At 33.5% G+C, this 142,124-nt stretch overlaps 11 protein-coding genes, 2 long non-coding RNA genes and 2 pseudogenes across 29 annotated transcripts; 5 read left to right on the top strand and 10 right to left on the bottom strand.

The window, feature by feature from the left end:
- Positions 1–9,228: 9,228 nt before the first annotated feature.
- LOC121217266 (uncharacterized) lies at positions 9,229–12,066 on the bottom strand. Its single transcript, XM_041092789.1, has one exon. The coding sequence runs from the start codon at positions 12,064–12,066 to the stop codon at positions 9,229–9,231; it is 2,838 nt and encodes a 945-aa protein (XP_040948723.1).
- A 3,005-nt stretch (positions 12,067–15,071) lies between these two features.
- Positions 15,072–17,906, bottom strand: LOC121217265 (uncharacterized). Its single transcript, XM_041092788.1, has one exon. The coding sequence runs from the start codon at positions 17,904–17,906 to the stop codon at positions 15,072–15,074; it is 2,835 nt and encodes a 944-aa protein (XP_040948722.1).
- A 3,778-nt stretch (positions 17,907–21,684) lies between these two features.
- Positions 21,685–24,057, top strand: LOC107903563 (uncharacterized). 3 transcript variants are annotated; one of them, XR_005913087.1, is made up of 4 exons: positions 21,685–21,981; positions 22,498–22,569; positions 23,666–23,704; positions 23,857–24,057. It is a non-coding gene; the product is annotated as an uncharacterized lncRNA (long non-coding RNA). The 3 variants fall into 3 exon arrangements; XR_005913088.1 differs by lacking the exon at positions 21,685–21,981 and adding an exon at positions 22,054–22,277; XR_005913086.1 differs by lacking the exon at positions 21,685–21,981 and adding an exon at positions 22,058–22,302.
- Positions 24,058–24,379: 322 nt separating this feature from the next.
- Positions 24,380–27,187, bottom strand: LOC107902220 (uncharacterized). Its single transcript, XM_016828437.2, has one exon. It carries the CDS (start codon positions 27,185–27,187, stop codon positions 24,380–24,382), a length of 2,808 nt encoding a protein of 935 aa, XP_016683926.2.
- A 20,030-nt stretch (positions 27,188–47,217) lies between these two features.
- LOC121217264 (uncharacterized) lies at positions 47,218–49,991 on the bottom strand. The gene is made up of 2 exons (XM_041092787.1): positions 49,985–49,991; positions 47,218–49,805 (listed from the first exon to the last, which is right to left on the bottom strand). The coding sequence occupies exons 1-2, from the start codon at positions 49,989–49,991 to the stop codon at positions 47,218–47,220; spliced, it is 2,595 nt and encodes an 864-aa protein (XP_040948721.1).
- Positions 49,992–55,918: 5,927 nt separating this feature from the next.
- LOC107948298 (putative receptor-like protein kinase At4g00960) lies at positions 55,919–64,171 on the bottom strand. Its single transcript, XM_041092357.1, has 7 exons — positions 63,222–64,171; positions 62,877–63,011; positions 62,616–62,746; positions 57,095–57,305; positions 56,703–56,940; positions 56,468–56,618; positions 55,919–56,371 (listed from the first exon to the last, which is right to left on the bottom strand). Exons 1-7 carry the CDS (start codon positions 64,024–64,026, stop codon positions 56,051–56,053), a joined length of 1,992 nt encoding a protein of 663 aa, XP_040948291.1. The 5' UTR covers positions 64,027–64,171; the 3' UTR covers positions 55,919–56,050.
- A 6,278-nt stretch (positions 64,172–70,449) lies between these two features.
- Positions 70,450–70,867, top strand: LOC107903564 (uncharacterized). Its single transcript, XR_001685850.1, has 2 exons — positions 70,450–70,500; positions 70,826–70,867. It is a non-coding gene; the product is annotated as an uncharacterized lncRNA (long non-coding RNA).
- Positions 70,868–72,847: 1,980 nt separating this feature from the next.
- Positions 72,848–74,215, bottom strand: LOC107903565 (cytochrome c oxidase copper chaperone 1). The gene is made up of 2 exons (XM_016829643.2): positions 74,211–74,215; positions 72,848–73,395 (listed from the first exon to the last, which is right to left on the bottom strand). The coding sequence occupies exon 2, from the start codon at positions 73,364–73,366 to the stop codon at positions 73,127–73,129; it is 240 nt and encodes a 79-aa protein (XP_016685132.1). The 5' UTR covers positions 73,367–73,395; positions 74,211–74,215; the 3' UTR covers positions 72,848–73,126.
- A 2,155-nt stretch (positions 74,216–76,370) lies between these two features.
- LOC107903566 (uncharacterized) lies at positions 76,371–77,272 on the bottom strand. Of its 2 annotated transcripts, none has more exons than XM_016829644.2 (2): positions 77,115–77,272; positions 76,371–77,040 (listed from the first exon to the last, which is right to left on the bottom strand). In XM_016829644.2, the coding sequence occupies exon 2, from the start codon at positions 76,992–76,994 to the stop codon at positions 76,560–76,562; it is 435 nt and encodes a 144-aa protein (XP_016685133.1). In that variant the 5' UTR covers positions 76,995–77,040; positions 77,115–77,272; the 3' UTR covers positions 76,371–76,559. The 2 variants fall into 2 exon arrangements, with proteins under 2 accessions (XP_016685133.1, XP_016685134.1); XM_016829645.2 differs by having other exon boundaries at positions 76,371–77,027; positions 77,115–77,256.
- Positions 77,273–81,214: 3,942 nt separating this feature from the next.
- On the bottom strand, positions 81,215–91,792 carry LOC107903567 (probable hexosyltransferase MUCI70). 14 transcript variants are annotated; one of them, XM_016829648.2, is made up of 10 exons: positions 91,632–91,792; positions 90,449–90,994; positions 89,997–90,281; positions 85,348–85,561; positions 85,065–85,174; positions 84,778–84,977; positions 83,789–83,892; positions 82,970–83,157; positions 82,655–82,854; positions 81,215–81,614 (listed from the first exon to the last, which is right to left on the bottom strand). In XM_016829648.2, the coding sequence occupies exons 2-10, from the start codon at positions 90,720–90,722 to the stop codon at positions 81,426–81,428; spliced, it is 1,764 nt and encodes a 587-aa protein (XP_016685137.1). In that variant the 5' UTR covers positions 90,723–90,994; positions 91,632–91,792; the 3' UTR covers positions 81,215–81,425. The 14 variants fall into 14 exon arrangements, with proteins under 14 accessions (XP_016685137.1, XP_016685138.1, XP_016685139.1 ...); XM_016829649.2 differs by having other exon boundaries at positions 82,655–82,842; XM_016829650.2 differs by having other exon boundaries at positions 90,929–90,994; positions 91,632–91,655.
- A 9,732-nt stretch (positions 91,793–101,524) lies between these two features.
- LOC107903569 (proton pump-interactor 1) lies at positions 101,525–105,266 on the top strand. Its single transcript, XM_041092348.1, has 8 exons — positions 101,525–101,747; positions 102,279–102,667; positions 102,996–103,184; positions 103,298–103,477; positions 103,595–103,789; positions 104,003–104,101; positions 104,191–104,697; positions 104,784–105,266. Exons 2-8 carry the CDS (start codon positions 102,299–102,301, stop codon positions 105,105–105,107), a joined length of 1,863 nt encoding a protein of 620 aa, XP_040948282.1. The 5' UTR covers positions 101,525–101,747; positions 102,279–102,298; the 3' UTR covers positions 105,108–105,266.
- A 1,516-nt stretch (positions 105,267–106,782) lies between these two features.
- On the bottom strand, positions 106,783–110,255 carry LOC121216877 (probable disease resistance protein At4g27220). Its single transcript, XM_041092347.1, has 2 exons — positions 107,078–110,255; positions 106,783–107,001 (listed from the first exon to the last, which is right to left on the bottom strand). The coding sequence occupies exons 1-2, from the start codon at positions 110,050–110,052 to the stop codon at positions 106,980–106,982; spliced, it is 2,997 nt and encodes a 998-aa protein (XP_040948281.1). The 5' UTR covers positions 110,053–110,255; the 3' UTR covers positions 106,783–106,979.
- Positions 110,256–111,084: 829 nt separating this feature from the next.
- LOC107943971 (proton pump-interactor 1-like) lies at positions 111,085–112,298 on the top strand (annotated as a pseudogene).
- Positions 112,299–113,197: 899 nt separating this feature from the next.
- LOC107943972 (probable disease resistance protein At4g27220) lies at positions 113,198–116,297 on the bottom strand. Its single transcript, XM_016877790.2, has 2 exons — positions 113,353–116,297; positions 113,198–113,270 (listed from the first exon to the last, which is right to left on the bottom strand). The coding sequence occupies exons 1-2, from the start codon at positions 116,295–116,297 to the stop codon at positions 113,198–113,200; spliced, it is 3,018 nt and encodes a 1,005-aa protein (XP_016733279.2).
- A 22,440-nt stretch (positions 116,298–138,737) lies between these two features.
- LOC121217262 (proton pump-interactor 1-like) overlaps positions 138,738–142,124 on the top strand; it is an 8,583-nt pseudogene continuing 5,196 nt past the window's right edge.

Raw genomic sequence — 142,124 nt, 5'->3', positions numbered from 1 at the left:
TGATTGTGGAGTTCTTTTTGGACTTCTAAAAAGTGTGGTTTTTTTCCTTCACCGGTTTCCACGAAATATCGGTGTTCTATTTATTTTTGTTGTGGTTGATTAGTGATTTGTGGTTGATTAAGGTTGCAGAAACTATTTGTGCATGTCTTGCATAATTTTTACAGGTTTAAGGAGAAAGGAAACGTTGGTTTCGTTTGTTTCGGTTGTTCGGTTTTTCAAAAATGGTATAGAGCTTGGTTATTGTGTCAGATAATTATGGGAATGTATACGAGCAAGATATTATGTGATGGCACAAATTATCAACTTTGGCGGAATAAATGAAGACTTGTTGTTTGTGAAGGTTTGCATCTTGGTCTTTATCTCAAAACCCGATTTAATGGAAGATGGAATTTGACCACAATGTGTGCTTTATTGGCAATTTTTGAAAAATGTTACATCAATTGACAGGGAAATGCGAACATTGGGAGACTTGAAGTGTATGCTTCGACGATATATTTTGCTGAGAAATGATGGCGTGAAATAAAAGAAGAATGTCATAGCTGACATGTTAGTGAATTTCAGAGTATGATGAATCAGTTGCTTGGTATGGGTGTCAAATTTGATGACGAGATTTTAGGACTTTTGGTTGCTTGCTACTCTACCAGACTCTTGGGAACCTTTCGAGTCTCACTCATTAATTCTGCCCCACAGGGTATTATTACTTTGGATTTGGCTAAGAGTGGTGTGTTGAATGAAGAGGTTAGAAGAAGATCTCAGGGTTCTACATCACAGTCCGAGGTGTTGGTTATCGAGAACAGGGGGAGAAACAGAGACAAAGATGGAAAGGTAGAGATAAAAGCCGAAGCAAGTCAGATCGAGATACAAGAATCTTGAGTGTCATCATTGTGGTAAGAAAGGTCATATCAAGAAATTGCTTCAAGTGGAAGAAGAGAACAAAGGTGGTGGTGATAACACGATCGGAATGACGATGAAAAATTCGAGCGTGTTGCTACTGTTACTCGTGAAGATCTGTTAGTTATTTGTGATGAGAATTTGGTCAACCTAGCATGCGACGAGACTAGTTGGGTGATTGATACTGGTGCATCACTTCATGTCACGTCGAGGAAGGAATTCTTCACATCTTATACTCCTGGTGATTTTGGGGTATTGAAGATGGGTAATGATGGTTTGGTTTCGGTTATTGGTATGGGAGATGTTAGCTTGGTAAGTAACAACGGAACAAAGTTAACTCTCAGGATGTTAGACATGCACCGGATGTCTGTTTGAATTTGATTTCTGCAGGAAAGCTTGATGATGAGGGATTCTGTAACACCTTCAGTGAAGGGCAGTGGAAGCTGACTAAAGGCTCCTTGGTTGTGGCTCGAGGAAAGAAGAGCTCAAATTTGTACTTGATGCAAGCTTTGACTTCTCGAGAGACGGTGAATGTGACACTGAATGACAACTCAACTGAGTTGTGGCATAAACGACTCAGTCACATGAGTGAGAAGGGGCTTAACTGTTTAGCGAAGAAGAATCAACTTTCAGGTTTAAAGAATGCTACACTGAAGAATTGTGCTCATTGTCTAGCAGGAAAGCAGAAAAGAGTTTCATTTAGAAGCCATCCTCCTCATAGGAAATCAGAGTTGCTAGAGTTGGTCCATTCAGATGTTTGTGGTCCGATAAAGTAAGATCACATGGTGGTGCACTTTACTTTGTGACTTTCATTGATGATTGTTCAAGAAAGCTATGGGTTTACACTTTGAAGTCTAAAAATCAAGTCTTTGAGGTGTTTAAACAGTTTCAAGCATCAGTTGAAAGGGAAACTGGGAAGAAGTTGAAGTGCATTCGTACTGATAATGGTGGCGAGTACACAGGGTCGTTTCATGAGTATTGTCTACGACAGGGAATCAGACATCAGAGAACACACCAAAGACTCCACAGTTAAATGGGTTAGCTGAAAGAATGAATCGAACATTGATTGAGAGAGTCAGATGTTTGTTGTCAGATGCAAAGTTACCAAGATCATTTTGGGCTGAGCTTTGAATACAGTGACACATGTGATAAATCTGTCTCCTAGTGTTCCTTTGAAAGGTGATGTGCCAGATAGAGTTTGGTTTGGTAAAGACGTGTCATATGATCACCTACGTGTGTTCGGTTGTAAAGCATTTGTTCATGTTCCAAAGGATGAAAGATCCAAGTTGGATGCCAAGGCTCGACAATGCATTTTTTATTGGTTATGGTCTAGATGGTGAGTTTGGTTATAGACTCTATGATCCAGTTCAGAAGAAACTCGTGAGAAGCAGAGATGTTGTCTTCATTGAGGATCAGACCATTGATGACATTGATAAGACGGAGAAGTGGTTCACAGGTAGTGGTGATGATCGATGTGAATCCGGTTCCCTTAAACTTTTCACAATCTATCAGGATGATGTGCATGGTGATGTTAGTGGTGACCATCAGACTATAGGTGACTTTAATACTCCCATGGATATGTTGTGAATGATCACAACAAGCACCTATAGCTCCACAGCAGTTCCACTTCGAAGGTCTTCCAGAGATCGACAATCTTTGTCAGGTATTCTCCTGATGAATATGTTCTTTTGATGAGGGGGAGAACCTGAATGTTATGAGAGGCTATGGAGAGTGAATGCAAGATCAGTGGGTTGAAGCATGAAGACGAACTTCATCTTGCATGAGAACATACTTTTGAATTGGTGAAACTGCCTAAGGGCAAAAGAGCTTTGAAGAATCGGTGGGTTTACAGGTTGAAGCAAGAAGAGAAGTCTTCATTTCCACGATACAAAGCTAGATTGGTCGTCAAGGGTTATACTCAGAAAAAGGGGGTTGATTTTGAAGAAATATTTCTCCGGTTGTGAAGATGTCCTCTATCAGAACTATACTGAGTTTGGCAGCTTGTTATGACCTAGAGGTTGAACAAATGGATGTGAAAACTGCTTTTCTTCATGGTGACTTGGAAGAAGAGCTTTACATGGAGCAGCCAGAGGGTTTTGTTGCACAAGGGAAAGAGGACTATGTGTGCAGATTGAAGAAGAGCTTGTATGGTTTGAAGCAAGCTCCAAGGCAATGGTACAAGAAGTTTGAGTCTGTTATGAGGGAGCAAGGCTACAAGAAGACTACTTCTGATCATTGTGTGTTTGTTAAAAGATTCTCTGGTGATGATTTTATTATTCTTTTGTTCTATGTTGATGATATGCTTATTGTTGGTCAGAATGCTTCTAGAATTGAGAAGTTGAAACAAGAGTTGAGTAAATCCTTTGCAGTGAAGGATTTGGGGCCAGCAAAGCAAATTCTTGGCATAAGACTGACACGTGATAGAAAGGCCAAGAAATTATGGTTATCACAAGAGAGGTACATTGGAAAGTACTTCAAAGGTTTAGTATGGACAAAGCTAAAGCGGTGAATACTCCCTTTGCTATGCACTTTAGATTGAGTGTTAAGCATAGTCCTTCCACAGAAAAGGAGAAGGAAGAGATGCAGAAAATTCCTTACTCTTCAGCCGTGGGTAGTTTGATGTACGCAATGGTTTGCACGAGACCAGACTTGGCTTATGCCGTTGGTACAGTTAGTCGGTTTCTTTCTAATCCAGGCAGAGAGCATTGGAATGCAGTGAAGTGGATTATGAGATATCTTCGTGCACTTCCAACATGAAACTTTGTTTCGGCAATGAGAAACCTGTTCTTGTTGGGTATACAGATTCAGACATGGCCGGAGACATTGACTCGAGGAGATCTACTTCAGGTTACTTAATCACTTATGCAGGGGGAGCTGTGGCATGGCAATCGAGACTGCAAAAGTGTGTTGCATTGTCCACACCGAATCAGAGTTCATTGCAGCAACCGAAGCGTGTAAGGAGATGCTTTGGATGAAGAAGTTTGTGCATGAGCTTGGTTTTACTCAGGAGAAGTATGTCCTGTACTGTGATAGCCAGAGTGCTATTCATCTTGGTAAGAACTCAACTTTTCATGCTAGATCTAAGCATATTGATGTGAGGTACCATTGGATACGAGATGTTCTTGAAGCTAAGCTGTTAGAGCTTGAGAAGATACACACTAATGATAATGGTGCTGATATGTTGACGAAGGCCTTACCAAGAGGAAAGTTTGAAGCATGTTGTTTGACCTCCGGCATGGAGGCATTCCCCACATAGTTGGAGGGGGAGATTTGTTGGGTATGGGTCCCACTATGTGGGAAACCCATATTTTCTGGCACAAATGTTTTGCCTTCCTTTTTCTTTTGGTTTTTGTCAAAAGCCAATTTTTTTTGGCTTATTAACGGGAGTGGGCAGAAATTTTTCTGCAGAGAGCTAAAGAAAAAATAGAGAGAAAGAGAATAGAAAAAAATCAGATTTTCAAGCTTGGTGCAGCAGTGATCAACTCTTCGATCGAAGGTCCATCCGTGGTTCGATTGAGCTGATTTTTGGACAGCAGCTAGGTGATAAGGTGTTCTTGACTTTGTACGGTCGGATTTTTCATCCGAGTCTTGTAGCGTCGGAAATACCCATTTTTCAGCAGCTACGTTTTTTGGTGATGTTCTCTCATTTTCTCTCTTTTGCTAAGATTACATGTTGTTAGCCTTGTCGGAGTTGAATGCTTGTTGTAGGCTTGATATTGTGATCTTGTAGTTGAACATTTGATGATAGTGGAGCTCTTTATCGGACTCTAAAGTCCCGTGGTTTTTACCCTTAATTTAGAGGGGTTTTCCACGTAAAAATATCGGTGTCTCTATTTATTTTTGTTGTGGTTGCATTAGTTGATTTGTGGTTGATTAAGGTTGCTAGAGAACATATCTTGTGCTATTGTGCTTGCCATAATTTTTACAGGAGTTATAAGGAGAGAAAGAACACCGGTTGTGCTTTCGCTTTGTTTCGGTTGTTCGGTTTCTTCCCAACACGCCATAATCAAATTCACTTGCTGTGCCGAAGACTACATGAAGACATGTGAAAGAGGAGATGATAAACAAGAAGAAGAAAGCATTAAAACAAAGTTTCGTCCTACAGAATATGGAACAGTCCATATCTATAGACATGAATTTCTTCGGACAGCAAGATTGTGATAAAGAACTTATTGCAAAAGCTTTGAAAATGATCGTAAATATATAGATATCACTCTACATCTCTCACTGGACATGGGAAATTTCCAAGAACAAGACCTCGCAAGACTTTGAAAAGTAAGAGAGGATTATGACAATATTTTATATTTAATCCGAAGGAAGTTTTTGATCAAATCACATTATAAAATGAACACAGCAAAAGACAACCTTATATTTAACAACTAAATAATTTTTGAAAACTGATGTATTTTTTTGTAGACTGACCCTCAAACGTATAAACAATACCAGAAATATGGGTGAAATCATGCCATTTGGTGTGAATGTCTTATATGAATATTTATATAATCAACACCAAAATGTTTAATTTTTTTGATTAATATTTACATATATATATGATAAAATTAAGGGTTAATATATCATTTGGTACTTACATTTGGCTTGAATTTTCAATTTTGTACCTAATCTTTTTTTGTTTCAATTTGAAACCTAAGTTTGGCTTCAATGTTCAATTCGATACCCAAACTAAACGACATCGTGTGGTTCAATAAATATTTGACATGTCCGCCTAGTAAAAAAACATAGATACTTAATTGGGACAAAAAAAATTCAGGTGTTAAATTAAACATTAAAGTCAAACCTGAGTACTGGTATGGGAAAAAGAAAACTCGAGTATCAATACCCAAAAAATCAGGTACCAATTTGGGAAAAAAATTTAAGTATCGAATTGAATATTAAAATTAAAAATAGGATTTTAATATAGGTACTAAATAATATATTAACTTTAAAATTAAAGGAAGTTTAGAGTCATGCCTCGTCTTCTACCTCAATCAATAACGAGTGGTTATTATTATTATAGGCAGGTCCTACAACAGCTGACTTGACTTAAAAACTAGAGCACATGGATGCAATTTCCTGCTATTTGCTAAAAGTGGTCTAATCGTTGATTTTTCAAAGGGTTAAAATATGTTGTAGATCCTGTACGATTCATAAATTTAAAATTTAGTCCCTATATTTTTATTTTCAGGAACTTACTCTTTCTACTTTTTAAATTTTGGAATTTAGGTCTAATTGTTAACACTGTTAATTTTCTTTTTGTTAAATTTAGGTCCCTATATGATAAAGTTAAGGGTTAATATACCATTTAGTGCTTATATTTGGTTTCAATATTTAATTTGGCACCCAAACTAAACATCGTGTACTTCAAAAAATATTTTACATGTGTGCCTTAGTAAAAGAATCATAGGTACTTAATTGGGACAAAAGAAAAAACTCAAGTGCCAAATTAAACATTGAAGTAAAATTTAGGTACTTATATGTGACAAAGAAAAACTCAAGCATTAATATGAAAAAACTCAAGTATCAAACTAAGCATTGAAGTCAAACTCAGATACCAAATCAAACATTGAAATCAAATATGGGTACCAAATAATATATTAACAAGCCGAGAGTCAAGCCTCATGTTCTACCTCAATCCAATAATGAATTATTATTATTTTAGGCCCGTTTGCTATGTTTGGGCTCGATTTGACCCGAAAAATGGGCCTAAATTTTTTTCAAGCCCAACTTGGATAAAAATGCTAAAACTCGAGTCTAGTTCGATCCGCCCAAATTAATTTCTTTATATTATTTTTTATATATAAAAATTAAAAATATAATACATCTAAAATATAAAAAACATTAAAATAAATGATTCTCAAAAAATTGAAAATAAATTTAAAAATAAATTTATACTTAAATAATACTAAGATAGGTGTAACTTAACAAACAAATGTCTCTAAAATAGTAACAAAATTAATAATAAAATAAGAGTTATACAATATCCGAATAATAACAACAAAATAGTAGTAACATAAGAGTGAAATGATAGTAAAAAAGTAAGAAAATAATAAGAAAATAGTATCAAAACAACAAGAAATAGTAGTTTTTTTTTGTCTTTTTGCTAATTAGGGCCGAGATTGGGCCAAAAAGCCTTACCCAAGGTCTGACCCGTTTTTTAAACGAGTTTTTTTTTGTCCAAGTCTATTTTTTGAGCCTATATTTTTATCCAAACCCTTTTTAATTTTCGGATAGGACTTAGAATCAGATCCAATGACCCGTCGAAGACAAAACTACCATTGAGTTATTATTATTTTTAGGTTAATGAATTATTGTTATTACTATTATTATTATGAAAAATAGCAAAGTCAATGTGACTCAGTTTAGTCATTTTTTTGTAGGTTTTGGGTCGAAACAAAAGGATTTTATTGGCAGGTCCTACAACAGTTGACTTGACTTAAAAGCTAGACCAAAGAGATGGATGAAAATTCGTGCTGTTTGCTAAAAAGGTCCAATCATAGAAGGGTTAAGTTATGTCATCGGTCCCTGAACTATTGAAAAATTTTAAATTTAATTTTTATACTTTTATTTCTAATAATTTAACCTTTACCTTTTAGATTTTAAAATTTTGAAATAGAAAATATTTTCAAACCCTATAATTTTCATCAAGCAAATTATTCCTCCACCATTACCAAATTAATCTTCAAGCAAAGGAATTCAAAAAGTTTTAAAAATCATCCCTCTCCTCCGAACTAGATCGTCAATCTCTTCATCCAATTAAGGTTTTTATATCTTCGAGTCAAGTGTGGGATCTAAACTTAAATCTTTTTGTATAATTGAAAGTAGTAGAAAGTAATGGTTAAAATCATACCTTTAATGTTTAGAATAATGTGTTGTGAAAAGTAATGGTTAAAATCATAATCATTATAATAAATTATGTTATGAAAATAATTTATATTTATTTTATAAAATTATAATAAAAATTTATATTATTTAAACTTATTTTTTTAAGTTATGATAAAAAATTATCATAAAAATAATTTGTATATTATAAAAGTGATGATTCATATTTCATTGGATTGTACAAACATGTTGAATAATTCGTAGCTTCATTCATAGATGAATTTGGAATGATTCATACTTTGAAAAGTACACCAAAAAAAAAATCTCGATGATCTTAATGATACAGATTCGGATGATAATCATAATTAACACTGATGTAAACTTCATACGAAATATATTATAACAATAGTAACAAATATCACAATTGTCAACAACCAAACACTTTGATATCGTAATATCTATCTTTCATTGCCTTTTTGAAATTTGAGTGTTATTTACAAGGTCGAAGCTAAAATTGTTGATAAGGGGGCGAGATATTTATATATAATATACATGATCAAAGTGGAAAAGACCTACTTTCAACAACGGATTTTTACATTCGGGATAATCTTAGTCACCAAAATTTAGAAGAAAAAAAAGAGCTAAATGCTCAATTTTTATTAAATATTATAATTATTTAAGTTTATTTTTCATCTAATTAATTTTAGATAATATTTATACTTAGATGTTGCAATTATTACTTTATTACCAAATTAATATTTATATATTACTTTGTATTAATTTATTAAATTTATAATTAAAAAATTATAAATTCTATAAAAGAAATCAAATAAAAAATTGAAAAAATTTTAAGAAGTCAAACACAAATTTGTCCTTTTTTTAGACACTACATTATAATATCAAATTAAAAAAATTGAAAATTCAAAGGACCTTAAAACAAATTTTATAAAATTTAGGGGCAGCTAACCCCCAAAGTTCATATCTAATATTTAACATAACAGTCCTCGTTTATATTAAACATATCAAACAAGTCCATCATATAAATATTTAAATTATCGATTGAAATTAATTTATTACTAATTCATATTCATACCAAACATATCATTAATACATTGGATATTTAAATATGGTTATGAATTATAGGTTTTCATAGCTTTTATCAAACAATAGAGGGGTAAACTAAGTCAAAAGTTGGTAAATGGAAAGCTGAAAACACCAAAATTACAAGGAAATGTTATGCTACATGCCAATAAATTTACTTTTAATTTTTGTAAGAATTTATGTTGGATTTATTTTAATATAAAAAAAAGTATAATTTTTAAATTTATTCGTTTTGGGTACATATTCACATTTAAGGCTAACCCAAACTTTAATCTAAAATAAAATATTTTTTAAAACAATTTTATTTATAACTTTATATTACATTAGGCTTATTAAGCTATAAAAGAAAAAGGATCAATTTACAGAATTATTTGGAAACAGTAAAAGTTGTGAACACTTAGAAGTAACACAAGGCATGGACTAGGTGCTATATTTCAATGGCAATTGTTCTTCTGAATCCACTGGAGGTTCCTCATCTATCACAGATTCTAGGAATCTCTTCGAAAGGAAATATCGACCGCCGAGGCGCTGTTGGTAGTGTATGATCACAGCAAAGAATATACCCAACACAATAATAATGAAGTCCCAAGCAGTTGAGTAGTAATCTGCACCATGATCTGCATAAATGTATGTGTCATCTATATCAACATAGCTGTTTGCCCTGTACAGATCATATCCATGGGGTACGAGGCGAACAAGGGTGATTCCGATGTAAAAGAGTCGAGAAAGAGCCAGTTCTCTCGAGTTGTGGAACATGTTGAAGATGATTTGAGGGAAAAGAAAGGCATCCAGTATCAAACCAGCATAAGCTCTTGAATTCCCCAAAATGATTTCATCTATGTAGTACCAAGAATGCGTTGCCCTTACTGTTCTGTGTACATTCTGCCTTGACTTAACCGAAAAGGCGATAATAGCTCCGATTACGTACACTGGAACACACACATACAGCCCCCTTTTCTCTGCAATCCACAAGGTCTTTTTCTTTTCAGTGGAGCATCTAGCAGTCCATGAGAGCATCAGAAGACGGACTTGCAGCAGAAAAGCCACCATTGTGACGACTCTAATGATCACCTCGTTCATTTCGAGCCACGTTCCACCTCTAATCAAGATCGATCTCTCGCTATCCTGAATGAACGTTGCTTCGAGGTTTAGAACCAAAGGGATGAAGTGTCCCAGGGCTAGAATAACAAGCATGAGAAGTGAAACCATAGGACCAATGCCACGGTGCTTCCTCACATGAAAGATTTGAAATGCAACAAAGATAATTGCAAGAGTGTTGGATACGACCGACACGATCATCTCGAAATCCATTCTCCAAATCGATTCCGCTCCCCAACTGCGAGAATTAGTTGTTCCCAAAATCTGCAGAGGCTTGAAGTACAGACTATCGGTATTTTCACGCGTGCTCTCGATGCTTCCCTTGATGTTATTTATCTTGCGCGAGTTCAATGGAAGAAAGTTGACTTGCACAAGGATATCGCAATCTATCGAATGGCTTGAAAATGATTTGCCGTCTAACCTTGAACGCCTGCAGCCAACCATGCATAGGCTACCTGTTGTTGTATCATAAACCCCTTCAGCAGAAATTTGGATTTTGGTTTGCAGATATTCATATGAAGATTGGTTAACCGGTTTGAGGCCACCATCCAATTCCAAACTAAGTGGCGGGATGCTAATTTTATAGCTGACATTAAGCAAGCCACTGCTGGAATCGGATTCAACGCCAGAACTTTTAGGCTTTGAGCTTGAGGATGGTAATAGAGATGGAAATCTCTGATACTGCTGATCATCTACCGCAAGAATATCCGAAGAACCCCATCCGATGCTTCCTTTGGAACCGTTGATGATGGACATACTAAAACTCATGTCTCCAGAATAGCCATCTGGATAGTGTTCCATACTGCTATTAGTCCTAGAATTCTTCTTTGGACATGATTTCTTCACTTCGTCCATTTCCGTGTACACATACTTCAAACCTTGAAGTTGAATTCCTCCTCCATAACGTCCAGTATTTCGGAACTCGACCCTGTCAAAGAAACCACCTTCATTCCTAGGCTTCTCACTCCAAATTTCTCCTACAATGGTGCTTGGGTTTCTGATAGACAAGATTGCAGGGAATCTTAAGCTCAACCGTGTCGTGCAGTCTCCGACATGAGACTTCTCCAAGGAGCTCGATGCATCATAGATTCGGCAAGCAATGATACAAAGCCGATTACTCTTTGCATCCCAAGATCCTTCTCCAATTAATGAAGTGTTGAGATTGGGAGAGCTATAGTATCCCTGATAGCTGTCGTTCCGGAATTCTATCAGAAACCTCAAGCTTTGCCTATCGTTTGAGCACTGAATCATACTCAACGATATTACTGAAGGTAAATATCCAATACCATCACCAAATGGATTGCAACTCTTTGAAGAATTACAACTGCCAGTATACTCCAATTCGAAAGCATTGCTTCCACCTAACATATCACAAATAGTTCGAGTTTGCGATAAGCGGAGGGACGACATCGGTTGGACATCGGTTCCCCGAGGACACCCTTCACTAAATTGTTTTGAAACCATGGTGTAAGCGTAATTTAGTTGGGGAAACATCAGCAGTGAAATTTGCTCAAAGTGATTTGGATCACCAATTGAATTCAAGCTATCCAGGGTACCAGTCACTAAAGTTCTGATAGTACTTGACTTCCTAAGATTATTAATCTTAAGAACAGCAGCAAGATGAAGCAGTTTACCTTCTTTGGAGTAAGCATAACTCGATCCCACCATGCAAAGCTTCCCGGTTGTTCGAGACCAGAAGCCTCGAAAATCGAAGTCCAGTGTCCCACGGTCGCTTGAATCGCTTGACCTTATAATAAAGTGTGAGCTTCCAGAGGAGATACTCCGTTCATAGTAAAACGAGGTTTGAAAAATCAGGTTTCCTTCCACCATAAAGACATCATCAGCATCGGTTGTAAATACGTGGTGAGTCTCGAAAAGGAGAGTTTTCGATTTGGGTGCATAGTAGGAACGTGAAGGAGGATTGTTTAGGACTTTATCACCACCACTGAAGTAACCATATTGACGTCCAGGGAAAGGCATGATATTGAACTCCTCATCAACTGGTTTGGATTCATGAACAACTGAGTTACAGTGAACGCCATAATCAAATTCACTTGCTGTGCCGAAGACTACATGAAGACATGTGAAAGAGGAGATGATAAACAAGAAGAAGAAAGCATTAAAACAAAGTTTCGTCCTACAGAATATGGAACAGTCCATATCTATAGACATGAATTTCTTCGGACAGCAAGATTGTGATAAAGAACTTATTGCAAAAGCTTTGAAAATGATCGTAAATATATAGATATCACTCTACATCTCTCACTGGACATGGGAAATTTCCAAGAACAAGACCTCGCAAGACTTTGAAAAGTAAGAGAGGATTATGACAATATTTTATATTTAATCCGAAGGAAGTTTTTGATCAAATCACATTATAAAATGAACACAGCAAAAGACAACCTTATATTTAACAACTAAATAATTTTTGAAAACTGATGTATTTTTTTGTAGACTGACCCTCAAACGTATAAACAATACCAGAAATATGGGTGAAATCATGCCATTTGGTGTGAATGTCTTATATGAATATTTATATAATCAACACCAAAATGTTTAATTTTTTTGATTAATATTTACATATATATATATATATATATATGATAAAATTAAGGGTTAATATATCATTTGGTACTTACATTTGGCTTGAATTTTCAATTTTGTACCTAATCTTTTTTTGTTTCAATTTGAAACCTAAGTTTGGCTTCAATGTTCAATTCGATACTCAAACTAAACGACATCGTGTGGTTCAATAAATATTTGACATGTCCGCCTAGTAAAAAAACATAGATACTTAATTGGGACAAAAAAAACTCAGGTGTTAAATTAAACATTAAAGTCAAACCTGAGTACTGGTATGGGAAAAAGAAAACTCAAGTATCAATACCCAAAAAATCAGGTACCAATTTGGGAAAAAAATTTAGGTATCGAATTGAACATTAAAATTAAATATAGGTACTAAATAATATATTAACTTTAAAATTAAAGGAAGTTTAGAGTCATGCCTCGTCTTCTACCTCAATCAATAACGAGTGGTTATTATTATTATTATCGGCAGGTCCTACAACAGCTGACTTGACTTAAAAACTAGAGCACATGGATGCAATTTCCTGCTATTTGCTAAAAGTGGTCTAATCGTTGATTTTTCAAAGGGTTAAAATATGTTGTAGATCCTGTACGATTCATAAATTTAAAATTTAGTCCCTATATTTTTATTTTCAGGACCTTACTCTTTCTACTTTTTAAATTTTGGAATTTAGGTCTAATTGTTAACACTGTTAATTTTCTTTTTGTTAAATTTAGGTCCCTATATGATAAAGTTAAGGGTTAATATACCATTTAGTGCTTATATTTGGTTTCAATATTTAATTTGGTACCCAAACTAAACATCGTGTACTTCAAAAAATATTTTACAGGTGTGCCTTAGTAAAATAATCATAGGTACTTAATTGGGACAAAAGAAAAAACTCAAGTGCCAAATTAAACATTGAAGTAAAATTTAGGTACTTATATGTGACAAAGAAAAACTCAAGCATTAATATGAAAAAACTCAAGTATCAAACTAAGCATTGAAGTCAAACTCAGATACCAAATCAAACATTGAAATCAAATATGGGTACCAAATAATATATTTTAACAAGCCGAGAGTCAAGCCTCATGTTCTACCTCAATCCAATAATGAATTATTATTATTTTAGGCCCGTTTGCTATGTTTGGGCTCGATTTGACCCGAAAAATGGGCCTAAATTTTTTTCAAGCTCAACTTGGATAAAAATACTAAAACTCGAGTCTAGTTCGATCCGCCCAAATTAATTTCTTTATATTATTTTTTATATATAAAAAATTAAAAATATAATACATCTAAAATAAAAAAAACATTAAAATAAATGATTCTTAAAAAATTGAAAATAAATTTAAAAAATAAATTTATACTTAAATAATACTAAGATAAGTGTAACTTAACAAACAAATGTCTCTAAAATAGTAACAAAATTAATATTAAAATAAGAGTTATACAATATCTAAATAATAACAACAAAATAGTAGTAACATAATAATGAAATGATAGTAAAAAAGTAAGAAAATAATAAAAAAATAGTATCAAAACAGTAAGAAAATAGTAGGCTTTTTTTTTTTTTGTCTTTTTGCTAATTAGGGCCGAGATTGGGCCAAAAAGGCTTACCCAAGGTCTGATCCGTTTTTTAAACGAGTCTTTTTATTTTGTCCAAGTCTATTTTTTGAGCCTATATTTTCATTCAAACCCTTTCAATTTTCGGATAAGACTTCGAATTAGATCCAATGACCCGTCCAGGACAGAACTAGGCTGTTTTACCCAAATAACCTAAAAAATATTATATTTACAAAAATAACCCAAGTTTAAAAACAATCACAAAAATAACCTAAAATGAACAGTACCCACTCTTTTTTTGCACCAATGATTGGCTAATCATTATGTTAGACTTAAAAAAATTATTTTTTTGGGTTCTGGCCTGTCAATGGCCGGCACCCAGTACACAGTACAAAAAATTTTTTTATTTTTTTTCGTGTCAGAATAAGATAAAAAATACGAAAAAATTAAAAAAAAATTTTTGGGTGCTGGCCTGTCAATAGCCGGCACCCAGTACACAGTACAAAGAAAAAAAAATTTATTTTTTTGTGTCAGAATCAGATAAAAAATACGAAAAAAAATAAAAAAATTTTGGGTGCTGGCCTGTCAATGGCCGGCACCCAGTACACAGTAGAAAGAAAAAAAATTATTTTTTTTTCGTGTCAGAATCAGATAAAAAAATACGAAAAAATAAAAATAAATAATTTTTTTTCTTTGTACTGCGTACTGGGTGCCGGCCATTGACAGGCCAACACCCAATTTTTTTTTTCTTTTTTTCGGATTTTTTTATTTGATTCTGACACAAAAAAAATAATTTTTTTTTCTTTGTACTGTGTACTTTTTAAATTTATTCATTTTGGGTACATATTCACATTTAAGGCTCACCCAAACTTTAATCTAAAATAAAAATTTAAAATAAAATATTTTTTAAAACAATTTTATTTATAACTTTATATTACATTAGGCTTATTAAGCTATAAAAGAAAAAGGATGAATTTACATAATTATTTGGAAACAGTAAAAGTTGTGAACACTTAAAAGTAACACAAGGCATGGACTAGGTGCTATATTTCAATGGCAATTGTTCTTCTGAATCCACTGGAGGTTCCTTATCTGTCCCAGATTCTAGGAATCTCTTCGAAAGGAAATATCGACCGCCGAGGCGCTGTTGGTAGTGTATGATCACAGCAAAGAATATACCCAACACAATAATAATGAAGTCCCAAGCAGTTGAGTAGTAATCTGCACCATGATCTGCGTAAATGTATGTGTCATCTATATCAACATAGTTGTTTGCCCTGTACAGATCATATCCATGGGGTACGAGGCGAACAAGGGTGATTCCGATGTAAAAGAGTCGAGAAAGAGCCAGTTCTCTCGAGTTGTGGAACACGTTGAAGATAATTTGAGGGAAAAGAAAGGCATCCAGTATCAAACCAGCATAAGCTCTTGAATTCCCCAAAATGATTTCATCTATGTAGTACCAAGAATGCCTGGCCCTTACTGTTCGGTGTACATTCTGCCTTGACTTAACCGAAAAGGCAATAATAGCTCCGATTCCGTACACCGGAACACACACATACAGCCCCCTTTTCTCTGCAATCCACAAGGTCTTTTTCTTTTCAGTGGAGCATCTAGCAGTCCACGAGAGCATCAGAAGACGGACTTGCAGCAGAAAAGCCACCATTGTGACGACTCTAACGATCACCTCGTTCATTTCGAGCCACGTTCCACCTCTAATCAAGACCGATCTCTCGCTATTTTGAATGAACATTGCTTCGAGGTTTAGAACCAAAGGGATGAAGTGTCCCAGGGCTAGAATAACTAGCATGAGAAGTGAAACCATAGGACCAATGCCACGGTGCTTCCTCACATGAAAGATTTGAAATGCAACAAAGATAATTGTAAGAGTGTTGGATATGACCGACACGATCATCTCGAAATCCATTCTCCAAATTGATTCCGTAACCCAACTGCGATAATAAGCTCTTCCCGAAAACTGCAGGGGCTTGAAGGACAGAGGATCGATTTCTTCACGTGTGCTTTCGATGCTTCCTCTGATCTTACTTCTCCTGTCCGAGTTCAATGGAGGAAAATTGATTTTCACCAGGATCTCGCAATCCATCGAATGGCTTGAAAATGTTTTGTCACCTGACCTTAAATGTCTGCAGCCAACCATGCATAGGCTACCTGTTGCTGTATCATAAACCCCTTCAGCAGAAATTTGGATTTCGGTTTTCAAATATTCATTTGAAGATTCGTTAACCGGATTAAGGCCACCATCCAATTCCGAACTACGCAGCATGATACTCATTTTATAGCTGACATTAAGCAAGCCACTGCTGGAATCGGATTCAACACCAGGAATTTTAGGCTTTGAGCTGGAGGATGGTAATAGAGATGGAAATCTCTGATACTGCTGATCATCTACCGCAAGAATATTCGAAGAACCCCATCCGATGCTTCCTTTGGAACCGTTGATGATCGACATACTAAAACTCATGTCTCCAGAATAGCCATCTGGATAGTGTTCCCTACTGCTTTTAGTCCTAGAATTCTTCTTTGGACATGATTTCTTCACTTCGTCCATTTCCGTGTACACATACTTCAAACCTTGAAGTTGAATTCCTCCATAAGGTGCAGTATTTCGGAACTCGATCCTATCAAAGAAACCACCTTCATTCCTAAGCTTCACACTCCAAATTTCTCCTACGATGGTGCTTGTGTTTCTGATAGACAAGATTGCAGGGAATCTTAAGCTCAACCGTGTCGTGCAGTCTCCGACATGAGACTTCTCCAAGGAGCTCGATGCATCATAGATTCGGCAAGCTATGATACAAAGCCGATTACTCTTTGCATCCCAAGATCCTTCTCCAATTAATGAAGTGTTGAGATTGGGAGAGCTATAGTATCCCTGATAGCTATCGTTCCGAAATTCTATCAGAAGCCTCAAGCTTAGCCCATCGTTTGAGCACTGAATCATACGCAATGATACTACTGAAGGGAAATATCTAATACCATCACCAAATGGATTGCAACTCTTTGAAAAATTACAACTGCCAGAATACTCCAATTCGAAAGCATTGCTTCCACCTAACATATCACAAATAGTTCGAGTGCGCGATAAGCGGAGGGACAACATCGGTTGGACATCGGTTCCCCGAGGACACCCTTCACTGAACTGATTTGAAATCATGGTGTAAGCGTAATTTACTTGAGGAAACATCAGCAGTGATATTTGCTCAAAGTGATTTGGATCATTAGCAGAACTCAAGCTATCCATGGTACCAGTGACTAAAGTCCTAATATTACTTGAACTCTGAAGATTATTAATCTCAAGAACAGCAGCAAGATGAAGCAGTTTACCTTCTTTCGAGTAAGCATAACTCGATCCCACCATGCAAAGCTTCCCGGTTGTTCGAGACCAGAAGCCTTGAAAATCGAAGTCCAGTGTCCCACGGTCGCTTGAGTCGCTTGACCTTATAACGTATGAGCTTCCATAGGAGATACTTTGTTCATAGTAAAACGAGGTTTGAAAAATCAGGTTTCCTTCCACCATAAAGACATCATCGGCATCGGTTGTATATACGTGGTGAGTCTCGAAAAGGAAAGTTTTCGATTCCGGTGGAGAGTAGGAACGTGAAGGAGGATTGTTTAGGACTTTATCACCACCACTGAAGTAACCATTTTGACGTCCAGGGAAAGGCATGATATTGAACTCCTCATCAACTGGTTTGGATTCATGAACAACTGAGTTACAGTGAACACCATAATCAAATTCACTTGCTGTGCCGAAGACTACATGAGGACATGTGAAAGAGGAGATGATAAACAAGAAGAAGAAAGCATTAATAAAACAAAGTTTCGTCCTACAGAATATGGAACAGTCCATATCTATAGACATGATTTTCTTCAGACAGCAAGATTGCGGTAAAGAACTTATTGCAAAAGCTTTGAAAATGATCATAAATATATAGATATTACTCTACATCTCTCACTGGACATGGGAAATTTCCAAGAACAAGAGCTTGCAGAAAAATTCGTATGAATAATACTTATTTATATTTTATCACATTAAATAAAGTTTTAGAGTCAAGACTCGTGCTCATCCTCAATCCAACAACGAGTGGTCATGATTATTATTATAGCCAAGTCAATCTCATTGGAGATACACATATTTTTCCTGTTTTTGGGTCCAAACCAAAGACTTTTCCTGGCAGGTACACATATTTTTCCAGATTTTGGGTCCAAACAAAAGACTTTTCCTGGCAGGTCCAGCAGCTGACTTGATTTAAGCAACTAGAGCATAGAGATGAATGAAAATTCCTGCTATTTGTCAATCATTTATTTTTAGAGACTTGAAATTAACTATGTATTTAATTAAATATTGACGTGTCATGCACGTGACTGCTTATGTGTGTCACGTTAGTAAATTATGATGAGATATGAACTCTTAACATAAAAAATTTTAAAATTTTTATGATTTCAATTAAATACTCATTATATAAAATTTTAATTAATATATTAATTATAAAATTTCTTTTCATTCATATTTTGATTGTATGATAGTTTAGAATTGAATTGTAAATGATCGTCTAATTAAGATAATTGAATTAGATGATGAGACCTTGACTCTCTTTACACGGTTGAAAGAGTTAGATTTTGATTTGGACCAATCAAATGCCTACAATGATAAGTCACATTATTTAAATTTTTGAGACAATATTGTTGAGAGAGAAAATCATAAACCTTAAATATGTACATAAAAAATGATAAAAATACCAAAAAAATATAAAAATATCTCATAATTCGTAATCATAATTTTTTTTAGATTTATTATATCGATTTTGATTATACGAATGATTATAATTTAATATCCGATTATGAACTTTAAACATCAACTTCAAGCATGTAATATCTACTGGTACTTGTAGACATCACTCTACATCTCTCACTGGAAATGACATTATGGAAAATGAAGAGAAAATGGCATTATGGAAAATACTAATTATGGAAGGTTTAGGGGTCAAAATGCAAAAAAAAAAATTAAAAATTAAAAAAAAATCCTTCTTCTTTTAACACGAAATTAATTTAGAGAAAATTCAGTGATTACAAATGTAGTAACTTTTAGGTTGGGAGTTGGGACCTTACATTAGCGGTCTCTAATAAGATTATTAATTGTTTAATCTATTTAGACTTACCAATGAAAGCATAGAAACATGGTTATGTAGCTAAACTATAGAAAACTGGCTAATATATATAGAGGTATTTCAACATAGTAATTTATATTTATTGAGTATTTAAATTTAAAAATCACAAGTTATTTTAGGTTTTGATTTTTTTTTAAATATAATGCCTAGAATTATTTATAATACCTTCTCACCTCATAAATAGGAGTATAATGTATTTCAGCATAGTCGAACCCATGGCCTTCTATATTGAATATAGTATTTATGTCAATCGAGTTAAAACTCAATCGACTAAAAATTATAAGGCAAATTGGTATTTTTTGCTCATACTTAACTAACATTATTAATTTTTGGTCTGATGGTATAGAATGTTGAGACGTATCCCAAAAATAATTTTTATAAAAAATTAAAAATATTAAAAATTAGGATTTTTATTTTTTATTTTGCATGCATAATGAATCTGAACAATTAAATTTTTGGACAACCATATAACTAGATTCGCTCGTAATGTCTTTTTTTGTGTTTTTATTTTTTTATAATTTCAAAAAATAGAAATAGAATTTTTTAATATATACTCTTGTATTTACTAAAATTTTACGTTTTTTTTTATAAATTTTGTAGATTTTTTCTTGAATTTTAGGATTTTTTATTTTAAGTGCACAATAAATCTGGACAAATAGTTATTTAGATACAAGTGAATCTGAACAATTATATCTTCAAGTTCATTCCGGACATATATTTATCTAATAATTCTATATATTTTTTTATAATTTAAAAACAAATAATAATATAAAAAATTTAAATGAATTACAAATTAAAATTAATTTTTATCACTTAAGCAAGTCAACAAAGCAAGGGGTTTCGCACTAGTATGAATAGTACTTGTGCCCTACTTCAATCCATGTATTATTATAATTTTGGCATATAGCTAAGTCAATGTCAATCAGCATGCACCTTTCTTCTTCTTTTTGCCAATTTTTTGGGTCCAGACAAAAGGCTTTTATTGGCAGGTCCTACAACAGCTGACATGACTTAAAATCAGAAACTACAACAGAAATCAGAAACTTGAAACCTTCCACCAGCTTTCGCTGTCTTTTTTTTCTGGCCTGAAACGTGCTTTCGGTGTCTACAAACTACAATTTACTATTAAATTTATTCAGGGAAATAAATCTAAACAAAAGTTCACCACAATTGATTGGAGCAATGAAATTGTTATTAATAGATTTCATATATTATGTATCTCTTTAACAGATATCGTATATTATATTTTGTTGATATTGGGTATTAGTAATTGATGAGATGAGGAGAGGTGGTGGTATAAGGAAGATCAATTCACTTAAATAAGTGAAGAGTCGGAAAAAAGAGGAAGGCAGCGAGGGAGGTAAGGTAGCAAAGGAGACAGGGTTCTAAAGAGTGCTTAGGGCTGTTGAAGGCAGAAAGATCCTTCCTTCAGCATTATGGAAGGTATTTATAGGAGGTCTCGTGGTTGTTGGTGCCATGTCACCGATAGTACGAGCGGTGGTTTGATTATATGGTTGGCCAGGTGGTAGGTTAGTTTTGATGATGCTCTAACATTTCTTGGAATGAGGTTGTTACACCTTAGCGGCATGGTTTCCCCTTGTGAGTTAGTGTGTTCCCACTAAAAGGAAGTGGCCAAGAGGATGAAGTGTCCAGATAAATGGTCATTTGAGTGACCTTCAAGTAGAGAATAAGACAAGTGTTGCAAAGAGAAGGATCATTCGTGAGCGTCTCTTAGGTTTCCTCTCGTGGTACCACGTGTCCGTAGCAGGTAAACAACAAGAGCACCAGAGCAAATTTCAATACCCAGCAACAACAAAAATGCTTCAAGGTTGAAGGAAACAAGAATATGTAGAATTGTTTCAAAATGGTGTGTTCCATCATTCGTATGCCTCAACACTTCATAGCCAGTGACACTCGAACACGTGTTTGCTAAAAATTGTTGCTCATCATTGCTCTGACTCTTAATGTGTGGTTGTTTCAACCTCACATTTAGTATGTGCTTGGTGTTGAAAAAAATTTAGTTTCAAAATGGTTTTTTTGCATAACGAAAAATTAATATTTTAAAAATAATCTGGTTTATGATATTTATAGTAATAAATTTTAGACCAAAATCGTATATATGTTTTTGGATATGCGGATCTTTAATATTTTCTGGATTCAACCAAACAATCTTTTCTACTATTCTTAAACCATGAAATGTTTCGAGTGTGAGCACAAACTAATTGAATCAAAACACAAAACTAGAAAATTTTTCTTTAATTATGGGGTGAAAACAAAAATTCTCTCTTCTCAAAAAGAAACTAGTAAAATTATTATTCCGGAAAAATATATTTAATAGTTTCCAATAAAACTCTCTATTTTTCGGTAGCGTAATAATCTTTCAAAGTTCGTTATTTATGCCCTATCGGTGCCATTTATTTATAATAAGATAAGGTAAAATTATTAAGTTGTAGAAGTTTTTTTTATTAGAAAAGTGAAATCCTAGTTCAATCAAGATGTAGAATGGGGCAACCCTAGTTATAACACCCCAAACCTTAGAATCCGTATTTTGGCCGGCTAACACGATGGATGTGATCTTGCAATTTAGTCCTTCTAATCAGCAAGATTAGCCAAATTTTTGGGCAGACTCGCCTAGCGGATTATTTCGTTGTGTTCCGCAGTCTGATGGATTTTCACTTTCTTGCGTTTGGCGAACTCCTTTGCTTGGCAAGTTCTTCCATGTGTGGACACACTAGTGGCAAGTTCTTTTATAGCAAGGTAAGTCATTCGATATTTCTGTTGATAGCCTGGGTAGGTGGGACATGCATCAATTATGTGTCAAAATTTTAAGTTAGGAACTGTCATTTTTGCAAGACATCTGTAGAACCTCGTTTGATTAGTGGAATAGTGTGTGTATGTAAAATGATTAGGTAACTTGTTATAGTGGAATTACGGGCTAATTCCTATATAAATAAGATAAGAGCTTAACAGAGGATGACTTTATTCACCATTTTTCACTGTTCATTCCTGTTCCCCCAGAAGAAACTTAGTGTGTTCTTCGCTGCGTGAAGAAGGTACCAGTTTTTGAGCTAACAACTGGTAAATTCTTAGGTCCTTTAGTTTTATATGAAGAATGATAGGGTAGTAGGAACCATTACTATAGGTTTCTACTAGAGGTAGATAGGAAAGAAACTTCCTTCTGATTAATGTTTGCATGTTTTCGATTCTTGTTTTTACCTTTAAGTTTAGATTGATTTTGTACTTAATAAAATGTTTAATCTTATTTAACTAAAGAAATGGGAGAAGGCCCTAGTGCAAAAGGGAAAGAACCCATAGAATAAGCAAAGCTTTTCCTGGTAATATCTGGTGAGTTCCTTTCACTTGTGCTCCAGTTAAATTCCATCTAATTTCATGATAATATTCTTCTCCAAGTAAGCAAGTTTATTTAAAATCAATTGTGCATGTCAGTGATAACAAACTAAAATGATAATAACGATATGCGTAAGAAAGATTGTGAATGGATACTTATCCTTGGTGCACAAGCTCCGTATCTTGGATGGTGGAAGGGGGAAAGGGTGGAAACTGTTGAGATATGATGGCAAAATGTATGGAGATTATGATTTGAAATGAGATTTACCTCCAATAGAACATGTAAATGCAAACCACAATTGGTGAACGCCTCGACCTTATGGGGGAATATGTAAGTGTTAGAATTAACAAAGAGGATCTATGAAAGTTCGGTTGGATATATAAATATCAACTTAAAAGGCAGCACCAATTCAAAGTTGAATTTGATTTTTCATTTTGGGTAGAGTCCATATTGCATAGATTTTGGGATTACATTCTAAAAGACAACCTAAAAGAAAATTCCAAATGATATAGACATGAGAGGAGGACCGTAAGCCAACCATTTCTTTGCCTCCATTATCAAGATTCGTTTCCTTTGTAGCAGAGGCGTGTGCTTCTCTCATGCCTGCTTGGGCCCCTACAGATGCCTTCCCTTTGCACCATTTCAATGTACTTCCTCTTCTATAAATACATCAAGTGCATAGCTTTGGATATACATAGCAAGCTAGCTTAACTACTTTAGAAACTCAAACAAACCTTTTACTTCTCAACTTTTTCAAATTCACCATGTCTGACAAGTGCGGCAACTGCGACTGCTCTGACAAGAGTCAGTGCGTGTAAGAAATCATCCTTTCATCATCAGCTTTCGACCAGTTTCTACTGTTGTGTGTGGTTCTTTGATTTTGTTATTGTTCCTAAGTTAGTTCTGCATGTTTTTTAGCTGTAGTATGCACTACTAGGGGCAAATTCAAAAAAAATATTTATTAGCTGCCGGAATTTAATTATAATTTTTTTCATAGATAAAATATAAATTTACTAAGGTTGCTGTGACTAAATGCATGAGTTTGCAATCAATTATCATTGAAACTGAAGGCTTTTTTTGTTATGCTTGCAGGAAGAAAGGAAATAGCTTGGTCATTGAGACTGAAAAGAGGTATATTAGGACCAATATTGAATAATTTAACCAAAATTGAACCCATTTGGATAAGTAATCATATTATTACCTAGAGAAGCAAAAAAAAAGCTATGTCTTGCACAGTGGAACACATATGCTTAAATATAATCTGTTGTGATATTTCTTTGCAGCTACATCAGCACTGTAGTGGTCGAGGCTGTGGCAGAGAACGATGGCAAGTGCAAGTGTGGAGATAGCTGCAGCTGCACAAACTACACATGTGGCACTCATTAAGCAGACATAGAACCATGATGTTTTAGTCCATAGCAATATTAGGACCTAAAAATAATAAATTTGAGTTGAATAAATTGGTGTTTTGTTGTTGAGTTTGAGACATTGAGTGCGTTTTCATGCCTGTTTGTCTTATGTCTGAATCTCATTGTACACTATGATGGAATGGTCATATCTATGGACTTCGTATGATTAATGAATTATTATCAGTTTAAATCTTCTCTTTGTATCCATGTTGGATACATATTTAAACATGGATAAGGAGATGTACTCTTCAAACTTATTCATATTGGAGGTATATTCTTACCCAACACTTACCCAAGCTACAATAAAACATTTTTTAGAACAGTTCTATTTATTATTTCGAATCAGTACTAAAAACAAGTCCACGGTAACAAAAGTAGTTAACACTTAAAGCATGCACTAGGTGTTATATCTCAATGGCAATTGTTCTTCCGAATCTACCGGAAATTCCTCATCTATCACAGATTCTTGGAATCTCTTCGGAAGGAAATATCGACCACCGAGGCGCTGTTGGTAGTGTATGATCACAGCAAAGAATATACCCAACACAATAATAATGAAGTCCCAAGCCGTTGAGTAGTAATCTGCACCATGATCTCCGTAGATGTATGAGTCATCTATATCAGCATAGTTGTTTGCTCTGTACAGATCATATCCATGGGGTACGAGGCGAACAAGGGTGATTCCGATGTAAAAGAAATGAGAAAGTGCTGGTTCTCTCAAGTTCTGGAACATATTGAAGATTATTTGAGGAAAAAGAAAGGCATCCAGTACCAAACCAGCATAAGCTCTTGAACTCCCCAAAATGATTTCATCTATGTAGTACCAAGTTAGATGTACATTCTGCCTTGACTTAACTGAAAAAGCGATAATAGCTCCGATTACATACACCGGAACACACACATACAGCCCCCTTTTCTCTGCAATCCACAAGGTCTTTTTCTTTTCAGTGGAGCATCTAGCAGTCCATGAGAGCATCAGAAGACGGACTTGCAGCAGAAAAGCCACCATTGTGACGACTCTAATGATAACCTTGTTCATTTCGAGCCGCCTTCCACCTCTAATCAAGACCGATCTCTTGCTATCTTGAATGAACATTGCTTCGAGGTTTAGAACCAAAGGGATCAAGTGTCCCAGGGCTAGAATAACAAGCATTAGAAGTGAAACGAAAGGACCAATGCCACGGTGCTTCCTGACATGAAGGATTTGAAATGCTACAAAGATAATTGCAAGAGAATTGGATATTACCAACATGTCCATCTCGAAATCCATTCTCCAAATTGATTCCGTAACCCAACTGCGATAATAAGCTCTTCCCGAAAACGGCAGGGGCTTGAAGGACAGAGGATCGATTTCTTCACGTGTGCTTTCGATGCTTCCTTTGATCGTACTTCTCCTGTCCGAGTTCAATGGAGGAAAATTGATTTTCACCAGGATCTTGCAATCCATCGAATGGCTTGAAAATGTTTTGTCACCTGACCTTAAATGTCTGCAGCCAACCATGCATAGGCTACCTGTTGCTATATCATAAACCCCTTCAGCAGAAATTCGGATTTCGGTTTTCAAATATTCATTTGAAGATTCGTTAACCGTATTAAGGCCACCATCCAATTCCGAACTACGCAGCATGATACTCATTTTATAGCTGATATTAAGCAAGCCACTGCTGGAATTGGATTCAACGCCAGAACTTTTAGGCTTTGAGCTTGAGGATGGTATTAGAGACGGAAATCTCTGATCTTGCTGATCACCTACCGCAAGAGGATCCGAAGAACCCCATCCGATTCTTCCTTTGGAACCTTTGATGATCGACATTCTAAAACCCAGATTACCAGAATAGCCATCTGGATAGTGTTCCCTACTGCTTTTAGTCTTAGGATTCTTCTTTGGACATGATTTCTTCACTTCGGCCATTTCCGTGTATACATACTTCAAACCTTGAAGTTGAATTCGTCCTCCATAACGTCCAGTATTTCGGAACTCGACCCTATCAAAGAAACCACCTTCATTCCTAGGCTTCTCACTCCAAATTTCTCCTACAATGGTGCTTGTGTTTCTGATAGACAAGATTGCAGGGAATCTTAAGCTCAACCGTGTCGTGCAGTCTCCAACATGAGACTTCTCCAAGGAGCTCCATGCATCATAAATTCGGCAAGCAATGATACAAAGCCGATTACTCTTTGCATCCCAAGATCCTTCTCCAATTAATGAAGTGTTGAGATTGGGAGAGCTATAGTATCCCTGATAGCTATCGTTCCGAAATTCTATCAGAAGCCTCAAGCTTTGCCTATCGTTTGAGCACTGAATCATACGCAATGATACTACGGATCCAATACCATCACCAAATGGATTGCAACTCTTTGAAAAATTACAACTGCCAGTATACTCCAATTTGAAAGCATTGCTTCCACCTAACATATCACAAATAGTTCGAGTTTGCGATAAGCGGAGGGACGACATCGGTTGGACATCGATTCCCCCAGGACACCCTTCACTGAACTGATTTGAAATCATGGTGTAAGCGTAATTTACTCGAGGAAACATCAGCAGTGATATTTCCTCAAAGTGATTTGGATCATTAGCAGAACTCAAGCTATCCATGGTACCGGTGACTAAAGTACTAATATTACTTGAAGTCTGAAGATTATTAATCTTAAGAACAGCAGCAAGGTGAAGCAGTTTACCTTCTTTGGAGTAAGCATGACTCGATCCCACCATGCAAAGCTTCCCAGTTGTTCGAGACCAGAAGCCTCGAAAATCGAAGTCCAGTGTCCCACGGTCGCTTGAACTTATAACGTATGAGCTTCCAGAGGAGATACTCCGTTCATAGTAAAACGAGGTTTGAAAAATCAGGTTTCCTTCCACCATAAAGACATCATCAGCTTCGGCTGTAAATACGTGGTGAGTCTCAAAAAGGAGCCTTTTAGATTTGGGTGCAGAGTACGAACGTGAAGGAGGATTGTTTGGGTCTTTATCACCACCACTGAAGTAACCATATTGACGTCGAGAGAAAGGCATGATATTGAACTCCTCATCAGCTGGTTTGGATTCATGAACAATTGAGTTACAGTGAAGGCCATAATCAAATTCATTTGCAGTGCCGAAGACTACATGAAGACATGTGAAAGAGGAGATGATAAACAGGAAGAAGAAAGCATTAATAAAACAAAGTTTCGTCCTACAGAATATGGAACAGTCCACAGCCATAGACATGAATTTCTTCAGACAGAAAGACTGTGATTAAGAACTTATTGCAAAAACTTCGAAATTGATCATAAATATATAGTTATTACTGTACATCTCTCACTGGACATAGGAAATTTCCAAGAACAAGAGCTTGCGGAAAAATTCGTATGAATAATACTTATTTATATTTTATCACATTAAATAAAGTTTTAGAGTCAAGACTTGTGTTCAACCTCAATCCAATAACGAGTGGTTATGATTATTATTATAGCTAAGTCAATCCGTAAATACTCATTATATAATTTTTTAATTAATATATTAATTATATAATTTCTTTTCATTCATATTTTGATTGTATGATAATCTAGTATTGAATTTTAAATGATCATCTAATTAAGATAATTGAATTAGGTGATGAGACCTTGACTCGTTCACACAGTTGAAAGAGTTATATTTTGATTTGGACCAATTAAATGCCTACAGTGATAAGTCACATCATTTAAATTTTTGAGACAATATTGTTGAGAGAGAAAATTATAAACCTCAAATATGTACAATAAAATAAAGATAAAAAATACTAAAAAAATATAAAATATTTTATAGTATTTAATAGTTTAAAATATTTTAGTTATTCAAAATTGTAAAGTGTTAATTTGAACTTTAGATTTATGACTTTTTCTTGCTTGTTATCAATGTCGTCATCAAAGACTTCTTCCGTATTTGTTAAACATTTCTCAACTCTTATCTCTTTTGTGATTTGGTGTTGATTAAGTGTTAATTTGATTGATATAGATATTGTTGTCAACATAGGAGAACGTAGATTCGAGTGCGCTGAAACGCATTATCCTCCTATTTATGGGTTGGGATGGGTTATAGGTAGTTCTAAGTATTGTGTCAAAATAAATAAATATAATCAGAACCTATATTGAGATATTTCAAAAAAAATTTAAGTTTGGTAAAAAAAAGTAATTATTCTATACATCGTTAGAATAAGTGTTATTAAAATCAAATAATAGTAAAACTTTCGAATATCAAATAATAACAACTAATCTTATAAAACAATAATAATCATACATTTTTTGTGATGCAAATAAAATTCTAAAATATGATTTTTCGAGTAATTCTTTAGATGTTATTTGAATGAAAATATTTTACTAATGCAGATATTTATAGTTAAGATCCTTTTTAATTCCGAATGGTTCAACGGACAATAATAAATTAAGATCGAGTGAAAAATCAAGCTAGAAATGCTCAGATACGTACTCATACTAATTAGTTATATAAAAAGAAATAAGGTAAGTTGAATGTTGAATTGATAGTATAATGTTATATTTTAATGTGAATTTTGTGATAATATATGTTAGGCCTAATGATGTAAATGTAAATGTATTATAAAAAGTAATGGTTAAGTGTACTAATATTTGAATGGGTATTCGGTCAAAGGAGAATTTTATGCAAAACTTATATGTTTTGACTTATGAAATTATAAGTTGGAAAGGTATATGAGTTACTAATGGTTTATTTCGGTTTGTCTAGATTAATTTTGTATATGATTAAATGTTTCCATTGCTTATGACTTATTAAGCTGTGAAAGCTTACTATGTGTATGTTTGCTGTTTTTTTTTAGATTTTGAAAGTTGGTTACGAGCTCGGGGATCGTCAAAAAATTCTATCACACTATCGACCATCTTTGGTATTTTATAAATTTAAATTTGAACCTATGGCATGTATAGTCTAGTTAATATGTTTGATATTAGGATATGTAAATATAAGCCATGCGAAAAATGGCTTATTCATTTTGGTTAAGCTTAGTTTTATATGTTCTTGGTTAAATACTTGATGGGTTTGATTTTGGGATATATATAAGGCATGAAAATAATGGGTTATGTTTTATGATATTCATGCTTGTGATGTTTGGCTTGTGACTGGGTAATATGGCAAGTAAGTATGTCAGTAGAGTTAGATTATTTCATATGTTAGTTGAGTGGTATATGAATGTGATATATGTGATAAATAACTATGTTTTGTAGTAATGACAATCGGTCAAATGATGATATAGGTATGGACTATGATATTTGAGCTATTCATGATTCAGCACTTATACTTATATTCGTGATGAATTTGTTTGAGATGATGCTTAAATGGTACATAGTAAAAGAAACTTATATGATTAAAATGATGATAATGAAATAGGTGTTCCAGAAGTTTAATATTTGTAGGGTTATATAACTAAATTAGATGTGAATTAATGGATAGTTAGATATCATTTTTGGTATTTAGATAAATGTTTATTTTAGATGTGTGTGCTAAGTTGAAGTTGTTCGACGAGTGGGTATATTAGTTTTAGGATTTGGGTAATTTTACTAAGGAAAAATATGTTTTGTTAAAATTTGGACATTAAATATATATATATATCGCGTTTTTGTTAGAAATAGTATGAAATATGGGAGTATTAAGTTGATGTTTCATATGTAGATCTTATTCAATTATTTATATGCAGATGAAAGTGAAATATGATTGATGTTTATTATAGGAGTACAAAGACTAAAATATTTAGTCAATAGGTTCGGATAATGGATGTTCGGAAATGGCTCAGTTGGTGTATGCATATGCGTATAATCTTGTAATAAGAAGATAAGCATGTTTTGGTCTTATAGATTGATGTATAGTTGAATTGAAAATAAGTTTAAAATTAGTATTTATGCACATGCAGATTCGGCTAATGTTAGTTAAATGAGTATTGCATGATTTGAGTTCAACTTTTATAGGTTAACTGGCTAGCCGAATTGGGGATTGTATGATTGACATCGTGTGCATATAATTGATTACTCAATGAAGTATATTAAATCAATTGGTACATTTGTTAATGCCGGGCATAAGCTTTGTGATATGATTTGTTTGGTCTATTAAGTGCATGGTTATTATTAAGAAATAAAATGTTTAAAATTTATTATTTATTTAAATACCATTTTAATGATAAGCACACGATTCGTGCATTTATTTTGAAGTACATGATTATTAAGTTGTAAATATGATTATATGCATAAGATATTATATTTGTTTTGCGATTAATAATGTATATTTAATATGTAATCAGTCATTTGTTTTATTAATTTGAATATAACAGGTGTGCATATATAATTGTTTGAAAGTTATGTCTTGATCGGTAATACCTTGTAACCCTAATCCAGCGACGAATACGGGTTAGGCGTGTTACATTTGGGAGAGGGTAGAAGAAAAATGCTTTTACATTTTGTTATTTCCTACATTTTAAAAATTTTCTCTTCTTTTTAAATTTTTATAATTTTAAACTAAAAATTTTGTGTCATCAATGATGTCATCAACTAAGGTGTTGCCACGTTGGACAAAAATATTTGTTGATATTTCTTGACGATTTTCATTAAGTTTGGCCTTACTTGAAATTGTTTGCAACACTATGGGTGGGAAAGTGAAGAAAAAAAAAAGTTAAGAGCCAAAGTGAAAAACTCACGAACATTAGAGGTGAATTTTGTAATTCTACCTTTTTGAGATAATTGATTAAATAAGTGGAATTCCACACAAAAAGGGAAATAGATAGAGCACAAGTTGTACCTTCCAAGCCATTTTTTTCAAACTTTGATTTTATTTCCATTTGCTTTATTTTGTAACTCTTTCCAAACCCACTCCTTTTGTTTAGGTGATACGAAATTTTAAATTAATAATAAATTAAAAAATTAAAATTTGGTGTCGATTGAGTGTTAATTTGATTAATATGGGTATTGTTGTCAATATAGGAGAACGTGGATTCGAGTGCGCTGAAACGCATTATCCTCCTATTCATGGGTTGGGGATGGGTTGTAAGTAGTTCTAAGTATTGTGTCAAGATGAACAAATATAATTAGAACATATATTGAGATATTTCAAAAAAAAAATTAAGTTTCGTAAGAAAAAAAGTAATTATTCTATACATCGTTAGCATAAGTGTTATTAAAATCAAATAACAGTAAAACTTTCGAATATCAAATAATAACAACTAATCTTATAAAATAATAATAATCATACATTTTTTTGTGATGCAAATAAAATCCTAAAATATGGTTTTTCGAGTAATTCTTTAGATGTTATTTGAATGAAAATATTTTACTAATGCATATATTTATAGTGTTAAATATTAATTTTAATTGGCATATAATTGTAACACTAGTAAAGTGATAATCTAAAATAATAAGCGTAATTTAATATGGATTCAAAGTATAATTAAGTGATAATCACTATTACACTAATAATGAAAGCATTATTAGTAAAATAATTATTACCATATTGAAAATAAAATCATATTTATAGATTTATTTTTTATTAATTATAAAAAAATTAATTTTAACATGATTAATTATTTTCATATTTAAAATAAAATCATAATTATATATAAAAATTATATCTATTTAATTAAAAACTTTTGTTTATTTTTTTAATTTATCTAATTACATTCATTTATTTTATAAATTTTAAAATTTTAATTATTAATAATATATTTTTTTTATGAACTTTTAAAAGATATACTGAAATTATTTAATTTCACATTAATATACTCTTCTATTAATTAATATTACTTTCATTATTATCACATTAATATTCATTATTATCTACCAGAAAAAGATACTAATAAATTATTTTTAATGTCAATTTAGTAGTATAATTAATAATAAAAAGTATCATCGTCTGTTCAAAAGTTTCTTCACATTAGGAGTGAGCATTTGATGGAAACGAGTGAAAAAATTTCGAGTTAATCGAACTGACAAGTCTTATTTTATCATCCTAACTTGATTTGAAAATTTTTTTGAATCAAGTTGAGTGAAATGAAATTCGAGTCAAGTCGAATCAAGTCGAGTGAAATTGTTCAAGTTAAATTAAAAAAATTAAACATGTCAAATTAAAATATTGTTTCAATATAACTAATTTCATGTTAGAGCACATAAATTTGAAACAATATATATATGAAAACTTTTTCAAAGCAAAGAAAAAAAAAGGTATTTTAATATGATAAACTCAACCTATTAATTAACTTATTTAGATCTCAAATTTATTATTTTAGAAAATTTAAAATTTTAACTTTCTTTATATATTCTTTAGAATTTTTTTAAAATTTATAATTTTTTAAAAAATATAAATTTTTGAATTTTTGAAAATTATTTTAATTTTTTTGTAAGTTTTGTTGAGAGGGACCAATTTACTCATTTTCAAAATTGATAAGGACCAAAAGGGTATTTATACAAATCTGTTATTCAAATTGTAAAATTTAATTTGACTCAAACTCGAAATTTGAATAACTTGATCGATTAATTCAAAATTTAAATTTTTTTAATTTTTTCGAATCGAATCGAGTTTTATTCACCCCTCCTTCAAATTCATGTTTTTATATATATCATAAATAAATATTAGTTACGGTTTTTAAATATCACATGGAAATTTAAATTTCACTTTCAATATACCAAATAATTATATTTAATTGTTAAGAGTGGTTGGGAAAATTTGATGCTACTAGCTATATACATACATATATATATATATTCAACTTTTTACAATGACCTTTCTATAGGATAGCAATCTTAAAAGAATATAGTTTTTTTTTATTTTTCTTAATTTGTTCTCTTCACTTTTTTTGAATTCATGACTTGCATGAAGAGAAGGAATTTATACTTTTTAAATGAGGCAAAGGTGAAATTCTCCATCAATCTTCCCAACCTAGATGCTACCATTTTGGTTGTCAAATGGAACATTTCTTGAGAAAGTGAAATTTGAGAAAACAAAATCAGGGGTATAGTTGGGGCAGGCAAAAGAAGCCTTAGCACCCCCAGTAAGTGGTGTCAACATATGTGATATATGTAACATCCCAAAAATCGGGTTAGAAGAAATTGAGTTTTGAAACCAAGAGTGGTCATCCCTCGGTTTGAGTTTAGACTTTGGAAATTTTTGGTAAGTAAATTGGTTTGGTTTAGTGGTTAAGTGTTCTAGTTATGTATGTGAGGTTCTAGGTTCGAATCTTATCTCTTGAAATTTTGCTACTTTGATTAAACCACTGTCTTTGGACATGTGGGTTAAAAGTTAAATTTAGTCAATTGATGACAAGAATGAGCTTGCTGGTTTAATGACCTATGTTTAGTTTTTCTTTTTACTTTTCGTTTCTATTGTTACCATTCCTCTGTTCTTTCTTTATTTTTTTCATTTTGATTATTCTCTTCAAACTACCTTTCTTTTTTGTTATGTTACGCCAAATTGATCACGTACGAGATTAGACTTCTACTTTCTGGTTCAATTCGTTACCTATAAGTTTGATTTAAAGTTTGTGTCAGGGCGTGTGTCCAGACCATGTGTGTTTATGTGTTGAGTAGGATTCACATAGGCCAATGACACTAGCATGTGTCTAGGCCGTGTAACCCACTATTTGCAAATTAGGACCACACGGGCAAGCACACGGGCGTGTGCCAAACCATATGGAGGCACGCGAGCCAGCTTTCCAAGCCATGTGAAACCACACAAACGTGTGGACCAATATTTGAAATTTTTTCCTCAGGCCACAAGCATCATTCGAAACGAACACAGGCCTACTGTAGGGTCCGTACGATCATAATTAAGCTATATAATTTGATATCTGATAATCTAATGATGAATAACTTGTGATCTATACATATGTCTGCTATGTTGAACCTAAGTAAGTAGGGTCTGTCAGAACATAATGTGCCCTTGCTTAATGCATGGGAATTATCTAGGTACAATTTGTATTCAGTTAAGTTTGTTGGTGTTCCTTTACGTTACTTTGTTGCTTAAGAACATGTGATATACGAATATGTTGAATTGATTGGTATTGACTCTAACTTATAACCGTGCATGTGACTTCATGAAAAATCTGATATTATTTGTTAAGTTTTGATAAATCTGTTTTATAACGCATGGACTCCTATGTCAACTGACTCTGTTACAGTACGATAGTGTGATAGTGTGGAGACATAATTAGAACGTTTTAAAATTTTTAGTGCAATTAATTCTTATTGGTAATACTCTGGAATGACATATTTTTATGTATTAATTACATATTTATTTTGAGTATGATCCTACTATTTTGAGCTATTTATGGTGTTTTATTTTGTAGGGACTAAATTGAAGGAAAAAGAAAATTTAGGGGCCAAAAGCATGAATTTGAAGATAAAATGGGCCAACATGCGAACTAGGAAAGAAATGGTGCTGAAAATGCAAAGTGTGGAAGACTTGGGGGGCAACAGTTTAAAGAAGAGATTTTATAAACACACTACTCTATTTAAATTTTAATTATATTAGGATTATTGTTAAGATTTAATTTTAGATTTTATCTTTATTTATCTTTTAAAATTTAGATAGGAATAAACTATGTCTTCTGAGTACTATAAATAGGGGATGGATTGACACCAATTTCACTATCTTTTCTGTAAAAGCTCCCTCTCCCAAAAAGCTCTAGCTTTGTTCCTTTCGTTTATTCAATAAAATTTCATTTTTATTAATTTTATTTCTTTTTTCCCAAAAAGCATGAGCCACTAAATTAATCTAGCCAAAGGTTTTTGAGATTCCCCAAAAGGATTCATGAGGCTTAGAATCTGAACTTAGTCTTTTCAACGAGTATTCATCGTTTCTCCGTACTACAGGACTGACACTTCGTCCATGTCCCTTCAAAAGTTATTTTTTAATCTTGTGCAAAGGCGGCCGCTTTGTATGTGTTGATAAGGTTGCATAGTCAGTTCGTTAGCCTACTGTGTCAGTGGTTGTCGAGCCCAAGAGACAAGATTGTGTGGCATTCGCCATTGAGAAGTGATGATCTAGTGTAAGACGGTCCACAGAAGCAATGGTTGGCTAGGGTCAAGTTCCTCTAAATCGTAAGTCTAAAACTTAAGTGGAGCTAGTGGTCGTGGGCATCCTCTTCCATTATAACTGGCTTATTCTGTTCAAGAAGGATCACCTAAAAGCCTAGGATTGAACCGAAAGAGGATCGAGATAATCGAAGGTTGAAATCTCTCCATCAAAAACTCTCTTTTCTCAACTCTATTTACTTTTACAATTTTAATTTCAATTTACGTAATGTCAATTCAACCAAACTTTTAATTCTATTTTTTTTCAGGTATGTCGTTTTTCTTGGGCACGACACTACTTAGTTTCTCGAGAAAAAGGAACTTGTACAAGTCCAGTCCCGAAGGATTTGACCCTACTTACCTTATATTATTCTTTTTGTTATTTTATAGGAATAGGATATTTTTGGTGCTCTCAAATACACATCACTTATTTATTTGTAAGATTTTTATTTAGATCAAAATCCTAATGTCTTTGAAAACTATGATCCTGATAAGGCAGCACCAATTCAAAGTTGAATTTGATTTTTCTTTTTGGGTAGAGTCCGTATTGCATAGATTTTGGGATTACATTCTAAAAGACAACCTAAAAGAAAATTCCAAATGATATAGACATAAAAGGAGGACAGTAAGCCAACCATTCCTTTGCCTCCATTATCAAGATTGTTGAAAGCTGGACTGCATTGCAACATGAAACCAGTAGCATGGTTGGCCATCGAGCTCAGCAGCATTGCTTGGTGCGCAAGGATGAAATTGGACCAAATAAAGTAATCTGATTGGGCCATTTTGTTGTTATGTAATTTTACTTAGTTCAGTTTTAACTAGCTTCTAAAGTTAGTAGGATTAAGTTTGTGATTGGATTTTTTATGTAAAAGCTAGTATGTCAGCTTATCTTTGTATTTGACTTTAGCTTGTATTAGTTTAGTTTAAGTGGGAGCAGTTATATCATTAGGTAACTGTCAACTATGTCAAATTGTAACTCCAGTATATGTTTTTCAAATTTGAATGAAAAAGTTAAGTTGTTCAGTTACATTTTGCTGAATATGCAAGTCTTGTTTATTACTTTTGCTTTGTTTTCTTTTCTGCTTCGATCTCATTTGGTTTTGCTTGCTAATTGGGTTGATACATGCTGCCATTGTTCCAACAAATAGTATCATGAGCCCGAGTCTTTGAGGGGCCTTTGCATTTTGTTGTGTTCAAACCAAAACCAAAAGCAAAGCTTAAAATTAGAGAAGATTAAAGCAGTTAAACTCAAACAAGAAGAATGAGTTTCACTCCACCACCTCCACCAGCGTTCACTGGAGAAAACTATCACATCTGGATAGTTAAAATAAAAACATACCTCCAGGCACACGATCTTTGGAGTGGAATCGAGAATGAAGCTGAACCACCTCCATTGAGAGCCAATCCCACTATTGCTCAAATGAGGCAGCATGCTGAGGAGCGATCCAAGAAGCACAAGGTTATGGCCTGTCTGTAAAATGGAGTGTCTAATGTGATATTCACTCGCATCATGGCCCGTGACTCACCAAAGCAGGCATGGAAGAAGCTAAAGGAGGAGTTCATGGGGACTGACAAGATAAAGCAGCAACAGGTGATCAATCTCAAGAGAGACTTTGAGAATTTGAGGATGAAGGAGTCTGAGACCATTAAGCAGTACTCAGACAGAATAATGGCCATTGACAACAGCATAAGGCTCCTTGGAGTGGACTTCATAGAGAGCAGAGTTGTTGAAAAGGTCATCACAACTCTCCCTGAGAAATTTGAGTCAAAGATCTCTTCAATTGAGGACTCGAGGGACTTATTAGCCATTTCATTTTCTGAGCTGATAAACTCCCTGTATGCACTTGAGTAAAGGAGGGCAAATAGACAGGAGGAAAATCCTAAAGCTACTTTCCAGGCAAAAGCCAGTGAAGGCTCGAGTTCAAGTGCAAAAGGCAAAAAGCCTTGGCACAATAGGAGGGTCAAACCAAGAAGAGATGAAGCAAAAAGGGTGTTTCCACCATGTGTTCACTGCAAAAAGACAACTCATTCAGAAAAATACTGTTGGTTTAGGCCAGACATCCAATGCAAGAAGTGCAAGCAGTTTGGTCATGTGGAAAAGGTGTGCAAGGGCAGGCCAAAGGAGGTCACTCAGCAACAGGCTCGACCTGCTGAGGATTTGCAAACTCAAGAGGAGCATGTGTTTACAGTAACTTGTTTTGTTGGTACAATAAAGGCCAGCAATGATTGGCTACTAGACAGTGGCTGCTCACACCATATGGCAGCTAATGAGAAGCTGTTTAAAGGGCTAGACAGAAGCTTCTACTCGAAGATCAGAATTGGATATGGGAAGCTAATTGTGGTTAAAGGCAAATGCAATGTGTTGGTCAACACTGGCTCAGGTAACAAGCTAATCACTGATGTGCTCTTTGTACCTAACTTAGACCAGAACTTGCTTAGTGTAGGCCAATTAGTTGAAAAGGGCTATACATTGGTCTTTAAGGATGGCTATTGTATTGTTCAAGACATGCATGGTCAGGAGCTAGTTACAGTCTCTATGGCTGATAAATGCTTCATGCTGGATGTTAGCCAAGTGGAAAGAAAGGCATACACCAGCCTTGCTGATAGCACTGACTTGTGGCATAAGAGATTAGGCCAAGCTAATTTCAGATCCATTGATATGTTGCATAGACTAAATTTGGTTGAAGACATGTCTAAAATTGAAGCTAGTGGGACTGTTTGTGAGGTTTGTCAGCTTGGTAAGCAGGCTAGACTGCATATTCCTATTAACAGTGCTTGGAGAGCTCAAGATAAGCTCGAATTAGTGCATTCTGATGTTTGTGGTCCTATGAGAACACCTTCAATCAGTGACAACGGGTATTTTACCTGTTTATAGATGATCTAACAAGGTTGTGTTGGGTCTACTTCTTGAAGCAAAAGTCAGAGGTATTTGAGGCCTTCTGCAAATTTAAGGCATATGCTGAAAATCAGTCAAGTTGTAAAATTAGAGCCTTGAGGACTGATAATGGCTCTGAATATGTGTCTGATAGATTTCAGAAGCTTTGTGAAAATGCTGGGATTCACCATCAGCTTACAACAGTCTATACTCCTTAACAGAATGGAGTTTGTGAAAGGAAAAATAGAACAGTGCTAAACATGACCAGATGCTTGTTGTTTCAAAGCAAGCTTCCAAGTCAGTTTTGGGCTGAGGCAGTCAACACCTCAGTATACCTGCTCAATAGGCTGCCAACTCGAGCAGTCAAGGGTAAATCACCTTTTGAGGCTTGGCATGGAGTCAAACCAGTGGTAACTCATCTGAAAGTTTTTGGCTATGTGTGCTATACACATGTTCTAGTGGAAAAGAGAACCAAGCTCGAGAGCAGAGCTATTTCATGAGTCTTTGTTGGCTGCAGCAGTAACAAGAAGGGTTATAGAGTGTATGATCCTTCAACAAAGAAGGTCTTAGTCAGCAGAGATGTGAAATTTGATGAAGAAAAGGTGTGGAACTGGAATGGTACTGAGGCAGTCATGTTTGAAATGGATCAGATGGACTTGGTTATTGAGCATACAGAAAAGGGACCAATTGATGATACTATTGATGATACACCAGTGAGGGGCACCAGAACCTTGACTGATGTTTATTAGAGGTGTAGTATTGCTGTGATCGAGCCTACAGATTTTGAAGAGGCTGCCAAAGATAGGAACTGGATGAAAGCTATGGAAACTAAGTTGGAGATGATAAACAAGAATCAAACATGGGAATTAGTGACAGATAAGACCACAAGAAGGTCATAGGTGTTAAGTGGGTGTACAGAGCCAAATATAATGGTGATGGCTCATTGAACAAGCACAATTAATAGCAATATGGTGTTAAGACTAGGCGTAACACCATAAGAAGGTCATAGGTGTTAAGGCTAGGCTTGTGGTGAAGGGCTACAATCAGCAATATAGTGTTAAATTCTTGGAGACATTTGCACCAGTAGCAAGACTGGACACAATCAAGCTCCTATTTGCTTTAGCAGCTCAGAAACATTGGAGGGTTCACCAATTGGATGTGAAATCAGCATTTCTGAATGGTTTTCCCAAGGAGGAGATCTTCATTGAGCAACCAGATGGATTTAAGATTGCTGGACATGAAGACAAGGTGTGCAGGCTGAGAAAGGCTCTTTATGGCCTGAAGCAGGCCAAGAGCCTGGTATGACAGAGTTGACACCTATCTGTCCAAACTTGGATTTGTGAAAAGTCCTAATGAACCTACCCTTTATGTTAAGAAGTTAGAACAGGAGACCTTGTTGATTGTTTCCTTGTATGTGGATGATTTATTAGTGACAGGGAGCAAAACTAAGCTCATTGATGAGTTCAAGGTTCAAATGCAGCAAGTGTTTGAGATGACTGACTTAGGGATCATGACATACTTCCTTGGAATAGAAGTGCACCAGTCTGATCGAGGCATCTTCATCAGCCAACACACATTTGCTTTGAAGATCCTTGTTAAATTTTGTATGCAGAACTGTAAAACAGTAAGCACACCTGTGGCTCAAAGAGAAAAACTGACTAGTAGTGGCGATCAAGAAAGGGTTGATGAAAGGCAGTATCGAAGCCTAGTAGGTTGCCTGTTGTATTTAACAGCAACTAGGCCAAACATTGTATTTGGTGTCAGTTTGCTATCAAGGTTCATGCACTGCTGTAATGAGGCTCATTTGAAGGCTGCAAAGAGGCTCCTTAGATACATCAAAGGGACAGCAAACTTTGGTGTAAAGTTTAAAAGTGGAAAGGAGTTGAAACTTGAAGGTTATTCAGACAGTGACTGGGCAGAATCCCTTTATGACATGAAGAGTACCTCTGGATACTTCTTCATACTTGGATCGAGTGTGTTTTGCTGGAGTTCAAAGAAGCAATAGACTGTTGCTCAATCTACAGCTGAAGCAGAGTACATTGTAGCTGCAACAGCTGCTAATCAGGCCATTTGGCTTAGGAAACTGCTTCAAGACCTTAATGAAACTCAAGCTGAAGCAACTGAGATTTGGGTGGACAATTAATCAGCAGTTGCCATAGCTAAGAACCCTGTGTTCCATGGTAAAACTAAGCACTTTAAGATTAAGTTGCATTTTGTTCGAGAGGCTGAGCAAACAAGGGAAGTCAGCCTTGTTCATTGTAGCTCAGGGGCACAATTGGCTAATATGCTAACTAAGCCCTTAGGAGTTGCTTGCTTTGAGGCATTGAGAAGTGCAATTGGTATGTGTTACATACAGTCCAAGGAGGAGTGTTAAAAGCTGGACTGTATTACAGCATGAAACCAGCAGCATGGTTGGCCATCGAGCTCAGCAGCATTGCTTGGTGCGCAAGGATGAAACTGGACCGAATGAAGTAATCTAATTTGGTCATTTTGTTGCTATGTAATTTTACTTAGTTCAGTTTTAACTAGCTTCCAAAGTTAGTAGGATTAAGTTTGTGATTGGATTTTTTATGTAAAAGCTGGTATGTCAGCTTATCTTTGTATTTGACTTAAGCTTGTATTAGTTTAGTTTAAGTGGGAGCAGTTATATCATTAGGTAACTATCAACTAAGTCAAATTGTAACTCCAGTATATGTTTTTCAAATTTGAATGAAAAAGTTAAGTTGTTCAGTTACATTTTGCTGAATATTCAAGTTTTGTTTATTGTTTTTGCTTTGTTTTCTTTTCTGCTTCGATCTCATTTGGTTCTGCTTGCTAATTGGGTTGATACATGCTGCCATTGTTCCAACAAAGATTCCTATCCTTTGAACTCTTGTAACAGAGGCGTGTGCTTCTCTTATGCCTGCTTGGGCCCCTACAGATGCCTTCCCTTTGCACCATTTCAATGTACTTCCTCTTCTATAAATACAACAAGTGCATAGCTTTAGATATACATCGCAAGTTAGCTTAACTACTTTAGAAACTCAAACAAACTTTTTACCTCTCAACTCTTTCAAATTCACCATGTCTGGAAAGTGCGGCAACTGCGACTACTCTGACAAGAGCCAGTGCGTGCAAGAAATCATCCTTCCATCATCAGCTTTCGACCAGTTTCTACTGTTGTGTGTGGTTCTTTGATTTTGTTATTGTTCCTAAATTAGTTCTGCATGTTTTTTAGCTGCATACTACTAGGGAAAATTCAAAAAAAATATTTAATAACGGTCGAAATTTAATTATAAATTTTTTCATAGATAAGATATAAATTTATTAAGGTTGATGTGACTAAATGCATGAGTTTGCAATCAATTATCATTAAAACTGAAGGCTTTTTTTGTTATGCTTACAGGAAGAAAGGAAATAGCTTGGTCATTGAGACTGAAAAGAGGTATATTAGGACCAATATTGAATAATTTAACCAAAATTGAACCCATTTGGATAAGTAATCATATTCTTGCCTAGAGAAGCAAAAAAAGGAGCTATGTCTTGCACAGTCGAACACATTGTTGGAACATTGGAAGCATTTACAGCAAACAATGTAACAAGACAGAAGCAAAGGTGATTGAGCAAAAGGAAAACAAGCAGAACAGCAAGAAACTTGAATCCACAGACAAATTTTTTTTTGCAACTGAACATTTCCGTTTTTTCATTCAAATTTGAAATAAAAGGGAGTTACAATTTTGGCTCAAATGACAGTTACCTAATAATCTAACTGCCTCCACTAATGCTTAACTAATACAAACTTAAACAACTAAAAAGATAAGCTGACATATCAGCTTTTACATCAAAAATCAAATCATAAACTTAATCCTACTAACTTTAAGAGTTGGTTACAATTGAACTAAGCTAAATATCATTACAACAAAATGATTAAAATCGGTTACTTCATTCGGTCGAGTTTCATTCTTGCGCACCAAGCAAAATGAGCTGAGCTTGATAGCCGCTGGCTTCATGTTGCATTGCAGTCCAGCTCTCAACACTCTTCCTTGGACTGTATGCAACACATTCCAATTGCACTTCTCAATAATTCAAATCGAGCAGCCCCTAAGGGTTTGGTCAGTATATCAGCCAATTGTGCCCCTGAGCTGCAATGCACAAGGTTGACTTCCTTTGCTTGTCCAGCTTCTCGAACAAAATGCAGTTTAATTTTAAAATATTTAGTTTTACCATGGAACACAGGATTCTTGGCTATGGCAACTGCTGTCTGGTTGTCCACCCAAATTTCAGTTGCATCAGCTTGTGTTTCATTAAGATCCTGAAGCAACTTCCTAAGCCAAATGGCCTGATTGACTACTGCTGCTACAGCAATGTACTCTGCTTCAGCTGTGGACTGAGCAACAGTTTGTTGCTTCTTTGAACTCCAGCAAAACATGCCCGATCTAAGTGTGAAGAAGTATCCAGAGGTACTCTTCATGTCATCGAGGGATCCTGCCCAGTCACTGTCACAGTAGCCTTCCAATTTTAATTCCTTCCCACTTTCAAACATCACCCCAAGGTTAGCTGAGCCTTTGATGTATCTAAGAACCCTTTTTGCAGCCTTCAAATGTGTCTCATTACAGCAGTGCATGAACCTCGATAGCAAACTAACACCAAACATGATGTCTGGCCTGGTTGCTATTAGATACAACAAGCAGCCTACTAGGCTTCGATAATGCCTCTCATCCACCCTTTGCTGATCACCACTGCTAGTCAAGTTTTCTCCATGAGCCATAGGTGTACTTGCTGCTTTACAGTTTTGCGTGCAAAATTTGCCAAGAATCTTCAAAGCAAATGTGTGTTGGCTGATGAAGATGCCTCGATCAGATTGGTGAACTTCCATACCAAGGAAGTATGTCATGACCCCCAAATCAGTCATCTCAAACACTTGCTGCATTTGAACCTTGAACTCATCAATGAGCTCAACTTTGCTCCCTGTCACTAACAAATCATCCACATACAAGGAGACAATCAGCAAGGTTTCAAATTCTGACCTTTTAACATACAGAGTAGGCTCACTAAGACTCTTCATAAATCCAAGCTTGGTCAGGTAAGCATCAACTCTGTCATACCAGGCCCTTGGTGCCTATTTCAGGCCACAAAGGGCCTTTCTCAGCTTGTATACTTTGTCTTCATGTCCAGCAACTTCAAAACCTTCTGGTTGCTCGATGAAGGTCTCCTCCTTGAGAAAACCATTCAGGAATGCCGACTTTACATCAAATTGATGAACCCTCCACTTCTTCTGAACTGCTAAAGCAAATAGCAGCTTGATTGTATCCAGTCTTGCTACTGGTGCAAATGTCTCCAAAAAATCCACTCCATATTGCTGACTGTAGCCCTTCACTACAAGCCTGGCCTTGTACTTGCTCAGTGAGCCATCAGCATTGTACTTGGCCCTGTACACCCATTTGACTCCTATGACCTTCTTGTGTTCTAGTCTGCTCACCAATTCCTATGTCTGATTTTTATTGATCATTTCCAACTCAGCTTCCATAGCCTTCATCCAGCTTTTGTCCTTAACAGCCTCTTCAAAGTCTGAGGGCTCAATCACAGCAAAATTGTACCTCTAATAAACATCAGCCAAAGTTCTGGTGCCCCTTACTGGTGTATCATCAACAGCATCATCACTTGGTCCTTCTTCTGCAGGTTCAACAACCAAGTCTAACTGGTCCATTTCAGACATATCAGCTTCAACACCATTCCAATTCCACACCTTATCCTTACCAAATTTCACATCCCTGCTAACTAAGACCTTCTTTGCTGTAGGATCATACACTTTATAACCCTTCTTGTTGCTGCTATAGCCAACAAAGATTCCTGGCGCAGCCCTACTCTCGAGCTTAGTCCTCTTCTCTACTAGAATAAGAGTATAACACACACAGCCAAACACTTTTCGGTGTGTTACAACTGGTTTGACTCTATGCCAGGCCTCAAAAGGAGTCTTATCCTTGACTGCTCGAGTTGGCAGCCTGTTGAGCAAGTACACTGAGGTGTTAACTGCCTCAGCCCAAAACTGGCTTGGAAGCTTGCCTTTAAACAAGTGACACCTGGCCATGTTCAGCACAGTCCTATTCTTCCTCTCACAGACTCCATTCTGTTGAGGAGTATAGACTGTTGTAAGTTGATGATGAATCCCAGCATTGTCACAAAGCTTCTGAAATCTCTCAGACACATATTCAGAGCCATTATCAGTCCTTAAGGCTCTAATTTTGCAGCCTGACTGATTTTTAGCATATGCCTTAAATTTGCAGAAGGCTTCAAACACTTCTGACTTTTGCTTCAAGAAGTAGACCCAGCACAACCTTGTTAAATCATCTATAAACAGGACAAAGTACCTGTTCTCATTGATTGAAGGTATTCTTATGGGACCACAAACATCAGAGTGCACCAATTCGAGCTTATTCTGAGCTCTCCAAGCACTGTCAGCAGGAAAAGGCAGTATAGCCTGCTTACCAAGCTGACAAACCTCACAAACATTCCCACTAACCTCAATCTTTGAAATGTCATCAACCAAATTTAGCCTATGTAGCAGATAAATAGATCTGAAGTTGGTATGGCCAAGTCTCCTATGCCATAAGTCAGTGTTGTCAGCAAGGCTGGTGTATGCCTTCCTTTTTACTTGGCTAACATCCAGCATGAAGCACCTATCAGTCATAGAGACTGTGACTAACTCCAGACCATTCATGTGTTGAACAATGCAGCAACCATTTTTAAAGACCAAGGTATACCCTTTTTCAACCAATTGGCCTACACTAAGCAGATTCTGGTCTAAGTCAGGTACAAAAAGTACATATGATATTAGCTTCTTACCTGAACCAGTGCTAACCAACACATTGCCCTTGCCCTTAGCTTCAATCAGCTTGCCATCTCCAATTCTGATCCTCGAGTGAAAGCTTCTGTCTAGGCCCTTAAACAGCTTCTCATCTACTGCCATATGATGTGAGCAGCCACTGTCTAGTAGCCAATCATTGCTGGCCCTAGTTGTGCCAACAAAACAGGTTGCTGTGAATACATGCTCCTCCTGAGCTTGCATGTCCTCAGCAGGTCTAGCTTGTTGCAGAGCAGCCTCCCTTGGTTTGCCCTTGCACACCTTCTCAACATGGCCAAACTGCTTGCACTTTCTGCACTGGATATCTGGCCTAAACCAACAATACTTTTCTGAATGTGTTGTCTTCTTGCAGTGAACACATGGTGGGAACACTCTTTTTGCTTCATCTCTTCCTGACTTGACCCTTCTATTGTGCCAAGGCTTCTTGCCTTTTGCACTCACACTCGAGCTTTCACTGGCTTTAGCCTGGAAAGTAGCCTCAGGATTCTCCTCCTGCCTATTTGCCCTCCTTTGCTCAAATGCATACAAGAAGTTTATCAGCTCAGACAATGAAATGGCTGATAAGTCCCTTGAGTCCTCAAGTGAAGAGATTTTTTACTCGAATTTCTCAGGGAGAGTTGTGATAACTTTTTCAACAATTCTGCTCTCTGTGAAGTCCACTCCCAGGAGCCTAATGCTGTTGACAATGGTCATTATCCTGTCTGAGTACTACTTGATGGTCTCAGATTCCTTCATTCTCAAATTCTCAAAGTCTCTCCTGAGATTAATCACTTGTTGTTGCCTTGTCTTGTCAGTCCCCATGAACTCCCATGAACTCCTCCTTCAACTTCTCTCAGGCCTGCTTAGGTGAGTCACAGGCCATGATGCGAGTGAATATCACATCAGAGACTCCATTTTGCAAACAAGCCATAGCCTTGTGCTTCTTGGCTCTCTCCTCTGCATGCTGTCTCATTTGTGCTATAGTGGGATTAGCTCTCAATGGAGGTGGTTCAGCATCATTCTCGATCACACTCCAAAGATCGTATGCCTGAAGGTAAGTCTTCATTTTGACTATCCAAATGTGATAGTTTTCTCCAGTGAACACTGGTGGAGGTGGTGGAGTAAAATTCATCCTGCTAAACTGAGTTTAAAAAGCTTCGATCTTTTTAAATCTTGAACTTTGCTGTTGGTTTTAATTTGAACACAACAGATTGCATACAAAGGCCCCTCAAAGATTCAGGCTCATGATACCATTTGTTGGAACATTGGCAGCATTTACAGCAAACAAAGTAACAAGACAGAAGCAAAGGTGATCGAGCAAAAGGAAAACAAGCAGAACAGCAAGAAACTTGAATGCACAGACAAATTTTTTTTTGTAACTGAACATTGCCATTTTTTCATTCAAATTTGAAATAAAAAGGAGTTACAATTTTGGCTCAAATGACAGTTACCTAATAATCTAACTGCCTCCACTAATGCTTAACTAATACAAACTTAAACAACTAAAAAGATAAGCTGACATATCAGCTTTTACATCAAAAATCAAATCATAAACTTAATCCTACTAACTTTAAGAGTTGGTTACAATTGAACTAAGCTAAATATCATTACAACAAAATGATTAAAATCGGTTGCTTCATTCGGTTGAGTTTCATTCTTGCGCACCAAGCAAAATGAGCTGAGCTCGATAGCTGCTGGCTTCATGTTGCATTGCAGTCCAGCTCTCAACACACATATGCTTAAATATAATCTGTTGTGATATTTCTTTGCAGCTACATCAGCACTGTAGTGGTCAAGGCTGTGGCAGGGAACGATGGCAAGTGCAAGTGTGGAGATAGCTGCAGCTGCACAAACTGCACATGTGGCACTCATTAAGTAGACATAGAACCATGATGTTTTAGTCCATAGCAATATTAGGACCTAAAAATAATGAAATTGAGTTGAATAAATTGGTGTTTTGTTGTTGTAGTTTGAGACATTGAGTGCGTTTTCATGCCTGTTTGTCTTATGTCTGAGTCTCATTGTACACTATGATGGAATGGTCATATCTATGGACTTCGTATGATTAATGAATTATTATCAGTTTAAATATTCTCTTTGTATCCATGTTGGATACATATTTAAACATGGATAAGGAGATGTACTCTTCAAATTTATTCATATTTAAACATGTTGGATATATATTTAAACATGGATAAGGAGATGTACTCTTCAAATTTATTCATATTGGACATATATTCTTACCTAACCCTCACCCAAGCAACAATAGAACATTTTGTAGAACATTTCTATTTATTATTTCGAATCAGTACTAAAAACAAGTCCATGGTAACAAAAGTATTTAGTACTTAAAGCATGCACTAGGTGTTATATCACAATGGCAATTGTTCTTCCGAATCTACCGGAAATTCCTCATCTATCTGAAATTCCTCATCTATCACAGATTCTTGGAATCTCTTCGGAAGGAAATATTGACCACCGAGGCGCTGTTGGTAGTGTATGATCACAGCAAAGAATGTACCCAACACAATATAATAATGAAGTCCCAAGCAGTTGAGTAGTAATCTGCACCATGAACTCCGTACATGTACGAGTCATCTATATCAGCATATTTGTTTGCTCTGTACAGATCATATCCATGGGGTATGAGGCGAACAAGGGTGATTCCGATGTAAAAGAGTCGAGAAAGAGCCAGTTCTCTCGAGTTGTGGAACATGTTGAAGATGATTTGAGGGAAAAGAAAGGCATCCAGTATCAAACCAGCATAAGCTCTTGAATTCCCCAAAATGATTTTATTTATGTAGTACCAAGAATGCCTTGCCCTTACTGTTCGGTGTCCATTCTGCCTTGACTTAACCGAAAAGGCGATAATAGCTCCAATTACGTACACCGGAACACACACATACAGCCCCCTTTTCTCTGCAATCCACAAGGTCTTTTTCTTTTCAGTGGAGCATCTAGCAGTCCATGAGAGCATCAGAAGACGGACTTGCAGCAGAAAAGCCACCATGGTAACGACTCTAATGATAATCTCGTTCATTTCGAGCCACCTTCCACCTCTAATCAAGACCGATCTCTTGCTATCTTGAATGAACATTGCTTCGAGGTTTAGAACCAAAGGGATCAAGTGCCCCAGGGCTAGAATAACAAGCATTAGAAGTGAAACCAAAGGACCAATGCCACGGTGCTTCCTGACATGAAGGATTTGAAATGCTACAAAGATAATTGCAAGAGAATTGGATATTACCAACATGTCCATCTCCAAATCCATTCTCGAAATTGATTCCGTAACCCAACTGCGATAATAAGCTCTTCCCGAAAACTGCAGGGGCTTGAAGGATAGAGGATCGATTTCTTCACGTGTGCTTTCGATGCTTCCTTTGATCTTACTTCTCCTGTCCGAGTTCAATGGAGGAAAATTGATTTTCACCAGGATCTTGCAATCCATCGAATGGCTTGAAAATGTTTTGTCACCTGACCTTAAATGTCTGCAGCCAACCATGCATAGGCTACCTGTTGCTGTATCATAAACCCCTTCAGCAGAAATTCGGATTTCGGTTTTCAAATATTCATTTGAAGATTCGTTAACCGTATTAAGGCCACCATCCAATTCCGAACTACGCAGCATGATACTCATTTTATAGCTGATATTAAGCAAGCCACTGCTGGAATCGGATTCAACGCGAGAACTTTTAGGCTTTGAGCTTGAGGATGGTATTAGAGATGGAAATCTCTGATCTTGCTGATCACCTACCGCAAGAGGAACCGAAGAACCCCATCCGATTCTTCCTTTGGAACCTTTGATGATCGACATTCTAAAACCCAGATTACCAGAATAGCCATCTGGGTAGTGTTCCCTACTGCTTTTAGTCTTAGGATTCTTCTTTGGACATGATTTCTTCACTTCGGCCATTTCCGTGTATACATATTTCAAACCTTGAAGTTGAATTCGTCCTCCATAACGTCCAGTATTTCGGAACTCGACCCTATCAAAGAAACCACCTTCATTCCTAGGCTTCTCACTCCAAATTTCTCCTACAATGGTGCTTGTGTTTCTGATAGACAAGATTGCCGGGAATCTTAAGCTCATCCGTGTCGTGCAGTCTCCAACATGAGACTTCTCCAAGGAGCTCCATGCATCATAGATTCGGCAAGCAATGATACAAAGCCGATTACTCTTTGCATCCCAAGATCCTTCTCCAATTAATGAAGTGTTGAGATTGGGAGAGCTATAGTATCCCTGATAGCTATCGTTCCGAAATTCTATCAGAAGCCTCAAGCTTTGCCTATCGTTTGAGCACTGAATCATACGCAATGATACTACTGATCCAATACCATCACCAAATGGATTGCAACTCTTTGAAAAATTACAACTGCCAGTATACTCCAATTTGAAAGCATTGCTTCCACCTAACATATCACAAATAGTTCGAGTTTGCAATAAGCGGAGGGACGACATCGGTTGGACATCGGTTCCCCGAGGACACCCTTCACTGAACTGATTTGAAATCATGGTGTAAGCATAATTAACTTGAGGAAACATCAGCAGTGATATTTGCTCAAAGTGAGTTGGATCATTAGCAGAACTCAAGCTATCCATGGTACCGGTGACTAAAGTACTAATATTACTTGAAGTCTGAAGATTATTAATCTTAAGAACAGCAGCAAGATGAAGCAGTTTACCTTCTTTGGAGTAAGCATGACTCGATCCCACCATGCAAAGCTTCCCGGTTGTTCGAGACCAGAAGCCTCGAAAATCGAAGTCCAGTGTCCCACGAACGTATGAGCTTCCAGAGGAGATACTCCGTTCATAGTAAGACGAGGTTCGAAAAATCAGGTTTCCTTCCACCATAAAGACATCATCAGCTTCGGTTGTAAATACGTGGTGAGTCTTGAAACGGAGCCTTTTCGATTTGGGTGCAGAGTAGGAACGTGAAGGAGGATTATTTGGGACTTTATCACCACCACTGAAGTAACCATATTGACGTCCAGAGAAAGGCATGATATTGAACTCCTCGTCAGCTGGTTTGGATTCATGAACAATTGAGTTACAGTGAAGGCCATAATCAAATTCATTTGCAGTGCCGAAGACTACATGAAGACATGTGAAAGAGGAGATGATAAACAGAAAGCATTAATAAAACAAAGTTTCGTCCTACAGAATATGGAACAGTCCACAGCCATAGACATGAATTTCTTCAGACAGAAAGACTGTGATTAAGAACTTATTGCAAAAACTTCGAAATTGATCATAAATATATAGTTATTACTGTACATCTCTCACTGGACATAGGAAATTTCCAAGAACAAGAGCTTGCGGAAAAATTCGTATGAATAATACTTATTTATATTTTATCACATTAAATAAAGTTTTAGAGTCAAGACTTGTGTTCAACCTCAATCCAATAACGAGTGGTTATGATTATTATTATAGCTAAGTCAATCCGTAAATACTCATTATATAATTTTTTTAATTAATATATTAATTATATAATTTATTTTCATTCATATTTTGATTTTGATTGTATAATAATCTAGTATTGAATTTTAAATGATCATCTAATTAAGATAATTGAATTAGATGATGAGACCTTGACTCGTTCACACAGTCGAAAGAGTTAGATTTAGATTTGGACCACTCAAATGCCTACAATGATAAGTCACATCATTTAAATTTTTGAGACAATATTGTTGAGAGGGAAAATCATAAACATCAAATATGTAGGATAAAATAAAGATAAAAAATACTAAAAAATATAAAAATATCTCATAATTCGCAATCATAACTTTTTTAGGTTTATTATATCGATTTTGATTATACGAATGATTATAATTTAATACCCGATTATGAACTTTAAACATCAACTTCAAGTATGTAATATCTACTAATTATGCATTAGTACATGAGCAGTGATATCGATACTTGTAGACGTCACTCTACATCTCTCACTGGACAGGAATTTCCAAGGACAAGAGGCTGCAGAGAATGGCTATGAAAAGCAATGGAAGGTTTGGAGAGGTTGAGCAAATGACATTATAAAATGAAGAGAAATTGATATAGTGAAAAAGCAAGACACCTTAACTTTTATGTTGGGAGTTGGGACCTTACATTAGTGGTCTCTAATAAGATTATTAAATGTTTAATCTATTTAGACTTGTTGCAACCGATGAAACCATAGAAACATGGTTATGTAACTAAATATAGAAAACGGGCTAATGTATATAGAGGTATTTGAACATAGTAATTTATATTTATTAAGTATTTAAATTAAAAATAAAATTAATTTTTATCACTTAAGTCAAGTCAACAAAGCAAGGGGTTACTTGTACCCAGCTTCAATCCATGTATTATTATAATTTTGGCATATAGCTAAGTCAATGTCAATCAGCATGCACCTTTCTTCTTCTTCTTTTTGCCAATTTTTTGGTTCAAACAAAATGAGTTTTAATTAGAAAAAAATTTCAATTAATTAATTTAAAGTTATTACTTTTACTCTCGAAAGAGATATTAGCATAATTTAGGAATTTTTACAAATCACGAAACTAAGTAAATAAATTGTGTGATTTAGATTGATAGTGACAAATAAAGTATAGGTAGATTCTTTTCTGAGAATTGTTACGCTTCTTGGTTGTTAATCTTTTTCTTTCATGAGCTATTCTTTGTCGTGTTCGTAGTTAATTAATTTAGTTAATTTTAGTTTTCCATCAATCACTCAAATTTATCTGTTAAATAATAGAAATACGATAATTACTAGTACTTTTAATTTTCGTGAGAACTATATCTTTATTCATCATAACTATACCATTAATTGATAGGTGCACTTGTGTTAGTCAATTTTTTAGTTGGTTTACGATTTCATCAATTGCCATCACCAACTCAAACATATTCATAATCCCAACTGAAAACTAAGCATTCAAGAGAATAACATGAATTAACCAAAGCATATACTAAGTTATAAGGCATGCTTAACATTCACCTTACCATTCCCAAAACATTAATCGCCTAGTTGATAGCTTTAAGTGTGCCAAACCAATCAAAAGAAAAATCAGCACTCATATAGCATCAAACTTAACTAAAATATGCATCATTAAGTTTCATGCCAAAGTTACATTCAAAATCAATCATTACTACCATTAACACAAAACTATCGATTCTCAAAATAGTCATTTACAAACTAGAAACCCTTAAACACATGTCACACGGTCTAAAATCAAAATGAACATATAACTATTATCTTAAGATTGTGTTTGATCCTTCGCTGATTCAATTCAAGAGTTCTGCAAGGTAAAAAGATACAAGTAAGGAAAAACAACCAGCGTAAGACTCCTTTGAGCTAATTGTCATGGGGGTTGCAACACCAAAGCTTGAATGTCATAGGGGTCGTGGCAACAAAGTCTGGATGTCACGACATTGAAGCCTAATAATAAATGGAAATATATAGAGCCAATTTTGTATCCAAACAAGCTCCAATCATCCACATTTTGGAAGGAATTTTTATCAATATTAGAGTTGTAGTGTCAAGCTATTTAATGTCTCTTTATGAAACAAAAAACTAGACATCCAATATTCTTATAATCATCTTTTTATTCCCTTGATCATTTTACATTCTTATGTTTTTTTTTTCTAGGTTAGACTTTATTTTGCCTTTTTTTTTTTCACTTTTCTTCTATAACTAAAAGAGGTACAAGGGCCTCTTGCGTTATTTGGGGGTTTTCTTCATAGTATTTAATAGTTTAAAATATTTTAGTTATTCAAAATTGTAAAGTGTTAATTTGGACTTTAGATTTATGACTTTTTCTTGCTTGTTATCAATGTCGTCATCAAAGACTTCTTCAGTATTTGTTAATCATTTCTCAACTCTTATCTCTTTTGTGATTTGGTGTTGATTAAGTGTTAATTTGATTGATATAGATATTGTTGTTAATATAGGAGAACGTGGATTCGAGTGCGCTGAAACGTATTATCCTCCTATTCATGGGTTGGGGATGGGTTATAGGTAGTTCTAAGTATTGTGTCAAAATGAACAAATATAATCAGAACCTATATTGAGATATTTCAAAAAAAAAATTAACTTTGGTAAAAAAAAAAGTAATTATTCTATACATGGTTAGCATAAGTGTTATTAAAATCAAATAACAGTAAAACTTTCGAATATCAAATAATAACAACTAATCTTATAAAACAATAATAATCATACATTTTTTGTGATGCAAATAAAATTCTAAAATATGATTTTTCGAGTAATTCTTTAGATGTTATTTGAATGAAAATATTTTACTAAGGCAGATATTTATAGTTAAGATCATTTTTAATTCCGAATGGTTCAACGGGCAATAATAAATTAAGATCAAGTGAAAAATCAAGCTAGAAATACTCAAATACGTACTCATACTAATTAGTTATATAAAAAGAAATAAGGTAAGTTGAATGTTGAATTGATAGTATAATGTTATATTTTAATGTGAATTTTGTGATAATATATGTTAGGCCTAATGATGTAAATGTAAATGTATTATAAAAAGTAATATTGGTTAAGCATACTAATATTTGAATGGGTATTCGGTCAAAGGAGAATTTTATGCAAAACTTTTATGGTTTGACTTATGAAATTATAAGTTGGAAAGGCATATGAGTTGCTAATGGTTTGTTTCGGTTTGACTAGATTAATTTTGTATATGATTAAATGTTTCCATTGCTTATGATTTACTAAGCTGTGAAAGCTTACTGTGTGTATGTTTGCTCTTTATTTTTTTTTTTTAGATTTTGGAAGTTGGTTACGAGCTCGGGGGTCATCAAAGAAGTCTATCACACTATCGACCGTCTTTGGTATTTTATAAATTTGAATTTGAACTTGAGCCTATGACATGTATAGTCTAGTTAATATGTTTGATATTAGGATATGTAAATATGAGCCATGCGAAAAATGGCTTATTCATTTTGGTTAAGCTTAGTTTTATATATTCTTGGTTAAATACTTGATGGGTTTGATTTTGGGATATATATATATATATATAAAAGCCATGAAAATAATGGGTTATGTTTTATGATATTCATGCTTGTGATGTTTGGCTTGTGATTCGGTAATAAGGCAAGTAAGTATATTAATACTAAACGCCCAAACTCGACTTGGACAAAATTTTTGTTGATATTTCGGGTTAAGCTGAGCTAAGAACCTTGGACAAACATAAAGTATATTAATACTAAACGCCCAAACTCGACCTGACTAGCCCATAAACACATTTATAACTTAAATATCTTAACCCACTACCATTCATCCAAAGTGTATAATTAGTACAACTTTTTTTAATCTTTATTGTTTTCAATGAAAGAAAATTATTGATATTGTTTTCAGGGAGTAGTGTTTGGAAAGACTAGTAATTGAATTTGAATATATTTGGTTGTAATTACTAATGAGTGACATGTTTGGATAATGTTTGTGTAATAATTCATTTTTGTCCGGGCCCAAAACTAAAACCCAAAATAAAAAAATTACAGTCCATCAAAGCGCAATTCAAATTAAATTAACTTATTACATATCAAGCACAAACCCTAAACCCAAACTAAACTCTAGCCCACAAAACTTAAAAAATTTTCAGCCAAAAGAAACCCTAGGTGCGCTGCACCTAGGTCTGCCCTTAGGCTTGCTCCTAGCCGCCGCACGCCAGCAGGACCTCCTCGCACGCCACCACCCCAGCACGCGTCTGACACTTGCAAAATGAAGAACTACACGCAATAGCAGAAAAGACAATAGCAAGACAACAAAAAAAATAGAAATTAGGAGTTTTGTTATCAAGCTATAAAAGCCCGAATTTCATCTTTGTATTTTTTTTACGCGGACACTGATCCTAAATAAAAAAATCCATCAAAAAACTGAGGAAGGTTTTAAAGGTGATTAATTTTTATTTTGATTTAGGGTTTCTCTATTTTTTATTTTTATTTTATTATTATTTTTAAATACAAAAATAAAAAGAAAAGGAAATAGAAGCTTTCCTGATAGATAGGAACTTATCTCTTGTATATGTCAAATTCATGGATGATTTTTAATGAAAAAGTTTGACACCTAACTTTAAGCACACTTTGCTTCTATAAAATAAAAGATAAAAAAAATTATTCAAAATTCAACTCTCTCAAAATTTTTTTCATTCGATCTTCTTGAAAACATTCCATTACATTGACAGTAATTTATGAGGGTTAGATTGAGTTAAACGGTTAAAATTTTATTTTAACTTAAATTTGATATTCGCGGGTGCCGAGCTCCATAAAAATGTATTTATTAAAGTTAAATTTACGGAAAATAGTAAAAACTTAAATATATAGAAATTTGACATATGTGGATGTATACATTTATTAGGTTTAAGTTTATGGTAAGTGATGAAAACTTAAACATAATTAAACTCAACACTTATGGGTATCGAATTCTATATAATTTATTGATTAGGGTTAAGTTTATAATAAATATAAACTTGATATTTGCAAATGTCAAGCTAAAGACTATAAATTTATTAGGTTTAACTCCCAACAAAAAAAAAATTCATATCTCTTATATATTATATGAAACTTGACAGTGATAGCTTCATCATTACAGGATTATTACTTGGGACATGAAAAATTTGCAAGCATAGGTTTCACATAAAAATTTGACATAAGATTGTTGTAAAAAAAGCGGATTCTAAACGTAACTTTTACATAAACTTTTTTTAATAAATAATATATTATTTGACTATATCAATATAAAAATAAAACCTAAAAATATGATTATTGTCAATTTATATTATTTGTTAATAAGTTTTAAATAATTTCTTGCTTGTCAAAAAATAAAAATAAAAATTGATTACTTGAGTTAATCTCTAGTCTCTAGTTAACTTTTAAGTTAGATAATTTTTAAATATGATATATTAAATGTTGATAATTTAAAAAATTATATAAAAGAAATGGTTTTTTCTTTAAAGAATAGTTTTTAAATAATTCTTTTTAAAAAGTATTTAACTTTTTTTATAAAAATATATTATGTGGGATTAAAAAACATAAACACCTTTATTATGTTTATCAATAATTTATATATAAAAAATTAATTATATTTTAATCAAATTGTCACCGTGACTTTGAATGAGCTTAAATGTATATTTTGTTTCGAGATTTAAGAGTTTGAGAAAATTATAATAGAATTAGAATTTTTTTTTTTAAATTATTAAATAAAATTGGTTTTTACTTCATTCTTAACTTAGTTTTTGACTCTAATAATTGAGTAGGGTGTCATCACTCAACTAATTCAGGCTACAATCTTTTATACAAAAAATAAAATGAGAATAAACTTAAAATAAACCATTTGCAAACACTACCTAGGAGATAGCTCACTAATTGAGACCTCGTTGCGGGACAATGGTGGCAACTCTGTGTTGGATTGGTTTGAAGCTGATGCCGATGAAGTTGACATATTGCTCTGCATGACAAATGCTGGTTGTGCCGGCACGGCGAGGGTGGTCGAGAAGCTATTCAGCATCAGAACAACCGAAGCCATGGTTGGTCTGGCTGCTACTTTTTCCTGAACACATAGCAATGCAATGTGAATGCATCTCATTATCTCATTCCTTGAACCACCACCCAATGTGGGATCAACGAGATTCAATACCGTCCCTTCTCTCCAGCTTCTCCATGCCTACCAAGGAATCAGCCAATGTCCAATTTCAACAATGTAAACATATAACTCTTTTAACATTGGCTTTCAGTCACTAGAAATCATATGTATACTTACAAAACCTAGTATGTATTCGAACTGCTCATCATAACGGAAGCTATTGTTTCTCTGGCCACTTATAATTTCTAAAAGTAATACACCGAAGCTGAACACATCTGATTTTACTGAGAATTGTCCATGGAAAACATATTCGGGAGCCATATATCCACTGCAATTAAGGGAAGCTTCATTAGTACAGTTCATATACATATGTTTAATATCTAAAAGGCTCCTAGGATGTCTTGATACTTACTGAGTTCCCACAATTCTGCTAGTGCTGCCTTGTGTTTCATCCTGTCCAAACAATCTTGCCATCCCGAAATCTGCAATTTTAGGAACCATCTCTGCATCTAATAAGATATTACTTGCTTTGAGATCACGGTGAATAATTCGAAGCCTAGAGTCTTCGTGAAGGTAAAGGAGTCCACGAACAATGCCATGTATGATTTTGAACCGTATTTCCCAATCTAGTTCTGCACGCCTGATCCGATCTACGTCATCACAAAACTTTCAGATTAGTGGAACAAATTCAAGGATTAAATTTGGTGCATGTCCTTGCTGATGGCTATACACAGTTAAAAGGAAAAATATACAAAGTTGTAATAGAAATGCAATCTGAAAATGAAATTTAAACTGAAACATTACCAAAAATGAAATGATCAAGGCTTGCATTTGGCACAAACTCATAGATGAGAAGCCTTTCCTGTTCTTGCAAGCAAAAACCAAGGAGCCTAACTAAATTGCGGTGTTGAAGCTTGGCAACTAATTGCACCTCGGTCTTAAATTCTAAGTCTCCTTGACCTGATCCTTTAGACAGTCTTTTCACAGCAATCTCTTCTCCATTTGGAAGCTGACCCTGAAAACATAACAATATACATATGAACCATAAGTGGCTTTTGATAGATTTAGAAATACAGTTCATGTATATTCATTGACATAGCAGTACTATTCTTTGCCTTTATTGGAACCCACCCATTGTTTGAAAAGTCAAAAAGGGTGGGCACCAAAAGTAGAAAGTAAAATTGGTTGGCAAGTTGGGTTAAAAGTTGGCATGGGATAATTGCAATTTTGGTCCCTAATTGTATAGGGACATTGCAAGTTGATCCTTGAACCTCAACTATAAATAGGCCTAACCATTTCTTACTTTCTTCATCCCACACTTGCCATTCTCTACTTAAGGCAATTGTTCTCTCTCCCTATTTGTAAACTTTCACTTGTATTTTTGGAGTGAAATATATTTGGTAGTGCCTGAGGACGTAGGCAAAATTTGCTGAACCTCGTTAAAATTCTAGTGTTCTTTATTTTTGTTCTGCATATTTTGCAAGTGTCATTGTAGTGATTTATTGTGCTATTAAATTACGATAGAGGGATATTCTGGCTAGGAAAGATCTGGTATGTAAGCGATCCTCGTGATCCACCTCTCTTTCCTGGGAATTGAACTTAGTGTGATTTTTCAGTACAATAATTTTACTCTTTCACACGCTTCCGCGCAACAATTGGTACCAGAGCCAGGTTCGTACTTGGGGAATACGACCGTTTACGGTACTATTCACGTATACGGCACTATTCACGTATACGGTACTGTTCACGTATACAGTAGTTGGGATTGAGGAGAAAAATGGCAGCAGCATCGTCATCAGCAAGGACTACTGTGACAAATGCAAAATTTGAAGTAGAAAAATTTGACGGTACCAATAATTTTGGTATGTGGCAGTGTGAGATCCTGGATGTCTTATGTCAGCAAGAGCTGGATATAGCCCTTGAAGAAAAACCTGACAAGATGGATGACAAGGAGTGGGCCAAGATTAATAGACAGGCGTGTGGTACAATCCGCCTATGTTTGGCCAAAGAGCAGAAGTACTCCGTCATGAGGGAGACATCAGCGAAGAAGCTGTGGGATACATTGGAAGAAAAGTTTCTAACGAAAAGTCTTGAAAATAGGCTTTATATGAAAAAGAAACTTTTTCGGTTCACTTATGCACCCGGTATGTCGATGAATGACCATGTGAACTCATTCAATAAAATTTTAGCAGACTTGCTAAATTTGGATGAGAAATTTGAAGATGAAGACAAGGCATTATTGTTGTTGAATTCCCTTCCTGATGAATATGATCATCTTACCACCACATTGCTTCATGGGAAAGATTCAATCACATTTGATGCAGTCTGTAGTGCGTTGTATAGATCTGAGACTCGAAAGAAAGATAAAAGAGATCACAGAGATACAACTGCAGAAGTCTTAACAGTAAGAGGTCGTTCATACAGCAGCAAACCTGGTAGAAGGGGTAAGTCCAAAGGGAGACCCGCCAAAGATGAATGTGCCTTTTGTCGTGAGAAAGGGCATTGGAAAAAGAATTGTCCTAAGTTACAAAAGGGCAAGTCTATTTCTAATGCATGTGTAGCGGAGCATGATGAGGAGTCAGACTTTAGCTTGGTTGGCATGGCAATGGCATGTCAAACGGATGAGTGGATATTGGATTCGGGATGTACTTACCATATGTGTCCTAATAAGGACTGGTTTTCTAGTCTTGAAGAACTAGAAGGTGGAGTTGTTTTTATGGGCAATGATAGTGCCTGTAAGACAATGGGTGTAGGTACAATCAAATTGAAGAACCATGACGGCTCAATCCAAGTTCTGACAGATGTTCGCTATGTACCCAGCTTGAAGAAAAATCTCATCTCATTAGGGGCCCTAGAATCTAAAGGGCTCACAATCACTTTGAGAGATGGATTACTAAAGGTAGTAGCTGGGGTATTGACGGTGATGAAAGGCACTAGAAGAAATAACTTGTACTATTTAAATGGAAGTACAGTTATTGGATCAACATCAACAGCTTCTGCGAAAGATGCAGATTCAGAGGCTACCAGGTTATGGCATAGGCGATTGGGACATGCTGGTGAAAAAGCTTTGCAGACTTTGGCGAAGCAAGGCTTGTTGAAAGGTGCAAATTCTTGCAAATTGGAATTCTGTGAACATTGTGTTCTGGGCAAGCAGACGAGGGTAAAATTTGGTTCAGCAATTCACAATACGAAAGGAATTCTGGACTATGTTCACAGTGATGTGTGGGGACCTACCAAAGTGGCTTCTTTGGGAGGTATGCACTATTTTGTCACTTTTCTTGATGATTATTCAAGAAAAGTATGGGTGTATCTAATGAAAAGAAAAAATGAAGTTTTGGATGCATTTCTGAAGTGGAAGAAGATGGTGGAGACTCAGACAGGTCGAAAGGTCAAACGACTTCGATCAGATAATGGTACTGAGTACAAAAATGATCCATTTCTACAAGTATGTCAAGATGAGGGCATTGTGCGACACTTCACTGTTCGAGATACACCACAGCAGAATGGGGTGGCAGAACGCATGAATCGGACTATACTGGAGAAAGTTCGATGTATATTGTCCAATGCTGGATTGGGCAAGGAATTTTGGGCTGAGGCAGTTACATATGCGTGCCATCTAATTAACCGATTGCCATCAGCTGCAATAAATGGAAAAACTCCTATGGAGATGTGGACTGGTAAACCTGCTACTGATTATGATTCTTTACATGTTTTTGGTTCCACTGCATATTATCATGTAAAAGAATCTAAGTTAGACCCAAGAGCAAAGAAAGCATTATTCATGGGTATAACTGGTGGTGTAAAAGGATACCGTCTCTGGTGTCCTGATACAATGAAGATTGTTTTCAGTAGAGATGTAACTTTTGATGAATCAACCATGATGAAGAACGAGGATTCACAAAAGGATGACAAAACCAGTAGTACTTTGCAGCAGGTGGAGTTTGAAAAGGTTAATGATGATCCAGCTAATATTGAAAGAACAAATGATGAAGAAGTTTCGACCCAAGAACTTCTACAGCAACAAGATTCAATTGCATATAGGAGGCCAAGAAGAGAGATTCGTAAGCCTGCTCGCTTTGACGATATGGTGGCCTATGCACTTCCAATTGCAGATGATGATGTTCCTTCCACTTACACAGAAGCAATAAGTAACTCTGATGGTGTAAAGTGGAAGCAAGCTATGAATGAAGAAATGCAGTCTCTTCATAAAAATAGGACTTGGGAGTTGGTGAGACTGCCCAAGGGAAAGAAGGCAATTGGATGCAAATGGGTATATGCAAAGAAGGAAGGATTTCCTGGTAAAAATGAAATTCGATACAAGGCTAGATTGGTAGCAAAGGGTTACGCTCAGAAAGAAGGAATAGACTACAATGAAGTGTTTTCTCCAGTTGTGAAGCATTCGTCTATTCGAATTTTGCTAGCCTTGGTTGCGCAATACGATCTTGAACTAGTTCAGCTTGATGTGAAGACAGCATTTTTACACGGTGATTTGGAAGAGGAAATCTATATGACTCAGCCTGATGGATTCAATGTTGCTGATAAAGAAAATTGGGTTTGCAAACTGACAAAGTCGCTTTATGGATTGAAACAATCTTCGAGGCAGTGGTACAAGCGATTTGATCAGTTCATGAAAGGGCAAAGGTACACAAGAAGTAAATTTGATCATTGCGTATATTTTCAGAAGCTACAAGAAGGAACTTTCATATACTTGCTCTTATATGTTGATGATATGCTAATAGCATCTAAGAGCAAAGTTGAGATTGAGAGATTGAAGACTCAACTCAATCTCGAGTTTGAGATGAAAGATCTAGGTGAAGCTAAGAAGATTCTTGGCATGGAAATATGTAGAGATAGAGCTCATGGCAGAGTTAGCTTGTCTCAGAAGCAGTATTTGAAGAAAGTACTACAGCAGTTTGGCATGAACGAGCAGACCAAACCTGTAAGTACCCCGTTGGCTTCTCATTTCAAGCTTTCTGCACAACTATCTCCTTCGACGAATACAGAACGAGAATACATGTTGCAAGTTCCGTATTCTAATGCAGTGGGTAGCTTGATGTATGCAATGGTGTGTACAAGACCCGACATTTCACAGGCAGTTAGTATAGTGAGCAGGTATATGCATAATCCTGGAAAAGGACATTGGCAAGCTGTGAAATGGATTCTACGGTATATTCAGAAGACCGTGGATGTTGGATTACTGTTCAAGCAGGATAATACACTTGGTAAAGGTGTTATTGGGTACGTTGATTCTGACTATGCCGGTGATTTGGACAAGCGAAGATCAACCACCGGTTATGTGTTTACACTTGCTGGAGGACCAATAAGTTGGAAGTCTACACTACAGTCTACAGTTGCATTGTCAACCACAGAAGCCGAGTACATGGCTGTAACAGAGGCTGTAAAGGAGGCTATTTGGTTACAAGGTATGGCTAAAACCTTGGGGTTGGTTCAGGAGCATATTAACGTGTATTGTGATAGTCAAAGTGCTATTCATTTAGCAAAGAATCAAGTCTATCATGCACGTACAAAACATATCGACGTACGATTCCATTTTGTGCGGGAAATTATTGAAGAGGGGAAAATTTGTCTTCAGAAGATCAAGACTGCAAATAATCCCGCAGATATGATGACCAAGGTGGTAACAGCAACCAAGTTCGAACATTGTTTGAACTTGATTAATATCCTGCAAGTTTAACAGTTGAAGAAGGCACTATAAGTATTGTTGTCAAAGGCAGAAAGAATTGTGTGAAGATAAGATTATCCTAATCAAATCTTCAAGGTGGAGATTATTGGAACCCACCCATTGTTTGAAAAGTCAAAAAGGGTGGGCACCAAAAGTAGAAAGTAAAATTGGTTGGCAAGTTGGGTTAAAAGTTGGCATGGGATAATTGCAATTTTGGTCCCTAATTGTATAGGGACATTGCAAGTTGATCCTTGAACCTCAACTATAAATAGGCCTAACCATTTCTTACTTTCTTCATCCCACACTTGCCATTCTCTACTTAAGGCAATTGTTCTCTCTCCCTATTTGTAAACTTTCACTTGTATTTTTGGAGTGAAATATATTTGGTAGTGCCTGAGGACGTAGGCAAAATTTGCTGAACCTCGTTAAAATTCTAGTGTTCTTTATTTTTGTTCTGCATATTTTGCAAGTGTCATTGTAGTGATTTATTGTGCTATTAAATTACGATAGAGGGATATTCTGGCTAGGAAAGATCTGGTATGTAAGCGATCCTCGTGATCCACCTCTCTTTCCTGGGAATTGAACTTAGTGTGATTTTTCAGTACAATAATTTTACTCTTTCACACGCTTCCGCGCAACAGCCTTGTAAACAGCTCCAAATCCTCCTTGACCAAGCTTATTTGCATCAGAGAAGTTATCGGTTGCAACCAAAACAGAATCGAAGCCGAATTGCAAGGAATCGGCCCCGGACATCTCATTATCCGCATCCTTAGCTGCAAAAAGGCAATATAATTATTGTACAATTTCTTCGGCAGATGATCTACACTTACTAGTTGTTTGTTTGGTCTTTGTTTCATTATATTTTAGAGAATCCATGTCATGGTTGTGAGTGAATTTACTTACTTTCAACTTTTATAGGTATGTCTTTGTTTCTTTTGGGCCTCTTAAAAATGCAGATGGAGATGGTAATTAGTATTAGAAGGCCAACAACAGAAGCAATAACAATGATTACAGTTCGAGTTGTGTTATTCCCATTTCCTGCAAAACACAAATTTAGAATGTTATCATTCTTACGAACATACATATAATATATATGCAGATAAACCTAACAGGCAACCTCCAAACAGAAATAAGTAAGCACATATTAAACCACTGCTCATTTTGTTGGTATTTTATTTATTTTTTATTTTATTTTATTGTTAATTGCTTTGCTCAGGAAAAAGAAAAGAGTACAAATCGATTCTTTACCTGGAGATGGCGTCGGAGAAGAAGTTGTTGGAGGTGACGGTAAAGGAACTGCGGTCTCATTATAAAAAGGGTTAGACTCAAACCTCAAGACACAGGTTGGTCTAAGAACCCTGCATCCCATCCTTCCAAGGCAACAGAGTCGAAGCTCCCTCCTGCCGTAATTTAGACAAGCAGTGCAATTTTCCTGGGTCATATCTGGAGTACACTGTACCGTGGCATATACCGTTTGCAAGATACCAGTCGGTGCATTGCCAGCTGCGTACTTGCGGAGTGGGCCACTGGCTGCAGCTTCGCTGCTTAGATTATTCAATAGTTCACTTAATGCTCGATTGAACTGAGTAGGGTTCGATGCATTCATCGGGTTGAATGCACAAGTATGAGGGTCGTTCTCCAGCAGCCCGTACAGGTCTCGGTTGGCGTACCGCACCAAACAGAGCTCGGACCAAGCGATGGCGATCTTGTTCCGGGGACAAAACTGCTTGAGTTCGGTTGCGGTAGAGTTGAGGCAAGTGTTGCAATCGGCTTGGTTCATGTCACCCCTGCAAAGTGCGATTGAGTAAACCTTGTTGGGGCTTTCTCCAGCAGATAGATTGAAAAAGCCGTAATTGAAATAACTAAGGGTGGGGAATCGGGAGATGATGCTATTGAGGTTGGCCTCGTAAGTGCTGTTTGGGGTGTAATTGCCGCTGCCTTGATTACAATCGTGCTCAAAGTAAACAGGATTAAGCTGTGCAACGATAAGAGTAGGGAGGAAGGAAAGAACAAGTGAATAAGAAAACAGTGGAACTGTTGTTAAAGATCCCATTGCCAGTGGAACAATCAATTACGAAAACATGACTCACCCTTCTTACTTGTAAGTTTGGCGCAGCCGCCTACGCCGGTCACTAACCAACAATCAGTAAGTCAATATTACAGGGCCCTACAGAAGACCTTGAACATACAAAGTTGAAGCTCAATCATACCCCTTTTTTTAATTTTATAATATATTAAATTATGTTATTTTTATGTATTATATAATTTATAACATAAAAAATTTATATTTATGTATTAATATATTTATGTATTAATCGGTCAAATGATGATATAGATATGGACTATGATGTTTGAGCTATTCATGATTCAGCACTTATACTTATATTCGTGATGAATTTGTTTGAGATGATGCTTAAATGGTACATAGTAAAAGAAACTTATATGATTAAAATGATGATAATGAAATAGGTGTTCCAGAAGTTTAATATTTGTAGGGTTATATAACTAAATTAGATGTGAATTAATGGATAGTTAGATATCATTTTTGGTATTTAGATAAATGTTTATTTTAGATGTGTGTGCTAAGTTGAAGTTGTTCGACGAGTGGGTATATTAGTTTTAGGATTTGGGTAATTTTACTAAGGAAAAATATGTTTTGTTAAATTTTGGACATTAAATATATATATATATATCGCGTTTTTGTTAGAAATAGTATGAAATATGGGAGTATTAAGTTGATGTTTCATATGTAGATCTTATTCAATTATTTATATGCATATGAAAGTGAAATATGATTGATGTTTATTATAGGAGTACAAAGACTAAAATATTTAGTCAATAGGTTCGGATAATAGATTTATAAAGTAATTGAAAAGTGATATGTTTAGTATGGATGTTCGGAAATGGCTCAGTTGGTGTATGCATATGCGTATAATCTTGTAATAAGAAGATAAGCATGTTTTGGTCTTATAGATTGATGTATAGTTGAATTGAAAATAAGTTTAAAATTAGTATTTATGCACATGCAGATTCGGCTAATGTTAGTTAAATGAGTATTGCATGAGTTCAACTTTTATAGGTTAACTGGCTAGCCGAATTGGGGATTGTATGATTGACATCGTGTGCATATAATTGATTACTCAATGAAGTATATTAAATCAATTGGTACATTTGTTAATGCCGGGCATAAGCTTTGTGATATGATTTGTTTGGTCTATTAAGTGCATGGTTATTATTAAGAAATAAAATGTTTAAAATTTATTATGTATTTAAATACCATTTTAATGATAAGCACACGATTCATGCATTTATTTTGAAGTATAATTTGTATGGCTTGAGGCATGATTATTAAGGTGTAAATATGATTATATGCATGAGATATTATATTTGTTTTGCGATTAATAATGTATATTTAATATGTAATCAGTCATTTGTTTTATTAATTTGAATATAACATGTGTGCATATGTACTTGTTTGAAAGTTGTTTCTTGATCGGTAATACCTCGTAACCCTAATCTGGCGACGGATACGGGTTAGGGGTGTTACATTTTGGAAGAAATTTTATTATTTCCTACATTTTAGAAATTTTCTCTTCTTTTTTATAATTTTAAACTAAAAATTTTGTGTCATCAATGATGTCATCAACTAAGGTGTTGCCACGTTGGACAAAAATATTTGTTGATATAGCTTGACGATTTTCATTAAGTTTGGTCTTACTTGAAATTGTTTGCAACATTATGGGTGGGAAAGTGAAAGAAAAAAAAAGTTAAGAGCCAAAATGAAAAACTCACAAACATTAGAGGTGAATTTTGTAATTCTACCTTTTTGAGATAATTGATTACATAAGTGGAAGTTTTTTAGAATTAAGAAATGTAGAGTGTATATATTGTGTTTATAACTTCTTTAATATCAAATGGAATATGAAAATTAGTAAGAGAAAAATGATTGAATTCCACACAAAAAGGGAAATAGATAGAGCACAAGTTGTACCTTCCAAGCCATTTTTTTTCAAACTTTGATTTTATTTCCATTTGCTTTATTTCATAACTCTTTCCAAATTTTGAAGGACCACTCCTTTTATTTAGGTGATACGAAACTTTAAATTAATAATAAATTGAAAAATTAAAATTTGGTGTGGATTGAGTGTTAATTTTATTGATATGGGTATTGTTGTCAATGTAAGAGAACGTGGATTCGAGTGCGCTGAAACGCATTATCCTCCTATTCATGGGTTGGGAATGGGTTATAGGTAGTTCTAAGTATTGTGTCAAAATAAACAAATATAATCAAAATCTATTTTGAGATATTTCAAAAAAAATTAAGTTTGGTAAGAAAAAAAGTAATTATTCTATACATCGTTAGCATAAGTGTTATTAAAATCAAATAACAGTAAAACTTTCGAATATCAAATAATAACAACTAATCTTATAAAATAATAATAATCATACATTTTTTTGTGATGCAAATAAAATCCTAAAATATGATTTTTCGAGTACTTCTTTAGATGTTATTTGAATGAAAATATTTTACTAATGAATATATTTATAGTGCTAAATATTAATTTTAATTGGCATATAATTTGTAACACAAGTAAAATCATAATCTAAAATAATAAATGTAATTTAATATGGATTCAAAGTATAATTAAGTGATAATAACTATTACACTAATAATGAAAGCATTATTAATAAAATAATTATTACCATATTGAAAATAAAATCATATTTATAGATTTAATTTTTGTTAATCATAAAAAATTGATTTTAACATGATTAATTATTTTCATATTTAAAATAAAATTATATTTATATATAAAAATTATATCTATTTAATTAAAAACTTTTGTTTATTTTTTTAATTTATCTAATTACATTCATTTATTTTATAAATTTAAAATTTTATTAATTAATAATATATATAATTTTTTTATGAACTTTTAAAAGATATACTCAAATTATTTAATTTCACATTAATATACTCTTCTATTAATTAATATTACTTTCATTATTATCACATTAATATTCATTATTATTTACCAGAAAAAGATACTAATAAATTATTTTTAATGTCAATTTAGTAGTATAATTAATAATAAAAAAATATCTTTGTCAGTTCAAAAGTTTCTTCACATTAGGAGTGAGCATTTGATGGAATCGAGTGAAAAAATTTCGAGTTAATCGAATTGACGAGTCTTATTTTATCATCCTAACTTGATTTGAAATTTTTTTTTGAATCAAGTTGAGTGAAATGAAATTCGAGTTGAGTTGAATCAAATCGAGTGAAATTGTTCGAGTTAAATTAAAAAAATTAAACATGCCAAATTAAAATATTGTTACAATATAATTAATTCCATGTTAGAGGACATAAATTTGAAACCATATATATATGAAAACTTTTTCAAAGCAAAGAAAAAGAAAAGATACTTTAACATGATAAACTCGACCTATTAATTAACTTATTTAGATCTCAAATTTATTATTTTAGAAAAAATTTAAAATTTGAACTTTCTTTATATATTCTTTATAATTTTTTTAAAATTTATAATGTTTTAAAAAATATATAAAATTTTGAATTTTTAAAATTTATTTTAATTTTTTTGTAAGTTTTGTTGAGAGGGACCAATTTACTCATTTTCAAAATTGATAAGGACCAAAAGGGTATTTACACCAATTTGTTATTCAAATTGTAAAATTTAACTTGACTCAAACTCAAAATTTGAATAATTTGATCAATTAATTCAAAATTTAATTTTTTTTTTAATTTTTTCGAATCGAATCGAGTTTTATTCACCCATCCTTCAAACTCATGTTTTTATATATGTCATAAATAAATATTAATTAAGAACATGTTACGGTTTTTAAATATCACATGGAAATTTAAATTCACTTTGAATGTACCAAATTATTATTTAATTATATACATACATATATATTCAACTTTTTACAATGACCTTTCTATAGGATAGCAATCTTAAAAGAATATAGTTTTTGTTATTTTTCTCAATTTGTTCTCTTCACTTTTTTTGGGTTGATGACTTGCATGAAGATAAGGAATTTATACTTTTTAAAAGAGGCAAAGGTGAAATTCTCCATCAATCTCCCCAACCTAGATGCTACCATTTTGGTTGTCAAATGGAACATTTCTTGAGAAAACAAAATATAGGGTAAATTTTCATCAAAATTTGCTATAAAAACTACTTAAATCTCATATTTATTAGAAATAAAATAATGATATAATATGAAGAAAGAATATATGATGTGATGTCAAACCCATTTATATAACCATCAAATAAGTTTTAATTTAATTAGTATAATTATTTATGATAAGATTTTAAATACAATTAAAAATATATATTTTTTCGATTTAAGAATAAAAATGAAAACATTATATCAAAAAAGAAATATATATAGTCATATGAGTTTGATGTAATTGACTGCCACTCAAAATGTATTTGAAAATCAGGGGTATAGTTGGGGCAGGCAAAAGAAGCCTTAGCACCCCTAGTAAGTGGTATAATACCTTGGCCTATTAAATTAAGTTTTTTTAAAAATAAGTTTTTTATCTTTGGCTCCTTCAAAATTTTTAAATTTTATCTTTGCTTTTCTAACATTATATTTTTAATTGGGTAAACTACACAAGTCACTCTAAAATAGATTCGTTTCTATTTTAGTCTTAAAATTTATTTATCAATTTACTCACTCTAATTAGTAATATTGCTCGAATTGGTCACTGCCATTAAAATATTCATTAATTCACTAACAAATTACTAGTGAGCCATTTTTTTTACTTTTGACTAAAGTTTGGGACCTCTTTATAATTAGTCCAAAACACTTTCTTTTGGTTTATTTGCAACATGAATATTTCAATGGTAGCATCAACATTTGAATCCACTTTAAGAAGAGAAACTCCAACAATGGTGACAATGGACCATGACCCCCACCTTTTTCGATGAGCATGCCCACTGTGTAACAGCCTATTTTCAATGGTGTCTGAAACAATGATTTTAGGACCACAATTTCAATGAGTGAGTTAGTAATTTAATGTTTATTTAATGTTTATAAGGTTATATTAGGGTTGAATTAAATTTTCATTAAGAAATTTTAAAGTTTAAATGGTTAATTAGGTAAAAAGGACTAAATTAAAAAAGGTGCAAAAGTTAAATTCTACTAATTAAATGGATTGAATGGCCTTGAAAATGTAAGTTGGTCGATCTATAAGGTAATTATGTCATTTATATTGGTGGTGGACAATGATGGACATGGGTTGGTTATCTTTTAAGTGTTAATTAAAAGGTAAAATAGTAAAATAATAAATAAAAGCATGTACAAGTAAAATAATGCTATCATCTTCTTCCATTTTCTGCTCTGTTATGTTCTGCTCTATCCTATTATGGTTGGGTTGTATTGTTCAATTATATTACACTTGCTATTAAGTTCAATGTGTTTACTCCGACTTATATACAATGTTTTGTTAACTATAATTAATGTTGGTTATTCATTAGGCTTTATAGCTCACCTTTTGGTTTTATCTTTGTGTGTTCAGTTAAATCTCTGATTGAGGAACGGACAACATGTGGAGCTCAAATTGTTTTGCAATAATGTATAAATGTTTGATCTTGTGAGTTGCAATCTGTTTCTGAGCTCATTTTGATTTTTGCTAAATTCGTCAGTAATTGATAATTTTTAATGTGAAACTATAAAATCACTCAAGTCGGCAAAATAAATTTTGATTTTCAAAATAAAACTCTGAAAAGATCCGTTAATAGTCGAGTAATCTTTGAACGTTTCTGTATACTTATTGAAATCAAATTTTGAAGTTGATGTAACTCTTCCGGATTTGATCTTACCTTTTAGGCTGGGTTTAGGGTGTTACAGTATATAGTTTTAAATAAAATTATTAAAAATTTGTTGAAATTTAACCCATTACCATCCTTTTCCTAGTGTGTCAAAGCATAAAATACCTACCAAATAATCTGGATAAAAAAATTCACTTATATATTCGAAAATAAACTTTGAACGTTAGCATTTGAATTTCACATACCATATAAATGAAATGCATACATGATATATAAATTAGTAGATTCAATATAATAATATATAAAAACATGTAATAAAAAGCTTGGTTCTGTACCAAATATATGTATGTAACAAATTCACAACTTTGAAAATTTTTATCACAATTTATACTACTTTTGAAATCCAAATTCTCTAACACAACCCTGAAAAGAAAAAAATTCCAAATGATATGGACATGAGAGGAGGATAGCAAGCCTAGCATTCTCCCACCTCCTTTATCAAGATTCCCTTCCTTTGAACTCCACCAGAGGCCCCCACAGATGCCTTCCCTTTGCACCATTTCAATGTACTTCCTCATCTATAAATACATCAAGTGCAAAGCTCTGGATATACATTGCAAGTTAGCTAACTACTTTAGAAACTAAACAAACTTATTAGTTCTCAACTCTCTCAAATTCACCATGGCTGACAAGTGCGGCAACTGCGATTGCTCTGACAAAAGCCAGTGCGTGTAAGTAATCCATAATCATCCATCCAAGATGGAACTTTCCGGCAGTTTCTTGTGTTGTGTGTGATTTGAGATTATGTTGTTTTTTTAGTTCTGCATGATTTATAGCCGCACATTACTACATGTATGTCACCATTATGCTGGACAAAAGCTTTTCAAAAGTATTTATGATCCCATGTTTCCTGAAGGAGATCCTATGTTACCCGGTATATCCGATAAGGATAAACATAGCTAACTGCTTTGTTTAATAAGCTTGTTGTATCTAAGAGCAAGAATTTGCAATCAATATTCATTGAAACTAAAGGCTTTTTTTTTCCTATGCTTACAGGAAGAAAGGAAACAGCTTGGTCATTGAGACTGAGGAGAGGTATATTTTCTGATCTTCAAAGACTGATATCTGCAAAGAAACAAACCAACATACACAACTTCTCGCATGCAGCTATCAAATAACATCTGAACCATCCCTGAGAATTTTTCAAACAAGCAAAAAAAAACTTGTCTGATGCCTGATCTGCTACATGCATGCATCAGTACTTTCGTCTCTTATTTATCATTTACTTACCTAGAGAAGCACAAAAAGGAATTGCTTGCACGGTTGAAAATTGAGAATTAAGTTTAAAGTTGCAGTCACATATGCTAAATATAACCTGTCATTTCATTTCTGTGCAGCTACATCAGCACTGTAGTGGCCAAGCCTCTGGCAGAGAACGATGGCAAGTGCAAGTGCGGAACTAGCTGCAGCTGCACAAACTGCACATGTGGCAGTCACTAAGCAGACATATAGAATGGTGAAGTTTGGGACCTAAAAAGAATAAAAGTTGGGTTGAATAATTTGTGTCTTTTGTTGTAGTTTGAGTGTGTTTTCTTGTCTATCTGTCCGATGTTTGTCTATGTCTCTCATTTTATACAATGATGGAATGGCCATGTCAATGGCCTTTGTCTGATTAATGAATTATTATTAGTATAAATCTTCAGTCTCGACTCTAAACTGCATTTGGATATCAACAACAAAGAAGCCTTTCAAGTTTCAAATGGTAGCTCCATATATCAAACTGATCAAGTCATTACCGGACTTATAATCACTGCAGTTGCGGAGTGCAACGCAGGAAAATGCTACACCCTGAATATTAATAAGCTAAAGCTGTTCATTGTTCCAGGCGACTAGCAATATGCAGAGATTTATCTTACAGAGAACAAAAAGGAACTAGAACACCAGGTAGTTTGACAAAGAGAATAGCTCAATCCTAACAATTATGTTCATTACTTTTTTTATGCTTTTCTACAAAGGAAAACAATTCAAACATAAAGATATAAAGGAAAACGAAAACCACAAGAATTTATTCCCCATGTTGGCCTTCATTATCAATTAAGCTGTCACCAGGATGCCATTCTTGCACTAAGGCCATTCTAGCATTAAGGGTGCTTGATTGAATGAACAAGCGGGAGGAAGAGTGGAAGAAGACAATGGAAAAGAGGAAAGAAAATAATCTTTTAAGTGTGCTTGGTAGGAAAGAAAAGTGAGAACAAAGAATATAGGAAAGATGATCATTTTTCATTTTAATGTATGAAAACAAATCATTCCAAATTGGAATAATAAGAGGAGAAAACGAGAGAGAAGTAAGTTAAGTGTTCAAAATTATACATTTCTTATAATTTTCATTTTCTTTCCTCTCATTTTTTTAACTCTACCAAGCAATGAATGGAAAGAAAATTACTTTTTCTTTCAATTTTTCATATTTTCTACCCAGCACACCAATGGAAAGAATATACATATTTGCTATCTTTCCACTTTTGCACTTCAATTTTTCATCTTTCCAACTTTCTTTTCATCTTAGAAAGCAAAGCTTAAGGATGTGCTTGATTGAGTGGAAAAGTGGGAGGAAGGAAAGAGGAATTGAAAGTGGAAAGAAAATAAATATCAAGTGTACTTAGTATAAATAACAAGTGGAAGGAAAATAAGAAAGATGATCATTTTCGTTCTTAATGCATACAAATGAATCACTCCAAATTGAAATGATAAGCAAAGAGAAAATGAGAAAGGTTGAAATCAAAGGTGAACTTTACAAAATTATGTTACTTTTAAAATTTTTTTCCACTCAATTTTCAACTCTACTAAGTAGTGAATGGAAAGATTTTTTTTCATCCTTTCCTACCAAGCATAACAATGGAAACTTATATATATATATAATATATATGTTTTCTCCTCCAATTTTTCATCTTGTTGATTTTCTTTCTACCCTACAAAGCAAATCTTAAGTTTGAGCAATCTTCTTTGGTCAAAATTTTTACCAACATAGGTTACACAATAACACAAGTAGTAATAGAAATTGAATACGAGAGTCGGCTAATATAGAAGTACAGAAGGGGAAATGTTTACTCAAGGAACCAAGGCATACAGAGTTTCGCTCTATCCTATCATGATTCATAGAAGTATTCCAGATGTTTCAATTCATTTATTAGAGGTAAATAACCTCATAAAAAAGAAAAATACAAAAACAAAAATGAACAATTTAGGATAAAGCTTTCTTTTTATTTCTGGATTCTTTTTTGTCAAATCATATCTGTTTAATCCTCTAATAATAGTTTGTACCTCAAATTATTTTCATTCTATGAACTTCGAATACCAATTTCAAACATTGAAGCCCTCTGCACGAAGGCATATACGATGAGCCTCTATCCATTTTGCACAAGCTTCTTCACCATGCTCCACAATGCATTCATCTCTCAGCTTCTTTGTCTCGGGGCAAGCACAGCAAATTTTCTTCTTTGGCTTTGATTCTGGACCAGATGTTGCCGTTGTTGATCCCCGGTTTAGCTGTAAGCGAGGTGAGGCCAAGGCAGATGTGCTTTGTGTTGGCAACTCATCCATTGTCTTGGACAGTAAGCAAACGTAAGATACTGTTACGGAAATCAAGAAAGAGAAAAACATATCACAAGAAAGCAGAAGAACAAGGAAGTGTCACTAAGCATAATGAAGTGCCACTAAGCACAATGAAGTAATTTCATCAAAAAAGACAACGAAGAACAGCTTAGGCCATGATAACATGAATCTTATCACAACCAAAAAACTGCAGATAATGTCTATTACTTTTTTGTTTTTGATCATTCAACTACCAATATCAGCATTTATACATTTTATACCATCCTTAATTGATACTGAAAGAAGCGCATAACAATCACAAATCCAATTTATCTAGTATGATTTGAACTGAATTCGATAAGAACATCACAAATTTATGTGAACAGCTAAAAACAGGCCATCACTCAAGAAAACAAGAAAAGGTTCTTGAAAAGTTTAAAGTGCCAATTTAGGTGTTCATATGTATAATTCGGATAAAACAGTAAACGAATAGGCATTAACTGAATTATTTCATCTACCCTTAACCAAACCATTTTTCGAATTAACCCAATTTTCGGGCAACTTAACAGTAAATCAAGATCAAGCCCACTAAAGTTCAGTAAAAAAAACATAGCCAATTTTCATCAAAAAAAAAAAAGGGAAAAGCAGCCATAATTCATCAGAAAAACAAAAACCCAGACAGAAAATGACATGAATCAAACAAATCAACACTTTCCAATGATAAAAATTTAATCTTTTATCTCTACAAGTTTTTATCTTTTTCCTTTTGTTTCCTGTAGTTTAATCATTTGCCTCTAGTGAATCAAGAAATAGATAGAAAAACAAATGATAATTAATAAAAAGAAGAGCTTACCCTTGAATTTTTAGTAAACGAAGCCGGCAACCAGGTGAGGGGTTTTCCAGAGGTTTTGAGGGAGGCAACAAAGGAAGAAAAGTGATTCGGTTTTACGGTTTTAAAGCAGGCCACGTTGATGTCGGGTCGGGTCAGACCTTTTTATTGGTTGAAAATATTATTCCCAAGAAAAGTAAAATTGGAAATGCTCATCCCACATTGTTTCCAATGATATTTAGGCAAGAAAAATTTTGAACAATGCAATTTTTATTTGGAAATAAATAATAATTTAACAATATTAACATAATAAGTATTCAATTTAATATAATTGAAAATGCAAATATCCATTGATTTGTTGTTTGCTTACTGGCTTCATATAATTCGAAAAATACTAATTTTCTCGAAATCTCTTATTTATATTTCTCATAACATAATGTTATTCGATAATGTCTATATAGTAGACTCCCTACTAACCCAAGCGAGCATTCAAATAGCTATCCTACATTTATTCGAGAAGGTACTCCTAATGGCTTGAAGTCCATATCAACAAATATTTCGTCTTATAAATAAGGCATATCTCGCTTAGGTAAAATTTTTGAAATAATCCATTTATTTTCATGTCTTCCGGCTACTTTGATTTCATGTTTTTATGAAATATATACACGAATAGTTTTCGGATTATTACACTTTAGAGTGTGATCGATAAATCAATGAAACTTCCCATTTTATTGAAATTAAAAAAAAATTCAACATTGAATTTCTTAATTAGGTTTGATAAATATATTAAATTTTTACTTAATAAAAAAATTTCAACAAAAAGTGTTGAATATGATAAATAAATAGTTACATAACATTTTATGTAAAAATATTAAGTTGACGTCGCTATTTTATTAAAAATTAAAATATTCAAAATTTAACTTTTATATAAAACTATTCAAAATAAAATTATTAAGATTACAATTGCGAAGGAAAAAAAAATTTAATCAAGATTTACTAAATTCAAATAAAATAATTATATTCGGAGTTTAATCTTTACTAATATATTAAACAATTTTATAATGTAAAATCAATATTTTAAATCTTAAACTTTATTTCTTTTTTAATTCAATGTTATCCCTATGTTATTATCCCAAATATCTTTTCTATAAATGTTGGATTTTTTTTTGTACGGAATCATCTAAAATAAAGGTAAGCAAAACTCGATTCGATTTAAAAAATAAAAAAATTTTAAATTTTGAGTTATTCGAGTCAACTCGAATAAGTAATTCGAGTTTTGAGTTTCAAGTTTGAATCAAGTTGAATTTTACAATTTGAATAATTTGAATAATAGATTGGTGTAAATATCCTTTGGACCTTGTCAATTTTGAAAACGAACAAATTGGTCTCTATCAACAAAAATTATAAAAAAAAATCAAAATAATTTTTTAAAATTCAAAATATTTATAAAAATTTCAAATTTTATATTTTAAAAAAACTATAATAATTTTTTTTTAAAAATCTAAAGAATATATAAAGAAAGTTAAAATTTTAAAAATTTTTTAAAATAATAATTTTAGGAACTAAATAAATTAATTAATTGTTCAAATTTATCATACTAAAATATCTTTTATTTATTTATTTTGCGAAAAAATTTTTCTAACAATCATAAAATTACATGGAAATTATTGCTTTACATTAAAATACATTGAGCCATGAAAAGCATTTTCTCACCATTGCAATAAAAGCAAACATGGCAACCTCATATCACATTCCTTTGCATTTTTCTTTCAACTCAAGCATTTTCCTTACCTTATGCAAGAATCAAGTAAGACAATCTAAGATCCCCTTTTTAACTCATTTAAATAATCATCACAATATGATACTATAATCTATTTTTGGTATATAGATTAATCATTTCTGATCCGAATTGAAATCTTTTATTTAATTAAGTTAAATAAAAATTTGACCCGACTTTATTTGATTGTAAAAAAGTAACAACTTAAACCCATACAATCATTTAAATCTAAATTGATTCAGACAGACACGAAATAACTTTAAATTTAGATAAGCCCAAATAAATAACCAAAATTATTCAAACCCAAGATGATCAAATTTGTAATAATTCAACCCCTTTCCTAAAGAAACTTGAACCAAAATAAAGAACTCAAAATATTATGGGCATGAAATTGACACAAATCCAAATAAAAAAAAGTTGGTTTAAATTAACCTTGCCCAAAATCAATTTCACCCACTAAAGAAGTCTAGCTATACATGAAATCTAACCAGAAACACATGCTATTGCAATTTAGATTCAGATTTTATCAGTTTGGATTGAAATTCCAGAAATCCCCACCACTATGAACATACAATTTATTCTGTTTTTCAATCAAACTAATCATATTTTTCCCTCCATGAACACACCAGAAGGAAAACCCAAGAAAGTGCCAAAGCAATATCCCCAAGAGCTTGTCTAAGCCATTCATGACCAAAACCCAGAAGTTTTCCTTCAAAACAAACTCTCCAAATAGCCATAGAAACATGAACCAACACACACCCTTTAGCAAAGAAGCTTTGGAACTCTCCATCTTTAACGAATGCCACCATGAACAACACAAAACCAATAGTGAACAAAAGCAACCCAGAAAAGGATTCTGAGGTTTGGATCAAGAGTTGATCATGAGGCGTTGAACCTTGCAGTTTGCTTGCTATTTCATGACCGTGACCCAAAACTGTGACTTCCTTAGTGTAAAACATCATTAAAGCTCCACAAGTAATAGCGACTATGGATTGGAGCATACAGATACTGAAGAACCCTGGTAAGCTCATTGATCAAAGAAACTAAAGGAAACCTTTCCTTTTCTTTAACCAAGAACTGATTCAATGATTAGAAAACTTTGTAAGACATGATCTATATGTAAAAAAGAAAAAGAAAAAAAAAGAACTTACTGGTATTCGAGTATTTGATTCAATGATTGGTGCATGATCTCGATTCTCGAGCCATTTTTTTTGTAAATAAGATGGAAGTTTGGATCCAAAACACTGACCCCAGAGCTGAGATTTTGGAATTAAAAGGGACTGGATGGAATGGAAGAAGCAAAAAGGTGCTTATTACAAATTTTACCCTTAATGTTTATATTTTTATTAATTTGATCCTTATTTTTTTAAAATTAAATTTAACTATTAACCTTCTAAAAATAGTGAAATAGTTTTTTTAATGAACAGTGACGAAAATATTAATCTTTTAATTATTATTTTTGGTGTAAAAAATACCTAATTAAACTAATTCCCTAGAATTATCATTCATTACTCCTATCGTTCGTATAATTTCCTAAAATACCTTCATCATCTAAGTTATTCTCGCTACTTCGACCCCAACTTTGTGCTAAGTTATATTGTATTGCCCAGCATAATGAAATCTTAATAGTTTCTAAAAAATTCCAAGAAATACCCTGAAAGACAAAAAGATTTATATTCTATATACGCCATGCTAACAACCTGAAGAGGGTTGGCCATAGAACCCCATTCCTCAACCTCCAACCTGAGTTATCCAAATTAGCCTTGGTCCATTCCGATAGATTTCCTGCGAAGAACTTGTTCAGTGCACGTGTAAATTATACTGATATGACACTATTTATCTCATATGACACATCAAGAAATATTTTAAATTTTATAAAACTATTCAAAAAATAAATAAACATAAAGTACACTGAATTGTCATGCAGGCTGTCATATCTAAAAAATTAAAATATTTTTGTTATAAAAAAGAAATCCATTCTTTTTTACAGGTTAAGTCAAATTTAAATAAAAAAAAGGGAATACAAACTAAATTGACAGAACATGTAAATGTTAAGGGCTATATTTATTATAATACCTTTTTATGGTGGATGGAAATCAAGCCAAGCATCCAAATGTCCAAATAAATATAATTTTGACTATTTTACAAGAGATTTTATTTGGATATAAATAAATAAATAAAAAGTATTAATAGAATTGAGAGATTGCTTACTTTCCATACTCAATCAATGGCATAAAATGTCATGTTTCTATGTTTTGGGTTACTTCCAAATTGTGCAAAGAGACTTGAAACATAGGTGGGGTATGAAGTGATGGGTGAAAACCTTTTTTTCCTTTTCCACAATAATTACAATAATGGTGAGATATGTTGTCCTAATGTTTATTATATATGGAATTGGATAAGTGGGGCCAAAGCTTTTACACATTGTCTTGGCCTATTGATAAATGCTAATAAAATTTTCTACCTAAAAGTGCTGCTTTCTTTTAATATCTTGAATAGGGGAGATGTGATTGGTTGATTGGTCCCTAATTTATAGAGTAATGGGTCACCATGTTAGATACTTTTTGGCTTATTTGCACTACTTTAGATTATATTTTATTCTTTTTATTTAAAAATTGTTAAAAATTTTATCTATTTCTGTTGTTAAAATTTAGTATTTGTACGTCAACATGAGGTATACATGGTACGCCATGTGTTATTGTCGAGTTATTCTATCAGTCATGTCAGTTTTTACTAGTACAAATGGATAAAAATTTTAATAGAAAGGATACATTTGTTCTTTAATTTAATGTACAGAGATTAATTTAACCATTTTTAGTAGAAAGGCAAAATACAATCTGACTCCTAATACAAGGGTCTCCATAATACTTTTATCTTTTCTATTTCATCATTACCAATTAATAGTGTCACCCGGTCTAACGAATGTTAAAGATTTTGTACTAGCATAATTATTTATTTCTTAACTAAACTATAGTGTAAAAATTTAAAGGTTACAATTCGCTCAAAATTTTAGTACTGTTTGTATATTTGGATTTTAATCTCCACACTTTTATTTTTAGAAATTTAGTCTCTACTTTTCGAATTTAAAAATTTAGGTCTATATGTTAACATTGTTAGAATTCTTCTATGTTGGTGTGACATATTGAAAAAAAATTGGTATCCACATAACAAAAAAATAATATTGCAACGGACCTGAATTTAATAAATAATTTTAACGATGCTAACAATTCTTAAAATTCACATCATCATTTTAATTAGAATAAAGTATTTAGACTAACTAATGACATTATAAAATTTAAAGTATTAAATTATGTCAAAATTAAAGTATATAGATTAAATCTCAAATTTGAGAGAAATATAAGAATCAAATTGAAATTTACCCATAATATTGTATATATTTAATAGGTTTATATTTAAATTTAAATGTTTATACATTTAAAAAAATCATAGTATAATCAATAAGTAGTTAGGTGTAATGGTAAGTTATATAATGCACTTTCAAAGGGAAGATTTAGGTTTGAACCTTAGAGACGACATTGTTGAGAGAAGTAGCCATAAACCTCGAACATGAACCATAAAACAGACATAAAGATATCAACTAAAAAAACTTGATGACTAAAAATATCACATACAAATATTTTGGGGGAAAATAGAGTAACACAAGTCCATAATTTTATGAAAAAATAAACATAATCAAAGATTATCCCTTTTTCTTTAGATGTATAAGATAATAGAACCTTGAGCTCCTCAAAGACTTTGTATGCTTACCATCCAATTAAGGAAAAGGAAATCTCATTACAAAAATTTCTCAGAAAAATAAAAATGGTTAAAATTCAAAGACGTATTATGTTTGCTTTCTTGTAAATAAAATGTTTGGGTTTATTAATTTAGTGCTTTAAGTCACCAAGAATCAAAGTCTAAATCTATTACATTTTGAAGTTGAATTACCAACCAATTAACTAAATCTCATATTCAATTGCATTCCAATTTTGGTTTAATGAATACTATGGTACCTGAGTTTGCATTTTTTTTAAATGTGGTACTTGTATTGTTTTTTTTTATTTTATATGGTAGTTGTATTTGACGAAAATTATAGATTTTAACACCTGAAGGTAGAAGTGTTTACTTTTTAGTGTTTAATCCGAGTTTTAGACTCGATTTGATGAAAATTCATAATTGGCTTTGTAATTAGCTTTTATCAAACTAACCCTAAAATCAGAATTAAGTCACTTACATTGAACCGTATTTGACAAATTAAATACAAAATCAAATAAATTCAAAATTACCATTGAATCTATTCTATTAACAAAATCATGAAAAATTCGAACCTAATAATATTAGCAATTAACTTTCATCAAATCAACCCTAAAATCCAAATAAAACACTAAAAAGTTGACACCATTATCTTTGGGTACAAAAATATTTAATTTTTGGCAAATATTAAGTACCAGATTGGGCTAAAAAATAACACGTATCACATTAAAAAAAAGTGTCAAACTCATGTACAAAATGATATATTAAGCCTTCAATTTTTACCAGATATGCATATTCCCATGAATTATTCGCCATCTAAATCAAATTTTCATAATTAAATTGGTAGTCTAACTGGTCAAGTCATCGATCCAATCAAATAAATTATTAAAAATTTATAATATTAAAAAAATAAAAAAAAAGTAAAGAAAATTAATTCAACTAGTTTTTTGGCCCAATTTAACCATTCGTACCGATTTTGCTGGTCAATCAATTTAACTCTTCTCTCCCGACCGATACTCCCATTGATTCTCAATCCAATCTGCCAGCCTGCTTCCGAAAACAATCGCCTAAATCATGCTGAAACCTTAAAAGGATAAAGATTTCCACTTTGGGCTGAAGTCCTTGTAAATTTATCAAATAGTAGTCATATACCTCCTTTAGATCATGCGAATGAAAGAATAGACTAAAATGGTCAAGATTTATGCCTGGCTTTTACAGGAAACTCTACAATGGTCTATCAGCATATTAGCATGAGCAAGAGATTATCAAAATCTGCCTTCTGGAGACTCTTAATTCACTTCCTTAAAAACAAGATCATATTATTACAATCAAGTGGTGTCCAACAAATCTCATCATTTGCATCCCATTTTCTATTCTCCACTTGCAACCAAATGTATAACCTTGGGTTCAAGATGGAAAATTATTGCAAGGCTTGACCCCCAAAGAAGTGGCAAACAAGGTTGAATGCAAAAGATACAAGGAAAATGACAGCAGCTTGTATGATTAAGCTCAATCAGGATGTATAACAATTAAAGAATAGATATCAAAATTTCAGACAAAAAAGAAGTGCCAATTTACTCTTTAAATGATCCTAGAATCATCTAACTATTACTACTCCGTGATGACAATCAGAAACAATTTGATTTTGTTCAAGAAAAACGAAAACAAGAAAGCTACATTGCCTTCCCCACTCCCCACCCCCCTTTGGCTCAGAAAGTACTTAAAAGAAACTGATCTCTATTACCAGTAGCAGCCTTACGGTGACGCCTTGAACTGGATCTCCGTCTGGTAATCCTCTTCCCTGGTGTTCTTCTACGCATACTAGGCAAAGCTGGAGGGCGTCGAATCATATTAGCAACTGGTGGAGGCATTTGCTCCAATAAATCTCTATGGTATGTCTGTTAAGAAAAAAGAAAAAATCACTTGAAGAAGATTACTTGCACCTATCGGAACTGTAAATGCCCCCATCCAAGCACATACATATCGAGAATGTTCGTTGTATCCAATCAAAAGCCTCAATTTTTTAATTAAGCACTAATAAAATGATTTTTGACATAGCAAGATAATTGAAACATGTCTTCTTCTTTGCATGTAATCTTCTTTGCAAACGCTCTTGGAAAAAAATTGGAATAACAAAATACAGTCAGCCCTCTCAACAACAAAGTCATTTGTCTGTTATAGAGAGGTGGCTGTTATACACCTATAACAGCATGCTGTAATAGAGAGAAAATCGTTGCAAGTTTATTATAGAATTTATATAGTCAATTCCCTTCAAATAAAGAAAGTAAAAATTATATTAAAAAACGAAAGAAAGTAGAATCAAAACAAAATAAAAAACGTATAATAGGTGCATGAATTGTAGCTTGAATGCATCTTTTATTTTACATTCTTTCACGTGATTAATTATAAAGTTCATAAATCTAACAAGTTCAATTAATTAATGATTTATCAAATTAAATTAATTAATTTATCATAAGTTATAGAATTCAAGTAATCAATTTATAAATTTCTGATGTTCCAAATTCATAGTAGAGTATTTAATTAGAGAACTTAATAGTTTATTGAATTGAGATCTTTAATCCCACTCATTGAAGATTACTTTCATTTTATAAAATAAGATTAATAAATTTCTTCACATGAAATTTAATCATTTTATTGAAATAATGTTTCAATTAAAATTATGTTTATTTAATAAATGATAATTAATAGCTTGCTTATATGAAATAGCTATAGTTTTACTTAAAAATTTAGACGATATGTTGTTATGGAGAACTAATTTAGTAAAGAACACCCTTCATAACTATAGATGTTTCTGTTATAACTGAAAAGCTATTATAGAGGGTTAAAATAAAATATAAAAAATCAGTTTTAACGATCTAGATTCATAATCCTATCAAGTTAATATGCCAATATTGAATAAAGAGAGATATATTTATACCTGTACGACAAAATTGCGTCTTTCACAATCCAAGAACATATTGATATTCCAATCAACTTTTGCCATTATTTTATCTCTTACCATCGCAAAGCTTAACTGGTCCCTGGATGTAAAACGATCAACTTCATTGAACCACAGGCAGGTAAACAGATTTGTGATCGGAATATGTTCCTTTATGAGTACACAACCTTCAGGAACATCTGAAGAAATCAGTCACACACCAAAAGGCTAGAATTTTTAATAGAGAAATGGTTGAAATATCTTAGAAGGAAAAGGTGTGTGCATATTAGTAATTGCCTAAAATACCGTACGTACCACTGGTTATAGGAAACTTGGCCTCAGAATATGGTGTCAAACCCTCTTGTTTATAAAAATCCACCTGCTCGTCGATCGAGGAATTATCATATTTTCCGGCAGCTTTATTTGCTTCAGCCTCTACAAAGACATCAAACCGTCTGTAGTGTCTTGAGATTGCAAAATTAGCATTTTGGCGCCACAAGAATCTAAGAAGAAAAATGACCAAATAAGGTAATGAAAAAATAAAAGTTAAATTATACCCTCAGATCTAAAGACAACTTTAAAGCATGCTTGCCGCAAATCACTATGCCTAACCGGAGGCCATCTTCACTAACCATCTTCACTAAGTTACAAAAGTTTTATAAAGGACCAAGTTTCCTTAATTAAGTCCTCGGGTTGTACTGCCTTTTCTCTCTGCCATACTTAAATCAAAAGAATAACTCAAGAAATCATAATGTCAAACATTTACAAGTGTTCAAAGATATAAATCTAGCAAAAGTCGCATAACTTTTTGGTTAATGAAGACTTTATATCAAATACAAGATGAAGCAAACTGTTCATTCCCATAGCATCACCAACATATGATATCATAATTTTGAGATTGCATTGTAGATGCTCTCGTTGTACTAACACAGAGTATTAAACCACAGTGATGGTTATACTTAAGTAGCTATGTAGCAAAACTTTGGTTAATAATCTTGAATGACAATGAGCCCTGGTGTTTCATAATAACTTAGAGATGCAGTACATATGAAAAAAAGGAAATCATATAATCTAATTTAAGAACCAATTCTAAAAATCAGTGGCATATAAATATAATCACAAAATGAAGGTTACTTCTCAAGAATCTGGTAAGGGTCCACAACTAGCTGGAGCTTTCCATCAATCCATATAGAGTAGCGAACATTGGGGAAGATTCTATGTAATAAAAGCTTCGGGACCTGCCATAAATACATGTGACGTAAAAAAGACTCAGAATCCTTTAAGTGTAGATAACCTATGAAATTTCTGATAAGGATTAATCACCAGTTATTCCTGAAATGTCACCAAAGAACAACCTAGTCATGACACTTATTTCTGAATTTAAGTAAAAAAATTTATGTCCATTTTGAAGAAGAAAAACAGAGACAAAAATGAGAATCAACAACCCGATCCCCTCCCCACCTCTTTTCTTCTCATCCTTGCTCTGGCAGTGTCCAAAAAGCTTTATAAGAAGAAATCCAGTCTCTGAAATTGAAAGTGAATTCAACTACCATAGGACAAGTTCACCATTGTTGCTAAAACTGTAAGGGACTAACTTTCAAATTACGTTTACTTGTACTAGTTTCAAAAATTATGATGGCATCTCTGCACCTAAAGATATGGGCGTCTTCCAGTTTATCTATTACAACCAAACAAAACTGAAACACATATAACAGCAAACTGCAAAATGAAATACACTAAGACACGATGAATGTTAAGCTTCTAGCAGCCTAGACCCTAGAGAAAAAAAGAATACAAATGAATCAAATTGCAAAATCTGCCTTTACATTCCAGGCAATAGATTGTAAAGTTATACACAAAAAGCACAATGATTTAATGAACTCAACAATAGTGATTCCTACTTTCTTGCATATGTATTCAGAATTTAATATTGTTGATATAAGAAAAAAGGAAAAAGAAATAAATATCTAATCTAAGTTTCAATGATCTCATGAATGCTCAAACATGAATCAGATTGCCAAAATTCCAAGTAGTGATCAGAAGTGCGTATATACATACATACGTAATTCACACACACATATATATAATCAAAGTGCAAACTAACCAAACTGAAGTGTGCTAACCTTCCCATTACGTCTTGCATCACTGTAAGGAACATTGCGGACAACAACAATTCTCCACAATCCCACCCTTTTACTGCTGTCCAAAATACTTTTTTTCTTAATATATGCCTCCGTTTCTTCATCAATAAACATGTAAAAAGGAATATTTTTCTTTGCTTCTTCACTAATGTTCCTGGGCTGTTGTATTACATCATAGTTCCCTAGAGAAAAATAAATAAAGCAATGATAAGGATCAATCATGCATAAAAGCAAGAAGCTTTTGTGGAAGCTTGAACACCTAAAAGTACCAAATATGGCCGATGCAACAATGATGTCATGGAACTGCTGCAACTCTGCAACGTCAGACTCATCAAAGTCGAAACCAGTCTGCAGGCCTGGTTTACTTCGCTTAACAAATCTGACAGAGAAAGTATATAAATCTAATATTAAAAAGAAACTAGAGGAATAGGGCATATTATGAAGAAAAATTATTAATTGAATCACTTAAATGCACCATATAAGCCATGAGAACTGCACAAGTATCAACCTGAAAAGTCCGCATAGAATATGCTAAAGGAGAGTGAAACCTACCCGCAATGCACTGTCATTGACTCTTTTACATCAAAGGAATCGCTTCTCTGCTTTATAGAAGGATATCCACCAAAGTCAGAGCCCCCATGTGGTTCAGTTTTTATTGGATTTTCGTCGTGAACATATGTCAAATTTTGAAGCACTGGAGATGCTGAGGGGGAGCTTGGCATGCTAGCGATAGCCTGATCCACAGGGAGGTAACATACTGGACATGCTGAAAAAGGGACGAGCAATAATAAAAGCGACGAACAAATTGACACACTGATTACAAGATAAGAAAATGTTATTTCATTCTTATGATTATGCTTGGATCAGTTAATTTTGGTGCAATAGTAATTATGATCTTAAAAAGAAAAGGCACAGAAATAAAAATCCAATGGTTTTCTGGTAATATATTATGCTGTAAAAACTCAGAGGAAAAAATTCTGTTATTATTTCTACTGCTTTAGTTTTCAGATTTATATAGAGAGAAATAATCATTTTAAAGGAAATAAATCCTAATTCCTAAGAATCAATAATTGATATCCTAATTTCCTAAAAATCAGTAACTGAGATTAGTTTCTATTTACAAGGGATTCCAACAGATTTCTATCCTTAATTATAGGGATTCCAATACCATCAGATTTCTATCCTTAATTATAGGGATTCCAACACTCCCCCTCAAGCTGGAGTGTAGATGTTAATCAAACCCAGCTTGCCACTAAGTTCTTCAAACATGTTTCTGTTCAAACTTTTAGTTAACATGTCTGCAACTTGTTGTCTAGTAGGTAGGTAGGTGATGCATACTTCTCCTGAGTGTACTTTTTCTTTTATAAAGTGACGATCTATTTCCACATGTTTGGTCTGATCATGATGCACAGGATTATGTGCTATGCTGACAGCAGCCTGGTTGTCACAGTACATCTTCATAGGTCTGGTATAAGGCACTTTTAGTTCTCCCATAAGTCTTGTATCCAAACTCCTTCGCATATACCATGAGATAGTGCTCGATACTCTGCCTCTGCACTGCTGCGTGCTACCACAGACTGTTTTTTGCTCCTCCACGTCACGAGATTACCCCAAACATAACTACAATAGCCGCTTGTAGAGCGTCTATCATTAACAGATCCAGCCCAGTCTGCATCAGTGTAGACTTCCACGCTTCGGTTGACAGTCTTCTTGAAGTACAGGCCTTTACCAGGAGTTCCTTTTAGATATCTTAGTATTCTATATGCAGCTTCCAGGTGCTTCTCCCTCGGGGCATGCATATACTAACTAATAACACTCACACTGAAGGCTATGTCTGGACGGGTGTGAGATAGGTAGATGAGCCTTCCTACTAGACGTTGATATCTCCCCCTGTCGATTTCTTCTCCATCCTCATTAGTTCCCAATTTGAGGTTAAACTCCATAGGAGTTTCGGCTGGTTTGCTGCCCATCAAACCAACTTCCGACAGTAGATCAAGAACATATTTCCTTTGGGAAATGAAGATACCTTTTTTCGACCTTGCTACCTCCATACCAAGAAAATATTTAAGACTCCCCAAGTCTTTAAGTTCAAACTCTGTACCAAGAAATTCTTTCAATCTCAAAATTTCGCTCGAGTCATTTCCTGTTAATATTATATCGTCAACATAAACGATAAGGATGCAGCATTTACCCTCTTCCGAGTGCTTGTAGAACATGGTGTGGTCTGCCTGTCCTTTAATGTAATTTCTGCTAGTCATAGCTTTTGCAAATCGGCTGAACCATGCTCGTGGAGATTGTTTCAGCCCATACAAGGACTTCTTCAACTTACACACTTGGTCCTTGTTTTCTTCAAACCCGGGTGGGAAATCCATGTACACCTCCTCATTTAATTCCCCGTTGAGAAAAGCATTTTTTACATCCAATTGAGTCAAGTGCCAATCAAGGTTGGCAGCAAGAGATAGCAGGACCCGAGCGGTGTTTAGCTTGGCAACCGGTGCAAACGTCTCGTTGTAGTCGAGACCATAAGTTTGGGTGAATCCCTTAGCCACAAGTCGAGCTTTGTATCGATCAATACGGCCATCGGGTTTAAATTTCGTAGTGAAAATCCATTTGCACCCTACGGTTTTTTTTCCTTTAGGCAGATCCGAGACTTCCCATGTTTCATTGTTTTTGAGGGCCTTCATTTCTTCCATCACGGCTTGTCTCCACTCAGCTGATTCAAGAGCCTCTTCTATATTTTTTGGAATTTTTATAGAATCAACATTAGTCACAAAAGCTTTATAAGACTTAGATAAATTTCCATAGGATACAAACCGAGAAATAGGATGTTGAGTGCAGCTCCTTGTACCCTTTCGAACTGCAATTGGAAGATAGATGGATGGTGACGGAGGTGGGACTTCTGTTTCAGAACAGTCGTCGGTTGGAGATGTAATTGGCACTGCTGTATCAGTTTCAAGAGAACGATTTCGTCGGGAGTAAACCTGTATTTGCTGTTTTCCTTGATCAAGTGGCTGTTGTACTTCGGTGGAGGTATTGTCATTGGGAAGGGCGGTGTTAAATTCTTGCTGCATAGGGGAAACAACAACTAAATCTGGGATAGGTTTGTTTGTGATAGTAGTAGTAGGATCAGGCGGTATAATGAGGAGAGTATTAAGGGTCTCATCTTCATTAAAAATCTCCCCCTAAAGATGAGATGCTGCAAAGTATGGTTCATTTTCAAAGAAGGTAACATCCCAAGAGACAAACATTCGGCGCAATGTTGGTGAGTAACACTTATAGCCTTTTTGTGTAGGGGAATATCCAATGAAGATACAAGTGTGGGCTCGAGGATCAAGTTTGGATTGATTTGGTTGATGGTTATGGACAAAAGATTTACAGCCGAATATTTTGGCTGGAAGATTAGGAACATGAAATAGAGGGAAGGTCTTTAAAAGAGTATTTAGAGACATTTGGAAATAGAGGATCTTTGATGGCATTCGGTTTATGAGATAGCAGGCAGTGAGGACAGCTTCTCCCCACAAGTATTTTGGAACATTCATAGTGAACATTATGGCTCGAGCCACATCAAGGAGATGACGATTTTTCTCTCAGAAATCCCGTTTTGTTGAGGAGTGTCAGGACAAGGGCTTTCGTGTATAATGCCTTGGTCAGAAAGGTATGGACTTAAGACAGAGTTGAAGTATTCTCTCCCATTGTCAGTACGGAAGGTATGTATGGTAGAGTTGAATTGGGTTCGAACCATTGAGTGAAAATTTTGGAATACTTTGGGTGTTTCAGATTTTTCTTTGAGTAGATAGATCCAACAGACCCTAGTTTGATCATCAATGAATGTTATAAACCATCTAGCCCCTGTAATATTTTTCACTCGGCTGGCTCCCCATAGGTCACTATAGATTAACGAAAAAAGTTGGGACTGAATATGTGGTTTTAATGGGTATGGCACACGGGTATGTTTAGATAATTGGCAAATTTCACACTTCAAGGAATTAGGACTTTTATTTCGAAATAACAGCGGAAGATGTTTTTTCAAATACACAAAGTTTGGATGTCCTAACCTACAGTGCCATAACATAATAGTGTCCTCTTTTGAAGTGGATAGAGCCAATCCCCCTTGTGTATTGTTTTTATTCCAAATATATAGTCCATCATCAACTTTAGCAGTGCCAATCATCCTCCCCGATTTTTGTTCCTGTATCATACAACCAATTGCAGAAAATTCAACAAAAACATTTTCATCCTTAGTAAGTTTACTAATTGAAAGTAAATTACAGGACAAGTTTGGGACATGTCGGACTTTATCGAGAGAAAAACTCTCTGTCATTTGTACTTCTCCTATTCCAGTCACAGGTGAGTAAGAACCGTCAGCTATTCGGATTCGAGATTTGTTATGACAAGGAGTGTAGGTGTGAAACAATATGGAGTCACCTGTCATGTGATCGGAGGCGCCCGAATCGAGTATCCAAGGAGATTGATTATTAGATTCAAAAGCAATGTTGAGGGCAGTACCTTGAATGGCTAGAGATCCATGAGTAGTGGGAGTACCAAGTATCTTATGGAGAGTCTCAAGCTGTGTTTTGGTTAAGCGAACATCAAAAACATCATCAGCAGTAGTGGAGGAATTAATTTCACCTTGAGTGATTCCCTGATTGATATTCTGAGTTATTTGTGATGTCTCAATTTCAAAGAAATTTCCATTGATATCACCCATTGAAGGACTAAACCGAACGAATTTTTAGGAAGGGAAATTAGAGAAAAAAAAAATTAGGATCGAATGAATCCTAAAGCCCTGATGCCATGTAAAAACTCAGAGGAAAAAATTCAGTTATTATTTCTACTGCTTTAGTTTTCAGATTTATATAGAGAGAAATAATCATTTTAAAGGAAATAAATCCTAATTCCTAAGAATCAGTAATTGATATCCTAATTTCTTAAAAATCAGTAACTGAGATTAGTTTCTATTTACAAGGGATTCCAACAGATTTCTATCCTTAATTATAGGGATTCCAATACCATCAGATTTCTATCTTTAATTATAGGGATTCCAACATATGCTATTCTTAAACAAACATGTTTCCTACTGTCTCGAACTACTGCATCTAATACATTCGTGAGAAACAAACAATAAAATACATCCAAGTGCCAAATTCCAATATTTAATGCCACTCTGATGATGAGAACAAGAAGAATGAACTGAAACTTACGGCGAGGTCCAATCCGTCTAAGATTAGGTGGAGGCGGAGGAGGAAATGTGAACTTCGCGCATGGATGGTTTGATGGTAAAACACTTGCACCTTTGGAACCAACAATTCGAAATCTATTTTCATCGTCTTCGTTCAGAATGTTTGCCACTAAATAATTTTCATCTTTCTGCTTATCTTTCTTGCCAAAGATCCATGAAGCTCCAGGATTGCTTGGGGCACCATTCCCATAAGGAAGAACCATGCTTAGAGTTCCAATCTGTTGATCAACATTCAGACTAATGGTTTCTGGTTCATCAATCATACAAAACACAAACCAGAAAATATGAATAATTATTGCTTCAATCAAATTACCATGCTGAGAAATAAAAGTCACAAAACTTAACACTTTACCAATCAAGATCCAAGAATCCAATTAGAACCTAGAACCAAGAATAACAGAAAAAGGGACAAACCTTTGTCCACTGCTAAAGAACCCAAGACAAAGACCAAAAGGGCAAAGGCAATCAGAAGCAGCATGGAAAACTTCCGACAACCAAGACACCGGCACCAAACCAAGGGGAGAGACCTCTCCTTTTCTCTAAAACCTGAAAACATCTTGGTTGAATTCTTTCGTACATTGACCAAAGATTTGGACTGCAATAACTTTTCATCCCCAGGAATAACACCATTGATGTCCGGCAATGTCCCATAACTCCACATACGTACACCCAATGACCCTCCAGTCATTGTATCTCAAATCCAACCCCAAATTCCTCACTCATTTCCTTTCAAAGTCTCATTCACTCAACCACCCACAATATTGTCCTTCCCAAAAACTATACAAAATGGAACATTTTTCTTGCTATGGCAATTCAGAAGCAAAGCCAATAACACAATTCTCCATTTTAAACAAAGAGTACTACTAAAATTGGCTAAAAATCAAACATATATACCAAAAACACAGCTCTCCAAAGCTCTTCACTTTCCAAACTGTTCACCAAAACCAGTGTGATTAACTTCTGTTACAGAATGAAAAAAAAGAAAAAGTAAGAAAATTCTTTCTCCAAAACACTATAAACAAAGATTATAACTATTTTCTTTTTCCATATTTGCACTTAGGAACTTCAGATTGTATAAACAAAAACCAATGACCCAATTCTCCATTTTTGAGTAAAAAATCACTAATCATGAAAATACACAAACTTAATGCCAGATTAAAATGAAAAAAAAAATGCTCCTTTAACCAAAGTGATTGAATTCTGCAGAATTGAAACTTTCTCTACATCAATCCTTAAAATAACAAAAACCCATTATTCCTTTTCAGTAAACTTGATCTCAGAAACCAATGCGAAGGAATTCTATCAACCCAACCAATAATAATTATTAAACATAGAAACATAAAAGAAATGGTATTGAAAGTTACCGGTTCTGAATTTTACTAAACTTCATCTCAAAAACCAATATGATGCAATTTATTAAATCCATGAAATGAGGGGGAAACGGGTAAGACCCAACCTCCTCCCCCAAAACAGAATTGTAATCACAGTTTAAATGAAAGAATTCTATTTACAGGAATTTTCATTCCAGACCTAAATCAAACCCCCCAAAAAAAGAAAGAAAAAATATTACTAAAAGACGAGTGATTAAAATACTTACCTTTAACAACAACAACAACAACAACAAAAAATATGTCCCTCTTATGATTCTGAATTTTTTTTTATTTTCTGTTTTTCTTCTTTAATTTTCTGTTGAATGTTTTGAGTTTGTTTTCTGATGGTGACTGTGTTTAGGTTGGTGGAAAACGAAAATTTTATTTTATTTAATTATTATTTATTTATTTAGGTTATTTTTGTAAAATAAATAAGATCTCGAGACAAACCTGAGATTTTAGGACAAGAATTCAATTTTATCTTACGTGGATAATCTGTCCGGACGGCGAGCAATCAAATGCGGATGTTCCTATTTTATTCTTTTGAAGATACCACTTGGCATCTAGATATTGGCTACTCTAGAAAAGAAGAGAAAAATAAAAGAATTAAATATTACCTCAACATCAGATTATGATACTGATTAAAGGTTTTTTTGTCTTTTTGTGAATTATTATCCTTTAAAGTTTGTATGAGTCATTGTAGCAAAAAGCTTTATATAAGCTTTGGATACATTTACTTTTATTAAAGTTTGTATGAGTACCATAAAGTTTCATATGTTTATAACTTTAAAGGTCTGAGATTCTTTCTTATCTTTAGAAGGATGAAGGTTAATCTTTCTCTATATAAAGGGAAAGAATTCTCAGTTGTAAGATATATCGAATCTTAGAATAAAAAAATACTAGAGTGCTTTTGTAAAATGTCTTACTAAAACTCTTTGTTCTCTTCCTTCTTGATTATGGTATATCGATAAAAGAAAATCTCCCGTGAGTTTAGAAGTATGCTTTGTGATTACCATAAAATGGATCATACACACCAGAAACTAAGCTTAGATTAGGGGTACTAAACTCAGTTAGGTTTAAGGAAGTAGTCTGAATTAATAGTATTAACAGCTAAAAGGCAATGTCTGTTTAAGTGGTCAAAAGGAGAAGGCCTGGTTTTTGGCATAGCATACATGCTGTTATGATCTATTAATTCCAGATATCCCAGCTTCAGACCCACCTATCAAGGTTGTGCAAGCTAGAATAAGATGTATTAATATACAAAATTACAAGTTTTAAAGGGACTAAATCATAAATTTTCGTTTTAGATGTTAGGGTACATGCCTGCCTCTTCTAGACCCACTATAGTTACTGAGAATTGAAAGGTGTAGATAAAAAAAAGAGCTTAATGATAAATTTGACCACAAACGTTTACATGTTTTGTCAAAATAATATTTGTCGAAACTATTTTTTTTTGTAAAAGGGTCGACTTTTTATTTAAAAACGAAAATGGAGTCGCCACCAATCATTTTTATTTAGGTGTGATTGGATCACCTCATAATTTGATCATTTTAATAAAATTTTAAATATACTAAAACGATCATTTTTGGTCTACAAAATCCAAAAAATAGGTTCGGGAGTCGGTTACACACGAGGAAGGATTAGCACCCTCAATATGCCCAAAATTGGTACCTAGTTGATTACTTAATGTCTTAATGCCGAAAGTTGAAATTTTGAAAAAGATTTTAAAATAAGTTGAAATTTTGAAAAAGATTTTAAAATATGATCTTTTTTTATTGATGTTAATTTTAAAAACGCTTGAATTAAATTGAAATGAGTATCAAATGCCCACTCGTCCCGCGATAACAATATGCCGCATCCCGTAAGTTAGGATGCGACATTTGAACCCTCAAGAATAAGCTTGCCTTTGATTTTTATTTGAAACTTAGGTATTTTAAATTTAGAAGGATGTTCGGTTGTTTAGATTTAACGAGAAAATCGAAACCCCGTAAGTTGTGGTATGACTTCTTGAATTTCTAAAAAACGAAACATTGCCTTATTATTTTTTAAGGAATTTTTGAAGTGATTTTAATGAAATGTGATGGAAGGATAATATATAAGATGGAGAAATAACTTATGAACAAAATGTTACACTAATGAATCACAATAGCATGAAAATACGAATAAACGAATTATAATGCACATAATGACAATAATTACACAACACATCATTTTTAATATCAATATTAACAATCAAATAAAATGAAACAAAATAATATATAAAACAATTTAAAGTAAATAATAGTTTAAAATAAATGATTTATAAGAACAATTCAAAATAAATAATAAAAAGTTTCAAATAAACAAAATATAAAATATAAAAAATGAAAAATAAATAACAATAAAACAATTTAAAATAAATAATATAAAAAATAACATATAAAACAGTTTTAAAGAATAAATATAAAAATTTGAAAGATATATATAATAGTTTAAAATAAATAATACATAAAAGAAATTTAAATAAATAATATGTAAAATAGCTTAAAATAAATAATATATATAAAAACTTAAAATAAATGATGATAAAAGAGCATTTTTTAAAATAAATTAATTAATTAAATGGACTGAGGACGAGATTAAAATCGAATTAAAATTCGGGGTATAAATTAAAAAATACAAAAACCAATAAAACAAAAATAAGGGTTAAAATAAATGCGCAAAGGAAGAATAGGGACCAAATATGAAATTATCCCAATTCTTGGGACACGCGTCCCTTCAGTGGATGCGAGACTGAATTGAAAACAGTAAAAAATTCCAGGGGCGAAATTTATAAAATATAAAAAGTGCCAATAGGACTAAATTAAAACAATCCAAAAAGGCTAAAGGACCGAAAGGGTAAATAACCCAATTATCAAAAACACGCGGATCCTCCGTAAGGGTCGGTTGAATTTTGGGTTTGCCCCGAAACGACGCCGTTTTGAGGCTTCTGAGCACTAGCCAAAATGACGTTGTTTAATCACCTCTATATAATTCAATTTTTTTTAAAAACTTTTCATTCTGCTTAGATTTTAAAAAAAATTGAAGCCTTTTTTCTCTCAAAAACTCCCTATATCTGGCCTGGCTTTGGTGTCGGCCGTCGTGGCGGCTGCCGATCGCTGGCGCCGCTGCCGCCGTCCACGATGGTCGGGTAGCACCAAAAAAACCCCTTTCGAAGCCCGTCACGCGTGGAGCAAGGATTCGAGGCCAAAACCCCCGAAAACTCGACCAAACCCTGTGGAGCAACGAAGAAATGTTTCGTTTCTTCTCCTTTTCCGCCATGGCCTTCAACGGCGAGTAGATCAACCGACTTAGGTGAGTTTCCTTTCCCTTCTTTATTTTTGTATATAAAAAAATGAAAAATAAATAGAAACTTAAAACTAAAAATAAATAGAAAAAAAAGATCACCTTTAGAAAATTTTATTTCTGTTTTTGATTAATCTCGTTCGTAAAAAAAAATACAAAGATGAAGTTTTGGCTTTTATAGCCAAGTTACAACTTTTAATTTCTATTTTTTTTGTTTTTTTTTTCAAGTTGTTTCTTCTGCTTGGCGTGCCTTTCCTGTTGTTGTAGTCAATTTTTGCAAGTGTCAGACGAGCGTGATGATGGTGTGCGGCGGTGGACTGGTGGCGCGCGTGAGGAGGTTGGCGGCTAAAGAGGATTAGGGAGGCTAGGATTTTCTGACATTGTTTAAATTTTTGGGCTTATCGGCCGCTTAGAGTTTTTTTTTATTTTGGGTTTGGGTTGTTTGGGCCTATTGTAAGTGGACTGGGACTGTTAATTTTTTTTTGGTTTTTTTGTTGGGCCCGGGTAAAAATGACCTATTACAATTTTAATTGTATTTTTTAGCCTTTTTTGGCAATCGATCTTTATTTTTTTTCAAATTACTTTTTTTTAACAGATTTGATGAAAGTACCATTAAAAATTTTAACGGGATGATGTGGAATTTCATATGTGAAATATTTTTAATGAGATGTAATCTATACCAAAAATATTGAATGTCTGCATTCATTTTGAAACATTTTTTAGATAATTACGTTTATTTTCTTTAAATTAAGAGTTATTTTTTTAACTTCTTGAATTATTTATTTATTTTATTATTTTTCACATGTAATTATTTTATTGGGTTACCTAAGTAATATATTACATCTCATTAAAAATATTCCACATAAGGAATTTCACATCATCTCGTTAACTTTTTTAACGGTACGTTCATTAAAATCTGTTAAAAAAACAATTTGAAAAAAAAGAATAAAGGTTAATGGCCAAAAAAGGCTCAGAAATACAATTAGGGTCATTTTGTCAAAACATGTAAATGTTAGTGGCTAAATTTAATTTTTCAATTTTTATAGAATATGTGTTTAATATTATACGGAGGTAAAAAGTTTCACGAATTTCTATATACTTAGGAGAAGATTGTATTTCGGTTTTTTTAAATTGAAAAATAGATAAATTAACTCTCATATATTTTGAAATGTGTAAATTAACTTTCTTTTAGAATTTTCTATTAAATAATGGCTTGGAATATGTTGAAAATTATTTTTTATGAGTAAATTATAAACGTGGTCATTCAATTATGTCTTTCATTCTATTTTGGTCACCCAACTATTAATTTTTTTGATTTAATCACTAAAGTTTTCGTAATTAAATATTTAGTCACTCTGAGCTAATATAGCCTTTTTTTTATCGGTTTAGTAACAAATTAGCTCTCTAATGTTTACATATTCTATCAATTTGATCCTAAATATAAAAAAATCAATAAATTTAGCCTTCAATGGTTACAAAAGTTGTTATTTTAGTTCTAGATTTAAAAAATTCAATAAATATGACCCTCAATATTTACAAAACCTGTCAATTTAGTCCTAACTCTAAAAAATTTTAAATATATATATTCTTTAAAAATAATTCATTTTTAGCCCTTTATAACACATCAACTAACTAGTGATGGCAATGGGGCAAGGCAAGGTGGTTTTTTGCATGATCTAATCCAACTCGATGCTCTACCACCATGCTCCAACTTCAACCCCAAGTTTAAAAAATTTAACCCACTTTAAACCTGAACCTAAAAATCAATAATATACCTAACTTTAATCCAGTCCGATCCGATTTTATTTATTTTATTTTTAAGTTTTTTGTAAAATTGTAATTAATTAATTTTTTTAAATGAAAGATTTTGACACTATTTCTTATTAGTTTTGCTTAATAATTTATTTTTAGAGTTGTGTGCTAATGTATATTTACACACATGTTGTAATTATAGCACAAAAGAAAAAGGAAGGAATAAAAATTATGTTAATAAATTATTAAATTAAGATACAAAGTGGGGGGAATAACCTTCTAGGGGTAAAAGGGCACTAGTATAGAGGCGGTAGAATGAGATTAGTAGTGATAAATTTTAGGGGTTTTTAACTTAATTAATATTATATATGTATATAGAGTAATTTCGTAAATGTCTTGAGGCAGGGTGGGCAGTTTCATTCTAAACTTGACCCCGGTCCAACTCAACTATTTTTAAAAATTAACTTGCCCTGCACTGACCCTGAACTTCAATTAAAAAACCCAACTCTATCGGGTTGGATTGACTCAAAACCTGTCAGATTCAGGTTTTTTTGTTATCCATATGACTAACCCAGATGAGATATTAAAATAAAAAATAAGCTGGGGGGTCAGTGCAAAGTAGTTTTTTTTTGTCTTTGAAAGAGATGTTGATATTCCTCAACATATTCATTTAATTGCTATTGCCAATGATCGGCTAAATATAAAAAAATCAATAAATTTATCTCTAAATGTTTACAAAATTTATCATTTTAGTTTTAATTCTAAAAATTTAATAAATTTAACCCTCAATATTTACAAAATCTATTAATTTAGTCCTAACTCTAAAAATTAAAAAATATATATTTAAAGAAAAATCATTTTTAGCCTATTATAACCAATGGGCTAACCATGTGAGATATTAAAATAAGAAAAATATTGCTCCCTTTCAAGTCACTGCTTTTTAGAGTTCTTTTGCAAGTGGCTTTAAAGAGAGTATTTTTTTTAAAGAAAAAAACTCAACATCCTCAAAGAACAAGCATTATACATCTTAAAAAATATATAATTTTAGTAGTGGGATTAAAAAAATTATTTTAACCCTTAGATCTTTCAGACTATCCAAAAAATCGAAAGGGTAAAAACATATCGTCGGACACAAGTCTCTCAATTCTCCTTTTGGAGATATAACCTAATCTCTTGTACCACAATGAAGTTAAATTCTTAGGAGTTAATTTGTGTCTCTTACCTATTAAGATAGTATGCAAGGATTCATTAAATGAAATAGTAGTATTAAGTAAATATAGATTATCATAAACTAAGAAAGAACTGAAACAAACCAAATTTGAATTATGAAATAGACTAAATTTTCCATTTTCAAATGAACTAAAGTAAGCAAATTTGCCCGGTGTTGAAAAGAAAATCATGTTTCGCTTAAAAGATGGTACAACAAAGTTTCATTCAAATCCAAATAAAATCCAATTCTTAATAATAATCTAAAAGTACCTATTGCTTCAACTTCTACTAATTTACTGTTGCCTTCATAGATGTATATTTCACCATCATTTGACTTTCGGTAGTTTTGACAATCTTGCATAGACACATTGATGTGAGTTGTTGCACCAGAATATATCCACCAAGTATGTTTAGGTACTGAAGTCAAATTAACCTCAAAACAAACAAAACTAAGTAGTGCGCCTTTTGCATCAGAGTGTAAACAACCATCCTTAGTTGAATCCTTTTGTTGTTTCTTTTGCAGTGTCATATCTGTAACTTTGTTATTTTTCTTTACATATCACGTTGAAATTAGATTTGTTAATGTACCAATTTTAGTCTTTTCGTCATTGACAAATCTCTTTTCAATGTCGGCCATGAATTCTTTAGTTATGGTAAGCTTATCAGACATAATGCCCTTAAATGTTTCAATACATGCAATGATGCTGACAAATATAATAATAGTTAAATAAATATAAAAAAAGCTAACATAAGAATTCAAGTTTAAACCAAAATCATTTGAATAAAGGTAAAATCCATATATATTAAGATACCGGGCACTCCATTAATTTTTCAAATTTGGACAAACATATTAACTTGTAAGTGATATCTTATTGTAGTAGTCAAACATTTATAATAAAAACATGTCGAACAATAAATCTTTCATTTGGTCGGTTTACTACTTACATGTAAAATTGAATAAACTGTGACATGTTTATTATCACAATAAAACATATAATTTTGTTAAACAACCACAAAATAATAAAAAACTATTCACACATGAGATTCATTTAACCGAACAACACAAAACTTGTAAGCTTTGCCATTGTAAATTTACATTCTAAAACTTTACATACAAATATTTAAAATAATAACCAGAAGAAATATTTTTTTCTCCAATTTTCGGCACTGACTATCAAATCAACTTGGAACTAAGATATGCTTTTCAACTTATTGATGGGTATTGATCCACCATACTGATCTTTGAATCGTCACTTGGAGCTTGCTAGTTGGACTTTAGAAAGAAAAAACCCTAATGGCCTAAATAAAATTTTCAAATAGTTAAGTAACTTAAATGAAAACTTTCGAATAGTTTAGTAATCGTTTTGTAACTTTTCAAAATTAAACGATCAAAATATAAATTTACTAATAATTTAGTGACATTGAATGTAGTTTATCCTTTTATTAAAGTATATAAACTTAATTTTTTAAAATTTAATTAGTACTTGAACTTAAATCCCGTTATACACTTTAATACATTTACAATAACACCGTTAGATATTGATTTTGTAATATCAATTCTGTAGAATCACTCATGCGGTGAACCAAAGAAGCATTTTATTGTAAAACATTGATGGTGATAGAATAAAATATCCATTCCATTGAACCAAACTTGTTGAGAGTGTTCAAAGTCGAACCTTTAGTTTTGCACTACCCTTGATTGATTATTTAATTAAATTAAGGTTTTTACTATTTATTCTTCATTTTTCTTTTTTTTTTGTCACTTCATCTAAAGAAATTAAGGATTAAAAAAAGTTTAGCACTAAACTGACAGAATATATAAACATTGAGCACTAAATTTATTGAATATTTTTAAAATTAGGACTAAATTGAAGAAATCTCGAAATATTAGAGGGCTAAATTTTTATTATGTCATTAAAAGGGACACATTAGCCTTCGTTTAATGATTTAACCGTAAAGTGACCAAAAAATCAAAATTTAAAAACGTTAGTGACTACATAAAAATATTTGATAGTTAGGTGGTCAAAATAGAAACATTGTCATAGTTGAGTGGCTATCTATTTAGTTTACCTTAAAATTTTCTTTGCAATTTCTTTTTAGATAAATTGTTTTCTTTTAATAAAAGTGTAAAGACTGAATTTCAAAATCTACATTAAACCTATTAGTATTTAGCCGAATTTGAGCACTAATGGCGTGTTTAGATAGATGAAAAAGTGAAAGGACAGGAGAAGAGAGTAAAGAGTGGAAAAGGGGGAAAAAGTAAATTTTGAGTGAACCTGATAATAAAAAATAGTGAGAGGAAAGAAAATAGGAGGGATAGTCATTTTCCATTTTAATCAATATTTGCAAATTTAAATGACGAGAGGAAAGAAAATGAGAGAGATTGTGTATTTTAGTTCAAAATATACATTTTTCAAATATTTTATTTCTTTTCGTTTTTCAACTCTATTAAGTAATGACGAGAAATAATTTTATTTTATTTTATTTCTCTTTTTTCCATCTTCCCAACCAAATACATCTATAGAAAGATGAATAATTATTTTTTTTATCTTTTCAATATTTCGATCTTCCTAATTTTCTTTTCACTCTATTAAGCAAAACCAGTAATACCGAACCCAAATTTGGAAAATAATTTTGACACTTCTTTTATTAGGAAATTATAAATAGATATGATCCTAAAACAACCCCAAATTTAGAAATTAGAACTTTACAAAGATTTCATTCCAAAAAAAATAAAATTACCATAATACAAGGGTGTGATAGTGAATTTGAAACAATATAGGGGGTATTATTGTACTTTTGCTTTTCAACAGATTTGTCTCCCGTAATCATCGACTCGACATTCTCGTGAGAGATATGAAATTCATGCAAAGAACACGTGTTAAAAGGAAAATTCTACTAAAATCAAGCTTTTTAATTTGGATTTATTTCCTTCTTTTACTTTTCTGTTTCTTCTTTTTGTCTTTTTCTTATTTTTATTTATTTATTTATGCCCTAATTATTATTATTATTATTAATTTTAAACAATCTAATATTAATTATCATATTTATTCTTTTTGACACAATATTTAAAATTATCAATAACTTTTTCCCAACACAATAAATAGGAGGATAATGTGCTTCAGCACACTCGAACAATGCTCATGCCAATTAAGTTAAGATACAATCGACTATGACTTAATTATTTCATCTTTACAGTGTTTAAACTATTTTTTATGTTGGTTTTATAGTCTTAATTTATTTTTAGAGACTGCAATCGGTAAAATAGCTAGTATTATATATTGATATGTTTCGATGTACTATTTGGAATTTATCCTATTTTGAATTTTTTTCATATAAATATATGGTGTAATTTTTAATTTCTTATCAATTACAGACAAATTTATCTTAATTACGTTCATATAAATATATTTATAGGTAAAATATAAGTTTTAAAATTATTAATTAAGTTCAACAATTTAATTTAATAATCAATAATTTTAAATGTAATTATGGAAGAATTAAAATGATTAACATAAAAATTAATTTAAAATGTCAAAATTTTATATTAATTATTAAAATAATTTTTTTAATATTTAAAAGAAATAAATAAACAAAATAATAATTTCAGTCTGATTGGTACAATTGAATAATATTATTAAAAAATTTAAAAATTATAAAATAATTTATGCCCTTATTTTTTAACCTCAACAAGTTCCATTCTATAAATATTTTTTTAAAAATATAAAAAAATATTTTTTTATGTTTTAAAATACTAATCAGTATTTAAAAATCATAATCAATTTATTATTTTTGAATTACCTTAAAAAAGTTCAATCTGTTGAATTTCTCTCTCTAGAAGACAAGCATTAATACAAAGCTAAAATCTTTCCCTTTCAGAAATTCCTTCCTTTTCGTACGTTTCTCTTTCTAGTGATGAAGCAGAACTGAAATTGAAGAGAAACAAAACTGAGATTTCACCCCATTTCTCCTTCATTTCCAAACTCTCTTCTAAATTTTCTTTACACCCTTTTACTCCACAAAAAGGGTCTTTCACCTCTTAATAATCTCTCTAAAAGGTTAATCATCTAGTTTTTCTTTCATTTCTTATGTTTTTATTTCTGGGTTTTTTTTTGTTTTTCATTTTATCTCATGTTTATAAATTTCTGGGTTTTTTTTTCTTTTCTATTAGTTTCATATGATTTTGCATGTTAATTTTCTCGATGGATAAAGGCTTGATCTTTTGTTATAGCATGAGCTAATGTACTTATAATTTAGTTTTTATTCTAGATTTTATCTGATTATTGTTTTTCTCCATTATAGTTTATCATTTATTTAGAATATATACATATATTTTTGCAATTCTACTGTTTGTTCACTCTTTTGATCTGATTAATGAGAAAACTAGCTAAAGGAATGGCTTTAGATTGCACCATTTCAAATTGTAATGGCTACACTGTTCTTTAAAATTTATTTATTTAATATATATTGTTTTATACATGTCTATCAGGCGTCTGGTTTTAAAATTTTTATTTTATGAATGAAATAATATTTTATATTTATATTTGTTGTTATATGGTATCATAATCTTTGGTTTTGGATGTTTTCAGGTAGCTCAATTTTGTGTTTAATGGGTGTAGAGGTTGTTGATTCAGACCTGGCACAATTGTCTATTGACAAAGTGACTGAAGTAGACAAATCATTTCTTCATGAAAATAGGAAACTGGATAAGGATCCAGTTTATAATAACCCCATTGATGTTGATTCACATAGTGAGGAACCTGATAAGGAAGAAGAGAATGGTGCATCCGATCCCGACTTTCCGAAGGATGCGGTCATCGAGTGGCCTGCACCTAAGCAGATCCACTCTTTTCATTTTATTAGGTATTGCTTCTACGAAGATCCGGCTATAAAAGCCAAACTTGATCAGGCTGATAAAGAGATACAAAAGTGGAATAAAGCCAGGTTTAAGCTTACCGATGAATTAAAAGCAAAAAGGGTGAGTGAAAAGTTATTAATTTCAATTAGATGTATAGCATGGTAGCCATTAATTGTCATACTTTTAAGATAATTATTAGCCCTATCATTATGTCATTACGGTGTGCTTATTGTAATATGATGAATGTAGGGGAATTAAACCCGGAAGCATTTATTTGAATGTTTGAAATTTATGTCCTTGAAATGTAGTGACACTTACAGATATGCTATTGGTATAATGATTCGTTATTGTTGTGCTTGCCTTCAGAATTTGAGAAAAAATGTGAAAGAAGTAAAAAATAATGGCACTGTGAGTTGGCTAAATTGTGATTATCTTTATGCTAATGCAGGCAGAGCGATCAGAGATGCTTTCGCAAGTGAGAGCGCTGAATGTTGATTTTGAGCAATTTAAGACAATTTTAGATGAGAAAAAAAAGGAAATAGAACCACTGCAGCAGGCTTTAGGCAAGCTTCGCAATAATAAAGATGTTGATAATCGACTTAGTTTATGTGCATCTGAGGAGGAGCTCGATTTTATTGTATGATACTTCTATAAACTTTGACTGCATTTAGATTTACTCATAGTTTTCTGCCGCAGTTAATGCTTTTCTTTTTCTCCTTTAGTCACTTCAATGGAATTTATGAATTGCAGATCCATAGCTTGCAATACCGCATTCAGCATGAAAGCATCTCGTTGAGTGAGGAGAAGCGAATCCTTAAAGAAATCAAACACCTGGAGGGAACCCGCGAGAAAGTTATTGCTAATGCTGCAATGAGATCAAAGATTCAAGATTCATTAGGCCAGAAAGAAGACATTCAAGATCAAGTTAAAGTAAGATAATTCTATTTTCTGTCTTTATCCATCGGAGTTTGCTCCTCTTTTTATATGTGAATATAGAGCACCATTGTGTTACACTAAAAAAAAAAAATGCTATATTTGTTATTGTAGCTTATGGGTGTCGATTTGAATGGAGTAAGGAAGGAGCAGCATGCAGTCTGGTCCAAAAAAAAGCAAATTAAAGATAAATTGGATGAAACTGAGACTAAAATCGAGTCTTTACAAAATGAGCTGAAAGCTGTGACCCTGAAGAGGGACAAAGCTTTTGACAACATTCAGGAGCTGAGGAAACAAAGTGATCAGGGGGTATCGCCTTTTCTTTGCTTCAACTCTTAAGATATCTGTTTCGTATATATACTTGACCATGTCGGAACATTTTCATCGGAACATTTTCATTTATGCATGAATAACTAGTGTCACTTAAGATATTAAATGATACATATTATGTCTACTTCTAATATTCCTGTGCACGATGTTACTAATGAATCATTTTAATTACTTTCTTTCTCAAAATTTCAGAATTCTCACTTTTACCAGAGCCGTACCATTGTACACAATGCCAAACTGCTTGCTGCACAGAAAGATATAAAGGCTCTTGAGGAGTTATCAATTGTGGAGGTTTGTTGAGACTGCTTGTTAATGTTACTTCCAATGTATCTCATTTGCTTTATAATTAGCCGCTCACTTATCTTTTATATTCCTTTTAGGTTGAGAAGTTTATGGCTCTCTGGAATGGCAATAAAGCCTTCAGGGATGATTATGAGAAAAGAATTCTGTCATCCCTGGACAGTCGGCTATTGAGTCGGGATGGTCGGATAAGGAATCCTGATGAGAAACCACTGGTTGCACCCGAGAAACCAGTGGATTCTGAAACCGAAACAATTCTGAGACCTAGTGTAAGAAAACCAAAGGAAGAGGCCAAATCAGGTCCCCAAACAGATACTAAACCAGCCAAAAAGGCCCCAAAAGATGCCGAGACTATAGCAATGGAGTCGAATCCTTTGTCAGATATTAGTGTTGTAGCAGAGGAAATTTTGGTATCCGGAAAATTGCAAAAGAACAAGGAAGTCGATGCAGCAAAACTGAAAGAATTGAAGAGAGAAGAGGAAATAGCGAAAGCAAAGCAAGCCATGGAAAGAAAAAAGAAGTTGGCTGAAAAAGCAGCAGCCAAAGCAGCTAGAAGAGCTCAAATGGAAGCTGAAAAGAAGCTCAAGGAAATCATTTGCTTCCTTATCTGGTTTCACTTTATCGGTTATTAGTTTGTGGGTTGAAACTGAAACTCTTTCGATCTTTTTTTCAGGAGCGTGAAAAGAGAGCTAAGAAGAAGGTGGCAGGATCGACAAATGCTGTGAATCCCGAGGAACTGATTGAAGCTGTGGCACAAGATTCAGAACCCGAGAAGGTCGATGTTAATACTGATGCACCTGTTCCTGCTACCGTTTCAATGAAGGGTAAAGTACCAAAGGAGACTACTAGTAGGTACAGGAATCGAACCAAAAGAACCGAGTCCCTCCCAAAAGCCATCCTGAAACGTAAGAAGTCGATGAACTATTGGATATGGGCAGCTCCTGCTGTGGTGGTCGTGCTGGTTCTTTTAGCATTATGTTACTATTATCTTGCCTGAAGAAGTTTTAACTTGAATGGAACTAGAGTTATAGGGCAATCTCTATTTTATTTAGTTGAACAAACATTCTATAGTGGCAAAAGTTAGTTAATTTTGTTCTTTGCATCCTCATGAAGGATGGACCAGAAACTCATAATGTTACCGGTAGTTCAATCTGAATGGTTTATCTCATAAGCCGGATTTGGCTCAGGCTTAGACAAGGTATTGCTAACTGTTATTTTTGCTCAAGCTTGGCCTAATATGAAAAATGGGTTTAAATATTTTATTCAAGGTCGACCCAAATTTTTGAGCCCAGCCTGCCCTGCCTGGACCAAAAAAGGCTGCAGAACGACACTACGGTTTTCAACTCAGTAATTTATGGTCTAAACTGCAAAATAGCTTAAGCAATGGTGAGTGATGGCTGATGGTTGAAGGTGGACATGAAAATGATTGAAAGTGGAAATGAAGGCCATTTCTTTTGCTTCATCGTTTGGTAATGGCCCCATCCATTTATTATGCAATTATGATAGGAGACGACTTAGAAAAAGGTGAGTCTTTGGGTCATATTGTAACTCTGCTTTCCACTTTCTCACTTTGTCCTATAGCAGAGTTAATTGTTAGCACCATTAGAAATGAGTTAATTGCATCAACCACCCCTAAATTTTGACCATTATTTTAAATCTATTTTCAAACTTCACACCGCTCTAATTACATTTCTAAACTATTAATGTTATATTAATCAGGTCATTTTATTATTAAAATCATTAAATGACATGTTAAATTTTATATAGCTACTTTTAAAATGAAAATTTTAAAGAAACTAAAAATAAATAAAACTGAATTTTTTAAAAAAATTTTTGTAAAAACTTTAAAACCATGATTTTTAAAACAACTATTTTTACAATCTTTTTTTTTTCAAATTTTCTTTTTAAATTATTTCACATAAGATTTAACATGTCATTTAATTATTAAACTAGGTAAAACGACCTCTCTAGTCCCTTTCAATTTTGATATTTGACAACTTGGTCCCTCTAAACAAATCGAAGCAATTTAATCCCTACCAATTTCGAAAGTGAGCAATTAATCACAATATTAATATTTTTCATCAATTTTACATACATTTGATTGATATGATAATAAATTTAGCTCGTCATATTTTTGTAAATGTGTAAATGTTAAGACTGAATTTATTTATTTATTTATTTTAGAATCAAGACCAAACTAACAAAATATGTAAACATCAAGGGCTAAATGTGTTATTGTACCAATCAAAATTATGCACAATTGACGAAAGACATGAACATCATGGTTCATTGTCCTTAGTTGCTCCTACAAAGCGCTTTTTAGGAAAGAGAATAAAACGCATCTCACGTTTTCTCTAGAAGATCAGAGAAAACATGTTCTATAAGACGCGTTTTCATTTCTATTTGTAAAAAAAAAAATATAAATTGATAAAATTTCAAGAAAACAACATAAATTTTCAAATTTTTTTCCAGAATAAAAAGAAATTATGGTATTTATTTATAATGATAAAAAGGTAATTTATCACTTTAAATTTTTAAAACCTTTGCTATCTAAAATACCATTATTTTGAATAATTGATATTTAAATTATATTATATTTTTAAACCCTATCAAATTTCTCTATTTTATCCATATTCAACACTCATTCTTTCAAAACAAACATAAAAAACATATGAAGCAAATTTATATGTTTTCTTTACCTCTTTCAGCTTTTATATTATAAGAAAAAGAGAACAGAAGGAATGGTAAGAGAGGGACAATGTTTCCAATGTGGAGCCTCTTAACCTCTTCCTTCCATTATTCCTTTTCTCCTCTCTTTTGCACTATCCTCCCCCCTCCTTCTTTCCCACCAACCCTTTCATCTTTCTCTTCATCGATATCTCCAAAAACCCCTGAAATTTTATTAATATGGAGAAATTAGATTTATAAAAATAAAAATAAATAAACTAAACTATAAATGGTTCATACCTGTCTTCCTTCCAAAGGGGTTGAAGAACATTTTTAAAGTTTGGATGGTCATCCCACTCCAACGATTCCCACCATTCTTTCCTTGACGTGATGGTAAGAGAAGGTGGAGCATATGCAAATGGCTGCCCATTGCCAACAAGGGGAACAAATGGAGGAATTCTCTTCAGTCTATCACATATAGTAATATTGATAAGTTGGAGAGAATCGCAAACCATCACTCCACTTTTGCTGCATATGCTCTTCAAATTTGGTAATACCCACAATTCCAACTTTCTCAATTTGGGAAGATGGAATTTGATTAATGCATCACTCCCATTTTCTTCAACTTCTGATGTTTCTGCTCCCAATATTTCTACTAGCTGACTAGAACTACGCACCAAAATTCGTTCCAGGTTTTGGAGGTTTGGAAGCAACCAATGTGGAAGCAACGTCTTCATACTTGAGCAGCTGTATATCGTAATTTCCTTAAGATGAGAAAAGGTGGCAGACGGAACCAATGTTGATGTTGTTGCTGAACCAATTCCTTCATCTTTCATAATAAGGGCACTCAACTTTGGCAGATCTTGAAGATACAACATCTCGAGGCACTGACATGGATGAGCGGAAGAAGAGGCAAAAGAGGACAACGAAACAACACACTCTATCCCTTCACACCCCAAAATCCTACAAACCCTCAAGTCAATCGCATTTTTGAAGGAAGAATTATCATCGACTAAGTTTCTCAAATAGTCGCACTTTAAAATATTCAACTCTTGAATTTCAATTGGGTGCATAATTAAATCACCTTCCCAATTCTGGACTCCTGCAATTGTTAATCTTTTATCTCTTCTATAAAGGGAAATAGGTAAGATGTACTTCATGAAATTTTTCTTATAAGATAAGCCCACATGTAAAGAGTACTTGATGAGATTTTTCTTACTTTGTTGCAATGAGGAGATGAACTTATTGAATTCATTGATGTCTTCGAAACGTCCGGTAAAGCACTCCAACTTCTTCAATGGTTCCATCTCCTCTGCTTTTAGACTTGTTTTTTCATTGTCCACTTCAAAACTCAAGTGCTGAAGGTGAACGAGTTTTGGTAAAAGTCCAGCGGGTATCTCTTTCAGACTGAACACTTGAAGACCAAGATATCTTAGCTTTATCAGCATATCCATTCCTTCAGGGACTTCCTCAATTTTAGTCCGACTTAGATCCAACTTCTTCAATTCTTGAAGCATCAAAAGACATGGTAGATCTCTTAATTCAAAACAACCACAAAGCAACAATGTTGTGAGGTTCTTTAGTTCAGAGATGGAATTTGGTAAACTTTTGATCTTCGTATAGGACAAATTGAGAACACTAAGACAAGGCATGTTTGTGAAGAAAGAAATTGAGATCTTCTTTATAGGGTTGTTCCCCAATAACAAGGTTGTGAGCAGTTGGCATTTTGTAGGCAGCACATCTATGGAAACTTCTGATATGGAGTTATACATAAGTGACACTTTCTCAATATCCGGACTCCACTGCACCTTTTCTGGTAACTCTTCTAATTGCAAACCTGCTTGTATCATGTATCGAGGATTCATTCTTGTGATCGACAATGCCATGTCTCTCACTGCATCATGCATTTTTACTCTTTCACTCGAGACATTTTCCAACAAGCAATTAACTTCTAATTTCTTCAAAATAACATGGCCCTTATCTTTCATTTCTTGTCTTGTAGTCATATCACCTATGAATCCCTCTTCAATCCAGCACTCAATTAGTTCATCCTTTTCAATTCCAAAATCTTCGGGATATAATGCGCAATGTAAGAAACAATATTTCACTTTCTCGTCCTTTAAGTGATCGAAGCTAAATTTCAAGCGCTCGATTACCTCAGCTTCCACTCCTTCCACTTTCCCTATTCTCTCTTTCAATTCTTTGAGTGCATTTTTCCAAATACGAGGGTTATCTTCTCCTTTCATGGTACCAGCTACCACGACAATTGTAAGAGGTAGACCCGCACATTCGTTGACAACAAGCTTCAAAGTAGGCATTATAGTTGGACTTTGAACTATGTTAGGTCCAACTTTATTCAAGAATAGTATCAATGCCTCTTCTTTTGAAAGTGGCTTCACTTTTATCACCTTACAACCCATATACTTACAGACATGCTCCGAACGGGTTGTCAACACCAACTTGCAGCCATTGCTACCACTTGGCTCGGGGATCCCAACTTCCTCTAGAGCGACTTTATCCCACATATCATCTAGGATTAGAACATGCTTTCCTGCGTTCTTCAGCATTTCTGACAAGATTGCTGCTCGTCTGAGCTTGTCTCCACTGGGCCAACCTTCCTTCAACTTCAAAGCATCTGCAATATCATCTTGTACCTTCATGACATTGAACTCCTTTGATATGGTAACCCAGATTACCCTTTCGAATCTTTGTTCTTTCAAAAGATCATTGTGGATGTGCTTTATGATAGTGGTTTTACCCACACCACCCATCCCCCAAACCCCAATCTTGCTCACCTCCTCCTGCATCAAACATGCCCAAATCTCATTTCTGACAGCTTCTTCTCCAACTAGTTCTGATGTTGGCAGTGGCAACCCAGCACTTGGACCATCCATGGCAAGACCTTCAGAGGCATTAGGAGCGTTATTAAGAAATTCCTTCATTTCTTGAGTCTTTTCATCAACCAGCTTCCCGTTGCAAGCACGACAGAGATATCTCCCGTTACTGACTTTGTTTTCAACAACTTGTGCTTCCCTAATCATCTCTTTCACAGCTTTCAACCAATTTTCAACTCCCTGCTTTGGTATCTTCCCCAGAGGACTAAGAAGCTCTGCTTTCAATTGCAGCTTTATATCTTCCATTTTGCAATTCAAATCATCTCTGATCCTCTTGAAGTTTCTCACATAATCGTTCAGCTTTCTGTGATATTGCAAATATTTACAAACAGGAGTTCCGAGACAATTTGCAATGCCGACAACAGGCTCTACGTACTCCATTACTATGTCCCTGCAATGCAATCATATATAACAGTAGCAGAGAATGAAAATCTGTGAATGAATTGGATATTTTATGAAGTATTGATATGTCAGTGTAAGCATGAAAAGGAAAACATGAATGCAAGTTTCAAGAAATGGCGTCTATTAGATGAAGCTATGGATGGGTGGCAGACAGAAACATGATGAAATTCTGGTCACCAGAATCAAGCTCTCGATGTATATAAAATGCTAGATTCAAGTGTGCAAGAGTTTATTACAGAATATTAAGAGTTAAAATGTTGACAGTTTGAGATTTCAACATTATATTGCTTCTGGGTAGTTCTTTTTGTATTAATTTCTAGCTATAGTAGATTATGTCTGCTGGTCATCCACTCTTAAAATCTAAAACTGCTGATAATCAGTAGAGGAAATCATTGCTTCAGATCTTATTACCTGACTTAGTGGCTGGAAAGTGTTGAGAGATTAGAACTGAGAAGGAAGCAGTGAAGTTGACTTCCTTGACAATCTTACAAAGCTAGCTGCTATAACAGTAGCAGATAATCAAAAGCAAAGAAAAGCATGTGATGAATTAAGCAAATGAAAGAAAATTACGTTGACTGGATGCTTGCAATATCGCATTCAGCATGAAAGCATCTTGTTGAGTGAGGAGAAGCGAATCCTTAAAGAAATCAAACACCTGGAGGGAACCCGTGAGAAAGTTATTGCTAATGCTTCAATGAGATCAAAGATTCAAGATTCATTAGGCCAGAAAGAAGACATTCAAGATCAAGTTAAAGTAAGATGATTCTATTTTCTGTCTTTATCCATCGGAGTTTTCTCCTCTTCTTATCTGTGAATATAGAGCACCATTGTGTTACACTAAAAAAAAATGCTATATTTGTTTATTGTAGCTTATGGGTGTCGATTTGAATGGAGTAAGGAAGGAGCAGCATGCAGTCTGGTCCAAAAAAAAGGAAATTAAATGATATATACTTGACCATGTCGGAACATTTTCATTTATGCATGAATAACTAGTGTCACTTAAGATATTAAATGATATATATTATATCTACTTCCAATATTCCTGTGCATGATGTTACTAATGAATCGTTTTAATTACTTTCTTTCTCAAAATTTCAGAATTCTCACTTTTACCAGAGCCGTACCACTGTACACAACGCCAAACTGCTTGCTGCACAGAAAGATATAAAGGCTCTTGAGGAGTTATCAATTGTGGAGGTTTGTTGATACTGCTTGCTAATTAATGTTACTTCCAATGTATCTCATTTGCTTTATACTTAGCCGCTCACTTATCTTTTATATTCCTTTCAGGTTGAGAAGTTTATGGCTCTCTGGAATGGCAATAAAGCCTTCAGGGATGATTATGAGAAAAGAATTCTGCCATCCCTGGACAGTCGGCTATTGAGTCGGGATGGTCGGATAAGGAATCCTGATGAGAAACCACTGGTTGCACCCGAGAAACCAGTGGATTCTGAAACCGAAGCAATTCTGAGACCTAGTGCAAGACAACCAAAGGAAGAGGCCAAATCAGGTCCCCAAACAGATAGTAAACTAGCCAAAAAGGCCCCAAAAGATGCCGAAACTATAGCAATGGAGTCGAATCCTTTGTCAGATATTAGTGTTGTAGCAGAGGAAATTTTGGTATCCAGGAAAATTGCAAAAGAACAAGGAAGTCGATGCAGCAAAACTGAAAGAATTGAAGAGAGAAGAGGAAATAGCGAAAGCAAAGCAAGCCATGGAAAGAAAAAAGAAGTTGGCTGAAAAAGCAGCAGCCAAAGCAGCTAGAAGAGCTGAAATGGAAGCTGAAAAGAAGCTCAAGGAAATCATTTTCTTCCTTATCTGGTTTCGCTTTATCGGTTATTAGTTTGTGGGTTGAAACTGAAACTCTTTCGATCTTTCTTTCAGGAGCGTGAAAAGAAAGCTAAGAATAAGGTGGCAGGATTGACAAATGCTGTGAATCCCAAGGAACTGATTGAAGCTCTGGCACAAGACTCAGAACCCGAGAAGGTCGATGTTAATACTGATGCACCTGTTCCTGCTACTGTTTCAGTGAAGGGTAAAGTACCAAAGGAGAATACTAGTAGGTACTGGAATCGAACCAAAAGAACCGAGTCCCTCCCAAAAGCCATCTTGAAACGTAAGAAGTCGATGAACTATTGGATATGGGCAGCTCATGCTGTGGTGGTTGTGCTGGTTCCTTTAGCATTATGTTACTATTATCTTGCCTGAAGAAGTTTTAACTTGAATGGAACTAGAGTTATATGACAATCTTTATTTTATTGGGAATGGTAAAAAACAATATAAACTAGGTAAAACAACCTCTCTAGTCCCTTTCAATTTTGATATTCAGCAACTTGGTCCCTCTAAACAAATCGAAGCAATTTAATCCATACCAATTTCGAAAGTGAGCAATTAATCACAATATTAATGTTTTCATCAATTTTACATAAATTTGATTGATATGATAACAAATTTAGCCCGTCATATTTTTGTAAATGTGTAAATGTTGAAACTGAATCTGTTGATTTTTTTTAGAATCAAGACCAAACTAACAAAATATGTAAACATCAAGGGCTAAATGTGTTACTGTACTAATCAAAATTATGCACAATTAACGAAAGACATAAACGTCGTGATTAATTGTCCTTAGTTGATCCTACAAAGCGCTTTTTAGTAAAGAGAATAAAACGCGTCTCATGTTTTCTCTGGAAGATCAGAGAAAACATGTCCTATAAGACGCGTTTTCCTTTCTATTTGTAAAAAACAATATAAATTGATAAATTTTCAAATTTTTTTTCAGCATAAAAATAAATTATGGTATTTATTTATAATGATAAAAATATAATTTATCACTTTAAATTTTCAATACCTTTGCTATCTAAAGTACCATTATTTTGAATAGACTTAATTTATCAATTGATATTTAAATTATATTTTATTTTTAAACCCTACCATATTTCTCTATATTATCTATATTCAATACTCATTCTTTCAAAATAAACATAGAAAAAATATGAAGAAAATTTATTTGTTTTTTACCTCTTCAGCTTTTACATTATAAGGAATGGTAAGAGAGGGACAATGTTTACAATGTGGAGCCTCTTAACCTCTTCCTTCCATCATTCCTTTTCTCCTCTCTTTTGCACTATCCTCCCCCGGCCCCTACTTCTTTCCCACCAGCCCTTTCATCTTTCTCTTCACCAACATAAAAAATAGACCTGAAATTGTATTAAAATGGAGAAATTAGGTTTATCAAAATAAAATAAAAAAACTAAACCATAAATGGTTCATAGTTCATACCTCTTCTCCTTCCAAACGGGTTGAAGAACATTTTTAAAGTTTGGATGGTCATCCCACTCCAACGATTCCCACCATTCTTTCCATGACCTGATGGTAAGAGAAGGTGGAGCATATGCAAATGGCTGCCCATTGCCAACAAGGGGAACAAATGGATGAATTCTCTTCAGTTTATCACAACTAGTAACATCGATTAACTCGAGAGAATCACAAACCATCACTCCACTTTTGCTGCATATGCTCTTCAAATTTCGTAATCCCCACAATTCCAACTTTCTTAATTTGGGTAGATGGAATTTGATTAATGCATCACTCCCTTTTTCTTCAAATTCTGATGTTGCTGCTCCCAATATTTCTACTAGCTGCCTACAAGTAACCACAAGTATTTCTTCCAGGTTTTGGAGGTTTGGAAGCAACCAATGTGGAAGCAACGTCTTCATACTTGAGCAGCTCCATACTTCAATTCGCTTAAGATGGGAAAAGGTGGCAGACGGAGCCGATGTTGATGTTGTTGCTGAACCAATTCCTTCATATTTCATAATAAGGGCACTCAACTTTGGCAGATTTCTAAGATCTAACTCCTCGAGGCTCTGAAATGGATGAGCGGAAGAAGAGGCAAAAGAGGACAGGGAAACAACACACTCTATCCCTTCACACACCCAAATCCTCCAAACCCTCAAGTCAACTGCATTTTTGAAGGAAGAATTATCATCGGCTAAGCTTCTCAAATAGTCGCACTTTACAATATTCAACTCTTGAATTTCAATTGGGTGCATAATTAACTCACCTTTCCAATTCTCGACTCCTCCAATTGTTACTCTTTTATCTCTTACACCACCCAGAATAACTGAGCCCACCTGTAAAGAGTACTTGATGAGATTTTTCTTACTTTGTTGCATTGAGGAGATGAACTTATTCAATTCATTGATGTCTTCGAAACGTCCGGTAAAGCACTCCAACTTCTTCAATGGTTCTATCTCCACTGCTTTTAGACTTGTTTTTTCATTGTCCACTTCAAAACTCAAGTGCTGAAGGTGAACGAGTTTGGGTAAAAGTCCCGCGGGTATCTCTTTTAGAGTGTGCACTCCAAGATCAAGATATCTTACCTTTATCAGCATATCCATTCCTTCAGGGACTTCCTCAATTTTAGTCCCACAAAGATCCAACTTCTTCAATTCTTGAAGCATCGAAAGACATGGCAGATCTCTAAATGTAGAACAACCACGAAGCAACAATGTTGTGAGGTTCTTTAATTCAGAGATGGAATTTGGTAAACTCTCGATCTCCGTATAGGACAAATTGAGGACACAAAGACAAGGCATGTTTATGAAGAAAGAATATGGGATCTTCTTTATTGGGTTATGCTGCAATAACAAGGTTGTGAGCAGTTGACATTTTGTGGGCAGCACGTCTAAGGAAATTTCTGATATGGAGTTATACATAAGTGACACTTTCTCAATATCCGGACTCCATTGCTTCTTTTCTGGTAACTCTTCTAATTGCAAACCTGCTTGTATCATATATCGAGGACTCATTCTTGTGATCGACAATGCCATGTCTCTCACTGCATCATGCATTTTTACTCTTTCACTCGAGACATTTTCCAACAAGCAATTATCTTCCAACTTCTTCAAAATAACTTGACCCTTGTCATTCATTTCTTGTCTTGTACCCATATCATCTATGAATCCCTCGTCAATCCAGCACTCAATTAGTTCATCCTTTTCAATTCCAAAATCTTCGGGATATAATGCGCAATGTAAGAAACAAGATTTCACTTTCTCGTCCTTTAAGTGATCAAAGCTAAATTTCAAACGCTCTATGACTTTAGCTTCCACTCCTTCCACTTTTTCTATTCTCTCTTTCAATTCCCTGAGTGCGTTTTTCCAAATAAGAGGGTCTTCTTCTCCCTTCAATGTACCAGCTACGACGACAATTGTAAGAGGTAGACCCGCACATTCCTTGACAACAAGCTTTAGAGTAGGCATTATAGTTTGATTTTGCACTATGTTAGGCCCAACTTTACTCAAGAATAGTGTCAATGCCTGTTGTGCTGAAAGGGGCCTCACTTTTATCACCGTGCAACCCATATACTTACAGACAAGCTCCGAACGGGTTGTCAACACCAACTTGCAGCCATTGCTGTCACTCGGCTCAGGGATCCCAACTTCTTCTAGAGAGACTTCATCCCACACATCATCTAGGATTAGAACATGCTTTCCTGCTTTCTTCAGCATTTCTGACAAGATTGCTGCTCGTCTGAGCTTGTCCTCTTCTTTGTCTAAATATTCCTTTGCCTCCAACGCACTTGCAATATTATCTTGTACCTTCATTACATTGAACTCCTTTGATATGGTAACCCAGATTACTATTTTGAATCTTTGTTCTTTCAAAAGATCATTGTGGATGTGCTTCATGATCGTGGTTTTACCCACACCGCCCATCCCCCAAACCCCAATCTTTTTTACCTCCTTTTGCATCAAACATGCCCAAATCTCTTTTTTGGCAGCTTCCTCCCCAACTAGTTCTGATGTTGGCAGTGGCAACCCACCACTTGGACCATCCATGGCAAGACCTTCAGAGGCATTAGGAGCTTTATCAAGAAACTCCTTCATTTCTCGAGTCTTTTCATCAACCAGCTTTTCGTTCCAAGCACGACAGAGATATCTCCCGTTTCTGACTTTATTTTCCACATCCTGTGCTTCCGTAATCATCTCTTTCGCATCTTTCAACCAATTTTCAACTCCCTTCTTTGGTATATTCCCCAGAGGACGAAGAAGCTCTGCTTTCAATTGCAGCTCTATATCTTCCATTTTGCAATTCAATTCATCTCTCATCCTCTTGAATTTTCTCACATAATCGTTCATCTTTCTGTGATATTGCAAGTATTTACAAACAGGAGTTCCGAGACATTTTGCAATGCCAACAACAGGCTCTACGTACTCCATTGCTCTGCCCCTGCAACGCAATCATATATGTTAGTGTATTGGATTTTTGAATAATTTTTTATATGTTAGTGTAAGCATGAAAAGGAAGCATAAATGCAATTGCCTTTATTAGATGGAGCTATGGATAGGTGGCAGACAGAAACATGATGAAAATCTGGTCACCAGAGTTAACCTCTCAATGTATATAAAATGCTAGATTCAAGTGTGCAACAGTTCATTACGGAATAAATGTTCAACAGTTTGAGATTCCTATCTATGCTAGATTATGTTTGCCGGTCATCCTATCCTGTCTTAAAATCTAAAACTGTTGATAATCAGTAGAGGAAATCATTACCTTATTACCTGACTTAGTGGCTGAAAAGTGTTGAGAGATTAGAACTGAAAATGAAGCAGTGAAGTTGACTTCCTTGACTATCTTACAAAGCTAGCAGATAATAAAAAACAATCATTGCATAGTCATGAATGAAGCAAAGAAAAGCATGTCATGAATGAAGCAAATTAAAGAAAGTAGATAAAAACTTTAAAAATAAATAAAGTGAGAAAATGAGAGATAATTGTTTTTGGGCCCTACAAAATTTCTCAATATTATTTGTATCGAAGTATCCAATACACATTCTATAGTAAAAAACGTAGAAAAAAATTTAAGTAAAATTATTTGTTCTTTGTTCCTTGACATAGCTTTTATGTTATAAATTTTTTTTCTAAATATAATTTATTTTTATAATTTGAGTTTTGAAAAATAATTTAAATGTAATGAAAAATTGAATTAAGTTTGAAAAAGGAAATTTTGTTATATATCTTGACTAAAAAAATGACATTAGGGTCAATTTCATAAGCCTTGGTGATATGAGTTCTAGATGTTCTTCAAGGGGATGAAACTCAACTTGATAATATTACTAATTTGGTTTCAAGAAACATTGAATGGTAATTTGCTTTATTTCTCGTACAATTTAGTTATTCAACAACATATTCAAGATTTTATTTTTCTAGAATTTTTATAAACATTTTTCTATTTTTAAAATTATGAGTTTTTTTAATAATTTTATGTAAAATTAGAGTCAAATTGATAGAAAATATAAAAGAAAAGAGGACTAAAATTATTTTTATACCAATTAAAACAAGTATTACAGTGATCTTGGTGCTCAATTATAACATCATCATCATCATCACGATAATAATGGGAAAGTATGGGAAACTAGGGTATAAGAATGTCTAATATACTGGTAAATGACTTTAATTAGGTATAACAAAAATATATAAGTATTGTGAATTGAGTCTTAGCTTCATTGTCATAGTAATTGTTGTCAATGTAGAAGGATGTGGTTTCAAGTGTACCGAAACATATTATCTTCCTATTTATGAGTAGTTGAAGTTGTTGATTTTAAAAATTGATTTTAATTCGGGAGAATTGCTTACATCGGGCCACCAGAGTTAACCTCTCAATGTATATAAAATGCTAGATTCAAGTGTGCAACAGTTCATTACGGAATAAATGTTCAACAGTTTGAGATTCCTATCTATGATAGATTATGTTTGCCGGTCATCCTATCCTGTCTTAAAATCTAAAACTGTTGATAATCAGTAGAGGAAATCATTACCTTATTACCTGACTTAGTGGCTGAAAAGTGTTGAGAGATTAGAACTGAAAATGAAGCAGTGAAGTTGACTTCCTTGACTATCTTACAAAGCTAGCAGATAATAAAAAACAATCATTGCATAGTGTTAAGTTTAGTTCCCATGCAAAGGTGGCCATGCACGATATGCAAAGGTGGCCATGCTTCTGAAATCGCAGCAGGCAGTGGTGCCATGGTGTGCAGCAAGCTGAAGCTATTCATTTAGTTTCCTTAATTGAATGTTTTGTATTTAGTTAGGATCAAACTTAGTTGGTAGCTGCATTTTGATGTAATTAGGTGCTGAATGACAAGTTTAGGTAGAAGTTTTTTGTTTTTCAATCAAGTTTACCAAGTTACTAGGCAATTTAGTGGTGTTAGGTATGTTATTAGGTGATTACTTGTTTACTTCACTTGTTGACTGATATATGTAATGGCTTAATGCCTTGTTTTTGTTTAATGAAAGATATCAGCTCATTTTTCATTCAATCTCTTTCTCTCTTTTCTGTTTTCACTTGCTAGCTTCATCTTTCTGTTGTTTTCTGCTTCCGAGTTTGCTTCCTCACCAAGCCTTGAGGCTTACTACACAAGCAAGACAATAAACAGCTTGCTGCTGCCTCTTGCACCAACAATTGGTATCGAGAGCTCTTGTCTTAGTGGACCTGTTGCTTCAAAACAAGGAACTTGATGGCTTCTTCAGGTTTTTCACCAGCAGCCCCACCAGTCTTCAATGGAGAAGGCTTTCACATATGGCTGGTCAAGATGAAGACTTACCTACAGGCCTTCGATCTGTGGGAAGTTGTCAACACAGATACTGAGCCAGCACCACTGAGGGCTAATCCCACAGTAGCTCAGATTAGGCAACATGCTGATGAGAGGACCAAAAGGCACAAAGCCATGTCCTGCATCCAGAACTGTGTGTCAGATGTCATCTTCACCAGAATCATGGCCTGTGAGACTCCAAAACAGGCCTGGGATAAGCTTAAGGAGGAGTTTCAAGGCACTGAGAGAACAAGGCAACAGCAGCTGTTAAACTTGAGAAGAGATTTCGAGAATTTGAAGATGAAGGAAGAAGAAACAGTGAAGCAGTACTCAGATAGAATTATGGCAGTGGTTAACAGCATAAGGCTCCTAGGTGAGCACTTTGATGAGGCAAGAATTGTGGAGAAAGTCCTCTCCACTTTGCCTGAGAGATATGAGGCCAAGATATCCTCTCTAGAGGACTCAAGAGACCTTGCTAGCATCTCTTTGACTGAGCTAATCAACACCTTTTATGCTCAGGAACAAAGGAGAGCTAGCAGAGCTGAAGATCACCAAGAAGGTGCATTTCAAGCCAAGGCCAAAGAAACCTCGAGCACTAATGCTCAAAGAGGCAAAAAGCCTTGGAAAAACAGGCCTAAGCCTGATGCTGCAAGGAGCAATGACCAGCCCTGCAGATATTGCAAGAAGCCTGGCCATCCAGAAGATAGATGCTGGTTTAGGCCAGATGCAGTATGCCAACACTGCAAGAAGAAGGGCCATGTTGAAAGGGTCTGCAAAAATAGAAGTAGGCCAAGGCAGAATCAATTTCAGCAGTCAAAGGTTGAAGCTCGAGTAGCTGAGGACAGTAGTGACCAAGAAGAACAGGTCTTTGCTGTTTCCTGTGTAGCTTCTGAGAAGAAATACTCTAAAGGCTGGTTGCTGGACAGTGGTTGCACTAACCACATGTCACCAGATGCCTCCTTGTTTAAAACCTTGGACAAAAGTTATAAAACCAAGGTCAAGGTTGGAAATGGTCAGTTTATAAGGGCTGAAGGAAGAGGTGAAGTGCTGATATGTACTCCCACAGGCAACAAGATCATTCCAAATGTGCTGTTGGTACCACAGATTGACAGAAACCTTCTCAGCATAGCTCAACTGCTCGAGAAAGGTTATTCTGTTGTGTTCAAGGAGAAACAATGCCACATTACTGATCCAAGTGGATCAAGCCTTATGACAGTCACAATGACTGATAAATGCTTTGAGGTTCACTGGGCAAATGACTCAAACTCAGCATACACAGCCTCTGTTGAAGACTCCAAGCTCTGGCATCAAAGGCTTGGACATGCCAACTTTAGATCAATGGCTCGATTGGCCAAAGAGGGCTTGGCAGAGAACTTCATCAGCTCAGTGGAGCATGATGATGTGTGTGAAGTTTGCCAAATGGGGAAACAGGCAAGACTGCCATTTCCTACAAATTCAACCTGGAGAGCTACTGAAAGACTACAGCTGGTGCACTCTGATGTATGTGGCCCGATGAGGACTGAATCACTCAGCAAAAACAGGTATTTCATCCTCTTTATTGATGACCTTACAAGGTTTTGCTGGATTTTCTTTTTAAAACACAAGTCTGAGGTAGCTCAAGTGTTTGTGAAGTTTAAAAATGCTGTAGAAACAGAAACAGGTTGCAAGCTGAAATCGATAAGAACTGATAATGGCACTGAGTACACTTCAGCTCAGTTTCAAGCCATTTGCAATGATGCTGGTATCAAACATCAGCTTACAAATGTCTACACACCTCAGCAGAATGGGGTAGCTGAAAGAAAGAATAGAAGTCTGATGGATATGGCCAGATGTCTGCTGTTTGAGAAGAAACTGCCCAAGACCATGTGGGCTGAGGCAGTAAACACTGCTGTTTACCTTCAGAACAGGCTTCCTACTAAAGCTCTTGCATCCGAGACACCTTTCGAGGCTTGGTCTGGCTTCAAGCCTTCCTTAGCACATCTGAAGGTGTTTGGTTGCCTGTGTTATGCACAAATACCAGCAGCAAAGAGAGACAAGCTCTCTAAAAGGGCTCAACCAGGTGTTCTAGTAGGCTACAGTTCAGTCAAGAAGGGCTACAGGGTTCTGGATCCCTTGACAAACAAAGTCCAGGTGAGCAGAGATGTCATCTTTGATGAAAAAGCCTGCTGGAATTGGGAGAAAAATGAGCCAGAAGCAGTTTCAGAAGACCTAGTGCCTATTCAAGCTGAACTTGAGCAGCTAGGACCTGAAATGGATGTTGATGATGTGCCTGTGAGAGGCACAAGGCCCCTAGATGATATTTATGAAAGGGCACAGGTTGCAATAGCAGAACCTAGCAGTTTTGAAGAGGCTGAGGCAGATGAAGGCTGGAAACTAGCTATGATCAATGAAATCAACATGATTGAAAAGAACCAGACATGGGAGCTTGTTGATAAACCTGATGGAAAGAAGACCATAGGAGTAAAATGGGTCTATCGAGCAAAACAGAATGCAGATGGCAGTCTGAACAAGCTAAAAGCCAGGCTTGTTGTCAAAGGATTTAGCCAAAGGTATGGTCTGGACTACCTGGAGACATTTGCACCAGTAGCCAGGCTAGACACAGTTAGAATGATAGTTGCCTTGGCTGCTCAACATCAGTGGACCATTCATCAGCTTGATGTTAAGTCTGCATTTCTCAATGGCTTCCTGGAAGAAGAGATCTACATCGAGCAGCCTCAAGGATTTGTGATCACTGGCAAAGAGCACATGGTGTACAGACTGAAAAAGGCTTTATATGGCCTGAAACAAGCTCCTCGAGCCTGGTATGCTCGAATTGACTCTTACTTGCTCAGTTTGGAGTTTGAAAGAAGTCCCAGCGAACCAACACTGTATGTGAAGAAGAACCAAGCTGAAACTCAGCTTATTCTGTCACTCTATGTTGATGATCTATTGGTAACTGGAGGAGATGGAAGAATGCTGGAAGATTTCAAAAGAAAAATGATGGAAATGTTTGAAATGTCTGATTTGGGCAGAATGAACTACTTCCTTGGAATGGAAGTGAACCAAACAGAAAAGGGAATCTTCCTTAGCCAGAGTTCTTTTACTATGAAGATCCTGGACAAGTTCTCTATGAAGAACTGCAAGCCAACAAGCACACCAATGGCTGTTGGAGTGAAGCTTTCAAGGCAAGGGAGTGGTGAACCAATCTGTGAGACCATGTACAAGAGTCTCATTGGTAGTCTGTTGTATTTGACTGCCACAAGGCCCGATATCATGTTTGCTGTTAGTGTGCTATCAAGATACATGAATTGCTGCAATGATCAGCACTTTCGAGCAGCTAAAAGAGTGCTGAGATACATCAAAGGCACCATTGGTCATGGTGTATTGTTCAAAAGGGCCAAAAACATGAAGCTAATAGGCTATGTTGATAGTGACTGGGCTGGATCAAGTGATGACATGAGAAGCACATCCGGATATGCATTCAGTCTTGGCTCAGGCATGTTTTGCTGGAGTTCTAAGAAACAAAGTCTGGTGGCACAATCAACAGCAGAAGCTGAATATGTTGCTGCTGCATCTGCTGTGAACCAAGCCTTATGGCTTAGAAAAATCTTGACTGATTTAAACCAAAACCAAAAGGAGGCAACAGAGATTTATTGTGACAACAAATCTGCTGTTGCAATTGCAAAGAATCCCATTTTTCATGGCAGAACCAAGCACTTCAATATTAAGTTGCATGTTATAAGGGAGATGGAACAAGCTCATGAAATCGAGCTGATTCATTGCAATTCAGAAGTGCAAATTGCTGATATCTTCACAAAGGCACTCAATGTGTCTAAATTTGTTAAATTCAAAAGGGAATTAGGTGTTACTAGCATGGAAACTAAGGAGGAGTGTTAAGTTTAGTTCCCATGCAAAGGTGGCCATGCACGATATGCAAAGGTGGCCATGCTTCTGAAATCGCAGCAGGCAGTGGTGCCATGGTGTGCAGCAAGCTGAAGCTATTCATTTAGTTTCCTTAATTGAATGTTTTGTATTTAGTTAGGATCAAACTTAGTTGGTAGCTGCATTTTGATGTAATTAGGTGCTGAATGACAAGTTTAGGTAGAAGTTTTTTGTTTTTCAATCAAGTTTACCAAGTTACTAGGCAATTTAGTGGTGTTAGGTATGTTATTAGGTGATTACTTGTTTACTTCACTTGTTGACTGATATATGTAATGGCTTAATGCCTTGTTTTTGTTTAATGAAAGATATCAGCTCATTTTTCATTCAATCTCTTTCTCTCTTTTCTGTTTTCACTTGCTAGCTTCATCTTTCTGTTGTTTTCTGCTTCCGAGTTTGCTTCCTCACCAAGCCTTGAGGCTTACTACACAAGCAAGACAATAAACAGCTTGCTGCTGCCTCTTGCACCAACACATAGTCATGAATGAAGCAAAGAAAAGCATGTCATGAATGAAGCAAATTAAAGAAAATTACCTTTGACGGGATGCTTAAAATTTGGTGATAGACCTTGGAGATGAAAACAAAATAAAAACAGTGAAGAAGAAAGAATGTTGTGGGTAGAAAGGCAGAACAATTAAGCAAAGAAAAACATGTAATGAAAGAAGCAAATGAAAGAAAAGCAGGTTGAAATTTTGTGAAAGAAGAAAGAATAATGTTGTGGGTAGAAAGGCAGAAGTATTAAGTAAGGAATCCCATCTTTTTTTACTTTTCCTTTGCTTCTGCCATTATAGTTGGCATTTTGGGTATTTGATTCTCAGCAGTTGTATCTATCAGCTGATTTACAATTTGATTCTTCTTTAAATCTGTAATAATTCACTAATCTGCCATGTCCTTTCCCTTCATTCTGGACATTACTAACAAGTTTTGCAGTCATCTTGGTGCTCAATTGTAACAACAACATCAGCAGCAGCAACAACATAATAATGGGAAAGTAAGGTATAAGAATGCCTAATTACATGTTACAACTTGAAATTAAATATTCCAGTCGGTATCCTGTAAAAAAAATATAGTTGTTCTTACATATAATGTTTGTAAGACGTGAATAATGTGAATAAATCTATTCAAGTACATATAAATTCCTTCATAAATTACGCTTTTAAATCCAAATTGTGGTTTATTGACGGGGTGTTCACTGTTTTTAGAAATAGCCGAAATTCAAATTATCATTGTACCCAAAATTGAAATTGTTTTAAAATTTCAGAACATTATAAAATTAAAAATTAAATAACAGTAAATAAACATTTCAAAAATTAATAAAATGAGGGATAATTATTTTTAAACCCTCTAAAATTTCTCTTTATTAGCTATATCGAAATATCTAATATCCATTCTTCAAAAGAAATATAGAAAAAAAAATTAAGCAAAAACATTTGTTTTCTGTTTTTTTACCTCTTATGTTCCTTAACTTCTACATTATAAGAAAAGATAAAATTCTAAATATAATTTATTTTTATAATTTGAGTTTTGAAAAATAATTTAAATGTAATGAAATTTTGAATTGAGTTTGAAAAAAAAATTTGGTGGTATATTTTGTATTCTTGATACTAAAAAATGACATCAAGCTCAATTTCATAAGCTTCTGTTATATCAGTTCTAGATGTGCTTCAAAGACATGAATCTCAACTTGATAATATTACTAATTTGGTTTTGTTTTATTTTTAAATTGATAGTGGATTCTACTGAATGATAATTGCTTTTATTTCTCATACAATTTAGCCATTCAACAATATATTCAAGATTTTATTTGCAAAGTAAGATAGATGATTATGAGGGTGTTTTCGTCTTTTCATATATTTATAAATCAATAAAAATTTATCCATTACAAGATTTGAACCAAGGACACCATGCATATAAATATTTTTCATTTACTTTTCAACTAAAGCAATTTTTACTTTTTAGTTTTCACTTTAAACTTTAATAAGTATATATGTATTCTAATTTTTTATTTATTAAAAAATGTTATTGATTTAGTGTCACAAATAAACACAACACCAGCTCAGGATTGAAGAAAAAACAATGATAAACAATTGTATTCATTTAGTATTTTTAACCTGATGTGTTTTTTTGTTTAGATTTCGTTTTACTCACAATTTATTCTAATTTTTATTTTAATATGTTATTATTAATTAGTTCCAAATCTAATAGCAAGTTAATTTTTTATATTTAATATACCCAATTTTGGTAAACTTTTTAATGGAATTCTACTAAACTTATGATTTATTGCCTGAATTTTATCATGGACACAATTGGAGTGCCGAAGTTCAAAAACAAACAGATCGAGCTAAATTGGAACAAAAAACAAGTTGGGGGGTTGAATTGAAAGTTGCAAAATTATTTTTGGGTTGATAAAAAATATTAGATTTTTTACTTTGACAAATTCTATATTTAGAAAATTTTGATTTAGTGGTTGCTTGTTAAGCATGATTCTAGGAGTAAAATCATGTGAAATTGGTTCTCTGGGATCGGTATATAAAGGTTTTTAATTGTGGCATGAATACACACTTTGAATTTAAAAGACAATTTAGCACATTCTTGCGTCTATTGCATTTGAAGCAATCTGCCATTATTTTTTTATTTTTATATTTTGGTGCAATTTCCCTTTTAGTTCTCTTCTTTCTTCACATATTATCTTTCATTAAAATTCACTCTCATCAACCAATCAAGTATGATTAATTTTGTAACACCCCAAACTCGACCTAGACGTTATGGTCGAATCTGGCGATGTCACATGGAAAGGGATTTGAAGATAAGATTGTCGAGTTTAAAAATCGTTACAGTAAGTTAGCTTTTATTTAATTCAGAAAAAAAAACTTGTTGATTTGCTTTAAAATTTGTCTCTTAGCGGAAACTTTTGTAACCAATTAATTTAGGGAAAATCGTTTCTATTTACGAAAATCCTTAGTTTTTTAGAAAAAAAAACTGTGTTTTGTGGAGTTGTAATTTTAAAAAAAACCCATAAAAAATAGTATAAAATCCCAAAATTTAAAGCCAACCAATCCATAGTCCAGAAGATACATCAAAAACCTCAAATAAGTAATAAATTCTATGCATTAACGGAAAACAGTCCGAAATTTACGTGTGGCCACCGTCGAGTCCTCCACTGGTGAGTTTTCGCAAACTCAGTGTGTAATCCTCACAGAAAACATGCATATAGATAATCAACATAATCAGTTTGGACCTTAGCCCATTCAGATACAGTCTCAAAAATACATTAGGGCCTTGACTCATATCAGATATAGAATGCAGATACAGTAAATTAGAATCCTACCCACTAGCCTCTACACACCATCTCCGTCGAACCCTACACACCATGTGGAGATTAAATCAACCCACACATCCTTGCACACCATGCTGTACCGAAATGCAACATATAATCAGAAGGTTGTAGCCAAGCTGCCAGATAACAGGCTTAATAGCCTTTCAGACACTTCATCCAAATATCATCAACCCACCCCGATGCAATGAAACATACAAAATATGTCATGCAATTATGCAATTAATAGTACATACATTCAGATATTATAAGTCATACTCAGTATAGAAATCAGTCAGACAGATCACATATATAGGGGTCTAAGTAGAGCTTATCGACCCTACAGTAGATCCACAATCGACTTGGGCGACCCGTGCAACCTTACAGAACTTTTCAGAAAAATAGGCTCACACGCCCATGTGGCCTACTCAGCCCAAATTGGCTTTGGCCGCGTGATCCATTTTTAATGTAACTCGTGCTAGCTAAATATTTATATCTGTTTCTTTGCTAAAAATTAATTACCTCTTAGTACAGTAAAATCTTCAAACTTACCCCTATTCTGTTGTTTGACAGCTTCGACCATTCTTGCTAAAAATTAATTACCTCTTAGTACAAATTTGGATGAAGTTCCCATTTGTTTCTATTAAAAATAGACTCGTTAATAATTTAAACATGTAAATTTTAACCCCTAATTATTTTTCGAGAAATATTTAGGAAACATGTAATAATTTAACTTTTTTATCCTTTTATTTTGATTTTAATTTGTTATTGGATGTTATTGAACTATGATTTCCTTTATTTCTCATACAATTTAGTTATGAAACAACATATTCAAGATTTTATTTTTCTAGAATTTTTATATACATTTTTCTATTTTATAAATAATTTTGAGTTTTTTTTATAATTTTATACAAAATTTAAGCCAAATTGACAGAAAATATAAAAATTAATGAGGACTGAAATTATTATTATACCAACTAAAACAAGAATGACTTAACAGTTAGGTGACAAAAAAAAAACAATTTCGAAAGCATTAGTGATCAAATTGTAATTTTTTTTAGTTAAGTAACCAAAATGAAAACTTACCTATAATTGAATAACTAAATGGTGTAATTTAACCTAAATTTTTTTTTAAAAATTTTAGTTTAAATCTTTTTTTTTTATCTATACTGTGTTAAAGCCTTTTACTGAGTTTGCGTCAACCATCAATCGGATCCCAACTCGGTAAGAAAATTACCAAGAACAAGACAAAAAGAACCAAAATTGGAAGTCAATTGTTATGGTCTTTGCTGCAATATTCAATCATTAATGGTGGATGCCAACAGATTAGATTGTTACAGCTAATAGCAATCTGGCGAAAGGTTCCATCCTTTTTAGTTGTGGTTTAGGGGTATCAATTAAACTTTTAACCACTCCAAAAACTATTAAAGTGATTGACCAAAATGTCCTTTTAAATTAAAGTATTTTATTTTTTATAAAAAATATTTATTTCTTATTTAATTATAAATTATTAATTTATTTAATATATCCTTTTAAAAATTTCAATTTAATTTTTTTATATTATTAGAATCTTAAAAATTTAAGTTTAATTTAAAATTTTTTTAATTGTTGAAATTAGATAGGAGTTTTTTAATTATTTATTTAATAATAACTATAAATGAATGGATGTAATTAATCTAAAGATAAATCTTTTGGTCATTGGTCAATGATTATATCACTTAATTTTTGAAAAAGAATTATACTGTTTGAATAGTTATAATATTAGATGAATAATTATATGTCTTTTTAAAGATGTTATTATTCAGAAAATACACTTATTGAAAGATGTCTCTATGAAAGGCAAAAAAATTCCTATATAATTGTATTTCATTTGGAAATCACACCAACAATCTAAAATTCTTCCAATCCTTCCTCATTTTCTAGTATTATTAGATTGTTTTATAAAGAGTTATTGCAAAAATTCTTTGTAGAAATTGAGTTTCTTGTTATACATTGCCCAGTGCTTAGTGAACTATTCACATTAGTGTAAACCGCAAATAGTCATTGGCTTCATTGTATTCTCAAGGTTAATTTGCTTTAAATTCTTTTGAACACCGAATATAGGTGAGAGCGGATATAACTTTAAAGATAGTGGTTTGATACAAGCCTTGAAGCCTTGTCATATTTCTTTATTTTTTGTGCGAGTTTCATTCGTGTGTTCAAATTTTTTCTCATTGGAGATTTGTTCTAATATATATTTTTTTAATAGCAAATGATCTAAGAAGACATGTATATATATACATGATAGGTTCTAAAAGTAACATGTTTTAATGTCATTCTTAATGCGTTTTTGGGTGATTATTCAATGTTAATAGTGAATTTTATGCTTCCAATCCTTTAAATTCATGTTTCTATACTTAAGAGAGCATTTGGGAGCAAAAAGAGCGAAAATCAAAAAAATAGAACAAGTTTCAGGAGCCATACGGTCGAGTGAGCCATACGAGTTGCCACACAACAATGTGTCAAACCATGTGGAAAGAACAAATTGCACTCTAAACACGCAGAAAATTGTAATTTTTAAGTTTTCTGAGCATTCTAAGACATATATGAAAGAGATAAGAAGAGGGGAGTGAGTCGTCATATAATATTGAAGAAAATAATTAGAAAAATACCATTGAAGCCGACTTTGAAGCATATTGCCATCAAAATTGAAGTTCTCCTTTTGATTTCTTTGAAATTTATTATGAGTTTCTTTATTCTTTATAGTTGTACTATCTTTGAGATGTTTTTATTTACTATATGAACTAATTTTTTCCAAATACCTAGGAGATGAATCTTAGGATGAATTCTATTATTTGATTTTTATTTTTATGCAATAAATACTTAAATCTTGTTCTCAATTATGTGTGCTTAATTCATGGTTTAATATTTCTAGACTATTGATCCATGTTTTATGTGCTTAAATCAGAGGAATAGACATTGTTTAAGAGTAGATCTAGCATAATTGAGTGGAGTTACATGCAATCCTAGAAATAAGATGACATAAATCTACTGGATTAGAGTCAAATTTAATAGAAGGATCTATAGATCGTGTTAATGCGATAATAAGGGTTTTAATTAGAAAGAATTTTCAATTAATCAATCTAGAATTAGTTGATCTTAGTCTTGAAGAGAGATATTAGCATAATTTAGGGATTTCTTCGTATTAAGATACAAAGTGAAGAAATTTGATTTAGATTGATAATGACAGATAAAGTTTAGGTGGAATCTTTCCTAGATATTGTCTCGCTTATTGGTTGTTAATAGTTTATTTTTCTGATATGTTCTTTGTCGTGTTCTTTAGTTAATTAATTTAGTTAATTTTAACTTTAATTAATCACTCCAATTTGTCGATTAAATAATAGAAAGACGGTAATTACTAGTACTTTTAGTCTTCGGGGGAACGATATCTTTGCTCACCGTAACTATACCATTAATTAATAAATGCACTTATTATAATTAAAATTTTAGCTGGTTTACGACTGTAATCGCTACACATAACTTTAAAAGATTAATTGAAGAAGCCGAAAGACTAAAACTATTACTATAAGTGTTCTAAAACAGTGTCAATGAATAATAACTCAGCCTTAACGTCAAAAAAAAAAACTTGTTATTTTATGCAAATATAATTGTTCTAAAACTATTGCTTAGGGTGCAAATATAATGTATGCGATCAAGTAAATGTTGAGCAAATAAATATTTGAATATGACAACTCAAGTTCGGGCACCCTTACTTTGTTCAGCATATATATTGCAGTTTTTACTAATAAAATGATCAATCACCTCACAATTCAGTGAAAACATTTTGAGTTAATCAAGTTTACAGGTTTTATTTTATCACCTTAACTTGATATGAATTTTTTTTCAAATCAAATCGAATGAAATGAAATTCAAATAGAGTGAAATTATTTGAGTTGACTTAAAAAATTAAACATGTCAAATTAAAATATTTCATCTCGATTTAAAACCATATATATTTAAAAACTTAAATAAATATTGATAAATTTGAATCATTAATTAACTTATGTAAGTGCTAAAATTATTATTTTAGAAAATTTTAAAATTTCAACTTTATTTATATATATTTTTAGAATTTTTTAAAATATAAATTTTGAAATTTTATAAATATTTAAAAATTTAAAAATTATTTTGAATTTCTTTGATGTGGCGAGATAAAAGAAAGGGTTGTGTTGGTTATGATGAGTAAGGCTACCAATGAGGTGTTGGAGAGGAGAGGTGGAATTTTAGCATTGAAACATATAGTGAGGGTAATAGTTCATCCTCTTCTGCTTTAATTTTTTACTTGACATCAGTTAATTTGAAATGTAGGGGATTTTGTAGTGTGTCACGGGTGCAGAGTGACAAAGAAATTATGAAAGAAATACAGGCAATCATGGCACAAATTGCTTCAACTATCACTTGCCATGCCTTGATGAACCATGTAGAGCACTATTTGTGTTCAATTTTTTAAAAGCTTTCCAATGCCCCAATATGTGTTAATGATGTATGATTTCTTATGGATGATACATTAGTTTTTAAATAATTTTTTAGGTTTTAAAAATAGATATAACTTATTTTTTAAAATTTAAAATTATTAAAAAATATTTATTATTATTTTTTAAAACTTTAAAATATTAATTAAATGCTTTTATGTCATGAGAACAATCATATATAACCCGAATCATAAAATAATATAATTGCATGCAACAATCATATATAACATCTTTTTTTCCTTATAAGAACATCTTTTAAATATAAAGATTTTTTTATATATTTAAATAGGATCATCAACTTTGGAAGCTTAACTGTTAAAGTTGAAGATAACCCATCAAACCCTACATTGACATTAACTTGTAAAAGAAAAAGTAATTATTTTTTAAAGCTCTAATTCTAATATCCAAACACGACCTAGATGTTATAATCAGATTGTGGAGATTACATTGCATGTGAAAACAATATTACTTCATTTAGGCAAAAACTATTTAACTCAAAAGAAAACAAGTTTAATTAACCCATTGAAGATGTACCATTTTTGAAAACCCGTGAATATATTGAAGAAAGCAATATTTGTTAATTTTACCAAAATGCATTTAATTTACTTACTTTGTTTGTGAGATAAAACATCTTAGCAAATTTCAATAAAACTTGCAGCGGACAGCATTATAGCAAATTGACCTTAAAACTTGCAGCAAAAAGCATTATAGCAAATTTATCTTATAACTATGGTTTATTTTTAGTTGTCTTGATTTAAGGGTCTGTTTGATTGGCAGTAAAATGTTTTCCGTAAAATGATTTCTGGAAAATGTTTTACTTTTCTGTAAAATGATTTACTGGAAAATATTTTCTGGTGTTTGATTGAATCTGTGTAAAATATTTTCTGCTGTTTGACAGATTTCCTGAAAATATTTTCCGGAAAAGTTGTTTTTTACATATATTAATATATATTAATAAATTTTTATATTTTAAATTGTTTTTACATATATTGTAATGATTTATTTATAATAATACTCAATAATAAGCTACAATATTGATCGTTATAAATTGAAAAAATATTATCCACAATGAGTACTAGTAAGAATATTGAATAATTATAAATTGCTTCGAAACCATAATGAGTACTAGAAATAATATTATCCAAATACATAATTAGTAGTACACCACATAGTAACAACATTGTCCAAGTGCATAATATTACACCACATAAAAGTATCAATATCTTCAACCCTGAGAAAATTTTTGAAGCCAAATTTTTCTATGCTTCTTACTTTTAACTAAAAACATTTTGGCCTCTGATTCATGATTTCCTAGATAATCAAACACAGAACACAAGAAGTCATCATCAAATCCTTCTTCCTCCATCGACATCACTTGTTCGTAAAGCTGTGCTGTCTTGTCGGCAGTAAATTGTTTCAAAGCATTAGCAATTTCGCCAAGTTGCTCACCCACAAATTTAATTTGTTCATCAACGAGACTTTCTTGACCATTTTTTCTTTTACGTTTGGATGTGCCAGATGAAGATACATTTGTTCTTAACTCTTCAGCCTCTTCATTGTCGCAGTCTACAAGCATTGAATCTTCATTACCATCATCCAAATCTATGTCAGCAAATTATCTGGCAAAACTCCCTGTTGCCATATCTTTGCCAACAACCACAGCCATTTCATCATAATGATCAATGCTTTTATTCAAAAATGGTTCATACTTCTTGTGTGCCTGTTGGATATTATACACAATTAGAATAACAAGTAAAAAACAATTGAAATATACTTAACATATATATACATATATTACCATCACTGTTGCATCGTATGTCACTCTATCACATGTGATCATTTTCATGTTATCATCCCATCCAAAATCACTTTCACCTCGAATTTTGCATATAATCTGCCACTGGTTTTTTACTGTCATCAAATGATTTTCCACGTGCTTCGTATCGCATTGGACTTGGAATCTTTCAGAAATGGCGTTGGTAACTCGATTAATAGAAACTGATTTGAAAGTATTAGAAGGCTTATTTCCTTTTCGAGCCTCCTCTGCTAGAATTTCAAGGAAAACATGTTCCATCGGTTTTATCCACCTGAATTGCTTGGAGGTCCCTTCTTTGTTGCCCTTACCCATTCTACATTAAATAATTGTCATTGTCAATAATTTCAATATCCAACAAGCTTAAAACATAATAATCAATTCAATATCCAACAATGTTAAAACATAATCAATATCTAACAAATTCAAGACATATATCAAAATCCAACAATCTAAAATTTCAATATCATTATCCAACCAACATTTACAAAAAAAAAAACAATTTTTATACTAAAACATACATAACAAACAATAACCCTAAGCCCTAAATCTACCTAATATTTCTAGCCATATAATCAATCCACGTAGTTTGTGCAATCTCATCTCTCTTAGCAGACCATTCTCTTGCTTCTCGTCTTTCTTCTCGCTCCGTGAGAGTTTGTATTATCGAATCAAACTCAGACTCCTCGTATAATCCTTGATTAAGTAAATCACTAGGATCAACTCCCATTATATGATTATGAATGATACAACAAGCCAAAACTATATCTACTTGAGTTTGAAAATTCCAAAATGGTTCAGCATCTAATACACGAAACCGTTTCTTCAAAATCCCAAAAACACGTTCAACAGTGATCTGTAATGATGAATGTCGAAGATTAAAGAGTTCCTTTGCATTTTTAGGCCCTTCAGCACCAAACTCTTTTAAATGATATCGGACACCACGATATGGGGTAATACATCCAATTCGGATGCCATATCCAGCATCAGCAAGATAATATTTACCTACAATTTTACAATACGTAATTAATACTGATAAACTATGAGCTTACTGGAACTATTTGTGATAAATATTACCTTTTGGAATTCTTAATCCTCTTGGGCGTGAAAGTGCATCACTTAAAATACGAGAATCATGTGCACTACCTTCCCAACCAGCTAGAACATAGGCAAATTTCAAATCAAATGTAATGGCAGCCAATACATTTTGTGTCGTCCCCCCTTTACGGCTACGAAATCTTCCTTGCATGCTAGGTGGAACGGATGCACGAATATGAGTTCCATCTAATGCTCCAATACAATCTTTAAAATAAGGAAAAAACCTTGGATTGTTTCTAATTTCACTAGGAGTTAACTCATCAGGTAATCTAATAACTAGTCTATACAATTTCAAAATAGCTCTCAATACAACCCTAAAGTAATGGTGAACTGTCTGAATTGATCTATAATATCTAGATCCAATCACTCGAAACCTTACATTATGACCAATTATATGTAAAAATATAACTACTTGCTCCCTAATATCGACAGATTTAGACGATTGTAACAAATTATTCGTACTAAGAATATCACATAAATTAAAAAAGGCGATCGGTCTCATCCTTATTATATTAATGCAATGGTGGTCACCACTATATAAAATACTATTAATATATTTTTCTCTTTCATAATCTCGATTCACACGAGGGCGAGAAGCAATTTCCTTCCTAGTTTCTAATTTTTTAATCCAAAGAGCCCCAAAAGCTAAAACTGAAGCCACGACTCCGGCAATTGCCATTTGATGTTGATTACGATCCATCTACACAAAATAATGCACAAAAATATATGATCACTACTACAAAAGATGCAAGATTTTCATAAGATCACATAAAGTTACCATGACTAAAAAAGTGCATACATACATATCAAGCTAATTATAATAGCCCAATAATAATTTTTTGAAAGTAGCACTTAAAATATATTGATCGTAGTTAATACAATACTTCAATTGGTGCAAGAGTTTGTTATATATTATTAGGTTATCTTTCATGTAAAAATATAAAATATTTTTATTATTTAAGTTACCATGACTTAAAATATATTGATCATGTATTTATAAAGTTACCATGACTTAAAATATATTGATCATAGTTAATAATATGTTTTAATAAAGTTACCATGACTTAAAATATATTGATCATGTATTTATAAAGAGTTTTAAATTATAATATGTTTCATGTATTTAAAGAGTTTTAAATATATTGATCATGTATTAAAGTTACCATGACTTAAAATATCTTTCATGTATTTGTTATATATTGATCATAGTTAATAATATGTTTTTATAAAGTTACCATGACTTAAAATATATTGATCATGTTTTTATAAATGTTGATGCCTCTTTTTTTAAAATATAAAAGAGTTTTAAATACTTCAATTGCTATCAATTGTGTTTTCTTTTTTTATTTCAATATAAACAAAAAAATTTGACAATGTTATAAAAAAAATTTATTTCTATTTTTTATAATTTTTTAAATTATAAAATGATTACTTTTTATAAAAAATAAATAATGTTTAAGTGCACTGCTACAATTGCTATATATACAGTTAAAATTTCGGACATAATTAACAAAAATATCAGTCCCTAATATGCCTATATAGATGAGTTATTACTAGCTTCCTGATTTCTGAAATCAAAATCTACTTGAAAAGTTAAAAACAAATTTGATTTTGGTTCATCTGTCATTTGCAAAAGTTTTGAGACTCTCCCGTTTCTAACTTCATCTTTTCTTTAATTCTGAGACTTTGAACTGTGAAAAAAATGGTGGGGTGCATGAATTATTTCCCTCCTGTTCATACTGTATATTCACTACAATCTCTTTCATGCAAATCGATATCAATGTGTAATATTTAAACAACATTTCCTTATATTTTAAAGAAAAAAACATAATTCCTTGCCGTAAACTCTATATTTCTACATATATTTAAATCTATAACATCTACCATCAACCAAATATAACAGCTCATCACTGCCATTTCCCAAGTAATACGTAAACAAATTACAGACAAAATGTAAATCAATAATAAACCATACCCAAACACATCCAACAACCATTTAATTCACTTGAACCGAATTATAACAACCACAAATGCATATTATACCAAATCATAAATCAAGCACACCACAAACCTCTTATGAAAATATCGACCAAGGCCACCAACAGGAGTAAGAATGCTGAGGTAGAGGCTAGGACAGCAACAACTATACAGCTGGAGGTCAAGCATAGAAAGAAATTAGAGCAGTTAGGAGCAATAAAAAATAGAAGCTAAGACAACATCAGTCTTGCCATCATCAATAAGTCTGGTTCGTTCAAACCCAAAACCTAAATAAACATAATCAAAATCCCTGCCTGCTACTGCTTAATGTAATAGAAAGTAAAGAGATTGTAGGGGGTTTCGTTTTCATCTACAAAGAATTGGGATCTAGCTTAGGCATTTTGTTTTCCCGTTTATTTTTGGTAGCAGCTGGTGCCGAGTTTTGAACTGCATGTTTATTATTTGCCGAAATAACCGAATTGAACTTCATCAGTTCGATTAGGTTTATTCTTTAATGTTTAAATGAAGCAATCTTTCTTTAATTCTTGCTTTTCAAGTCAAGAAGAAGAGAAAGTCATAATTTAGAGGTTGCTTGAAACCAGGTATACAAGCTAACCAAAACCAGTCAATTTCATTAGCAGTCAAAAGGTTTGCCTAATTTTTGGTGACTTGGGTTTTCTTCATGGCCTAATTTCCATCTAATCAATCGACATTTTTTTTACTCTGAAGATGATGATCTAAGCTTATATACCTATAACTAATATTTCATGTCCTAAACAAATTTGGATGTGGGCTTTTTCAACCAGCCACGATTTTGATACCAATTTTAATCATTTTAGTAAATAGTTCAGAGCTAACACCAATAGTAGTGAAAAGATAGGCAAAATGCTCATCCTAATTACCCAAGCAGTCCAAAGAAAAAACAAAAACAACAGTTTAATATCAGAAACAGGTCAAAACCAACAATGTAGCACAAACAATCCAACAAAAACAACCAATAACAGTTTAACTACACATGCAGTTCAAAAAACCAAATACTGGCACTTTACAAGTATTCCAAATGCAAAAACAACAACTAGCAACAGTTTATTATTTACCAAAAATACGAAAATTTGCAGGATCAGACATTACTGCTTTGCATATTTATTATTTACCTTGCATTACCCAATTTCGTGCATAAAAACCTAAAACCCTTTTACAACTGAACAATGCATAACATAGAAACAGAAAGTACAAACCCAGCAAGTCTTTTTCGACATTGAAAATAAAACCATAAAAAATCAAATAATGTCTACAATAATAAGGTTACCTAAAATTTCCCACAGATCTGACGGAAATTGGGGTGGAGATAGCAAAAATAAATGGTGGTCGGAGAGAACGTTTAGATCGGTAACTGAATCAGTCGGAGAAGAGGGAACCGAGGAAATGAAAGAAAACTACGATAATCTGCCACTGGGAACCGAGGAAATGAAGGAATGAAGGAGTTCTTGTGGGGGATTAGTGGAAAATCAGTCGACAGATCTTGTGGGGGGTGTGGAAATGGAAGGAAATGAAGGAATGAAGGTATTAGAAGGCTGGAGAGAAAACGAAAAATGTCTTACCGAAATGAAGGGCGTAAGACATTTTCCCCAAATTTGTAATAGGTTTTCTCGTGTTGCGAATTGGTTTTACAAAAGGAAAATATTTTCCTGCTATCAAACACTGGAAAATGTGTAAAACCAATTCCGGAATTGGTTTTCCCCTATCAAACACAGCCTAAGTATCGGTAAAAGTTAAAACTTCTGCAAAATAAATGCCAAAATAATTTTTAGCGTCCCAAATAAATTTAAAATATCCAAAAGCCCAAAAAGTTCATATAAACAAAAGAGAGTCCAATGCATACTTAAACCGAAAGAGTGAAAAACGAGCTCTATAGTCATCGTCCAATCCTAACTTTGAAGATCACCTAAAACAGAATTAACAAAGGTGTAAGCTTAACATCCAGTATGTGATTTAACCCACACATCATAGTATATATAAAAATCAGAATGTATCATAGCATATCGGAGCACATCTTATATCATATCGATTTTCATATCATGTTATAGCATGCTTCATATCATATCTTATCCTATCATATCTCATATCATATGATATCATACCTCCAACTGCTACATGCCATCTCCGTCCAAGCAATATCACCAATTAGGACTATATGAGTCCATCCATCCAATCACACCAATATGTGACGGCATGCCACTCATAAATATGCAACTAATCTGTCAGATAGACATTTTATGGTCTAGTCGCCATAGTTGTAGTAAAAACTATCATATAATACTTCCTCCATCATATCATAACCCATCCCAAAACATAGGCATAATCATAATTATAATATCGTAAATACATATATCATAAGTCGTATGACATGCATACACATATTTTTATAAGGAACATAACATAGCATATGATTTAAATACAACCTACTTAACATACCTCCTAAGCTTAGCCATAATATTTGAGTCCTTTAATCAGCCCCTAATTGGGGCTTAAAATTGGCCAAAATACCCACATAGTCGTGTGGCCCTTAATTTTCTCGAGTTTCGATTGAGTTTTCAGGTTAATTTCATACACCTATTGCTGATTTGATCAACCGCTCAATTGGAACTCACAAATCTTATAAACGTTCATCAAACCATATGGATTAACTAACAATACTTATCCAAAATAACATCGTTGAATCAAAATTTCAGCCATAAAATAGAATACGAATACTTAGTTCTCCAAAGCAACGTCGAAAATTGTGACTACTTTGCTGGAGCGTTAGGATTCTCACACCTTTCGCCTAATCGAGAACCACAAAAATACTAATCATGATAATGAATAGAAAATACCAACACAAACTCAACTTGTTCAAGAAACGAAATAAAACTAAACTATTAATGGGAAGAGAACAAAAGTAACCAAATGAAACTTACACTGCAAATAGAATACGATACAAGCTACAGAACTCACAAAATAAACGGTAGTATTCAGGAATAATCAAAGAGGAGAAAGAAGGAAGATAAAAGAAGATAAAACGGCAGAATAAGGAAACAAAAGAAAGTAGCGTACAAAGTGGGGTGAACGTGTGGACGGTTGAAACAATGAGTGAAAATAGAGATTTAGTAAAATTAAATTAAAATAAATAAATAAAAAGATTTAAGTTAATCTAAATCCCACTTACCAGATTTTATAAAATTTAAATTGGTGATAAGCTAAAGTCTTATCATTGAATCAGTATATTCATCATTGAAAATAAGAGATAAGACCTAAGGCTCAAGTTGAACATAATACCATATAATAGGAAAAATTTAACAAAAAATATTGAACTCAAGACCCAAAACATACATTCAAGGCACTTAACCACCACACCAAATCAAATTACTTGACATGTTTAACACCTAAAATTTATAAAATTTGGGGCATTAAGCCAATGTAAAATAAAAAAGTTGGATTTTTTTTTATCCAGAAGCTCTGTATCTATGCCTTTCTCAACAACAAAAACATCCTATTTTGACTTTTCTTTTTAAAAATATAAACTTTCTGGCCTTACAAAGTACATAATTATTTCTCATGTTTTTATTTCTGGGTTTTTTTTTTGTTTTTCATTTATCTCATGTTTGTAAATTTCTGGGTTTTTTTTTCTTCTTTTCCGTTAGTGTCATATGATTTTGCATGTTAATTTTCTTGGCGGATAAAGGCTTGATCTTTTGTTATAGCATGAGCTAATGTACTTATAATTTAGTTTTTGAACTAGATTTTATCTGATTATTGTTTTTCTCCATTATAGTTTATCATTTATTTAGAATATATACATATATTTTTGCAATTCTACTGTTTGTTCACTCTTTTGATCTGATTAATGAGAAAACTAGCTAAGGGAATGGCTTTAGATTGCACCATTTCAAATTGTATTGGCTACACTGTTCTTTAAAATTTATTTATTTAATATATATTGTTTTATACATGTCTATCAGGTGTCTGGTTTTAAAATTTTTATTTTATGAATGAAATAATATTTTATATTTATATTTGTTGTTATATGGTATCATAATCTTTGTTTTTGGATGTTTTCAGGTATCTCAATTTTGTGTTTAATGGGTGTAGAGGTTGTTGATTCAGACCTGGCACAATTGTCTATTGACAAAGTGACTGAAGTAGACAAATCATTTCTTCATGAAAATGGGAAACTGGATAAGGATCCAGTTTATAATAACCCCATTGATGTTGATTCACATAGTGAGGAACCTGATAAGGAAGAAGAAAATGGTGCATCCGATCCCGACTTTCCGAAGGATGCGGTCGTCGAGTGGCCTGCACCTAAGCAGATGCACTCTTTTCATTTTATTAGGTCTCGCTTCTACGAAGATCCGGCTATAAAAGCCAAACTTGATCAGGCTGATAAAGAGATACAAAAGTGGAAAAAAGCCAGGTTTAAGCTTACCGATGAATTAAAAGCAAAAAGGGTGAGTGAAAAGTTATTAATTTCAATTAGATGTATAGCATGGTAGCCATTAATTGCCATACTTTTAAGATAATTATTAGCCCTATCATTATGTCATTACGGTGTGCTTATTGTAATATGATGAATGTAGGGGAATTAAACCCGGAAGCATTTATTTGAATGTTTGAAATTTATGTCCTTGAAATGTAATGACACTTACAGATATCCTATTGGTATAATGATTCATTAATATTGTTGTGTTTGCCTTCAGAATTTGAGAAAAAATGTGAAAGAAGTAAAAAATAATGGCGCTGTCAGTTGGCTAAATTGTGATTATCTTTATGCTAATGCAGGCAGAACGATCAGAGATGCTTTCTCAAGTAAGAGCGCTGAATGTTGATTTTGAGCAATTTAAGACGATTTTAGATGAGAAAAAAAAGGGAAATAGAATCACTGCAGCAGGCTTTAGGCAAGCTTCGCAATAATAAAGATGTTGATAATCGACTTAGTTTATGTGCATCTGAGGAAGAGCTCGATTTTATTGTATGATACTTCTATAAACTTTGACTGCATTTAGATTTATTCATTGTTTCCTGCCGCAGTTAATGCTTTTCTTTTTCTCCTTTAGTCACTTCAATGGAATTTATGAATTGCAGATTCATAGCTTGCAATATCGCATTCAGCATGAAAGCATCTCGTTGAGTGAGGAGAAGCGAATCCTTAAAGAAATCAAACACCTGGAGGGAACCCGTGAGAAAGTTATTGCTAATGCTGCAATGAGATCAAAGATTCAAGATTCATTAGGCCAGAAAGAAGACATTCAAGATCAAGTTAAAGTAAGATGATTCTATTTTCTGCCTTTATCCATCGGAGTTTTCTCCTCTTCTTATCTGTGAATATAGAGCACCATTGTGTTACACTAAAAAAAAAATGCTATATTTGTTTATTGTAGCTTATGGGTGTCGATTTGAATGGAGTAAGGAAGGAGCAGCATGCAGTCTGGTCCAAAAAAAGGAAATTAAATGATATATACTTGACCATGTCGGAACATTTTCATTTATGCATGAATAACTAGTGTCACTTAAGATATTAAATGATATATATTATATCTACTTCCAATATTCCTGTGCATGATGTTACTAATGAATCGTTTTAATTACTTTCTCAAAATTTCAGAATTCTCACTTTTACCTGAGCCGTACCATTGTACACAACGCCAAACTGCTTGCTGCACAGAAAGATATAAAGGCTCTTGAGGAGTTATCAATTGTGGAGGGTTGTTGAGAGTGCTTGTTAATGTTACTTCCAATGTATCTCATTTGCTTTATAATTAGCCGCTCGCTTATCTATTATATTCCTTTTAGGTTGAGAAGTTTATGGCTCTCTGGAATGGCAATAAAGCCTTCAGGGATGATTATGAGAAAAGAATTCTGCCATCCCTGGACAATCGGCTATTGAGTCTGGATGGTCGGATAAGGAATCCTGATGAGAAACCACTGGTTGCACCCGAGAAACCAGTGGATTCTGAAACCGAAGCAATTCTGAGACCTAGTGCAAGACAACTGTTGTGCGGAAGCGTGTAAAAGAGTAAAATTATTGTACTAAAAAATCACACTAAGTTCAATTCCCAGGAAAGAGAGGTGGATCGCAAGGATCGCTTAAGTACCAGGTCTTTCCTAGCCAGAATATCCCTCAATCGTAATTTAATAGCACAATAAATCACTATAATCACACACACAATTCATGCAGAATAATACAATAAAGAACACAAGAATTTAACGAGGTTCAGCAAATTTTGCCTACGTCCTCGAGCACTACCAAATATATTTCACTCCAAAATACAAGTGAGAATTTACAAAGAGAGAGAGAGAAAACAATGCCTTAAGTATAGAATGGCAAGTTTGAGATACAGAATGAGAGATGGTTATGCCTATTTATAGTTGAGGTTCAGGGATCAACTTGCAAAGTCACTTTACAATTAGGGACCATATATTGCAAATATCTCAGATTTTATAATGCCAATATCTCGATACCCATATCTTTGACTTTCCAATATTTGATACCCATATCTTTGACTTTCCATAAATATGGATAATTCCCAATAATCTTCACCTTGAAGATTTGATTCGAGTAATCTTATCTTCACACAATTCTCTCTGCCTTTGTCAACAACACTTGATAGTGCCTTCTTCAATTGTTAAACATGCAGAATATTGATCAAGTTCAAACAATGTTCGAACTTGATTGTTGTTACCACCTTGGTCATCATATCTGCGGGATTATCTGCAGTCTTAATCTTCTGAAGGTGAATTTTCCCCCATCAATAATTTCCCGCACAAAGTGGAAACGTACATCGATAT

Source organism: Gossypium hirsutum, chromosome D05 (genome assembly GCF_007990345.1).
Source record: "Gossypium hirsutum isolate 1008001.06 chromosome D05, Gossypium_hirsutum_v2.1, whole genome shotgun sequence".
NCBI classification, from domain to species: Eukaryota; Viridiplantae; Streptophyta; class Magnoliopsida; order Malvales; family Malvaceae; genus Gossypium; species Gossypium hirsutum.
This window is presented reverse-complemented; position numbering and strand designations above follow the sequence as displayed.

What these genes read in the sequence shown, in the direction of transcription:
- LOC121217266 (XM_041092789.1), bottom strand. Translation starts at nt 12,066, where the DNA reads ATGGACTGTTCCATATTCTGTAGGACGAAACTTTGTTTTAATGCTTTC.
- LOC121217265 (XM_041092788.1), bottom strand. Translation starts at nt 17,906, where the DNA reads ATGGACTGTTCCATATTCTGTAGGACGAAACTTTGTTTTATTAATGCT.
- LOC107902220 (XM_016828437.2), bottom strand. Translation starts at nt 27,187, where the DNA reads ATGGCTGTGGACTGTTCCATATTCTGTAGGACGAAACTTTGTTTTATT.
- LOC107948298 (XM_041092357.1), bottom strand. Translation starts at nt 64,026, where the DNA reads ATGGGATCTTTAACAACAGTTCCACTGTTTTCTTATTCACTTGTTCTT. An exon ending in GATTTGGAGCTGTTTACAAG is followed by an intron (nt 57,306 to 62,615) that starts GCTGTTGCGCGG and finishes TTATGTTTTCAG; the next exon opens with GGTCAGCTTCCAAATGGAGA. An exon ending in CCTTGATCATTTCATTTTTG is followed by an intron (nt 56,941 to 57,094) that starts GTAATGTTTCAG and finishes GTGATGACGTAG; the next exon opens with ATCGGATCAGGCGTGCAGAA.
- LOC107903565 (XM_016829643.2), bottom strand. Translation starts at nt 73,366, where the DNA reads ATGGATGAGTTGCCAACACAAAGCACATCTGCCTTGGCCTCACCTCGC.
- LOC107903566 (XM_016829644.2), bottom strand. Translation starts at nt 76,994, where the DNA reads ATGAGCTTACCAGGGTTCTTCAGTATCTGTATGCTCCAATCCATAGTC.
- LOC107903567 (XM_041092349.1), bottom strand. Translation starts at nt 87,866, where the DNA reads ATGCAGCAAGAATTTAACACCGCCCTTCCCAATGACAATACCTCCACC. An exon ending in CTACAAGCACTCGGAAGAGG is followed by an intron (nt 85,562 to 86,986) that starts GTAAATGCTGCA and finishes TCCCTTTTTCAG; the next exon opens with CATGTCCAGTATGTTACCTC. An exon ending in TGTTGCATCGGCCATATTTG is followed by an intron (nt 84,978 to 85,064) that starts GTACTTTTAGGT and finishes ATTTTTCTCTAG; the next exon opens with GGAACTATGATGTAATACAA.
- LOC107903569 (XM_041092348.1), top strand. Translation starts at nt 102,299, where the DNA reads ATGGGTGTAGAGGTTGTTGATTCAGACCTGGCACAATTGTCTATTGAC. An exon ending in AGGAGTTATCAATTGTGGAG is followed by an intron (nt 104,102 to 104,190) that starts GTTTGTTGAGAC and finishes TATTCCTTTTAG; the next exon opens with GTTGAGAAGTTTATGGCTCT. An exon ending in AAGCTGAAAAGAAGCTCAAG is followed by an intron (nt 104,698 to 104,783) that starts GAAATCATTTGC and finishes TCTTTTTTTCAG; the next exon opens with GAGCGTGAAAAGAGAGCTAA.
- LOC121216877 (XM_041092347.1), bottom strand. Translation starts at nt 110,052, where the DNA reads ATGGAGTACGTAGAGCCTGTTGTCGGCATTGCAAATTGTCTCGGAACT. An exon ending in CCCCTTTGGAAGGAAGACAG is followed by an intron (nt 107,002 to 107,077) that starts GTATGAACCATT and finishes ATAAAATTTCAG; the next exon opens with GGGTTTTTGGAGATATCGAT.
- LOC107943972 (XM_016877790.2), bottom strand. Translation starts at nt 116,297, where the DNA reads ATGGAGTACGTAGAGCCTGTTGTTGGCATTGCAAAATGTCTCGGAACT. An exon ending in CCCGTTTGGAAGGAGAAGAG is followed by an intron (nt 113,271 to 113,352) that starts GTATGAACTATG and finishes ATACAATTTCAG; the next exon opens with GTCTATTTTTTATGTTGGTG.